Here is a 144,179-nt window from a genome sequence, read left to right on the forward strand (position 1 = left end):
TATAATACTGCTCCTATGTACAAGAATATAACTACTATAATACTACTCCTATGTACAAGAATATAACTACTATAATACTACTCCTATGTACAAGAATATAACTACTATAATACTGCTCCTATGTACAAGAATATAACTACTATAATACTGCTCCTATGTACAAGAATATAACTACTATAATACTGCTCTTATGTACAAGAATATAATATAGATGTATGTGCATGCGGTGCTATATATTGTATATATGATGTGGTGCTGTATATAGTAAATATTATGTATGTAGGTGCCGCACTGTATATTGTGTATATGATGTATGTATGTGGTGCTGTATATCATGTATTGTATATGATGTATGTAGATACAGTACGGTATATTGTGTATATGATGTATATTTATTGTGTCTTCCAGGAAGTGTCATTAGTAGGATGAGCACATTTAATAACAGTCGGCTTCATGTTCATTACATTTTAACTGGAATGTAATTTGCTTGAGCAATTTCACATCAATAACATACACACATCTTATATTAGTTTTCGCTCTTGAAGACGTGGTTCTTATAATTAAGGAAGACACATGATATGTAAATGATAATGCATGAGGGAGATGTGCATGAAGACTGATGACAGACAGAAGACGCAGCGTCTCCTGCTGATACATCCACCAGATATTATGCAGACATCCTTCTTGCAAACCGATTTGCCCAGCCGTTACTTTCCAGCCCGAATCTCAATACAGAGCTGTATCTAAGCTTTTCTTCATCCAGGACAATAATCTGCTGCCAGGACTCTTGTATTTAAATACCATGGCCAGGGCAGGGCGCTTGTTGGCGCCCCACCTGGTGGGTCCAATTATTTGTAGATCTTTGTTTGTCCTCGTTGTACTCCAAGGAGCCAAAAACTTACCCACCTCCACAAAAGCAGAGGTGGAGAAAACCTAAAGGTCACACAACTCCTTCCCATAGACCTTGGGAGGGTCCTAAAAGGGAAACTTCATGCCAGTGGAAGCACAGTGTCTGTTGTAGAGAGTCTGGAGAACCATTGGTTGCTCTCCTGCTATATCTACATCTGTCATCTAGTAAAGAACCCTACAAAGAAGGCCATTGTTGAACTGAGACTCCTTGGACCCACCAGTTAAGATGATTCTGGGGGCCACCTCTAATAACCTTTAGGAAATAGGCCATAATTCCCATTAAACTTGGGATTCTTCTGCTGGACCACTATTGTATTAGAGCATGGTGCCAATGGTGTATCTGCTGGTCCTCTAGTGGGCCAGCCCAGCAATGGCGAAGACCCTAATTTCTCCAGTTTATGACCCTTTCTCCACTAGTGATGGGTTCCAAGAGGCAACCTGAAAGAGGGTCGATGTGGCACGGCCGACTAGACAAATGGCACATTACCAGATGAGAACTATGGCACTGGGAGTAGCCAAGTGAGCACCATAGGTAGGAACGAGGTGTGTGTTGGTAAGGAACTGACAAGTAGGGTTGAGCAATCGCGTTCGGAAAAGATCAGATTCCGATCGGCGATCGAGGAAATTTCACGATCGCGATCGGAATTCCGAACACGATCTTTTTAGGTGGGATCGAGATCGGTGATTATTTCCAACAATGCTTTGCTACTGGCCAAACATTGTGGGAAAAGCTAACAATGTTAGCCTTCACACTGAGTATACGCTCTGCTCATTCTGAGCGGAGCGTATATTCAGTTTGAAGGCTCTGCTGCGGTTCCATAGGAATGAATGGGAGCAGCTGGCACACAGCCTTAACCCCTTGTGTGCCAGCTGCGTCCATTCATCCTAATGGGAGACGAGCTAACATCTCTATTAGCTACTTACCTGCAGAGATGGCTGGTCCGGTGCCCGGTGTTCTCGTTCTTCTTCGCCTCGCTGCCCCCGCCTCCCAGGTTAGTGTTTAAAGAGCTTAGGAAGAAGGCGGGGCTTGTGGCTTAGGAGAGTGTGGGTGGGTACAGGGTGGGGAGATGGGACGTCTCCCCTCCCAGTACCCACCCACACTCTCCTAACCTGGGAGGCAGGGAGCAGCAAGGCGAAGAACGAGAACACCGGGCACCGGAGCAGCCATCTCTACAGGTAAGTGGACACCAGGGGGGACTAAGTAGCCAGAGGATTAAAAAAAAATCCTCTGGCTACTTAGTGATAAAAAAAAATCACTACACAGCGTGGATTCTAACAATTAAAGCGTTCAATTGTTAGATTCCATACTGTATAGTGAATAGGATTGTTTTTAAAATCCGATCTCCGATTAGTAAAAAAAATCCCATTGACTTGCATTGGGATCGGAATTGGGATCGAGATCGGGTTCGAATGAAAAATGATTGGAAATTGGACTTCAAAATCGATCTTGAAAAGTCAAGATCGGCTCAACCCTAGTGACAAGTATTGGTATGGAGGAATACAAAACAAAAAGTTTACACTGAAGTCTCACCTCCGAATGTCCCGTTTTTCAACCAAATGTACTTTTAGTAAAATCTAATTACCACCGCCTATAACCTGGGAGGAGACGATGAAACTTCTTTAAAAACAAAAACATTCTCACGCGATTTTCTCTCTTAGAATGTCCAAATCTGATTTAAGAATTCGTATACAAAGAGATGATTAAAATAACCCAAGGTGATTCTTTTCATTACATGGCGATGTAACCGACACACACAATAACAATAATGACAGTAACGCGGCTAATGATGGTAATTAACCTGTTATGGGATTCCCAGGGGGAGTGAATCTGTGAATAATGTCATTAGTGTTCATGGATTGAGGTTTCGAGAATCGATGAAATCATTTCACAGAGAGACGGAGATGTGACGCTAGATATACAAAAAACAAGAGCGATACATTTTATATAAATTCAAAAAACATCATTATTTTGGGTAACAATCAGTAACGGCCACCATTATCGTTTACACACGGGTGGTCACCAATCACAACATGGCTCTCCAAAGGATTGTTGAACGTCCCGGAGATCCTTGGATGGCGAAACCCAAAACTCTTGGATTTCGATGAACTCAAGATTCTTAAAAAATTCAACAAACCAGTTGGCTTATCCTGTTTTGAGAAATTGAGGATTGATGACGATCTCGTATTTTTCACCAAGTCTTCAGATTTGGCATGTGGTCTTCAAACACGACATAGGTGGTCATCGATGGCGTCCGTACCCAATAATGTCACCAAACCACTCTTAACACTTGTGGGAATACTGGTTGGAAATGGAAGTAATGAAAAAAGCCACCCAAAAAGATGGAAAGCAGAGATTATAGAGGAGTCTTTATAGGCCCATGCCAATGATCATGTCATTCCGAGAAATAGGGTCCTTGTGATGTAAGTATTTCCCGAATCAATTGTGATTCATCTGATCTGGACTCACAATATGATAGCGATTTACGATGCTTTGAGTTTTCCAAATTTCTGCCGGTCAACTGTCCCGTCCTCAAAGATCCACCATAGATTAGGAATATACTGCATTATAAATCACTATAATGCTGCTGGTTCATATCAGATACGCCACGGTTAGTCCAAGACTAGAGGTGTGAACTTAGCCTAAGCTTCAGTGAGATTTTTTTTGGACTAGGCCAGTCCCATTTCGGTGTGGATTAGGGTGTTCCCATTTTGATGTGATGCACCCTTTTTATGTGCAGGTCATGCCCTTTTGTGAATAGCAAGTCAATGTCTCGGCCCAGCCCTTGTGTGGTACACATATAGTTGCGGTTGACTCCATTTCCTGCATAGTGTGCGGGCCCCATTACAGCAGCCCTACTCCCATTGACTTTATTGGTCGCTGAGCTGCAGTAATGGCGGCCGGCCACTATACAAGGACTGGAGCCAACTGTTATCAGCTCTGCGTTTGTATCAGAAGTGGCCCCGAACAGCTCCCACCCTCCACCGATCAGATATTTAGGACCTATCCTAAGCATTGGCCATAGAAAATAATCCTTTAGGTTTTATGCAGACCTAAATGCTTCCTGTTTCCCTCAATGTCGGTCTTTACAGCTGTTCTTGCATTATACTCATGAACCGGGAAGCTCAGGATGAACCTGATACACAATAAGCTGAATACATTTGTAACTATATTTCCAGCTCTTAGGCTTCCAGTATTTCTGTAATTGCCCTTTAAGGAATACTCCATCTAAGCACACGAGGCTGCAATGTCTTTTATAATGATATTAAATCCGGTAACGGACTCCATGGCCGCCATGTGCAGCCGCATCTTCCACGCAGCCCTATGTTCCAGCGCCCCAGGACTTGTACAACCTTTTAACTTGCATCTGGTTTCCTCATGTTGTGAATATGTATTTTATGTCTCATAAAGAATTTTTTCCTTTTTTTTTGGACCATCCAGACGGTGTAAATACAACCCTGGGGATATACGGCAGGCACAAGTGAAGATGAGAGGCGAGGAGATCACAGGTATCTGCTGCTGCTCGGCCTGCATTGATTTAACCCACACAATAAAGTGCTCAGGAGCAACTTTGTATCCATCATTAATGGCGCCCATTGATTAATCTGTCTCCATGGCCGCCGTACGACCAGCCGTAGCTTTCGGGGGTTTTGCAATTAAATCATACTTGGTGGATAAATTTCCCTCTAACAAATGGACAAGCCATTAAAGCGGGAATAAACCAATGTGAATGTGAAATCCCTGACAAAGTCACACATCAAAGAGCTGAAAGGTGATGCAATACTATGAGTCACCACCGGGGGGGACAGCGCCCCTCTGCTGGAGAACCTGCAAGTGTTAATTAGCAAAAACGAGAGAAAAACTGAAATTGTAGAAGAATATTATGTCAGAGAGATCAGAGGCGCCTGCGGCAGCTCCTTATCACCAGGGCAGATATCAGGGCACCCCCCGAGATGACAGCGAGGTTGTATACAGGTTCAGCGCAAGGACGGGAGCGAAGAGAAACAATTGTTTTACCTAATGTGGATGGAATGAAAACGTGATCAATAACAGGGCAGGAATAATGGTGGGGGAGGGGGAGTCTATCGGCCATTAGAGAAAATCAGAAAACTGTGATTTATTTTTTAACGTTCAAAAACATTTATAAATGGGAAAATGGATATACACATGTAGACATTCATACATACATGTACACACGGATACATACACACACATACATATACACACATAGATATACACACAGTTACATATACGTACATACATAATGTACACACACATGCATAATATACATATACATAATATACACACACATAGATAATACACACACATACATATACACATATACACACATACACACATAAATACATATACACTCACGTGTGTCACCTGGCTGGGATGTGTGTGTGTACTGAAGATGCCGGCTACTCGCAGCTATGGAGACTCGCGAACATGCAACTTGGCTGTGCGCGGCACCCAGAATGTATTGGCTGTACCTGGTGTGTGTGAGTAGCCCAGAGGACTGGAGGGTTCGTGGCCAAAGGGGGTCGCGGGAGGAGGGAGGCCACGGGAGAGGGGGGGGCGGGCCCGCGGCAAATTTAGCGCGCCGCAGCAAATTTAGCCCACTTTTGTGTTGACTCATTCTCATTAATTTTTCATGCGCCCGTACACAGTATAATCCTCCTACAGTCACCCATAAATTATATGTCCCCCCTTTATCTCTCCCCCAGTTTCATATACACCCTTCATCTGCCCCCAGTTTCATGTCCCTCCTCCATCTCTGCCCCCAGTTTCATGTCCCCCTTCCATCTCTGCCCCCAGATTCATGTCCCCTACATCTCTGCCCCCAGATTCATGTCCCCCCATCTCTGCCCCCAGATTCATGTCCCCTCCATCTCTGCCCCGAGATTAATGTCCCCTCCATCTCTGCCCCCAGATTCATGTCCCCACATCTCTGCCCCCAGTGTCATGCCGTCCTCTCCATCTCTGCCCCCAGTGTCATGCCGTCCTCTCCTTCATCTACCCCCAGTTTCACGTTCCACCTCAGTGTAAACATTACACTTACCTTCTCCTCGTTCGCCCGCCGCTCTCTCCACGCTTCTCTCACTCGCACACAGTTGTAGACGCGATGTGACGTCATACATCGCGTCTACACAGCCAGTAACCGTCGTGCAGCGGCAAAGCAAGGAGCTGAACTGTGACAGCTCCTTGCTTTAGCCGCGTATGTGTTCAACTCAGATCTGCGTCCTCTGGAGAGGAGCACCAGAGGAGCCAAAACATCACAGTGCAACACAAAATACCTCCCCAGAAGAGACAAACATCACAGTGCAACACAAAATACCTCCCCAGCGGAGCCAAACACCACGGTGCAACACAAAATACCTCCCCAGAGGAGCCAAAACACCACAGTGCAACACAAAATACCTCCCCAGAGGAGCCAAAACACCACAGTGCAGAAAGGAAACAGACATCACAGTGCAGAACAAAATACCAACCTTGCTGTCAGGATTTGAACCTGTGACCTGCAGTCTTGCCCGGTGTCGCCTTGCTTCCTGAGCTATTCAGCCTGCTGAGTGACTGCCTGTTGGACTTCTGTGTGGAGCCTACTCCTGAGGCTCATCAGCTGTTTCTAATGATTGGAGCCCGCCCTGTATTACCCTGATTGGGCTGCATATATATAGGTGACTCTGACGCCTCCTGTTGTGTTGGTATTGTGTTCTGTTTACCTGAATACTGCCTGGACACCTAGGAGATGTCTTTGCTGGAGATCTTCTTTAGTTCCTTGGAACTTCAACTGCTGGCTGCAAGCTCACCGTAGCTTTAATACAGCTCCTGAGCTTCTACCTTGTATTGGCTTATCTGCTCTTGGACTATTATCTCAGCCCCTGGGGGCCACCCATGTGCTGTCTTCAGCCTCCTCTGCATTACCCGACGACTGGCCTCCTGATCCTGTGCCATTAGTACCGTGACACTTGTGCTATATGTCAGGTACAGCGGTTTATGTCCCCTACCTTTTCACAGCCTAGGTTCCAGACCACCTCCGCTATGTAGCAGCAGTGGCCAGGGCTGGTTTATCCACCTCTATTTTCTTCTCTTAATTGTGATTGTCAGATAATGGAGCCTTCTGTCAGCTCTGCAAAGTTCTCTTAGTTACTGATCCCTGATAAGAATTAAGACTGTGCTTGATCAATGTCTCTGTTATCTCTGGATGGAAGTCTAGGTATAGCTAGCCTAACTTCACCTGTATCACCTGTGTCCATATTCTCTGTCCACCCACTTGTATGATACAAAGTTCATCGTTTTGTTCAGATTTCCTCAGAATTTAGTGCAGGAAATCCAAGGACTTGATACAGGAAGGACGGTGGGACAAACCTGCAGCCGAGCCTTCACCTACAGATAGAGATATTGCCTCAACGCCTTGACATTTATCCAGATTGCTGAGTCTTCAATTACAAGGCAGCGCAGATCTGAGACCTCCCCGAGGAGTGATTGCATTGTGTCGCCCAGGGCCAAACCTCATACACATTCTGTCATACAAATACCCATGCCTTACAGTAAAAATACTAGCCTGAGGTGTGACTAAGGATGGCAGTATACGTCACCAACAGTGTATAACCTATATACCATCTAATGGGGAAAAAACTCAGTACAACTGTTACTGCAATTCTAATATACACCAGTAGATGGCAGAATAAACTTATATAAAACAAAGGCGCATCAAACTGGAGGGGAGAAAAGATTAACCCTTTACCTGATATAAGAGCGTCCATTGGTCGGCTAGGATCATAAATGAAGAACAATTCATGACAAATCTATCAGCACTGAATAGAGGCTCTAGAGATGTCCTGAGAAATTGTAAAATTGTTGAATCTGCCTCTAATATAATATAATATATGTCAGTACAATATAGTGACTATTACAACACCTGCAGATATACCATGCAGTACCATCAATGTAATATCCCTGTACTGTGACATCACTGTGTGTATTATCCCTGTACTGTGACATCACTGTGTGTATTATCTCTGTACTGTGACATCACTGTGTGTATTATTCCTGTACTGTGACATCACTGTGTGTATTATCTCTGTACTGTGACATCACTGTGTGTATTATTCCTGTACTGTGACATCACTGTGTGTATTATCCCTGTACTGTGACATCACTGTGTGTATTATCCTGTACTGTGACATCACTGTGTGTATTATCCTGTACTGTGACATCACTGTGTGTATTATCCCTGTACTGTGACATCACTGTGTGTATTATCCTGTACTGTGACATCACTGTGTGTATTATCCCTGTACTGTGACATCACTGTGTGTATTATCCTGTACTGTGACATCACTGTGTGTATTATCCCTGTACTGTGACATCACTGTGTGTATTATCTCTGTACTGTGACATCACTGTGTGTATTATCCCTGTACTGTGACATCACTGTGTGTATTATCTCTGTACTGTGACATCACTGTGTGTATTATCCCTGTACTGTGACATCACTGTGTGTATTATCCTGTACTGTGACATCACTGTGTGTATTATCTCTGTACTGTGACATCACTGTGTGTATTATCCCTGTACTGTGACATCACTGTGTGTATTATCCCTGTACTGTGACATCACTGTGTGTATTATCCTGTACTGTGACATCACTGTGTGTATTATCTCTGTACTGTGACATCACTGTGTGTATTATCTCTGTACTGTGACATCACTGTGTATTATCCTGTACTGTGACATCACTGTGTGTATTATCCTGTACTGTGACATCACTGTGTGTATTATCCCTGTACTGTGACATCACTGTGTGTATTATCCCTGTACTGTGACATCACTGTGTGTATTATCTCTGTACTGTGACATCACTGTGTGTATTATCTCTGTACTGTGACATCACTGTGTGTATTATCTCTGTACTGTGACATCACTGTGTGTATTATCCTGTACTGTGACATCACTGTGTGTATTATCCCTGTACTGTGACATCACTGTGTGTATTATCTCTGTACTGTGACATCACTGTGTGTATTATCTCTGTACTGTGACATCACTGTGTGTATTATCTCTGTACTGTGACATCACTGTGTGTATTATCCTGTACTGTGACATCACTGTGTGTATTATCTCTGTACTGTGACATCACTGTGTGTATTATCCTGTACTGTGACATCACTGTGTGTATTATCCTGTACTGTGACATCACTGTGTGTATTATCCCTGTACTGTGACATCACTGTGTGTATTATCCCTGTACTGTGACATCACTGTGTGTATTATCCTGTACTGTGACATCACTGTGTGTATTATCTCTGTACTGTGACATCACTGTGTATTATCCTGTACTGTGACATCACTGTGTGTATTATCCTGTACTGTGACATCACTGTGTGTATTATCTCTGTACTGTGACATCACTGTGTGTATTATTCCTGTACTGTGACATCACTGTGTGTATTATCTCTGTACTGTGACATCACTGTGTGTATTATTCCTGTACTGTGACATCACTGTGTGTATTATCCCTGTACTGTGACATCACTGTGTGTATTATCCTGTACTGTGACATCACTGTGTGTATTATCCTGTACTGTGACATCACTGTGTGTATTATCCCTGTACTGTGACATCACTGTGTGTATTATCCTGTACTGTGACATCACTGTGTGTATTATCCCTGTACTGTGACATCACTGTGTGTATTATCCTGTACTGTGACATCACTGTGTGTATTATCCCTGTACTGTGACATCACTGTGTGTATTATCTCTGTACTGTGACATCACTGTGTGTATTATCCCTGTACTGTGACATCACTGTGTGTATTATCTCTGTACTGTGACATCACTGTGTGTATTATCCCTGTACTGTGACATCACTGTGTGTATTATCCTGTACTGTGACATCACTGTGTGTATTATCTCTGTACTGTGACATCACTGTGTGTATTATCCCTGTACTGTGACATCACTGTGTGTATTATCCCTGTACTGTGACATCACTGTGTGTATTATCCTGTACTGTGACATCACTGTGTGTATTATCTCTGTACTGTGACATCACTGTGTGTATTATCTCTGTACTGTGACATCACTGTGTATTATCCTGTACTGTGACATCACTGTGTGTATTATCCTGTACTGTGACATCACTGTGTGTATTATCCCTGTACTGTGACATCACTGTGTGTATTATCTCTGTACTGTGACATCACTGTGTGTATTATCCCTGTACTGTGACATCACTGTGTGTATTATCTCTGTACTGTGACATCACTGTGTGTATTATCCCTGTACTGTGACATCACTGTGTGTATTATCCTGTACTGTGACATCACTGTGTGTATTATCTCTGTACTGTGACATCACTGTGTGTATTATCCCTGTACTGTGACATCACTGTGTGTATTATCCCTGTACTGTGACATCACTGTGTGTATTATCCTGTACTGTGACATCACTGTGTGTATTATCTCTGTACTGTGACATCACTGTGTGTATTATCTCTGTACTGTGACATCACTGTGTATTATCCTGTACTGTGACATCACTGTGTGTATTATCCCTGTACTGTGACATCACTGTGTGTATTATCTCTGTACTGTGACATCACTGTGTGTATTATCTCTGTACTGTGACATCACTGTGTGTATTATCTCTGTACTGTGACATCACTGTGTGTATTATCCTGTACTGTGACATCACTGTGTGTATTATCCCTGTACTGTGACATCACTGTGTGTATTATCTCTGTACTGTGACATCACTGTGTGTATTATCTCTGTACTGTGACATCACTGTGTGTATTATCTCTGTACTGTGACATCACTGTGTGTATTATCCTGTACTGTGACATCACTGTGTGTATTATCTCTGTACTGTGACATCACTGTGTGTATTATCCTGTACTGTGACATCACTGTGTGTATTATCCTGTACTGAGACATCACTGTGTGTATTATCCCTGTACTGTGACATCACTGTGTGTATTATCCCTGTACTGTGACATCACTGTGTGTATTATCCTGTACTGTGACATCACTGTGTGTATTATCTCTGTACTGTGACATCACTGTGTATTATCCTGTACTGTGACATCACTGTGTGTATTATCCTGTACTGTGACATCACTGTGTGTATTATCCTGTACTGTGACATCACTGTGTGTATTATCCCTGTACTGTGACATCACTGTGTGTATTATCCCTGTACTGTGACATCACTGTGTGTATTATCCCTGTACTGTGACATCACTGTGTGTATTATCTCTGTACTGTGACATCACTGTGTGTATTATCTCTGTACTGTGACATCACTGTGTGTATTATCTCTGTACTGTGACATCACTGTGTGTATTATCCTGTACTGTGACATCACTGTGTGTATTATCCCTGTACTGTGACATCACTGTGTGTATTATCCCTGTACTGTGACATCACTGTGTGTATTATCTCTGTACTGTGACATCACTGTGTGTATTATCTCTGTACTGTGACATCACTGTGTGTATTATCTCTGTACTGTGACATCACTGTGTGTATTATCTCTGTACTGTGACATCACTGTGTGTATTATCCCTGTACTGTGACATCACTGTGTGTATTATCTCTGTACTGTGACATCACTGTGTGTATTATCCCTGTACTGTGACATCACTGTGTGTATTATCCCTGTACTGTGACATCACTGTGTGTATTATCTCTGTACTGTGACATCACTGTGTGTATTATCCCTGTACTGTGACATCACTGTGTGTATTATCCTGTACTGTGACATCACTGTGTGTATTATCTCTGTACTGTGACATCACTGTGTGTATTATCCTGTACTGTGACATCACTGTGTGTATTATCTCTGTACTGTGACATCACTGTGTGTATTATCCTGTACTGTGACATCACTGTGTGTATTATCCCTGTACTGTGACATCACTGTGTGTATTATCCTGTACTGTGACATCACTGTGTGTATTATCCCTGTACTGTGACATCACTGTGTGTATTATCTCTGTACTGTGACATCACTGTGTGTATTATCTCTGTACTGTGACATCACTGTGTGTATTATCCCTGTACTGTGGCATCACTGTGTATTATCCTGTACTGTGACATCACTGTGTGTATTATCCTGTACTGTGACATCACTGTGTGTATTATCTCTGTACTGTGACATCACTGTGTGTATTATCTCTGTACTGTGACATCACTGTGTGTATTATCCTGTACTGTGACATCACTGTGTGTATTATCCTGTACTGTGACATCACTGTGTGTATTATCCTGTACTGTGACATCACTGTGTGTATTATCTCTGTACTGTGACATCACTGTGTGTATTATCTCTGTACTGTGACATCACTGTGTGTATTATCCCTGTACTGTGACATCACTGTGTATTATCCTGTACTGTGACATCACTGTGTGTATTATCCTGTACTGTGACATCACTGTGTGTATTATCCTGTACTGTGACATCACTGTGTGTATTATCCCTGTACTGTGACATCACTGTGTGTATTATCTCTGTACTGTGACATCACTGTGTGTATTATCTCTGTACTGTGACATCACTGTGTGTATTATCCCTGTACTGTGACATCACTGTGTGTATTATCCCTGTACTGTGACATCACTGTGTGTATTATCCTGTACTGTGACATCACTGTGTGTATTATCTCTGTACTGTGACATCACTGTGTGTATTATCTCTGTACTGTGACATCACTGTGTGTATTATCTCTGTAGTGTGACATCACTGTGTGTATTATCCCTGTACTGTGACATCACTGTGTGTATTATCCCTGTACTGTGACATCACTGTGTGTATTATCTCTGTACTGTGACATCACTGTGTGTATTATCTCTGTACTGTGACATCACTGTGTGTATTATCTCTGTACTGTGACATCACTGTGTGTATTATCTCTGTACTGTGACATCACTGTGTGTATTATCTCTGTACTGTGACATCACTGTGTGTATTATCTCTGTACTGTGACATCACTGTGTGTATTATCTCTGTACTGTGACATCACTGTGTGTATTATCTCTGTACTGTGACATCACTGTGTGTATTATCTCTGTACTGTGACATCACTGTGTGTATTATCCTTGTACTGTGACATCACTGTGTGTATTATCTCTGTACTGTGACATCACTGTGTGTATTATCCCTGTACTGTGACATCACTGTGTGTATTATCCCTGTACTGTGACATCACTGTGTGTATTATCCTGTACTGTGACATCACTGTGTGTATTATCTCTGTACTGTGACATCACTGTGTGTATTATCCTGTACTGTGACATCACTGTGTGTATTATCTCTGTAGTGTGACATCACTGTGTGTATTATCCCTGTACTGTGACATCACTGTGTGTATTATCCCTGTACTGTGACATCACTGTGTGTATTATCTCTGTACTGTGACATCACTGTGTGTATTATCTCTGTACTGTGACATCACTGTGTGTATTATCCTGTACTGTGACATCACTGTGTGTATTATCCATGTACTGTGACATCACTGTGTGTATTATCCTGTACTGTGACATCACTGTGTGTATTATCCTGTACTGTGACATCACTGTGTGTATTATCTCTGTACTGTGACATCACTGTGTGTATTATCTCAGTACTGTGACATCACTGTGTGTATTATCCTGTACTGTGACATCACTGTGTGTATTATCTCTGTACTGTGACATCACTGTGTGTATTATCCCTGTACTGTGACATCACTGTGTGTATTATCCCTGTACTGTGACATCACTGTGTGTATTATCCCTGTACTGTGACATCACTGTGTGTATTATCCTGTACTGTGACATCACTGTGTGTATTATCTCTGTACTGTGACATCCCATTCCCATTCTCCTACTGTCACCTGTAAATTAAATATCCCCCCCCCCCCCCCCATCTCTGCCCCAGTGTCATGCCGTTCTCCCCTCCCCCTTCATCTGCCTCCAGCCCTCCGGACGCAGATGAGTTTAAACCAGGACATGCCTCCCACAGAACGGGACAGGACACCGAATCTGTGAATGTCCCGCGGAATCCGAGACACATGGTAGTTGTGCAATACTGTGCAAAAGGTTTAAGCAGGTGTGTAAAATAGCTAGAACCTAGCTACTCTTTCAGAAATGGAAGGGTTAATAGTTTATTTTTGTACATGAACAAAATGAATTAAATGAAAAAAATAGTAATGTATATGGCATCAATATTCGGTGTGACCTTTGCCCTTTGCCTTCCATCAGTTCTTCTCGGTACTTGCAGACAGTATTTGGCAGAACTGGGCAGGGAGGTTGTTCCCGTTGCCATCTTGGATCACTGAGCCCAGATCTTCTGTGGATGTTTCTCCTTCTGTGTCTTCCCGTCTCCCCTTCTCCTTCCCTTTCTTGATGTATATACTGTAGACTAATCTCTTTATTATTCGCTATCTCTTCTCTTACATTGAATCATTGTCACATATTTGCTTTCTTCCATCCTTATTTGCCCGATACATTTCAGTTCCTTCTAATTCTCACATTCGGGGAGAAATATTTGCAGAATTACTTTTTTTTCTATTTCAAGAACTTCTGGAAACTTCCAGCCTGTTATAAATCAGCGCGATGTGCGAAGGAAGTCGTCGGCGTTACCTGTTAGCAGATCGCTCCTAAATGAAACCTTTCGAAAGAGTCATCATTAATATCGCACGAAATTAATGAGGCCATAGAAATGCAACGTCTACCTCAACCTATTAATAAAGTGTGAATTGTTACATTAATGTAGCAACTAATGGAGCATAAAATTTGTATCCTCTCCGGAGTCAGACAGATCCGATATTAATTGTTATCCTAGACTAAGGTCAGAAATGAATTTTATGATTTCTCCCATCTTAATGTGCGGAGGGGAAAAATAGACCTGAATTTCATCACTTTGATTTAAAGGGGAAGAAAGAGCTTTAACGTTACAACAAACTTGGGTGAAGTCCGGCCCCCGCTTATCCTGCGGACAGACGGACGGATCAGGCAGCAACCACTGAAATCACTAGACCTCCATTCAGTTATATGGACTCTGCCGAGAGCGCTACTTATCTTATAGGGCAGAGGTCGGGAGCCTTCGGCTCTCCAGCTGCTGAGAAACTACAACTCCCAGCATGCTCCATTCACTTCCATGGGAGTTCCAAGAACAGCAGAGCCAGTATGCATGCTGGGAGTTGTAGTTTTGCAACAGCTGGAGAGCCGTACGTTCCCTACCCCTGTTATAGTGGTTTCTTAATATAGGGGACTTGCCCAAATAGGTGGCCCCTTTAAAGGAAAAAAGGATACCTTCCCCATTTCTTTGTTGCAGGTGATATACAAGGTGTTACTCAGCAGGGGGCAGTGATGAGTACATGAACAAACTGCTTCCATGATAGAGAATATATGAAATGTCAGCGCCACCTAGTGGTCAGATAAGAGTGAAATGATTTTTTTTTTTTTTTTTAAGATACTTTAGTTGTCAACTGTATCAACCTGATGGCAGAATAATACATGTTCTCTATATAAAATGTACCATCAAATTGACTTATCCATATGTAGGGGTCCCCTGTACACACCCCTGGAGGAGGCCATTGTATCCAGATGAAGATGGATAAGCTTGGGCGTGGCTTTCGGTGTTTATTGAAACAGCTGAGCATGGCCTCACCCCCATTTTCTACATACAGGAAGTGCAAGTGCCACAGGATGAGGCCCACGTGTATCAAAATATAGAATATAGATATACCATGAATGGCCATGTTGGGAATTTTTATATATTTTTTTTTTTTTATTCTTGCATGCATCCCTCTAGATTTTTTTTGCTAATCTGCTCTGCTGGGGTGGTCCCTGGGATCGATCAGGGATAAGCTGTGACATCATCTATTGTCAGTAGTGATGTCATGATGGCTCAGTGGTGTTATCTATAGAGGGGTTATCTTCTACTACAATACTGTATGTGATGTAAATGAGACTGCTGCAAAGTGTCGGTCTATGATTAGGCTTAGTGGCCAGAGTGAAAATTGTAGGATATAGATTTTTTTTTTTTTTTTTTTTTTTTTTAGTATATAGATAGTGACATGCAAAATTTTAGGAATGTTACATAGTCCGCCAAGTCCTGTATGGAGAACCTTATCCTCCAACGTTTAAGCTTAACCCAATTTTCTTTCTTTTTTTTTTTTCCATTTTTTTTTTTTTTTTATTTAAAAGTTTTCTTAAGTTCTGAAAAGAAGCAGGAACAGGAATGGAAGAGGCTTGTATTGGATACATAGGACATACAAAACACAGCAGTTCAGGCGTCCATGATGATATAACCATAGTCGTGAACGCATGGATATAACTCACTTACAACGTACCGATAGTGCGGCCGCCATGTTGTGGAAATATCAATCCTTATCAATCTATCAATACTTTTTTTCCACCCCCGAAACCCGGATACAAATCTTACCATTACCATAAAAAAACCTTAAAACTGCGGCACAATCTGATTCTCACCACTAGATGGCGATCTTATACCGTACAAGAAATATTCGCCTTCTGCTTATACTTGACGCTTTAGATGACTTTTATACCCCAGATTTATACAACTGCGAGACCTTCATATAAAAGACTTCTGAGTTAATGTTCATGATATGTTTCTTGCCAATAATTCCTGTCTATAAGGCAAATCAGGACATATAAATGTCATCGCGTACTCTTCCCCCGCGTTAATGACCCCTGACTATGAGCAAGAGATAAAGAAATATATATGATTAAAATGGTGGCTACTGGATTAAAGAAGTGGCTACTGCCTTGAAGGACTCATTGTATAAGTTGAATGGATGGGATGTAATACCGCAGTACATATATAAGGCAACTTGCTAGAAAAATCTTTAATAGGCTTCAGTACACATTATAAACACTAGGTGGCTACAGGGAGACCTATATAGAAAAGACATCTTGTGACAGAGTATCGTAAAATCCTGTTGTTTTGAATAGCTGGTCATATTGTGACATCTACACCGAAGAGCAAAAGGGTAACAATGTTCTGCCATCATGTTATAGACAACCATCTTGGCCATCTCATACAGAAATGTAACTATTTGGTATATGATCAGTTCTGCAGATTCTTCTCATTGTTACTGTTTTGCTCCTAAAAATCTAAATTTCAATTTTTATTATTTTGTAAATCTGCCTTTGGCTTTCACCACTGTCTGAATCCTACTTGGATTGATCAGATATCTGATCCCAGGTCTCTTCTACAAATTCCAGATGTTGGTCCATCCTGGTCGACTCACTTGGGTAGGAATTCTGCTCTTTCTTCCACTCTGCCCACAAGGTGTTGGATTGGGTTGACGTCTGGGAACTTTGGGGGGCCAATCCAGCACCTCTGCGACATTGTCATTGACCCATTTCAGCTCATTGTCCTGCAGGACACAATGTCCTCCTTGTCAAGGCAGACTCGATGGGCAGGTTTATCAATACTGTCAAACTTTGCACCTCAATCCTGTTCATAGTTTTAGATACATTTATAAATCTGTCATATGGACCTTCATAATAAGGAGGGGTTCTATAAAATCCAAAATTCTGACTCCAGTTCCATCCAACTAAATGTGTCCGGCTTCACCATGAGACTAATATTTGGCGCAAAATAACTAAACAAAATAAATCACACCCATTATAAACAATAAACCACACCCATTATAAGCCACACCCATGATTATGTTTGCGGGGCCCGCGGTGTCACTTACCGATCCCGGCCCCTGCCAGGATCGGTAAGTAAGTAGGGCCTGTAACTCCAGCCGGTAATGGCCTATTAAAAAAAAAAAAAAAAAAAATGCAGCGGTAGCGGCTGTCGCCGGGCCCCCTAATGTCCTGGTCCCTGTGGCAGCCGCTACCACTGATACCACGGTAGTTACACCACTGCTTTTAAGCTATATGTGAGTATCCTACAGGAGAAGTTACTTTGTACACTCAAGTACTACAGGTATTAGTCTGCCCGATGCTCCACACATCTATTGATGGCTGCACCGAATGTTGTTTCGTGACCAATTTCTACATGTAATGTGGTTTTATTTCCAGCAGGTGGAGCAATATGAACAGAAGAAAAGTGGCCTGAAGAGTCACAAACTTCTGGAACTTTAAGAGTTCTGGTTACTTATTGTCGCTCTGCCGCTTATACTGCCTGCACAGGAGAGGATACAGCCGCCATCTTGGAGAAGATAAACTAATGTGACTTGTATACAGTGATACCCACAGCATCCGGAGTCATTTATCGGCTTCTTATGCCATTTAGCTTAGGTTCACACTTGTCCATTAAAACTGTGGTTACCTGTGGACGCCCTCGGTCCGCTGGGGTTCTGCCATTTTTTCTGATGCCTGTGCCTGTAGCTCTGCCAGTGAGACACCAGCAGAGCCAAGTGCGAATGCCGGCCGGTGGCCATTTTTAGGAGACCGCTCCTGCATTGAACTACAAGAGCAAGAGCGCCCCCCAAAAAATAGCCGCCGGCCGACACGCGCAGTCAGCTCTACTAGTGTCTCACTGGCAGAGCCAACTGCGCAGGCGTCGGAGGTGACGCAGGAGGAAGACGACAGAGAAGGGGAGGATCCAACCAAAGATAGAGGCGTCGCAGTATCGTGTTCTTGAGCTACAGTGCGGACGCCCCCATCGCTGTGAGAGAACTAATTTACATACCGGTAAAAAAACTGTATTTCTAAGGAACGGCGCTGCGGAGATCACATCTAAAGGTAATAGACGAATAGCCTTTCTAGAGGCTATTCCGACGTCTTATCCACAAAAAGAGGTTTTAATGGTAGAATCCCTTTAAACTCTACATGTTTTCATAATGAACGAGCCGACTCCTCCCATCATGATGAGGCCTCACTACACGTGGTCACAAGTTTGTCCACAAGTACAGAATATTTAACAGTACTCCATCCCTCAGCTTGTATCTCTACGCTCCCTGCTCCTCCGCGGTGTCACACACATCCTGATTCCTTGGTCCTGCTCCTTAAGGGTAAATCTTGCCCAGCCCATCTATCAGTCTGCAGGTATATCCGTTTACTTCATCTGCCACACCGTGCCTGAGCCAAGGTTCCTAGTTCCCTAGATGTGTCTGTATGTTACTGATTGATTTTCCTTGTACCTGACCCTGTTTTGTGTTTCTGACTCCACAACTATGGCGCTTTAACACTGCTCTAAGTACCCGCTGCTTCCCTGGTCTGTGTCTGACCCCTGCACCTGTGACCCCCGACCTGTATCTTGGCTCAGCTTCTGTGTTACATACTGTCTGTATACTTCCTGGTCAGCTGTCACCAACATCCGGACTACTCTATGGGCTAGTGCCCTGGTCTCCCTCCAGCAAGGTCCATAGACCCCTACAGAGCTGCAGTCATTGCTGAGCTCACATAGTCCACCATCTCTCCCTGACTCGGTGTCTGCAGGAGTAATGGTGCATGCTGGGAAAGTGGCCGTGTCCAGCCTGAGACACCATGCTATATGTCATGAAGGGAATGTCAATGAATGGATTTACCTATTAACCATTGGGCTCAAAGTGATCAATTCTGTTGTGAAGGGACATTGCTCTCCGCCATCTTCTCTAGGTGACTACCACGGCAAGAACATTGCATGCGGTGCAACAAGAACGAGATCTAGGATGATGTTTTGCAAAGTCTTTACAGCTGAAACCTGAGATATTTCTTGGGTTTGCATAGACCGTAAACCTTGGCAGGTAGGAAGTGACTGTATCCGGATGCAATGAAGCCGGACTTTACCAAGCGTCCTGTAATTCAGTTATGTGCTCCATGATGATGATCAGACTTATTTCCAGATACGTCTTTAATGGTATATCAGTCAGATATCTGCCAGACTTGAGAGTAACAGATCCAATCTGCATCTTCATTGAAATTTTGACTGTGTGAATCCACAACTAGAGGGCGCTCACATCATGGGGATGAATAACCAGGAAATGTGTCTTTAATCCTATAGCCTGGGAGACCATATGGATGGCCCCTTGGGATATCACGTCTGGACTAGAATGAAGACGTTATGACTGCTCTTATATTTCTACATAATTGACTTCTGCTTTTTCTGTGCTGTATCTTTATTGCTCCATCACCTATTAGCTCGCAGGGGGCCCGGGGGTCCGCACAGCTGCTGCAGGGCAGGTAACAAGCCAGCTGAAGCTGCAAAGTCTTACATGCATGTCACAGCAAAGTCCTGAAGAGACCCCCTATCTGCAAGTATGGCGGCTGATTAGTTGCTGGGGGTTGCATGGCTTGTTCATTGCATGAAGTATGGTCAGACTCGCTCATCATGGAGGCCAAGCCTGGGAGATTATGTTGAGTTTTGTAGTGCTCGTATAGCTGAGCCCTAGGAGCTGTATACACATAGTATATAGCTGGTGCCCAAGGTATAAACACTACAAGAGCTGCTCCTTCATACTGTCTTGGAAACCGCTGTTTGCTGCTTGTACATTTGCAAATAAAGTTTTCATCTGCAGCCCTGTGTGTCCTGGGTCATTCCCGACGCTGAAGGCTGAAGACCATAAAGAAGCGCCCTGGAGAACCTACTACCACCCCCATCATGTACCCTGCAGGCCCTGCAGATCTGTAACAGTCCCACCCCCACCTTCTGAAAAAAAAAAGTGATCAAAAACTCTTCTGTACCCCATAATGGTACCAAGATAAAATCTCATCATGCAAAAAACAAAGAGCCCCATCACATGTCATACAGCTCCATAGAGCAAGAGATAAGGTTATGGCTGTCAGAATACCATAATGTAAAGAATTTTATTTTAATTGTTTTATTATTATTTTCTTAATAATAAAGCATAAAATCTATAAATATATATATTGTCCCCAAAGAGTAAAGATAATAAATTATAGTGAATTCTGCAAAAACAAAAGCAGAACAACAATGGGGTAAAGGCAGGTCAAAGCTACCGGGAGGGAAACGCAGCTAAAAAGCTGAAAATGCAATGAAAAAAAAACAACAAAGAAGCCAACCCCAAAAATATGTGTTCTGAAGTCTATGGGGAAAGTGTAGGTGATATTAAAGGGGTTGTCCAAAGCTGTATATGCAAAGGATAGGTCATGAGCATCTGGTTGGGAACCAACAGCCGGACCCTGCGCTGATCAGCCGTCTCAGCCACCAAAGGCCAAACACAAGGTCTACGGCCGCAAGAAGCCCCGCAGTTATAATAAGTATACTGTATCACATACAGGCTTTATACACATCAATCGTATTCCCCAGTTCTCTATAATGTCCTATATAGTGCTGCACACCAAATACAATGTATACATGAACCCAATACAATGTATATATGAACCTAATACAATGTATATACAAACCAATATAATATATACATGAACCCAACACAATGTATAAACCCAACCAATACAATGTATACATGAACCTAATAAAACATACACATGAACTCAATACAATGTATACACGCACCAACACAAGGTATACATGAACCTAATACAATGTATATTCCCAACCAGTACAATGTATACACACACCAACACAAGGTATACATAAACCTAATACAATGTACAGTATATACCCAACCAATACAATGTATACACGCACCAACACAAAGTATACATGACCCTAATACAATGTATATTCCCAACCAGTACAATGTATACACACACCAACACAAGGTATACATAAACCTAATACAATGTACAGTATATACCCAACCAATACAATGTATACACGCACCAACACAAGGTATACATGACCCTAATACAATGTATATTCCCAACCAGTACAATGTATACATTAACCTAAATACAATGTATCTACTCAACCAATACAATGTAAACACAAACCCAATAAAATGTATACGTGAAGCTAAAAAAACATACACATGAACCCAATACAATGTATAAACCCAATACAATGTAAATACGCACCAAGAACAATCTATACATGAATCCAATACAAAGTATACATGAACAAACCCAATACAATGTATATACACACGGAATACAATATGTACATGAGATCAAAATGGGCAGCACAGTGGCTCAGTGGTTAGCACTTGGGTCCTGGGTTCAAATCCTGCCAAGGACAACATCTGCAAGAAATTTTTATGTTCTACCCGTGTTTGTGTGGAGATCCTCCCATACTCCAAATACATAGAGAGAATGTATATGAGGGTAGTCTGAAAAGTTTCCGACCTCCACATGTAGATGGTAACACTAGTCAACCAAACTTAGGGAATGTGTTCGCGCATGCGTTGGAATGTACTCACAAAAATTTCAGTCATTTCAGCGGTTTTTCTTTCACAGTCGTTGCGAGTGATTTTGTGAAAATGGATAAAATCGGATATCGCGCTGTCATTAGATATTTGTTTCTGAAAGGCAATACGCCTTCACAAATTAAAGAGGAGTTGGACGCTGTGTACGAGAACTCTGCACCATCATGGACCTCCATCAAATTTTGGGCAGCTGAATTTAAACATGGCCGTACCAGATTGGTTGACAATGAATGTTCGGGACGGCCAAAAACTGCAACTACCAAAGAGAAAAGTGTCAGATGAAGGACAGAGAGATTGCAGAGGTTCTCTAGCACCATGTGGTGAACTTGAGCAATGATTTTGTTCCTGGTTGCAGTTTTTGTCTGTCTTGCCTTTCAAAAACAAAAACAAATAAGTAGCATAATAAATACAATGTATACACACACCGAGGTTTTGTTTGCTGAGGACGAGGGACAAATGAGAGCGTTCCCCAATATCCTGCAGTAAATCTCCCAATAATATGGCTGCACTTTGCAACTTCTATCCAAGCAGATCAGTCTTATTCTCTGCACATGGTAATGTAGAAAAATCTTTTAAAGGGGTCCTCTGTCTATCAGACATTTATAGCATCTTCTGTAAGGGAGCCAAGGAAAATGCATATGAGAGTGAGGGAGGACACGGGGCAGATGTAGGGGGGCAGTTACACTGAATGCACATGGAGGGGGACATTAAACTGGTGCAGCTGGAGGAGGATTTTAAACCATGGGGGGTAGCTGGAGGGGACATGTCTGCCTTTAGCTGCCCCCAGTTTAATGTCCCCTCTAGTTTCTGCTAGTTTATACTGAGGCACCAGGAGAGGGACTTAATACTGTGGGACATTTGGAGGGAAACGTTATAATGTGGGGACATATAATGTACGGGTGACTTTAGGAGGATTATACTTTGTAGGGCCACATGGAAAGATGATTGAGAATGGGTGGAGTCAGCAGAGAAGTGGGTGGAGCTAAATTTGCCGCAGCGCAGCCCTCTAGAACTGTTACAATTTTTCATGTGGCCCCATGGGAAAATCAATTGCCCACCCCTGCACTAGACGGATAAGGGAATACCATAAGATGTGAGAGGGATTCATAAATAGATGCTAGAAAGCTTGGAGATAGATAGATAGATAGATAGATAGATAGATAGGAGATAGATAGATAGATAGATAGATAGATAGATAGATAGATAGATAGATAGATAGGAGATAGATAGATAGATAGATAGATAGGTGATAGATAGATATGAGATAGATAGATAGATAGATAGATAGATAGATAGATAGATAGATAGATAGATAGATAGGAGATAGATGATAGATAGATAGATGATAGATAGATAGATAGATAGATAGATAGATAGGAGATAGATAGATAGATAGATAGATAGATAGATAGATAGATAGATTAGATAGGAGATAGATAGATAGATAGATAGATAGATAGATAGATAGAATACTATGACAATGTGCAGTGTTATAAGCAAAAGTCAAATTAAAGTTTGCTGTAACAGTGAAAAGCTTACTTTATCTGTTGATAGAACATAAATAATAGAAAGATATATAAAAATAGAGCATACTGATATAGGACTATTGCACATATGAGAGGGATTTGTATCATATATATATATTAAGATATAGAAATAGATAGATATAAAGATAGATAAACAAACATTCGATATTAGATAGATAGGAGATAGATAGATAGATTGATAGATAGATAGATAGATAGATAGGAGATAGATAGATAGATAGATAGATAGATAGATAGGAGATAGATAGATAGATAGATAGATAGATAGGAGATAGATAGACAGATAGGAGATAGATAGATAGATAGATAGATAGATAGATAGATAGATAGATAGGAGATAGATAGATAGATAGATAGATAGATAGATAGATAGATAGAGCACATACTGAATACCCCATTGCTCAATCTGGAAAGGGAAGCATCACCTATCTGCCCGTCTATCAATCTATGTGACATCTATCTATCTATCTATCTATCTATCAAATATCTATCTATCTATCTATCTATCTATCTCCTATCTATCTATCTGACAGGTAGATAGATAGATAGATAGATAGATAATTCATCAATAGATAGATAGATAGATAGGAGATGGATAGATAGATAGGAGATAGATGGATGGATGGATGGATGGATGGATGGATGGATGGATGGATGGATAGATAGGAGATAGATAGATAGATAGATAGATAGATTAGATAGGAGATAGATAGATAGATTAGATAGATAGATTAGATAGGAGATAGATAGATAGATAGATAGATAGATAGATAGATAGATAGATAGATTAGATAGGAGATAGATAGATAGATAGATAGATAGATAGATAGATAGATAGATAGATAGATTAGATAGGAGATAGATAGATAGATAGATAGATAGATAGATAGATAGATAGATAGGAGATAGATAGATAGATAGATAGATAGATAGATAGATAGGAGATAGATAGATAGATAGATAGATAGATAGATAGATAGATAGATAGGAGATAGATAGGAGATAGATGGATAGATAGATAGATAGGAGATAGATGGATAGATAGATAGATAGATAGATAGATAGATAGATAGATAGATAGGAGATAGATAGATAGATAGATAGATAGATAGGAGATAGATAGATAGATAGATAGATAGATAGATAGATAGTAGATTTGCTGTGTTATTATATATGTGTTCTCCGTATTATAGTGCCACATCCCAGCTCCTGATTTCCCAGTTTCTTCCTATTTTCTGCACCAGATACTTCTTATAATGTTCCATTGACTTTTTTTTTCCTTTCTAACAAGCCCCTGAATCTATAAATCAATAGTTGTTCAGTCCCAGCCTCAGCCCCAGCCGACCAATCAGGTGAGTGCCAGCCGGCCGGGGCTCACAGACTATCCAGATAATCAGCAGACTCCACAATGGACTGGGAGATTAATTAAAAGTGAGGAGTGTGATGTGAGCGCGGCAGTGCGGGCTGAGCAGAGCTCTGGTCACATACAACATACTCTGGATCTATTGGAAAAAAGTGCCATTGGCAGGCGCGGAGTGCTGGCGACAGCAGCAGGCTGCCACTGACAGGCTTGGAGGTGTGCCTAGCCACTAATGTAGCTCTGCGAGCCGGATACTCCAGTGCCCTGCTGTCATCCAGCTGCCTACATGGGGATATACTAGCCATGAGATGAGCCGGGCGCACAGCACTACCTGGAATTAGCCTACAGGACCACTCACAATGCAGCAATATACTTAACTCCATCCCCTCTGGGTGCAAGAACAGGCAAACTTGGCAAAACCCACACTACACCTTTCTTTGGGTGCACTGTATATTTTATTACCCGAAGAGTGGAGGACACTATGCCTTTAAGTTCTGCATGGGACCTGGGAAACGCAATGAATTGTCCTGGGGTCATCGCCTGAGACAACGGTAATGACTTCTTCTGACAACACTTCTTATTCCACATGTAGCAGAGCTGAGTTAGTCACTTTAGCCATTGTAACTCAGTGCTGTAAGTTTACCTGATGTCCTATAAGAAACTCATTTCCATGGGATATGCCAAATGACAAACTCATCTCTGCTACATCTACTTGTTGGTTGTTTGTGTAGTTATAAGATATTGTCGCTTTTGTCTTTAGGACACTCGCACTGCATCTCCTGCCTGCTCAATGTGGCTCTGGGTGAAAACTAAAGACACAAGCTCATGAAATAATCTCCTCGATTCCCGAAACACCAAGATGGAAATGCATTTCTTCTCTCTTCTCCTGGCCAAGTGTCTTCTTCATCTGGTAGGTCCAATTCAGTCTTATTACAGACAAGTTTGGGATGGTAAAAACTTAAATGACCGGGGTGAAAAAGGAACAGAGAGATAGATACATAGAAAAATAGATAGATAGGAGATAGACAGATAGATAGATAGATAGATAGATGATAGATAGATAGATAGATAGATAGATAGATAGATAGATAGATAGGAGATAGATAGATAGATAGATAGATAGATAGATAGATAGTTTCATAGAGAGAAAGAAAGAGTTACATATGATATAGATAGATATGAGATGATAGATAGATAGATAGATAGATAGATAGATAGATAGATAGATTAGATAGGAGATGATAGATAGATAGATAGATAGATAGATAGATAGATAGGAGATAGATGGATGGATGGATGGATGGATGGATGGATGGATGGATGGATGGATAGATAGATAGATGATAGATAGATACATAGATAAATAGGTAGATAGATAGTTGCAAAGAAAGAAAGAAAGAAAGAAAGAAAGAAAGAAAGAAAGAGAAAGAAAGAAAGAAAGAAAGAAAGAAAGAAAGAAAGAAAGAAAGAAAGAAAGAGAGTTACATATGAGATAGATATAGACAGATAGATAGATAGATAGATAGATAGATAGATAGATAGATAGAAGAACAGAAATAAAGGTACTGTAGATAATCTACATGTAGCAGGCTCAGTTTTTCCTTTAGAGCTCATTGTGATAGATATAACAAAACTTAACACCTTATCATGTATGTGCTCACAACCATAAAAGAACAAACTCAGCTCTGCTACATGTGTATGTATTCAATAAAATCATGTGTGTAATAACTCATCTGTCTGATAAATATTTCATGTCTGGGTGTTGTCTCTCCTACCTTGTGTTACCTATTGGAGTTCTGTATATAGCATCTTACCTGGTATATAGCATATTACCTTATATACTGCATATTACCCTGCATATAGCATCTTACCTTGTATATATCATCTTACCTGGTATATAGCATATTACCTTATATACTGTATGTTACCTTGTATATATCATATTACCCTGTATATACTGTAGCATCTTACCTTGTATATAGCATATTACCCTGCATATAGCATCTTACTTTATATACTGCATGTTACCATGTATTTAGCATATTACCCTGTATATATCATCTTACCTGGTATATAGCATATTACCCTGCATATAATATATGTATGTAATATCTTACCCTGTATACAGCATCTTACCCTGCATATAGCATATTACTCTGTATATAGCATTCCAACCTGTATATAGCATCCCACCCTGTATATAGCATCCCACCCTGTATATAGCACCTTCTCCTGTGCGCTGCCTCTCTGCATTATGTTACTGTGAGTGCAGTTGTTTTTTTTCTGGCTGTGATTGATGTTCTTGGAACGACGGATATTTCTTTCTGAATTTTTGCAAGTTTTGTTCTCTTGAGTTGAAAAGGAAAGATACAAAGACCAGATCAGAGCCAGTGGCGCGGCGGATACAGTCACAGATACAATGTCACAAATACACAGTCACAGATACAATGTCACAAATACACTCACAAATACACAGTCACAGATACACAGTCACAGATACACAGTCACAGATACAGTCACAAATACACAGTCACAGATACACAGTCACAGATACACAGTCACAGATACAGTCACAAATACACAGTCACAGATACAATGTCACAAATACACAGTCACAGATACAATGTCACAAATACACAGTCACAGATACAATGTCACAAATACACTCACAAATACACAGTCACAGATACACAGTCACAGATACACAGTCACAGATACAGTCACAAATACACAGTCACAGATACACAGTCACAGATACACAGTCACAGATACAGTCACAGATACACAGTCACAGATACAATGTCACACATGACAAAATTTACAACAGAAAATTCAAAATATTTAAGTGTTAGAACTTTTAGGGCACAAACATTGAAAGAGAGATTTATAAATATTTCCATATCAGCAATACCTGACAGATAATCTGTAGAGAAATCATTGGGATTTGCAGATTATTTTCTATTATTTTATTATTTTAATTTCTTTTTTTATTGTAGAGTCATTGTTGTGTTATTTGTAGAAGTTTCAACATAATAATAATAATCTATAGCTACCCCTCCCCTCCTCACCCCACCCCAACTCTCCTAGCTACTACCCCAACCCTCCACCACTACAACTAGCCTTCTTGCCCCTACCTTCACCCTCCTTGCCAATACCCTGTCCCTCCTCACTCCTACCTCAACTCTCCTTGCTGCTACCCCAATCCTCCACTACTACCCCGTCCCTAACCCTCCTCCTTCCTACCCCAACTCTCCTTGCCCCTACCTCAACTCTCCTTGCCCCTACCCTGACCCTCCTCCCCCTACTCTGACCGTCCTCGTTCCTACCCTCATTCCCATTATGGGAAATGACCACGATCAAGCCATAACCATCAGGGGTCGCCATACTCAGGCTTTGCTCTGGCACAATATGGCCGTCCACCTTTTAGCATCCATATTATGGTCCCAATGATGGACCCCTAAAGCTCCTCCTGTGACCCAAACATGGATAACCATAATCTTATACCAGTCTGACAGAATTTCGAGGGGTTATCCTGGGTGTCACCACATTACGGTCATATCACTGCAGTATATAACTGGCCTTAGTCAGCTGTTACGTATGTAGTGCGTCATTGAATATATCGCTATACAATATGCAGCAGAGCTGAGTCTTCATCTATGTTATCCAGGTCTACCACCATTGTAGGCCCAAAGAGTTAAATGACACATTCAGCTCTGCTACATCAGTATACAGCAGTGTTACAATGTCTGGTTGTGCATTAATATTAATAGGACATCCCTATAATATTGATCAGATTTCCTTGGGGCAAAGACTAATCTTCTTGCCCCACTATTGTATCTCAATATACTAAGGGCAGAGTGACTTGTGGGTGCCCAAACTACCCCTCCAAGTGCAGATGCCCCCCCAGGTATATATCTATTTTCCAGTCTTTGAGTTCCTCATTGGCGTCTTCAATGTTCCTGTCTCCGGCCATCTTGCCGCTGTCATCTCGTCTTCTACTCAGTTGGACTCAATGGTATTTTCTAGTGAATTTACGGCTTATTAAGTCATTGTCAGTTATGCTCATAACAATATATATATATATATATATATATATATATATATATATATATATTAGTATATACAGTGAGAGTGCTCGCAGACCACACCACAGGGGCAGTGGACACCAGTATATACCGTATACAGTTGCCACACTAATGGTAGACGGGAACCTGTACAATATATAATCTATCAGTTGTCATTCTGGGGCCGGCACAGGACTGCGAGAGCCATGGCTGACCTGTCCTACATATAGGCTGGACGGAAAGATCCATGAACTAATCCACGGTGTATGTGCTGGATACATATGGCAGTCATATATCATATAGTCCTCTATAGGAGAGGAAGAAGGAAGATATAGAAAAGCTGTATTATATAATAAGGAAAATATCACAAGGATTAATCATTAATAATTCACAATTTATTTCCTTTTATATTTATATAATCTATATCTATTTATCTGCCACTATAATATCTATCTATCTATCTATCTATCTATCTCCTATCTATCTATCTATCTATCTATCTATCTATCTATCTATCTATCATCCATCATCTATCTATCTATCTCCTATGTATCTATCTATCTATCTATCTATCTATCTATCTATCTATCTATCTCCTATCTATCTATCTATCTATCTATCTATCTATCTATCTCCTATCTATCTATCTATCTATCTATCTATCAATCATCCATCATCTATCTATCTATCTATCTATCTCCTATCTATCTATCTATCTATCTATCTATCTATCTATCTATCTAGCTCCTATCTATCTATCTATCTATCTATCTATCTATCTCCTATCTATCTATCTATCTATCTATCTATCTATCTATCTATCTACTCTATCTATCTATCTATCTATCTATCTATCTATCTATCTTTCCATTTCATATCTATCTATCTGTCTATGATCTATCTATCTCCTATCTATCATCTATCTATCTATCTATCTATCTATCTATCTATCTATCTATCAATCTATCTATCTATCTATCTATCTATCTATCTCCTATCTATCTATCTATCTATCTATCTATCTATCTATCTATCTATCTATCTCCTATCTATCTATCTATCTATCTATCTCCTATCTATCTATCTATCTATCTATCTATCTCCTATCTATCTATCTATCTCATATCTATCTATCTATCTATCTATCTATCTATCTATCTATCTACCTATCTTCTATCTATCTATCTACTCTATCTATCTATCTATCTATCTATCTATCTATCTATCTATCTATCTATCTTTCCATTTCATATCCATCTATCTGTCTATGATCTATCTATCTCCTATCTATCATCTATCTATCAATCAATTTATCTATCTATCTATCTCCTATCTATCTATCTATCTATCTATCTCATATCTATCTATCTATCTATCTATCTATCTACCTACCTGTCTATCTATGGTGATAATTCATTGACCTAGTCTAGGAAACATCTCCCATCTGCCCACGTGTGAACACGCGCCATACCCCCAGTAGATTTCGCAGCCTTGGATATTTCTGCCCCCTACTTTTGCACTTTCCTGGGCATTGAGTCTATTAATTGGTTGAGGTGTATAAATCGTCTGATAGTCGGATTCATTTGCATAAAAGCAGCAGAAGTGCAAGGAGAAACTATCTCCAGAAAACACACGCACTGGAAAACTTTCTTCCTCCCGCTCCCCCGCTGTCTTGCATCTTAATGCCGCCGCCGCACTCACCTCACCGATGTGTAAGAAAAAAAAGAAAAAATGTAATAAATAAATGAAGGGAACCTTGAAGAGATTAAACACCCTCTTAAAGAGGCGATTTCTCATACGACTACATGAGTTGATTGATTAGTTTCTGAGAACGCGTGTGTCAAATATTAATCCGCCTCTGGATTGTGCTGGCAGTGTAATGCTGGGGGAGGGGGGAGGGGGGGTCTCGCAGCCACTTTAGCAAAGCAATGAATTAGAGAACTGCAGTCCGGCGATAAGAGGAACCGTTCTTTCAAAACTGCCAGATTGGCGGACAATAGCGTCCTGTTTACCTTCTACACATTTCACTGGAGGGGCTTTTCTTTGCCGCTTGATGAACAGAACACTGATGCACATGTTCTCCGTAGCTTTGGGGGATGGAAAATGGAAAAAAAACGACTTAGTGGCGGTGTCTATGTCACATAGAGCGATTATTCTTCGCAGGATTTCATTTCCACACAGTGGGTAGCAAGACGGAAGAAAGGTATTAAGGCAAAAAAAATCCATATAGACAATGGGATCCCGATAATCCGGCATCGGATAATCCGACACTTGAGCCGCATGATAATATTACATGAGGTTGGCGAACCGGGAATCGCAATCCGTCAGATTTATTGTAATATTGTAATGTAATTCCATAATGTATCGATGATGGATTAAAGGAATAGCCAAAGGATACAAAGTATTGGGATTGTTCATTGGATATTTACTAAAAATGAAGATATTCAGATGAGAAAATCCAATAATATTAATAATAATTCGGTGTCAGGAGATTACAACGCACTTCCGATAATCCAGCACAGAATATAAAAATCATCTGGAATCCAAAATGGAATCTAGAAGAAAGTTACTAAGTGGGAAAAGCCTCTGATTGTAAGGTTAGACCTACATGACGTGTCGCTTGTCACAAAGTCACAACGAAGTTGTACAACAAATATTTCATACATCTCTGTCAGGAGACTGCAACGCAACAGTCACGGGAAAATCAGCAATAACTTGTGATATATCTGTGTATTACAGCCAAGGCACAGACCGGTAACATAGAGCTAGAATAGATGTGTAACTTATATGCAACTTATTGTCACAGGACATTCCATCATGTAGCCCGAGCCCTATATAGTCCAATAATCTCCAAAACGGTGTTTGGTGAAACAGTGATGTCACAGTACAGAGATAATACAGTGATGTCACAGTACAGGGATAATACACACAGTGATGTCACAGTACAGGATAATACACACAGTGATGTCACAGTACAGGGATAATACACACAGTGATGTCACAGTACAGGGATAATACACACAGTGATGTCACAGTACAGGGATAATATACACAGTGATGTCACAGTACAGGGATAATACACACAGTGATGTCACAGTACAGAGATAATACACACAGTGATGTCACAGTACAGAGATAATACACACAGTGATGTCACAGTACAGGGATAATACACACAGTGATGTCACAGTACAGGGATAATATACACAGTGATGTCACAGTACAGAGATAATACACACAGTGATGTCATAGTACAGAGATAATACACACAGTGATGTCACAGTACAGGGATAATACACACAGTGATGTCACAGTACAGAGATAATACACACAGTGATGTCACAGTACAGGATAATACACACAGTGATGTCACAGTACAGGGATAATACACACAGTGATGTCACAGTACAGGGATAATACACACAGTGATGTCACAGTACAGGGATAATACACACAGTGATGTCACAGTACAGAGATAATACACACAGTGATGTCACGGTACAGAGATAATACACACAGTGATGTCACTGTACAGAGATAATACACACAGTGATGTCACAATACAGAGATAATATACACAGTGATGTCACAGTACAGGGATAATACACACAGTGATGTCACAGTACAGGATAATACACACAGTGATGTCACAGTACAGGGATAATACACAGTGATGTCACAGTACAGAGATAATACACACAGTGATGTCACAGTACAGGATAATACACACAGTGATGTCACAGTACAGAGATAATACACACAGTGATGTCACAGTACGGGGATAATACACACAGTGATGTCACAGTACAGGATAATACACACAGTGATGTCACAGTACAGGATAATACACACAGTGATGTCACAGTACAGAGATAATACACACAGTGATGTCACAGTACAGAGATAATAAACACAGTGATGTCACAGTACAGAGATAATACACACAGTGATGTCACAGTACAGGGATAATACACACAGTGATGTCACATAACAGGGATAATACACACAGTGATGTCACAGTACAGAGATAATACACACAGTGATGTCACAGTACAGAGATAATATACACAGTGATGTCACAGTACAGGGATAATACACACAGTGATGTCACAGTACAGGATAATACACACAGTGATGTCACGGTACAGAGATAATACACACAGTGATGTCACGGTACAGGGATAATACACACAGTGATGTCACGGTACAGGGATAATACACACAGTGATGTCACAGTACAGAGATAATACACACAGTGATGTCACAGTACAGAGATAATACACACAGTGATGTCACAGTACAGGAATAATACACACAGTGATGTCACAGTACAGAGATAATAAACACAGTGATGTCACAGTACAGAGATAATACACACAGTGATGTCACAGTACAGAGATAATACACACAGTGATGTCATAGTACAGAGATAATACACACAGTGATGTCACAGTACAGGATAATACACACAGTGATGTCACAGTACAGGGATAATACACACAGTGATGTCACAGTACAGGGATAATACACACAGTGATGTCACAGTACAGGGATAATACACACAGTGATGTCACAGTACAGAGATAATACACACAGTGATGTCACGGTACAGAGATAATACACACAGTGATGTCACTGTACAGAGATAATACACACAGTGATGTCACAATACAGAGATAATATACACAGTGATGTCACAGTACAGGGATAATACACACAGTGATGTCACAGTACAGGATAATACACACAGTGATGTCACAGTACAGGGATAATACACAGTGATGTCACAGTACAGAGATAATACACACAGTGATGTCACAGTACAGGATAATACACACAGTGATGTCACAGTACAGAGATAATACACACAGTGATGTCACAGTACGGGGATAATACACACAGTGATGTCACAGTACAGGATAATACACACAGTGATGTCACAGTACAGGATAATACACACAGTGATGTCACAGTACAGAGATAATACACACAGTGATGTCACAGTACAGAGATAATAAACACAGTGATGTCACAGTACAGAGATAATACACACAGTGATGTCACAGTACAGGGATAATACACACAGTGATGTCACATAACAGGGATAATACACACAGTGATGTCACAGTACAGAGATAATACACACAGTGATGTCACAGTACAGAGATAATATACACAGTGATGTCACAGTACAGGGATAATACACACAGTGATGTCACAGTACAGGATAATACACACAGTGATGTCACGGTACAGAGATAATACACACAGTGATGTCACGGTACAGGGATAATACACACAGTGATGTCACAGTACAGAGATAATACACACAGTGATGTCACAGTACAGAGATAATACACACAGTGATGTCACAGTACAGGAATAATACACACAGTGATGTCACAGTACAGAGATAATAAACACAGTGATGTCACAGTACAGAGATAATACACACAGTGATGTCACAGTACAGAGATAATACACACAGTGATGTCACAGTACAGAGATAATACACACAGTGATGTCACAGTACAGAGATAATACACACAGTGATGTCACAGTACAGGGATAATACACACAGTGATGTCACAGTACAGAGATAATACACACAGTGATGTCACAGTACAGGGATAATACACACAGTGATGTCACAGTACAGGATAATACACACAGTGATGTCACAGTACAGGGATAATACACACAGTGATGTCACAGTACAGAGATAATACACACAGTGATGTCACAGTACAGAGATAATACACACAGTGATGTCACAGTACAGGATAATACACACAGTGATGTCACAGTACAGAGATAATACACACAGTGATGTCACAGTACAGAGATAATAAACACAGTGATGTCACAGTACGGAGATAATACACACAGTGATGTCACAGTACAGAGATAATACACACAGTGATGTCACAGTACAGAGATAATATACACAGTGATGTCACAGTACAGAGATAATATACACAGTGATGTCACAGTACAGAGATAATATACACAGTGATGTCACAGTACTGAGATAATATACACAGTGATGTCACAGTACAGGATAATACACACAGTGATGTCACAGTACAGAGATAATACACACAGTGATGTCACAGTACAGAGATAATACACACAGTGATGTCACAGTACAGAGATAATACACACAGTGATGTCACAGTACAGAGATAATACACACAGTGATGTCACAGTACAGAGATAATACACACAGTAGTGTCACATAACAGGGATAATACACACAGTGATGTCACAGTACAGAGATAATACACACAGTGATGTCACAGTACAGAGATAATATACACAGTGATGTCACAGTACAGGGATAATACACACAGTGATGTCACAGTACAGGATAATACACACAGTGATGTCACAGTACAGGGATAATACACAGTGATGTCACAGTACAGAGATAATACACACAGTGATGTCACAGTACAGGATAATACACACAGTGATGTCACAGTACAGAGATAATACACACAGTGATGTCACAGTACGGGGATAATACACACAGTGATGTCACAGTACAGAGATAATACACACAGTGATGTAACAGTACAGGATAATACACACAGTGATGTCACAGTACAGGGATAATACACACAGTGATGTCACAGTACAGGATAATACACACAGTGATGTCACAGTACAGAGATAATACACACAGTGATGTCACATAACAGGGATAATACACACAGTGATGTCACAGTACAGAGATAATACACACAGTGATGTCACATAACAGGGATAATACACACAGTGATGTCACAGTACAGAGATAATACACACAGTGATGTCACAGTACAGAGATAATATACACAGTGATGTCACAGTACAGGGATAATACACACAGTGATGTCACAGTACAGGATAATACACACAGTGATGTCACAGTACAGGGATAATACACAGTGATGTCACAGTACAGAGATAATACACACAGTGATGTCACAGTACAGGATAATACACACAGTGATGTCACAGTACAGAGATAATACACACAGTGATGTCACAGTACGGGGATAATACACACAGTGATGTCACAGTACAGAGATAATACACACAGTGATGTAACAGTACAGGATAATACACACAGTGATGTCACAGTACAGGGATAATACACACAGTGATGTCACAGTACAGGATAATACACACAGTGATGTCACAGTACAGAGATAATACACACAGTGATGTCACAGTACAGAGATAATACACACAGTGATGTCACATAACAGGGATAATACACACAGTGATGTCACAGTACAGGATAATACACACAGTGATGTCACAGTACAGAGATAATACACACAGTGATGTCACATAACAGGGATAATACACACAGTGATGTCACAGTACAGAGATAATACACACAGTGATGTCACAGTACAGAGATAATATACACAGTGATGTCACAGTACAGGGATAATACACACAGTGATGTCACAGTACAGAGATAATACACACAGTGATGTCACAGTACAGAGATAATACACACAGTGATGTCACAGTACAGGATAATACACACAGTGATGTCACAGTACAGAGATAATACACACAGTGATGTCACAGTACAGGATAATACACACAGTGATGTCACAGTACAGGATAATACACACAGTGATGTCACAGTACAGGGATAATACACACAGTGATGTCACAGTACAGAGATAATACACACAGTGATGTCACAGTACAGAGATAATACACACAGTGATGTCACAGTACAGAGATAATACACACAGTGATGTCACAGTACAGAGATAATACACACAGTGATGTCACAGTACAGGGATAATACACACAGTGATGTCACAGTACAGGATAATACACACAGTGATGTCACAGTACAGGATAATACACACAGTGATGTCACAGTGCAGAGATAAAACACACAGTGATGTCACAGTACAGAGATAATACACACAGTGATGTCACAGTACAGATATAATACACACAGTGATGTCACAGTACAGAGATAATACACACAGTGATGTCACAGTACAGGATAATACACACAGTGATGTCACAGTACAGGATAATACACACAGTGATGTCACAGTACAGAGATAATACACACAGTGATGTCACAGTACAGGATAATACACACAGTGATGTTACAGTACAGGGATAATACACACAGTGATGTCACAGTACAGAGATAATACACACAGTGATGTCACAGTACAGAGATAATACACACAGTGATGTCACAGTACAGGATAATACACACAGTGATGTCACAGTACAGGGATAATACACACAGTGATGTCACAGTACAGAGATAATACACACAGTGATGTCACAGTACAGGGATAATACACACAGTGATGTCACAGTACAGGATAATACACACAGTGATGTCACAGTACAGAGATAATACACACAGTGATGTCACAGTACAGAGATAATACACACAGTGATGTCACAGTACAGATATAATACACACAGTGATGTCACAGTACAGGGATAATACACACAGTGATGTCACAGTACAGGGATAATACACACACAGTGATGTCACAGTACAGGATAATACACACAGTGATGTCACATTACAGGGATAATACACACAGTGATGTCACAGTACAGGGATAATACACACAGTGATGTCACAGTACAGGATAATACACACAGTGATGTCACAGTACAGAGATAATACACACAGTGATGTCACAGTACAGGGATAATACACACAGTGATGTCACAGTACAGAGATAATACACACAGTGATGTCACAGTACAGGGATAATACACACAGTGATGTCACAGTACAGGGATAATACACACAGTGATGTCACAGACACAGTACAGAGATAATACACACAGTGATGTCACAGTACAGGATAATACACACAGTGATGTCACAGTACAGGATAATACACACAGTGATGTCACAGTACAGAGATAATACACACAGTGATGTCACAGTACAGGATAATACACACAGTGATGTCACAGTACAGGGATAATACACACAGTGATGTCACAGACACAGTACAGAGATAATACACACAGTGATGTCACAGTACAGGATAATACACACAGTGATGTCACAGTACAGGATAATACACACAGTGATGTCACAGTACAGAGATAATACACACAGTGATGTCACAGTACAGGATAATACACACAGTGATGTCACAGTACAGGATAATACACACAGTGATGTCACAGTACAGGGATAATACACACAGTGATGTCACAGTACAGGATAATACACACAGTGATGTCACAGTACAGGATAATACACACAGTGATGTCACAGTACAGAGATAATACACACAGTGATGTCACAGTACAGGATAATACACACAGTGATGTCACAGTACAGGATAATACACACAGTGATGTCACAGTACAGAGATAATACACACAGTGATGTCACAGTACAGGATAATACACACAGTGATGTCACAGTACAGGATAATACACACAGTGATGTCACAGTACAAGATAATACACACAGTGATGTCACAGTACTGGATAATACACACAGTGATGTCACAGTACAGAGATAATACACACAGTGATGTCACAGTACAGAGATAATACACACAGTGATGTCACAGTACAGAGATAATACACACAGTGATGTCACAGTACAGGATAATACACACAGTGATGTCACAGTACTGGATAAAACACACAGTGATGTCACAGTACAGGATAATACACACAGTGATGTCACAGTATAGAGATAATACACACAGTGATGTCACAGTACAGAGATAATACACACAGTGATGTCACAGTACAGGGATAATACACACAGTGATGTCACAGTACAGAGATAATACACACAGTGATGTCACAGTACAGAGATAATACACACAGTGATGTCACAGTACAGAGATAATACACACAGTGATGTCACAGTACAGGATAATACACACAGTGATGTCACAGTACTGGATAAAACACACAGTGATGTCACAGTACAGGATAATACACACAGTGATGTCACAGTACAGAGATAATACACACAGTGATGTCACAGTACAGAGATAATACACACAGTGATGTCACAGTACAGAGATAATACACACAGTGATGTCACAGTACAGGATAATACACACAGTGATGTCACAGTACAGGGATAATACACACAGTGATGTCACAGTACAGAGATAATACACACAGTGATGTCACAGTACAGAGATAATACACACAGTGATGTCACAGTACAGAGATAATACACACAGTGATGTCACAGTACAGAGATAATACACACAGTGATGTCACAGTACAGGATAATACACACAGTGATGTCACAGTACAGGGATAATACACACAGTGATGTCACAGTACAGGGATAATACACACAGTGATGTCACAGTACAGGATAATACACACAGTGATGTCACAGTACAGGATAATACACACAGTGATGTCACAGTACAGGATAATACACAGTGATGTCACAGTACAGAGATAATACACACAGTGATGTCACAGTACAGGATAATACACACAGTGATGTCACAGTACAGGATAATACACAGTGATGTCACAGTACAGAGATAATACACACAGTGATGTCACACACCAGTCTCAGGATATATTACCTGACACACATTACACTGCTGCTCTGCACAGGCGTATACTAGTTCACTACATATGACATTCATCGATTCCTTGTAAGTATTGATTGCCATTGCTGTAATGTATAAGCCCCCCCTTTCCCCCACACCAGGTGCCCTGTATAGACGTGCCCAGCCTGCACCATTGACTCTCCCATCACTATGATGGCTGCTCCGTACATTTCCTCCTCTTACCTCTTGCCTTCACCTATTTTTCGTTGCACTTTAATTAAATCTACAAACTGTGAAGCTTTAATTATTACAGAGAAAAACAACAATTCCAACCGTGAAAAAATACAAGTTTAATTGTATGTAAATGAAAGGTTTATGGGAGCGCAACGCAGAAAGACGAGCCGTAGCATTTACTTCAGCTCTTGGAGATGTTCGTCAGTACACGTGTTCTCATTCTGTGTCATAAGAACACTGTATATAACGTAACAGTCATGTGTCATAAGGTGTGCAAGGTATATTATGTAGCAGACATAGGCGGGAGCAATGTCATGAAGTGGGAGAAGATGGAACGTAGCAGCAGATAATGACAACAGCAGGAGAGGAGGAGATTTATCTTGTTGGAGGCAGTGACCGATCTACTTGTAAGATGGTTGGTAAGATCAGGTCTAAGTATGGCAGGAGCAATATCATGAAGGGGTTGGAGTCAATGGTGTCACTAGAACAGAGGTAGCAGTCACAGCAGGACCCAATGGCTAAGAAGTCTAAAACCGACTGTGCCCTACGACATATGAGCGTAACAAGTCACAATGGGGCCGCACTGAAAGGAGCCCACACTCCATAAGTAAGAAAATTAAGAGCATATCTACAGAAAATGAAAGGTTTATCCAGGTTTAGTGATGTCACAAGTTCCTCCAGTGATGTCACACCCCTCCTATAGTATGTGGGAGGTCCAAATTGGCACTGGGGCTCTCTGCACAATGGTTGGGAGTACCACTGTGCTGAGAAAAAGTGAGCACTAATGATAAAGAGGTAGCATACTGGTCATATAAGTCATATAAAGTCATATAAAAAGCCTTTTTCAGTTATGACTTTGCTAAACCCTATCTCTAATATATCATATAAATGAAGACAGCAGAAGATGAAGAGTGTGTTGATCTTGTGGGAGACAGTGACCTCCTTAATGTGATTGTGTTAGCATCACTGAGATATATCTGACTAAGGAAGTGTCATGAAGTGAGTAATGCCTGAAAAATACCTTGAGGACCTCTGGTCATGTCAATGGTTACAGAAGGAGAAGAGTGTGGTGATCTTGTCGGAGGCAGTGACTTTCTTAATGTGATTTTGTTAGCAAGGAATGAGATGTATCTGACTGAAGAAGTGTAATGATATGGGTAGAGCCTGAAAACTGTATCTCAAGGCTCTCTGGTAACGTGAATAGTTACAGAAGAAGAAGAGTGTGCTGATCTTGCAGGAGGCAGTGACCACCTTAAGGTGATTTTATTAGCAAGGAATGAGATGTATTTGTCTGAGGCAGTTTCATGATGTGGGCAGAGTCGGAAAACTGTATCTCAAGGCTGTCTGGTCATGTGAACAGTTACAGAAGGAGAAGAGTGTGGTGATCTTGGGGGAGGCAGTGACCTCTTCATGCCACTCTTTGGATTGGATAGTTTCATGAAATGGGTAGTGTCTGATGATCAACTGGTTATGTAAATGGTCGCAGTATGAGAGGAATAAACTGGTGGAGAGGGACAGAATATCCTGTAAATAATCAGATCATGGGAACGATAATGGCAGCAGGATAGGAGTGTGATGATCTTGTAGGAGGAAGTTACCTATCAACTTGTGAAGGTTTGATGTTCCTTGGACCTACCACATTTTTTCTGAGAGTCCCTTCTCTCATCTGTACAGACTTCTAGTGAATGAACCCAAGTAATGACTCTAAATTTCTTCTGCTGGGTCTTTTGCCCCTGTTAGGGACCCTTAAGAGTCATCTGATAGGTGGGCCAGTCTGACCTTGTGTCCACCCACTTTCCTAGTAAGGACAGAACTGCCTGTAGTTAGTATCATGAACAGCGCATTCGTATTAGTATTCGTATTCCTGAAATTCATGGCAACAGCAGAATAAGAGGGTGTCGATGTTTTTGGAGGAAGTGACCGATCCCATTACAGGATTATTCTGATATTGAAAAAATGTTCCGCGTACTGATAGAAACTGGATAAATGTATCTAAAAGTGAGTCTCCTATATGTCATATAGGAAAACCGTGAGAAAAATCAGTGTCATATGAAAAAATGTCGTACATTTCACCCTCCCCCGTCCAATCCTATGTCAACACTTCAACACCTCCAGGGATGCTGCAAAAGCCTTAAGGATGGAGGAATATACTGAAGATAGAATATTGATCATTTCGGTAGATACCAGGGGTTACACCTGCTGGTTCAGGGGACGCCAGTGTTGTTCATAGAACCAGCTAGTAGTTATTGTACGTTGTACCAAGGCCATTGGCCCTTTATAATGCGAGTACATAGGGATGGTTTTGGCATGGCTCATCTCATGGCTCACCACAAAATCTAAATGCGTAAGGGACGGAGCTGTAAACTGTAGCCCCAGTCAATAATGAACCATTTTACCATAGGGGCTTTTGGAGCCCCCTCATTTCCTAGGGCCAATATATACCTGGTGCCTATACATCCTCTATGGCTTCATCCCTGACAATGGTTTCCAATGTTTTCCAATGTAAATGGGTAGTTTGGGGTAGTTTTTGGTTGCTGGACCACGAGTTCACCTGAGAGTTGCAATGGTACCACCCACGGACATCAGGGGTTGTTTGAGATGCCCATGGTGGGATAGGGCATGGTAAAAGGAGTCTGTCAGCAGAAAAATTGGTATCAGACTAATGACAGCACCTTGTAGAGCGGCTTTTACACTTTTCAAGGATGCCTTTATTATTCTGCATTGCAGCACGAGTGACCATAAAAATCAGTGTTTTATTTATATGCAAATTATCTTTAGGGACGTTTCTTCTCCAGCTCCTCCCCCATTGCTTGGCTATACTTTGCCCACAGTTATGGGCAGTTATCTAAAGCGGAGAGCGATGTCCTGGCAGCCCCTAAAGTCCTTTGTATGTAACTTGCATAAAAATAAAACACAATGTTCATTAAGCTGGAGCTGCAATGCAGAATAAGAAAGGCATCCTTGGAAAGTACTGCCATTAGTCTCATACCAATTTCCCTGGTGACAGACTCCCTTTAAGGGTCTGTTCCCGTGTTGGATAGGGAGGAGCTTGTGAGGAGTCAGGAGAGGAGCGCCCTGATGCTGGTGTGGTTCAGTCAGCGGCATCTTTGCAACCCCAGATCCAGTAGCCAGTTCATGGAACTGGAGCACCAACCAAACCCAGCTAGTGGTGAAACCGGTTTTAGGAGACAGATATTGTACCGCAGGGTGTCCGTCACTGAGGATCAAGCCAACCGCTAGTCATTTTTGCAAACAAGTGTCACTGTATTCACTGCCAGCAAAGAGTAAAGAACTGGGAGAGGTCCCGATGTTTCCAGCGTGTGGCTCTAGTGCTCTGCCATAGGCAACCTGTAACAGAAGGGGACGGTCTAGCTGGGTGCCTGCACCCTGAACGCGGGCCATACGAGTGCTGCATCCGGCCATATTGTGCACTGTACTGCCAACCAGATTGTGGTGTGCACCGGATACAGCAAGGATAAGAAATTTGCTGATCTGGGATGTGTCGCCGGATTCACCCTGCAGAAAACGTGGCGTTTTTATTATTCCCTGTGCAATATCGTTCGCTCCTTTTAGGATCATAAGATAAATCACGTCCTAGTTATGTGCAGTAAAAGCAAAGTAATTGAAAACATAAAATCAATAAATATGACTGGTGAAGTAAAAGGCGGCAGTGAAGTCCTATTACTAGCATGAATCTATTAATACCTTAATGGCCTATCACCGGGGGAAATCTGCAGAATTAGTCCTTGGCGATCTGGATGTGTCCGTGTAAACATTACATTGTTATGGGGGGTTTTACGCTTCTAATGGTGCAACCATAAAGAAATACAATGAGCAATCTAAATGATCGGAACGAATGGAATAGTCTCTGGGGTCGGGTTGTAGGAACGTAAATTCATGTGACGTCCTAGTCAAGGACACAAAAGATTTCTGAGCGTGTAAGTGATTTCTGTAGGACACGAGTATTCACTTACACGACACTCGTTTTAAGCAATTTGCCAATATCAGCCCAAAAAATTCAAGTCCACATCTGGAACGGAGTCCTGCGCGGAGTCTGTCTGAAATTGTGGATGAAAAAGTCGTGCAAGCCTGTAAAGTATAGGAAACAGACCCCATTATAGGTAAGATCCCATCATTAGATGGACCATTGTTCAATCCATTCCATGAGGTCCATGTGAGCGCACCCCAAGGCTCATATATTCAAGCGTCTGCCACAGTTCTGTATTTATATACTCCGGAAATGAGTGGCTTGTTGGTGCCCCCTACTACCAGCACCAAGGGTACATGCCCAATAGACCTTCTCAACTCTTCTCACGATGATGTGACCCCATTATTGTCTGATGTTTCCATGTCTGGCCACTGGAGATCTCTTCTTCCAAGCTACTTCCTATCCTATCTGAGGAATGGAATGGTACTCCATGATACTCAAAGTCTGTAATATGTGAACCTAACCTAACTTACCTCCAAATGGGACTGACCAAGATAAAAGGTCTTAAGGGTACAGGGACAGAAACATGTGCATGTAGAGGTCCATGAGTAAATGGTACAAACCCATAACCCTCTACGGACCCATATGTCTCAATAATGAGCCTGGACCAAAAAACAGGCATAGGTCCCTTTCTTAGCCCCATTCCCCATATACTTGGACCGATGATCATACATTCTATGGGGCATTAGAAAAGAATGGGTCATGGTTAGGGTTGAGCGATCGGGATCGGAAAAGATCAGATTCCGATCGGCGATCGAGTAAATTTCACGATCACGATTGGAATTCCGATCTAGATCTTTTCCAGCAGGATCGAGGTCGGAGGTTATCTCAAGATCGGCTCAACGCTAAAAGTGACTTAGCCCATAGAGAAGCATTGACTAGAGTTGAGCGATCTGGATCAGAAAGGATCAGATTCCGATCAGCGATCGAGCAAATTTCACAAATGATTGGAAATCGGATTTTAAAATCAATCCTGAAATCTCAAGATCGGCTCAACCCTAGTCATGGTGTTATCTGTTCATAACATGGCCAAGAACACGATCATGTACAGGTCACCTAATACTGATCATACATTATAATTTATTTTGGCACAGTAGGAACATCCCTAATTGTCAGTCCATTGTGAAATAGTTAAGTTGCCCCTCACCACTCCGATATGCTGCCAACAACGATCAGTTGCAACGTATGTGCTTAGACTATCGGTGCCGTCAGGGCCGATTATCCTCCCGGATTCAAGAGTCATTACCAAGTCATTACCAAGCATGGCAGAGTATGGAGGAGGCGGAGAGGACCATCAGTGGCCCCTCATGCCTTGGCACGCCGCCATTCTCCAACTCTACTAATAGGTAACTTATAGAGCTGGAACCAACCAGATGCTCGTATAACTAGCCGCGCTCTCAATCCAGTTACTCATGTAAAGCAACGCAAATGAATTCTATCCATTTGGGTTGAAAACGCTAATTCTATACAAAGAGGATGAAAAAACAGAAAATGCAAAAATGTGATTGGTGTCTATTGAATTTCGTTCTCGTGTTGTCTTCTATCGCCCTAGTGGTTGTACACGACAAGGGTCACCATTATCCGACCAGTCAGGGACAGTGACAAATAGATGTCCCCATGTTAGTGCAGTCCCGTGGTCCTGGTGGTGGAGTCCTCTGTCGTTCCCAGACAGTTCCTTCCCTCCATATGTGTCAGTAACTGAAGAGGACGGATGTCTTTGTCCATTAGCCAGACCCATTGCAGGATTGTTATCTCTGATTTTTTGAGGTTTCTGCAATGGAATCGGAGATTCTTTATATTTCAGCTCAAGTTCATCACAAATTGGTGTCAAGTCTGGATACAAAGTATCACAGACCCGGGTGCTATACGTGATCCTTACATACTGGTCGGCCGATCATGTGATAATAACACGGGCTCACCCGGGTCACCCAAGTTCTTGTATAGCCCGTGTGCAAATTGCATCCTTGCCATGTAGCTAATAACAATCTTGGAGACGTCTTACACTCACTATTGCTATTTGCTGACTCATGAATAGGCAGGAAACAAATTTTCTTTGCGGAATATATTTACAGTAATTTGCTCATCAGAATTCAATGTCACTAAAATAATCTACTGGCTTCAACGTTGTCTCAGGTATCGGAATCAACTTGTGGCCAAGTGAGATTTATACCTGGTAATTCATCCATTAAAGGGAACCTGTCAGGTCCTTATGGGCAGGAGATTTATTGCCCCAAATAGTCCATGTCCACATTAAAAAAAAAAAAAAAAAGTTCAGTGAAGCTGAAAAAAAAAAACAATCTAAAACCTACTGAAGATGTGTCCTCCATTGTCTTTCCTCTCGGCGTAACAAATCCCTAGATATGTGTCATGCGATGACCAGCTTTAAAAGAAAATATAATTTCGTGATACTCTGTTGGGAGTTGTTTATACTATAGGAGTCCTTGTGCATCCGCCTAGTGGTTGTGCAGTGAATTGCACGCTCTTTGAGATTCACATAGAAGGATAGAGGATAAATTGCTGATTGTTGGGAGTCTGACTGCTGAGACTAGGGTGGTGGCCCTGGAGTCTGAGGGGCATCAAAGGTCCCTCTTCCATATAAAATATATTACTGTTCATAATGATACAAGGAAGGTAGGCGCCCCGTTACAGATTTTGCATTGGAGCCCAGGTGCTTTGCATTATACCTCTGGATGAAACCCTCACCAGTCCTGAGAGCGTGAGGGGTAAGTGGGGGGTCAACCCTGTTCTGTCAACCACAGCAAAGGTTGCTTAACCCCTGGTGAACACAAGTGTAACCTTGTTCCCATTTGCTTCAATAGGAGCACACCCACTGAAGGGAATGGGAACAGGGGTACATCTGCATCCTCAAAGGGTACAACTGTATCTACCAGGGGAAAGTCTATATCAACCAGGGATACAGCTGAGTCCTCTGGGGTACGTCCATACCCACTGGGGGTTTGTCTGCAACTTCCAGGGGTGTGCCTGTATCTACCAGGGTTACGTCTGCATCCTTAAAGAGTACACTTGTATCTACCAAGGAAAAGTCTGTATCAACCAGGGATACATCTGCGTCCTCTGGGGTACGTCTATACCCACCAGGTGTACGCCTTCATCCTCCAAGGGTACGTCTGCATCCACCAGTTGACTGTTCGTATCAACCAGGGATACATCTGCGTTCTCTGGGGTACGTCCACACCCACCAGGGGTATGTCTGCATCCTCCAAGGGTATGTCTGTATCCACCAGTTGACCGTCTGTATCAACCAGGGATACATCTATACCCACCAGGGATACATCTGCGTCCTCTGGGGTACGTCTATACCCACCAGGTGTACGCCTTCATGCTCTGGGGTACATCCATACCCACCAGGGATACATCTGCATCCTCCAAGGGTATGTCTCTATCCACCAGTTGACTGTCTGTATCAACCAGGGATACATCTGCGTTTTCTAGGGTACGTCCACACCCACCAGGTTTATGTCTGCATCCTCCAAGGGTATGTCTGTATCCACCAGTTGACCATTTGTATCAACCAGGGATACATCAATACCCACCAGGGATATATCTGCATCCTCTGGTCTATATCTATACCCACCAGGGACACAACTGCATCCTCCAGACTTTTCAGGATCTTTAGGGGCTCACAGTGGTCAGACCCCCACCGATCAGCAATTGATCCTCTATCCCAGTGGACACATCTGTATGTACCACGCTCACTACTATATACCCTATAATGCGGTCTTATATACAGACAGCCGCCCATAAGTCTATCACTGTGCAGTATATATGTTCGGCGACTGGAAGTGCGAGCTGTTTATTTGCTATTAAAATCTATTTCTGAGAAGAGCGGATGATGCATCGGCCTTGAGACGCGTGGAGTAGAGCGTGATTATACAGAGGCTAAAGGTCTATGTTTAGAACACACTACAAGCTGTCCAAATGTACAACCTTCTATTAAATTTCACTAATTGCAATTATACGGTGTCAGTCCCCGAACGCCGCATTTAGCGGCCGAGTTTGATGAAAAGGTATCTCTTAAGCGCTCATTGTGAATGATCGGAAGATTATAAATGACAATGACTGGTGGCGTCGCTCGCATGGAATATCAATTGGCTCTCTGGGTTTTTTAACCTGCGCTTGCCTGGTCGGTTCGTCTCCGTCTGCCGCGTCGGACACATCCTTTTGACTAATGGTTTCCATTTACCTGTCTCTGAGCAAAAGGTCATAGGTGTCAATGACAAGTGTGTTATGCTGTGGACATTAGTGCGGCGAGGTGACGGCCCTCATAAACAGAAATGTTTCATTAGGCCGACGTTGCAATCCCGTCTTGAATGCTATGTCTAATTTTCCCCGGTTGCTTCTATTAGAGCTCGCCCCTTACTATCTCTCCGCTCTCTTCCATTTGCTTCTAAACACATCATTAAAACAGTGTGTCATCACCTCGTGTTATGTCTTACGTGACTGAGAATTTCTCATTTCATCTCTTACTGTAAATGGTGATGGCTAAAAGTGTTATTTTAACAATTTCACTATTACTAAACACATTGGAATTTGTAGATTGTCATCCGCCTGTCACATTGCGCACCCGTCATCCGTTGCTGCCATGTCAGTCGCGCGTTCCTACATTTCAGCTCTGTCAACAGCTGAGTATTAAAATAGTCTCCCGGTCCCAGCGCCTTCTCCCATCCATTGGGATAGTCGTGTGCAGGGGTGGGACACAGATTTGTAACCTTGGATAAGGGGGTGTCGGGTGATCGGTGCCCTTTAAGGCAAAGCCACGCCCCCTTCAGGTGACTTAGAGCACAATGTGCCAGTCCCCTACTTACCGTGTCCCCTCCATTAATGTTCCCCTGACCCATTAAAGTGACCTTTCACTAACTCCAACAACCCCAACTCTTTGGATTCTGGCACAGTTGGCAATTATTTCTATGACAATTAACATAATTATGCCCTCCAGTGTCAGGTGGGCGGTACCTGTCCGCCTGTTCCTGTCTGACTCCACCCACCTGACAATAAAGAGGATAATTCAGCTAAAACTAACAGCACTGACGGCTCAGGAATGGAGGGGGAGGTGAAAGGTCCTCTGTAATATCCCCCAATGTCCCCAAATACTCCCCTAATGTCTGTTGGTACCACCTTTATATTAATATTATCCTCCAATGTGTGAGAGAAGAAATATAAAAATTGATATTCACCGACCTCCGATCCTCAGACAAAAATAACCACAGATCCTTCAAGAAAGCAACATTTAGCCTGCAGACTACGAGGAGCAATAACCAATGTCAGGACCGGAATATGTAACAAACCCGACACCTAATAAATATATAATATCAATAATTGTGTAATAGAATTGTAATAGAATTCATCATATTCCTTTAAATCCGGAGTTGGAATTAGTAACTTTTTTCCAACTCTCGTTTCTCCCAAAATTTGCATTAACTCCAATGGCACAATTTTAACGCCACAGCTTCTGACTGTGACATCACTGTGTGTATTATCCTGTACTGTGACATCACTGTGTGTATTATCCTGTACTGTGACATCACTGTGTGTATTATCCTGTACTGTGACATCACTGTGTGTATTATCTCTGTACTGTGACATCACTGTGTGTATTATCCCTGTACTGTGACATCACTGTGTGTATTATCCTGTACTGTGACATCACTGTGTGTATTATCCTGTAGTGTGACATCACTGTGTGTATTATCCCTGTACTGTGACATCACTGTGTGTATTATCCCTGTACTGTGACATCACTGTGTGTATTATCCCTGTACTGTGACATCACTGTGTGTATTATCTCTGTACTGTGACATCACTGTGTGTATTATCCTGTACTGTGACATCACTGTGTGTATTATCCTGTACTGTGACATCACTGTGTGTATTATCTCTGTACTGTGACATCACTGTGTGTATTATCCCTGTACTGTGACATCACTGTGTGTATTATCTCTGTACTGTGACATCACTGTGTGTATTATCCTGTACTGTGACATCACTGTGTGTATTATCCTGTACTGTGACATCACTGTGTGTATTATCCCTGTACTGTGACATCACTGTGTGTATTATCTCTGTACTGTGACATCACTGTGTGTATTATCCCTGTACTGTGACATCACTGTGTGTATTATCTCTGTACTGTGACATCACTGTGTGTATTATCCCTGTACTGTGACATCACTGTGTGTATTATCCCTGTACTGTGACATCACTGTGTGTATTATCTCTGTACTGTGACATCACTGTGTGTATTATCTCTGTACTGTGACATCACTGTGTGTATTATCCCTGTACTGTGACATCACTGTGTGTATTATCCCTGTACTGTGACATCACTGTGTGTATTATCCCTGTACTGTGACATCACTGTGTGTATTATCCTGTACTGTGACATCACTGTGTGTATTATCCCTGTACTGTGACATCACTGTGTGTATTATCCTGTACTGTGACATCACTGTGTGTATTATCTCTGTACTGTGACATCACTGTGTGTATTATCTCTGTACTGTGACATCACTGTGTGTATTATCCTGTACTGTGACATCATAGATATACCAATAGATAGAGAAATAGAATAGAATATATTTTGTTAATTAGCTCTTTAGAAATCCTTTTGCATTGGATGATGAGATTAATAATTCGGAGTCATTTATCCTGTTGGCACGTGAAGCGTTTAACCTACAGGAGAGGACATGTCGTGCATCACCCTGATAGATTATAGACAGGCGCTATCATTTTACAGGCGCTGTCCATACACTAACGGTTACATTAAATTTAAATGACATATTAAATGAAATCCTAATTAATGTATTAGCGCAGCGCTAATGGCCTGTGACGTGGCGGATCGCACAATAGCACCATAATGGGGATTTTAGCTCGACTCGACCTGATAGATTGCGTTTTCTTCATCAACTGTGTCCAAGTTTTAATTGGAGTTAATCAGGCTGCCGTAATATCACATTCCAAGAGGATTTCATAACAGACCCGATAGAGCGTAGAAACCTGGGAACGCCATTCTGAGATCACATCTAGTCACAGTAATATTCCTTGAAGTGGATTTCACATCCAGACGAGTCAATTAACAATGTACTGAGCGGGGACCGTGTTAGTAGCGAGGACCGTCACCCTTCCCACGGTACGTGCTTTTATAGAGAGGTCAATGCTATAGAGATGGGAGAGCCTCTTAAGATATGTTTCATGTTTGAGTGGTTTGGTCCAAAGATTTGTTTCTGGTCGAAGAAATTCATCCCAACGCGAAAATTAAATTAACCGCTGCTTGTTCAGTGTCTGTGTACAGCTAGCCTAGTGGTTTGCTTTCTAGGTAGCCTACACTAACCTGATAGAGTTCAGGGGATATTGTCACTCCTTAGGGAGAGACCACCATATAGGTGTGTGGAGACTTATTAAGCCTTTAGCACTCCACTTTGCAAGGAACTATGGGAAGAATATGCAAATTTGCCTTCCATGATGTAATTAAGAAGTCAGTTGCTGCCTCAGTATTGCAAACCAATAGAGGGCGCTCACTGGAATGTGCAAGCCTGTCTTCCCTGATGTAGTTAAGAAGACCGGATTTCAGTGAACCAACCCATTCAAGGCTGCTCCCTTTTGCATCATGCCCGACCTTCCAAGAGGCCTTTGTTTTGCAATGACGCTGGGATTATTACCAGGTATAGTCTCTCAATCGAGGACGGCCGTTTCGATGTACTTGCTGAACCCTGTCTAAGCCTCTCACCTCTACCAGGTTATAGTCCTCTCTACATCGGGCTGAAGAGATGCAAGTACATCGAAACGGCCATCCACGATTGAGAGACTATACCTGGTAATAATCCCAGCGTCATTGCAAAACAAACGCCTCTTGGAAGGTCGGGCATGATGCAAAAGGGAGCAGCCTTGAATGGGTTGGTTCACTGAAATCCGGTCTTCTTAACTACATCAGGGAAGACAGGCTTGCACATTCCAGTGAGCGCCCTCTATTGGTTTGCAATACTGAGGCAGCAACTGACTTCTTAATTACATCATGGAAGGCAGATTTGCATATTCTTCCCATAGTTCCTTGATAGAAAAATAGTGTCTTGAAGTTCTTCTAAGGGGGTCTTCACGCTTGTGTCCATGTCCACCCACTGGGTCTCCGTCCTATTCCCAGGGGAAACTGAATAAGGGACGGCTTCCTGGCAGAACACCCCCTTAGTCGATCTTTGGAGACGGGTTTCTGTCTATAGGTTTCCTATAATAACCAGCAGAATTGTGAATGCCGCTCTGGGGTATAACACAGAATGCAACTCACAAATAGTCTAATGAGTGGGGGTCTCAACAATAGTATCCCCACCGATCATAAAAACAAGGGTGGAAAAGATGACTTGGTGTTGTGCTTGGCTACCCCATTAATCCCATAGAACAGTGACCTGTTGCTGGATTCAATCCCATTCTCATGATTGGTGGTCCCAATAAGTTGTACTAATGTAACAAACCCTTGAAGTTCATCAGAACATAGCATGTCTCGGGGCACTATGGCTCGCTTTGGCCCTAAGTGGTGGAGGTCCCAGCTCATGGTCCATTACTCATATTATCCCCAGACACAAAAACATGAAGGTACGATGGACGTGCAGTGGGACTGGAGATACTGAATAATTCCGTATAATTACCTTTCCTTTAATTGAAGTAAAAGTCTGAACCTTTTCGCCGGCCACTAATGATTACCCTTCCTGCGAATTGGAGCCGACGAGTGATATAGAGGCTTCTAATGCTCTCACCTCCGTAGATGGGGTCTTCACGAATTAGTAGGTGGTCATAAACACTGGTCATTATTGACTTTATTTCAGCTCGGATGTGTCCGCTCACTGTAAACAATGTTAATCACATTCATTTGTTCATGTGCCGGAGAGAGGAGAAATTTGCTACATTACAAAGTAAAATCAGATCCATCTATTCAATGAGCTGTAGGAATACAAATTGAGCGAAGTGTATCAGATGGGGACGGCTCTTCATTCCAGGGTACAAATATTTCAGAGATGCTATTGGGAATTTGTATCAAATGTGAATATTTTGGGTCATTTTACACCATTGTCTAATGGGGTCGGGTGGCTTCTTCTATCTACTGATGTGTCCTATCGATACATTAGAGACAGACAAAGGTTCTGACGCTCAAGTTTGTAATATTGTAAGTAGTTATTCGTTTATTGAAATCCAATCCCATTGATCCAGACCTTTTTGCAATCCGATTATCTGAAGAAGGTCTGGACTGGACTGAAACGTTCCGATTTGGATATGGATTGGATTTCAGTTTGGGTGCCAGAAACTTTATCTATCTATACTAAGGAGTGAGATCCATTGCGAGCCCAAAATCAACACTAAACAACCGTCGTGGGTGCTAGTCATACAATATTTTGAGGATGACTTTGCTATGAGGTATAAAAAGGGAAACCCATTGATAGAAGAGAATATTCTACTTGGTAAAGGACATAAATCCTGTGGATACGAGCTGGACACCATGTGGTGCATATTCCCAGTCAACTGAATTTAATGACTTCATTGGTAGAGATGAGCGAGTAGTATTCGATTGAGTAAGTATTCGATATAATACGGTATTCGAAATACTTGTACTCGATCGAGTACCACTTGCTGTTCGAATGGAAAAGTTTGATGCAGAACCAGCATTGATTGGCTGAATGCTATACAGTTGGCCAATCAATGCTGGTTCTTCTCCTACCTATAGAAGTCTTCTCCGTGCAGCTTCCCCGCGGCGTCTTCCGGCTCTTCATTCACTCTGCCAGGCATCGGGCCTGGGCAGAGCCGACTGCGCATATCTGCTTGTAGTGTGGGCATGCGCAGTCGGCTCTGCCCAGGCCCGATGCCTGGCAGAGTGAATTCAGAGCTGGAAGATGCCGCGGGGACGCTGCAAGGGGAAGACTTCTCAGAGGATCCAGCCTGACCCTCACTCGTGGACTTGGTAAGTATAATTTGATCGAACGTTGCCTACCCCTGAAACGAGCATTTTCCCCCCACAGAGTATAATAGGATTCAATATTCGATTCAAGTAGTCAAATATTGAGGGGCTACTCGAAACGAATATCGAATCTCGGACATTTTACTGTTCGCTCATCTCTATTCATTGGTATCAATGGAGGACCCAAGAAGTGTCTGAGAAACCAAGTCCTGGGGCTCTCCTAAAGGGATCTGGAGCTTACCCAAGTAAAGTGGTATTGGCACTTGGAAGGTTTCAGTGACATTTTACACAACGCCAAAAAAATGACAAATCACGTCCATATGCCGTCTGTTGATATAACGGCGGTCCCTCAGAGCAGACACAGAGAGGAGATCTGGTTCGGGATGTCTGTGTGTTGCACGGTCACCCATTTATATGGATAGCCAGCTGTATGGCCGGGCACAACTTCACCAAATGGGGCAGCTAAAAAAATAGCTTTAAAAACTTGACTTTGGGCAAATAGCAAATTCACAATGGAATTGAATCAATGAAACTAAATTTTTTTTAAATCCCTTCTTCGTCCATTTGGGGCAATTTTTGAGACATTAGTGCTGGTGTTGTAACTGGAAACCAAACTCCACTCCCATCTCTTCTCTGTAGGCAACCTATTCAAGGAAGGTTGGGTGGGGAAAATATCCCATTTCTCTGGGACATGAAGGATATGACCGAAAAAAAGTTGTTGTTGTTTTTTTTTTTTTTAAACTTTTTTTTGGGAGGGGGATGGACAATCCCTACTTGGAAAAATGGTCCAATATTATGTTAATATAAGTGTTTAGTTACTCTCCAGCGCCACCACAAGGGAAATGAAGTATTGCATTGTGTATATTCAAATCAATGTGTAATGTAGGACAGGATAGGATATAGTGGGAGACACCTTTGTATACTAGGAACCCCTGCGAAAAATCTCTAATAGGGTGAATAAGAATATTTTTATTTCTTTTTATTTGTATTATAATGGACACCCCCTTTAAGAAGGATTACTGCACCAGGATGAGATCACTATGACTTCTATTGCCTTCCATAAATGTGAATTATAAGAATCTATTCACATTGTATCTTAAAAAAGATTTATAGGATTGAAAGGAAAGAGTCTGCCCCCTGAACCTTCCCTGATCCCCATATAATATAACTTGACTATATATCCACCCCGCAGCCCTGATGAAGTGGTATACAGAGGCCGCTCGGCACTATCCCTCCCCCTCTGAGGCCGCATGGTAATGGCGCTCCGTGGCCTGTAATCTGTTTTTCTGCCGCTCTCGCTGCTCACAGATAAAATGTGTTCTGGCAATTTCCACATTTCACTGTCTTACAAGAGTCAAGGATCTTCCTCGGTAACACGCAGGCCTGGAGCGGCAAGATCATTGCATTTGTGTAAACAAGGTCTGCGCAGCTCCTGACCGCCACTTGATCATATAGGAATAAATAAAGCGCGCCTCTCTTAAAGCTCACCAGGACTCCATCACATTGTTAACCCGCCGCAGTTTCTATCACAAAGCCGTGTTGATTTCATTCTTTCCATGAAAACCAGATTAGAGATGTTACAGAGATGAGTTTGTTATTTAGCTTAACTCATTGTGTTATGATACTTTGCAGATGGTTCTTCTACCTTGATTTAAAGGGATATCATCACCTCTACTAACTCTGCATCCTTCAATAGATGTTGTGCCACTGATTCCAGCACAGTTGGAATTTTTCCTCTAGTCCTTACCGTTGCTGAGAAATAGTCATTTCAGGCCTGATGTGCTGAGTAGATCTCTAGTGCTGGGTGGGCGGTCCTTGTCTGTGTGCAGTGGCTAAGGACCGCCTACCAGTAGAGAGTCTAATTAGTTGTTGGGTGCTGAAACTAAATGCACTAATATCTCAGTAATGGTGGGGGCTAGAGAAAAAATTCCAACTGCACCAAAATCAGTGAATGGAAATCTATTGAAGCAGGCAAAGAGGTGGAGGTGGAGAAAGGTCCTATTTAAATAAGTTTTCTGAGAATTAGATTGTATTGCCAGGAGAAAGGTCTGGTGCCCATCTGAAACACATGCACAGGTACAGGAGAAGCTGGAGGAATATTGGAGGTGTATGGTATGGCCTCCTTAAAATGCTGCCAGCCATATACAGCAAAAGAGCAAAGTAAATAGTATTACATGGTGGTCATTGAAAGGGCTGGGCGTCCATGTAGTAAAAGGATAGGTTGGTTCTTCCAAAGGGAATCTGGTGACGGTCATACTCATCTCACCCTGGACTGATCCCATTTTCTAACATGACTAAATGTGTCCAGCAGCTGAACCCCCTCACTTATATATGAGAAATCTATTAGATACAGCAGTGGCCCCTGCAGTAGAAGTGTGGTATTACATGGTGGCCATCCATCAACAAATGGACAGCTGTTTACAAGGACTTGTATAGGGGACCCCGATTCCCCCATACTATGTACATGTACCCTAATATTTTTATACTAAATAGGGGTGTACATAGACAGCTGAAGGCCCCTGCACAAAAATAGTTATGGGCCCCGTTTTTTACAATACATAAGCATAAAGAACCAATGTATGTCTTTGTATCTATGAAGTTCATTAGCTAAGGCTTTGACCTGCAGTCTAATAGAGAGTAGAAAGTTGTTGTTTAGGTATAAGGGCCCCCTGATCTACTGGGCCTTTGTGCACAGGTTGCTCCAATGGTCCATCTACCCCCTATTAAACATTTTAAAGAAGTTGTTTTAAATTTTACACATTAGGTATTAAAAAAATCTGAAATCTTGAAATTTCCTCACCGATCACTAAATCTTACAAGAGACACTTCCTGCTCTGTAGAGATCACATTGCAGCAGTCATTGCATCATCAGCACAGACAGGATTACAATAACAGATAACACTCACCTACATATAACACGGCATCCAGCTCTCCTCCCCTCCTATGCACAGTGACCTCTGCACAGATCCTAGAGCATGCCCACAACACTCTCCTTCTTCAGGCTCATATTGTCCATGTAGCTGCTGTTAAGCAAATCTCCGAACGCTGTTAACAGAGCACAGCATTGGCTCAAGCAAGATGGCCGCCACAGAATAAAAAGTTTAAAGCCAAATAATAAAAAACTGATTAGAAACAAAGAATATGTTTTTAGAATCTGGATTTAGGTAAAAATATAAATGAACTATTCTCTCTAAACATTATCTATGGTACTGTTTGGCAAAGATGAGTCAGTGAACAATAGATTAGGTCTTGTTTGACTAAAGCATGAAAATTCCACCCAGAGAGCAATAACAACAGCGCCACCTGCAGGATGATTATGTAATGGCAATCAAAAGTAAACTGATCCTTAGAATACGAGGAATGTAACATTTACAACTTAGAATACAAAGTGTAAAGACTTGTCTCCTGTAATAAATGATCCGTCCGCGTCCATAAGCTACAATTTTCTTTTAATGCGTACACTAAAATCGTCGGAAGGTCATTCAATGTGACAGAGAAAATAGCTATTCATTTGTTTTCCATAAGCCGTGAATATATTTTCTGCTTTTGATGGTATAAATGATAGGCATAATTTAAGGGTAAGATATATGCTCTTTGTTTTGGGAACATTCGGTGATGGAATAAAGGCGGAAGGGGCGATATCTTGAGAGCTGTCACAATGATGAACAAAGTGTCCACAGCAGAGTGTTTCGCAACACGTAATGAATGTAAGTCGGATTCGGTTCAGTTAGTTCAAGGTACAGTATAGCATAAAAATAATTCTCGCCGCATCTGGACGGGATTCACGGACAGAGCGGCCAAATGGCATCAGATTTATATACGCCGCACCTCAACTTCCCCTCCCCCCCCCCCAATGGCTTAACCAGACAGACAAAAAAGCGAGGTTCAGCAATGTCGTCTATTTTCCTGTGATTAATGCGTTTTCCGTAAAGTGCTAAAACCAATCCCTTTAATTATGTACATAACTGATCTAACAAAAGGACGGTCTGCCATCTCGCTCTTGGATCCGTAGGTGTGAAAACACATTTGCAATGTTAAATACAAGAAGAAAAAAAAGACATTTAATATGTTATAATAAGATGAAAATTTATGTTCAGAGGGAAGAAAAAAAAAAAAAAAAAAACGATTTCACATAATTGACTTTTCTTTCTGAGACAATAAATTAAATTACTGTCCTGCTTAGGAAACATCTGGCACCTTTCATCGGAGTTCACATAGTCAAAATGTTTGTAGGGAACATCAGACGGCGGCACGCTTGGGTTCTTTTTATGTGATCGCCGACTTGAAGGTTTAATTTGCCGCTGTTCTGCGTCAGGGGGAAATTATTTAATCAGATTAGATGTGCTGTAAGTGTACAGGCGCTTACCTTATAATGCTTTGTGATAATTTGATTAAAGACTTGGAAGTAACAAAGGGAAAAATATACACACACATATACATACACACACCCAAACATATATACATACACATACATACACACACGTATACATAGACAGACCCATACATACACATACATACACACATATACACAGACCCATACATACACACACATATACATACACAGACCCATACATATATACATACACATACATACACACACGTATACATAGACAGACCCATACATACACATACATACACACACATACACAGACCCATACATACACATACATACACACACATATACATACACACACCCAAACATATATACATACACATACATAAACACACGTATACATAGACAGACTCATACATACACATACATACACACACATATACATACACAGACCCATACATATATACATACACATACATACACACACGTATACATAGACAGACCCATACATACACATACATACACACATATACACAGACCCATACATACACACACATATACATACACAGACCCATACATATATACATACACATACATTCCCCCTACGCCCAAACAGCAGCACAAGATGGGGTATTCCTGCCCCTGTGTACTGTTAGGACAGGTGGAACTTTTAATAAACTAACTAGTTACCCTCCCATAAAAGGTCCAGGAGACCTCCCCCTCCCAGTGTTTTTTTCTGTCCTGTTACCAGGACAGGTGGAGGGAGAGGTCTCCTCCTCTCCCACATTCCTTCTTTTGGTGGAGGAAATCTCCCTTCTCTCCCCCCCCCCCCCCCATCTTGTGCTGCTGCTGTCAGGGGCTTACCGGGGGTTTGGGGCTTTCTTTGCCTTCCTCACGGCGCCTCCTCCCTTCTCCGGTCTGGCGCGGCCCCATCTCGTGCTACTGCAGGGGGGGGAGATGGTGAGGCAGCGTATCTGTTCTCGGCGCTGCGGCGCCACTCGTCCGGCTGCTGGGGAGGAACTGTAGATGCAGTTCCTTGTTTCGCCGCGGGCACTACTTGCGGTGCTCCGCGGACTTCCTCTCTTCCCGCGCATGCGCGGGAATCCGGTTCGCGCATGCGCGGACCGCCGTCCCCGCTCGGCCGGACTGTGGGAGCGCTTGAGCAGCGCTCCCACCCCGCTTTGAATTAGTTTTAAGGGGATAGTGTCCCCCTCCGCTCCATTCTCCTAGCCAGCTTAGGCTAGGAATAAAATGGTGCCCCCAAGCCTGGCTCTGGCCGAGGCGCTGGAAGGGGGCGGAGCTAAGGTTCGCCCCGCCCCCGTTTCTCCCTATTTCTTCCTGGTCTGCCCAGAGTAGGTTGCCTGTCTGCTTAGCTTGCAGGTTCCTACTCTCCCTGGGCAACCAGAAGGTAGAAGAAATTTCCTGACTCTACAGGTGCTCTGAAATTCCTTTCAAAAGGTGATGTATGCCCCCTGGTGGGCCCTCAGGGTAGAGGCTGCAAAGGTAAGGGAAATAATGAGTAATATGTTTTTCCTTAGATGTCATCCTCCTCTTCAGTGGCGGATAACCCTAAAAGGAAGGCTTCCAGTAAGCGTCGCCACCTTGCCTGCGCCAAATGCGAAGTCCCCTTACCTGATGGCTACGCTTATTAATGTTGTCGCGGGTGTCGGGGTCCCCCCTCAGAAGACACTTCTGTCCGTGACGTGGTCGGTTGGGTAAGGGAATTCGTCGAGGAGTCGATGAAAGAGATGAAACTCTCAATCTCTCAATTGGCCAAGAGACCACGGCTGGATTCGCCTCCTTCTCTCCCACCGATGGAGGGTCTCCAGATCTTGGACGAGGTATCCTCGGGAGAGGACAACCTGGACCCATCTAAACCGGTATTCTCGGTGGATAGGATGCCCAAACTGCTAAGAGTGGTTCGGGCTAAGGAGTTGGAGGAGGCGGCTGAGGAGGCTCCATCTACCTCTCTCAAAGCCTTCAGGGCGGACCCAGACTTGGTAAAAAGGCTGGAGGCTGAATGGCGGTTCCCTGAACGCCCATTCATTGCGTCTAGACGCTTTAGGTCTCTTTTTCCTCTATCCGAGGCACAATCCAGCTCCTGGGGCCCTCCGCCCAAGGTTGACATAGCCGTCTCCAAACTGTCAAAGCGCACGGTAGTACCAGCGGAGGATGGCTCTAACCTCCAAGATGTGATGGATCGCAGGGCGGAGGGGTCCCTGAGGCGTATATACGCCTCTTCCTCGGCACAGGCCTCAGTGGGCATTGCGGCTAGCGAGGTGGTCGCTAAACTGCGGTCAGACATCTCTAAGTTGGAGAGAGATATTGACTCCGGGGTCCATCGGGACGACTTGCTGTCGGCCATGACAAATATTTCCCTCATGTCTGACTATCTCTCGGAAGCGGCCTTCTACCAGGTCAAGCTGGCCGCAAGATCCATGGCATTGTCCACCGCCGCAAGGCGCCCCCTCTGGCTTAAGCCCTGGAGGGCAGATAATGCCTCCAAGTTTAATTTATGCGCCTTGCCATTCGAGCCCGGCAGGCTATTTGGCACCGAACTCGACCGGATAATGGAGGGTCTGGCCGATTCAAAGGGTAAGAACCTGCCCCAGTCCACAGGATCCAGGCAACGATCCTTTCGGGGCTACGCCCCCTCCAGAGGCATGTCTAGAGGCCAGTTCCATAGGCGCCCCTCGGGCCCAAGAGGCGGTCGAGGTTCCTCCCGTGGTGGTGAGAAAAGATCCACCTTCTGACTGTCACGACCCCCTTGCCTGCAGGGCCAAGGTGGGGGGTCGTCTCTCCTTACATTTAACCGCCTGGCACCATCATATCCAGGACCCTTGGGTTCTCCAACTTATACGGGAAGGCTACAAAATAAACTTCCTTTCCCTTCCTCCAGACAGATGCAGGAGGACCCGCCCTCTTCAGGGCACCAAACAACTTCATCTGCAAAGATCTGTGCTGGAGTATATCGACAAGGCTGCATTGGAACCCGTCCCCCTAAACGAACAAGGGCAAGGCGTCTATTCACCCGTGTTTCTAGTGCCAAAATCAACCGGAGGGTGGCGCATGATTATCGACCTAAGGTATGTAAATCAATTTATCCGCAAGGTCCGGTTCCGGATGGAGACCATAAGGTCGGTTCTCCCTTTCCTGCAGCCAGGAGATCTATTCGTCACCTTGGATTTGAGGGACGCATACCTCCATATTCCTATCTATCCTCCACACAGAAAATATTTACGGATTGCCACATATCTAAATGGAAGATTACATCACTTCCAGTTTACAGCTCTCCCGTTCGGTATAACTTCAGCCCCCCACACCTTTACAAAGGTAGTGGCCCCGGTCATAGCCGCCCTGCGCCTCCAGGGGATATTTATTGTCCCATATCTAGACGATTGGCTAATAAAAGCCCAGTCAAGGGAGCTCCTCGCCACGCAGTTGAGCATCACAGTGGCATTTATAAGCGAACTGGGCTGGCTAGTAAACTGGCAAAAGTCAGTAGTGGTTCCATCTACCCGGATTCAATTCCTAGGGTTCAACCTGGATTCTCTCAGTATGACGATCTCCCTGCCCTCTCCTCGAAAGGAGAAGATTGGTCGAGCGGTTCACCACCTATCCCGAACCAGGAAGGTTACAATCAGGACAGCGATGAAGGTCCTAGGTCTCATGTCCGCGACCATCGAGGCAGTTATGTGGGCTCTATGGCATATGCGCCCGTTACAACTCGAGAACCTGAGAGTATGGAACCACAGTCCCATGGGACTTCAGAAGCCTATCCAGCTTTCCATCAGTGCCCGTCGATCACTACAATGGTGGTCCCAACTCAAAGACGGGAGGTCCACGGTCCAGACCTCCTGGACCCTGTTGACCACAGATGCCTCCCTAACAGGCTGGGGAGTGCATCTGGGGGGGACCCTAATACGGGGAACATGGAACCCACAGGAAAGAACTCGCTCCTCCAATTGGCGAGAACTTACGGCAGTTTTTCTGGCACTACGGACTCTGACTCCCCATCTCCAAGGGAAGGCTGTCAGAGTAAAAACAGACAATTCTACAGCCGTCCAATATATCAACAAGCAAGGGGGCACCAGGTCCCCCTCCTTGATGCGGGTGACCGACCTGATATTTTCATGGGCGGAGAAGAATTTGTCCCAGCTGTCAGCGGTACATATCAAAGGCCACCTCAACGTCCTGGCAGATCAACTAAGCAGGGGACTAGTGACAACAGCCGAATGGTCCCTGTCCCCGGAAATTTTCCAACAGCTTACCAGAATATGGGGTCTCCCCGAGGTGGATCTGATGGCCACCCAACACAACGCCAAGGTGGGACGGTTTTGCTCCCTGTACCGGGACGGCAATCCCTTGGCGATCGATGCCCTGTCAATACCCTGGAGCTTCAAACTAGTATACGTTTTTCCTCCCATTCCAATGATTCCCAGGGTGTTGGCAAAACTCAGGCAGGACCAGACTTCGGCCATTGTCATTATGCCGTTCTGGCCGAAAAGGGCATGGTTTACCCACCTCATGGTAATGAGTCGAGGGACCTACTGGAGGCTTCCGTGTGTCCAAAACCTGGTAACTCTAAACAGTCAGCTCTGCCAGGATCTGGACAGGTTCAACCTCACTGCCTGGAGGTTGACCGCACCGTACGTGGAGACAGAGGATTGTCCCAGGCCGTTTTAAGAACACTGGCCCACTCTAGAGCGGACTCAACCAATCGTAGTTACCAGAGGATCGCCCAAGTATTTAACGATTGGGGAGCCAGGAGGCAGTGCGATACAACATCTATCGAATCAGTCCTGGAGTTTTTACAAGAGGGGTTGGACAAGGGATTGTCCCCAGCCACCTTGAGAGTACATGTCTCGGCGTTATCCGCTCTATTGGGGACTAGACTGTCTCAGAATCCTCTTATAAGGCAATTCCAGAAAGGGGCCTCCAGGCTCCGACCCCCGGTTCGGCCCCCGGCTCCCCAATGGGACTTAGCTGCGGTCCTGCAAGGGCTATGTGGCCCTCCATTTGAACCTTTAGCTGAAGTGGACTTCAAGTACCTCTCTTGGAAGGTGACCTTTTTGCTGGCAATCACATCTGCCAAGCGAGTGGGTGAGCTCCAGGCCTTGGCGGCATCAGAGCCATACACAGTCTTTTTTCCAGACAGAGTCCAGCTTAGGTTTGTTCAAGGTTTTCTGCCCAAGGTTCCGTCAGTGGAAAATATAAACCAGACTATAACCTTGCCCACCTTTTTCCCCTCTCCTTCCTCGGAGTGGGAGGAGAAGATGCACAGTCTGGATCTTGTGCGAACATTGCAAATATACCTGGACCGAACAGGCCCATTCCGTAAGTCAGAAAACCTGCTCATCAATTTTTTTGGTCACAACAGAGGGGTTAAGGCGTCCAAACCTACTCTGTCAAAGTGGATCAGAGAAGCCATCTCAGTGGCCTTGCAGACACAAGGGCTGCAGGTTCCGGAATTTTTGCGAGCCCACGCTACCAGGTCGGTGGCTGCATCATGGGCAGAGAGGCAGTCCCTCTCAGTAGACCAAATCTGTGCGGCTGCATCTTGGTCTTCCCACTTGACGTTTGCCAGACACTATAGGTTAGACTGGCAGGTTTCCAAGGCAAAATCTTTTGGTTATTCTATCCTGACCTCTGCTTGTCAGGATCGCCCTCCCTAGAAGGGGTATTACTTGTTAAGTCCCCATCTTGTGCTGCTGTTTGGGCGTAGGGGGAATGGAAGATTATGTAGATAATCTGTTTTCCCTTAGCCCAAACAGCAGCACAAAGCTCCCTCCCTTTCTTGTTAAAGGATAAATTATTATAGTCGGTATGGTACTTGGAGACTAACACAGGGAGGGGGAGGTCTCCTGGACCTTTTATGGGAGGGTAACTAGTTAGTTTATTAAAAGTTCCACCTGTCCTAACAGTACACAGGGGCAGGAATACCCCATCTTGTGCTGCTGTTTGGGCTAAGGGAAAACAGATTATCTACATAATCTTCCATACACACACGTATACATAGACAGACCCATACATACACATACATACACACACATACACAGACCCATACATACACACACATATACATACACACACCCAAACATATATACATACACATACATATACACACACATATACATGCACACACCCATACATATATACATACACACACATATACATACACACACCCATACATACATACATACACATACATACACACACATATACATACACAGACCCATAATATATACATACATGTACATATACACACACATACATACACATATACATACATATACACACATATATACACACACATATACATACACAGACCCATACATATATACACACACATACATACACATACATATACATACACAGACCCATACATATATACATACAAATACATACACACACATATACACACACATACACACACATATACATACATAGACCCATAATATATACATACACGTACATATACATACACATATACATACACATACATATACACACACATACATACACACACATATACATACATACACCCATACATATATACATACACATACATACACACATACATACACACACCCAAACATATATACATACATATACATACATACACACACATATACATACATACACACATACATGCACATACATATACACACACACACATACATACATATATACATGCACACATACACACATAAATAAACACACATATACACACACACACATATATATATTTACATTGCAATAGAACACAAAAAAACAAGGGGGACCGCGCTTCCTTCGAATCTATAGTAGACTAAGTCCAGTTGGTAGTAAATGGCAAAAAAGAGCTTATATATGCTCTAATATGTTTGTGGCGAGTATTCTTGGCAGCGTTAACACTTATATGACTCTAGGTCAGTGAAATATGCTTGGATATTGGATGTACCAATATAGGTAAGTGAACGCGCTCACTCGAGTTATGGTTAAAAAGGTAAGTATTTTATTTTTGGAAGGATGACGCGTTTTGGGGTTTTCAGAGTATCAGAGGACACTCTACCCCTTCTTCAGATCTCGCTTCTTTCGGCTGAACAGCATGCAGTAATCATGCATGCATATATATTTACATACATATAAACATACACACTCAGATACACATATACATACACACATATACACACACACATACACACACATATATATACTAGATGAAAGGATAAGGTTCTGAAAAATAAGTTAAAAGGGTTTAAACATAGAGAAATGTAATAAATGAGCCTAAAGAGATGTCTTTTTAAAGGCACTATTGAAACATTTGTTATTAAGCTGACTGCCCAGGATAGTAAAATCCAGAGAGCTGGTGCAGCACTAGAAAAGTCTTGTACACAGGAGTACAAGATTCAGATAATGAAGGAGTTTAATCTTAGATTTTTGCCAAAACAAAGTAGTCGGCACTTGGATAGGATTGACAGATAGGATTTAGATTAGGGAATGTGATAGGCAAGTCTACAAATTTGACTTTGGGGGAACAATTAAAACAATGGATATTAGAAAGGAAGCTGACGGCTGACTGTCTGGGGTAGTGAAATCCAGAGAACTGGTGCAGCACAAGAAAAGTCTTGTAGACAGAAGTGGAAGGTTCAGATAATGGAGGAGTTTAATCTTAGATTGTTGGCAGTACATAGCACTCACATTAGAGTGACAGAGAGGAATTAGATTAGGGAGCGTGATACGTGAAGATACAAATATGTATTTTACGGCACACTTAATGCTTCGGATATTAAGAATATAGCTGACTGCCAGGGTACTGAAATCTAGAGAGCTGGTGCACCTCAAGTAAAGTTTTGGAGATAGTAGTAGGAGATTGAAGGAGATATAGTGCAACACTGTGGAGAGTTATAGGGGTATAATCTATGGTGGATGACTAGCACAGGGTGGAGACATTGAATAGATCAGGAATGAGAGTGAAGACCAATGAGTATTATAACGGGAACACCGGATAGAACAATAGGTGTATATAAGTGGCTGTATAGGGGGCCATAAGGAGCCCTTAGGGTTATTATGCAAAGGAATATGCCTCTGTTTATAAAAGGGTTAATAAAAACCATAAGCAGTGTTCTCTCTTTGATATGCATCATACAGTTGATACGATATCTTGGATCTCGGCATCGCCAGTCTGCAAAATAATCCAGGGAAGCCGCGCTCACTACATCTGCCTGATAGTCATTAAATGATCCCCATAGTGCAGAAGCAAAAGCCCCCGTGTACCGGCTTGCAAAAGAGCAAGCAGAAGCCTGGAGACAGGTGGCACATGCATCTATCTGAATAACATAGCCTTAATCCCTGCATTTACACCATGCCTAGCACTATCTTGGAATTAAACATCTGGAGCAAGCTGAGAAGTCTCCGAGGCTCGAGGAGAAGAAAGAGGTGGAGCGAACCCCGCGCTGCGTCATCTTATATACAGAACTGTAGTGAGCAGAAACTGCAGCGGACAAGTGATGTATAACCCGTCTGTGTGGTTACCAAGTTAACAAGTATCAGTATTAGAGGGGTATCCATAAATAAGTATGAAAAAATGTGCTGAGTTTTAAAGATTTTTTTTCTATCCATCTTAGTGGTGATACGACCATGAACGCAGGAACTTTGTATCTTGTCAGAAACCAGCCATGATGCCCATATGGTGGACAGGCTATAAGGAGGACACTACATGTATGAGAAGATAACCTGACCACAATAAGGACATCATGGCTGGTTATCAGGAGAACACTACATGTATGAGAAGATAACCTGACCACAATAAGGACATCATGGCTGGTTATCAGGAGGACACTACATGTATGAGAAGATAACCTGACCACAATAAGGACATCATGGCTGGTTATCAGGAGGACACTACATGTATGAGAAGATAACCTGACCATAATAAGGACATCATGGCTGGTTATCAGGAGGACACTACATGTATGAGAAGATAACCCGACCATAATAAGGACATCATGGCTGGTTATCAGGAGGACACTACATGTATGAGAAGATAACCCGACTACAATAAGGACATCATGGCTGGTTATCAGGAGGACACTACATGTATGAGAAGATAACCGGACCACAATAAAGACATCATGGCTGGTTATCAGGAGAACACTACATGTATGAGAAGATAACCTGACCACAATAAGGACATCATGGCTGGTTATCAGGAGGACACTACATGTATGAGAAGATAACCCGACTACAATAAGGACATCATGGCTGGTTATCAGGAGGACACTACATGTATGAGAAGATAACCGGACCACAATAAGGACATCATGGCTGGTTATCAGGAGGACACTACATGTATGAGAAGATAACCTGACCACAATAAGGACATCATGGCTGGTTATCAGGAGGACACTACATGTATGAGAAGATAACCTGACCACAATAGGGACATCATGGCTGGTTATCAGGAGGACACTACATGTATGAGAAGATAACCTGACCACAATAAGGACATCATGGCTGGTTATCAGGAGGGGACACTACATGTATGAGAAGATAACCCGACCACAATAAGGACATCATGGCTGGTTATCAGGAGGACACTACATGTATGAGAAGATAACCTGACCACAATAAGGACATCATGGCTGGTTATCAGGAGGACACTACATGTATGAGAAGATAACCTGACCACAATAAGGACATCATGGCTGGTTATCAGGAGGACACTACATGTATGAGAAGATAACCTGACCACAATAGGGACATCATGGCTGGTTATCAGGAGAACACTACATGTATGAGAAGATAACCTGACCACAATAAGGACATCATGGCTGGTTATCAGGAGGGGACACTACATGTATGAGAAGATAACCCGACCACAATAAGGACATCATGGCTGGTTATCAGGAGGACACTACATGTATGAGAAGATAACCTGACCACAATAAGGACATCATGGCTGGTTATCAGGAGGACACTACATGTATGAGAAGATAACCTGACCACAATAGGGACATCATGGCTGGTTATCAGGAGGACACTACATGTATGAGAAGATAACCAGACCACAATAAGGACATCATGGCTGGTTATCAGGAGGTGACACTACATGTATGAGAAGATAACCCGACCACAATAAGGACATCATGGCTGGTTATCAGGAGGACACTACATGTATGAGAAGATAACCCGACTACAATAAGGACATCATGGCTGGTTATCAGGAGGACACTACATGTATGAGAAGATAACCTGACCACAATAAGGACATCATGGCTGGTTATCAGGAGGACACTACATGTATGAGAAGATAACCCGACCACAATAAGGACATCATGGCTGGTTATCAGGAGGACACTACATGTATGAGAAGATAACCTGACCACAATAAGGACATCATGGCTGGTTATCAGGAGGACACTACATGTATGAGAAGATAACCCGACCACAATAAGGACATCATGGCTATCTTTCAGGATATAGAAAGTTCCTGCGATCATACTCATATCCATTGGAAATCAATCAACACAAAATACTGTCATTACTTTGATGATTAGGCAAAATCTTTAATTACTTATATCCAAAAAAAGTTTAACTTTTAAATATCTACAAATGTAAATCTGATTATGTCTGTGGGAATACTGTTTTGCAACTGAGGCCCCACGTTGCAGAAATGCAGCTTTTTTTTTAACAGATTTTGTTGCATTATTTTGATCAAAGGCAGGAGTGGATTGAGCAAAGGTAGAAGAATAAGTATATCCGATGTATTTCCAGTTCCTTCTGCAGACATTCTTGGCTTTGGCTCAAAAAACAAAACAAAATCTGCAAGAAAAAAAAAAGCTGCGTTTCCACAAAATGAGGCCTAACTCTGAGAGTTGGGTTTACACCTAAGCAGTTAGATGATAAATGTTCATACATGCCACTCAATGACTGGAGCAAAATTATTGTCATCCTATACACACGGGAGACTTGGCCAATGCAAAGCAATATCAGCTTTGTTCTGGATTGTGTATGAGAAGCTTAAGAAATGGATGAACAGAGTTGGAAACAAACTTGACAGTAGAAAATGACTCAAGGATTTATGTTTACTGGGAATGTTTCTCTATTATAAATGAAAATGCTATTCATCTATATAATTCATTCACAAGCAAGACAAAAAGACAAATTCCCAAGTAACAATGTAACAAGTCTGTTGGTAATATACTGTACATATTTCATATTATAGAGCTCGAAAAAAACAATTTAGCGAGGTTCCAAGAAGAGGTGGAGCTGTGACAACCTCTTATTTTAATTTTTATAATACTATCCCTATGCATAAGAATATAACTACTATAATACTGCCCCTATGTACAAGAATATAACTACTATAATACTACCTCCTATGTACAAGAATATAACTACTATAATACTACCTCCTATGTACAAGAATATAACTACTATAATACTACCTCCTATATACAAGAATATAACTACTATAATACTGCTCCTATGTACAAGAATATAACTACTATAATACTACTCCTATGTACAAGAATATAACTACTATAATACTATCCCTATGCATAAGAATATAACTACTATAATACTGCCCCTATGTACAAGAATATAACTACTATAATACTGCTCCTATGTACAAGAATATAACTACTATAATACTACCTCCTATGTACAAGAATATAACTACTGTAATACTACTCCTATGTACAAGAATATAACTACTATAATACTGCTCCTATGTACAAGAATATAACTACTATAATACTACTCCTATGTACAAGAATATAACTACTATAATACTACTCCTATGTACAAGAATATAACTACTATAATACTACTCCTATGTACAAGAATATAACTACTATAATACTGCTTCTATGTACAAGAATATAACTACTATAATACTGCTCCTATGTACAGGAATATAACTACTATAATACTACTCCTATGTACAAGAATATAACTACTATAATACTGCTCCTATGTACAAGAATATAACTACTATAATACTACTCCTATGTACAAGAATATAACTACTATAATACTGCTCCTATGTACAAGAATATAACTACTATAATACTGCTCCTATGTACAAGAATATAACTAATATAATACTGCTCCTATGTACAAGAATATAACTACTATAATACTGCTCCTATGTACAAGAATATAACTACTATAATACTACTCCTATGTACAAGAATATCACTACTATAATACTACTCCTATGTACAAGAATATAACTACTATAATACTGCCACCTATGTACAAGAATATAACTACTATAATACCGCTCCTATGTACAAGAATATAACTACTATAATACTACTCCTATGTACAAGAATATAACTACTATAATACTACTCCTATGTACAAGAATATAACTACTATAATACTACTCCTATGTACAAGAATATAACTACTATAATACTACCTCCTATGTACAAGAATATAACTACTATAATATTACTCCTATGTACAAGAATATAACTACTATAATACTACCTCCTATATACAAGAATATAACTACTATAATACTACTCCTATGTACAAGAATATAACTACTATAATATTACTCCTATGTACAAGAATATAACTACTATAATACTACCCCCTATGTACAAGAATATAACTACTATAATACTACTCCTATGTACAAGAATATAACTACTATAATACTACCTCCTATATACAAGAATATAACTACTATAATACTACTCCTATGTACAAGAATATAACTACTATAATACTACCTCCTATATACAAGAATATAACTACTATAATATTACTCCTATGTACAAGAATATAACTACTATAATACTACCTCCTATGTACAAGAATATAACTACTATAATATTACTCCTATGTACAAGAATATAACTACTATAATACTACCTCCTATGTACAAGAATATAACTACTATAATACTACTCCTATGTACAAGAATATAACTACTATAATACTACTCCTATGTATAAGAATATAACTACTATAATACTACTCCTATGTACAAGAATATAACTACTATAATACTGCCCTATTCAGACAGGATATAGACTTGTATATGTACAGTAGACTATGATCTCTCTGACTTAGTAATATCCTTCTTTCCAGCAGATGCAGCAATATACATCCAACTAATTGTTGCTAGTGATGTCATTACTCACTAATTATACGGTGGGGATGTGGGCGCAGAGAGACACCCAGGGGTGCCCAGTAAATGGACCCAGTCATGCTGTCTAAACCATTCTGTTTATGGGACTTCCCGGGCAGAAGCGATGCAGTGTGTATGGAGTCACAGATAGCAGAAGTGAGCAGCGAACACCTCAGTGATCATGTGTAATAAATGTAATTGTATCAGCCGCCGCTGCGGGGGACAGTAAGCCAGGACAGGGATTAGCGACTCTGCGCTGGTTGAACTGCATCCAAAGCAAGCATTAAAAGTCCTGAATCTTCTGTGACAACGTGTTATGGGGCCAAATCCATCAGATTCGAGCTTGCTCAGAGATAAATGTCAGTTCTCTTAAAAAGCCCCTTAAAGGGAATCTATCCTCAGGGAACGCTCTATTGTTTATATCAAGTTGTTTTTTTTTAAAAACGCTTTTAAAAAAATTTGTGAATTGTTTTCAATTTTCATTATTACAATGAAGATGGCCATATACCTTATACAGGACCTTTCACCACCTTCAGCTCTTCCAGTTACCTGCAGGCTCTAATAGCCTCTCCGCACTTTTCTCTAGCCCTCGCCATTCCTGAGCAATTAGTGTGGCTAGTTTTGGTGGCAGATATGATAATTAGGCTGAGTACTGTCAAGTGGGTGGGAGGAGGACGGAGCAAACAAGGGGGCGTGCGCTCCCTTATACTGTCCAATCAGAGGCATATTCAGAATCATGCCTCCTTGTCTGCTTGCGCCTGACACCACCCACTTGACATTAGGGAGTCTAGTTAGCACCAAAACTAACTGTACTGATTTGTTCAGGAATGGTGGAGGCTGGAAAAAGAATTCAGCTTGGGCCAGAGTCAGTACTGAAATTAGTGGATGTCGTGGAAAGTTCTCGTTTTAATAGCTGTTGGCTAAGTGACCCCTCATTGGACAGATATTTCCCCTAACTGCCCCATACATATGTATGCTTGTCCAAGTGTGCATGTGCCAGATACTGATTTATCTCCCTTCGATACAAAGTATCAGACCTGTTGATATTTAACGTACCCAATCTCTCTTTCCCCCAAGATCATCTGTCGGGGACAAGTCAGGACATACAGAACAGATAGATGTCTTCTGAGTTAAAAACTGGAACTGAAACAGTTGTAATTTTTAACTCAGATGAAAGCTGTGCAGAGAGAGGGAGGAGGGAGGAGGAGCTGCACGGTATACATCACCTATGGCCGGTAGTGGATCCTGTGTTATCTGACTGTAGATTTGCAAGAGGGGGGGGAGGGGGGTAAGACTGCATACACTAGAGCTTCGGGATCCACTATCGACCATAGGTAATGTATACCGTGTAGCTCCTCCTCCCCCTCTGTGCACAGTGACCTCTGTTTACGACATGGAGCATGCTCATTGCACTCTTTCTGTCCTATCTTAGAGCAAAATAGCCGCCCCATAACCCTATAGAATAAACAGAATAAAAAGAGGAAAATTTACTCACCGAAATTTTCATTTCCCGTAGTCCGTAGGTAGCACAATTACACAAGGGATTTCGTCCCCTAGGTACAACCAGAGAGACAGGTTAGTTAGCAATCGTGAACAACCAATTAAACAATTAACAAGGACCTCTCCTATAAAGGTAAGGAAGTCGGCTGGCCCAATTGTGTTTTTTTGAAGCAATAGACATGCAATAGGGAGGGTCGCTTGTGCTGCCTACGGACTACGGGAAATGAAAATTTCGGTGAGTAAATTTTCCTCTTTCCCGTACGTCCTACGGCAGCACAATTACACAAGGGATTTGAGAAGCAATGAGATAATAGGGAGGGATGCCGGCCGCCACTCTTTGCCTAATAAGGATCGCACTACTGCTCGTGAATCGAGTCTGTAGAGTTTGATAAATGTGAATGAAGAGGATCCGGTTCCGTCATGTGCATTTGTTCTAGTGGAATATGTCCCACTTCTTCCCATGATGTGAACATGGGCCGAGTGGCATGAGCTCTGACTTTGCAGATCACTCAGTTGGTAGCACATTTCAGCCGCAGCCCTGAACCATCTTGCCAGTGGGGCTTTTACTTGTCCTTTGCCCCCTTATTTGGGCCATAATGTTGCCAGTAAAATTTTGGCTTTCCTGAAGCTGTTGGATCTCTGCAACCAGACAGGAGTTCTCTGTAACATGTAAAGATGCCACTTTAGTTACTCCTCTCCCTAAGGTTTAGGGAAGACCCTGGCAAGGCAACTTCCGGGCTGATCTGCTTGAAAGAGGGACCTTAGGAAGGAACCCTGGGATGGCTCTCAAGAGAAACACAATTGGGCCAGCCGACTTCCTTGCCTTTATAGGAGAGGTCCTTGTTAATTGTTTAATTGGTTGTTCACGATTGCTAACTAACCTGTCTCTCTGGTTGTACCTAGGGGACGAAATCCCTTGTGTAATTGTGCTGCCGTAGGACGTACGGGAAAGAATATGATCAGAAACTGTAAACAGATTAGACAAAAACTTTGCTGCAGATCGGCTCTTGATTTTTCCAGTCCTACAAACCACATTTCCTCTGCCCGCAGAGATAACAATGGGGGGAAGTATTTTTTTTCCTCTGAAATTTTTTCTTCTGCTCAATATTTTGTAACTCCGGCCGCCCTGACGGGGCCCTGTTTCTTATTGTCTTTTATTGTGTATTTATTGGCGCCCAGGGAACAGAGTAACATCTGAGAGATAGAAATCCACAGGGCATCTTAACGTTCCCTGTCTGAGACATTGATATACAATCATTTTATATTCCCGGAGTAACATCTGCAGCGACCACGGTGTCTTTGTGCTAAAACAAATTCCTGTCTTCCTTCCCGGCTAAACACATTTCATCGGCTTTGAATCTAATTTTGCTTGCATGGCAAAGAGAAGGATCAAATAAAAATATAACCGCGCCGACGCGTTTTGTGCCGTTGCCGGATTAATGCGGCAGTCACCTTGTTCGTAATGTGTTTAGATAAACAATTCACGTCTAATAGAGCTGTTCCTAAGAGAGACTGCGCCATCAGAATAAATCCAAAACCTCTTCGCCATCGGAAGATTGACCTGACCTCATGTCGTAACTTTGTGGCAGGTCAATTATAAAATAAAATATGGCCGCTCAATGCACAAAAAGTTTCGCTCTATGTACAATGTAATTTCATTACCGAAAAGGTTATCCTAGTTCATCTTCTTTGGAGGTTTATTGGAATTATTTGTAATGATTTTTTGTTTAATTATTTTATATTATTATATATCGTTACATCCTGTATTATACTCCAGAGCTGCGTTCACTATTCTGCTGGTGCAGTCACTGTGTACATACATTACATTACTTATCCTGTATTATACTTCACAGCTGCGCTCACTATTCTGCTGGGGCAGTCACTGTGTACATACATTACATTACTTATACTGTATTATACTTCAGAGCTGCGCTCACTATTCTGCTGGTACAGTCACTGTGTACATACATTACATTACTTATCTTGTATTATACTCCAGAGCTGCGCTCACTATTCTGCTGGTACAGTCACTGTGTACATACATTACATTACTTATCCTGTATTATACTCCAGAGCTGCGCTCACTATTCTGCTGGTACAGTCACTGTGTACATACATTACATTACTTATCCTGTATTATACTCCAGAGCTGCGCTCACTATTCTGCTGGTACAGTCACTGTGTACATACATTACATTACTTATCCTGTATTATACTCCAGAGCTGCGCTCACTATTCTGCTGGTGCAGTCACTGTGTACATAAATTACATTACTTATCCTGTATTATACTCCAGAGCTGCGCTCACTATTCTGCTGGTACAGTCACTGTGTACATACATTACATTACTTATCCTGTATTATACTTCAGAGCTGCGCTCACTATTCTGCTGGTACAGTCACTGTGTACATACATTACATTACTTATCTTGTATTATACTCCAGAGCTGCGCTCACTATTCTGCTGGTACAGTCACTGTGTACATACATTACATTACTTATCCTGTATTATACTCCAGAGCTGCGCTCACTATTCTGCTGGTACAGTCACTGTGTACATACATTACATTACTTATCCTGTATTATACTCCAGAGCTGCACTCACTATTCTGCTGGTACAGTCACTGTGTACATACATTACATTACTTATCCTGTATTATACTCCAGAGCTGCGCTCACTATTCTGCTGGTACAGTCACTGTGTACATACATTACATTACTTATCCTGTATTATACTCCAGAGCTGCGCTCACTATTCTGCTGGTGCAGTCACTGTGTACATACATTACATTACTTATCCTGTATTATACTCCAGAGCTGCGCTCGCTATTCTGCTGGTGCAGTCACTGTGTACATACATTACATTACTTATCCTGTATTATACTCCAGAGCTGCGCTCACTATTCTGCTGGTGCAGTCACTGTGTACATACATTACATTACTTATCCTGTATTATACTCCAGAGCTGCGCTCACTATTCTGCTGGTACAGTCACTGTGTACATACATTACATTACTTATCCTGTATTATACTCCAGAGCTGCGCTCACTATTCTGCTGGTACAGTCACTGTGTACATACATTACATTACTTATCCTGTATTATACTCCAGAGCTGCGCTCACTATTCTGCTGGTGCAGTCACTGTGTACATACATTACATTACTTATCCTGTATTATACTCCAGAGCTGCGCTCACTATTCTGCTGGTACAGTCACTGTGTACATACATTACATTACTTATCCTGTATTATACGCCAGAGCTGCACTCACTATTCTGCTGGTGCAGTCACTGTGTACATACATTACATTACTTATCCTGTATTATACTCCAGAGCTGCGCTCACTATTCTGCTGGTACAGTCACTGTGTACATACATTACATTACTTATCCTGTATTATACTCCAGAGCTGCACTCACTATTCTGCTGGTACAGTCACTGTGTACATACATTACTTATCCTGTATTATACTCCAGAGCTGCGCTCACTATTCTACTGGTGCAGTCACTGTGTACATACATTACATTACTTATCCTGTATTATACTCCAGAGCTGCGCTCACTATTCTGCTGGTGCAGTCACTGTGTACATACATTACATTACTTATTCTGTATTATACTCCAGAGCTGCGCTCACTATTCTGCTGGTGCAGTCACTGTGTACATACATTACATTACTTATCCTGTATTATACTCCAGAGCTGCGCTCACTATTCTGCTGGTACAGTCACTGTGTACATATATTACATTACTTATCCTGTATTATACTCCAGAGCTGCGCTCACTATTCTGCTGGTACAGTCACTGTGTACATACATTACATTACTTATCCTGTATTATACTCCAGAGCTGCGCTCACTATTCTGCTGGTACAGTCACTGTGTACATACATTACATTACTTATCCTGTATTATACTCCAGAGCTGCACTCACTATTCTGCTGGTACAGTCACTGTGTACATACATTACTTATCCTGTATTATACTCCAGAGCTGCGCTCACTATTCTACTGGTGCAGTCACTGTGTACATACATTACATTACTTATCCTGTATTATACTCCAGAGCAGCACTCACTATTCTGCTGGTACAGTCACTGTGTACATACATTACGTTTCTATAGTAGAGGACATTTAGGTTATTCTATATCAGATATTATTTAGGGTCTGATGTAAATATTACACTTCTGAAATTGCAGACCAGTCGCTATGGAGTACTGGAAGATTTCAGCTCTGAAACTCACAGAATCGTGAATGCAGCTTTGTAATATACAGCTTATTACCAGGACTAGCAAATATCTTTAGGACCTGATCAAGGTTGAACAATATACAATGTGACTTTTGACCATATCAAGGTAACTGGACATGACCCTCTGCCTATTATAGGGGGCAGCTGACCCCATCTTGGGTTTAAAAATGTCCGATTTATAGGGTCTATTATTTTGACATCAGCTTGAAAAAGGTCTCATGTGGCTGAGATGTTATCTCTTACACTATGCCTGAAAAAAGTTCCCTTTTTTTCATCTTCAGAGGCCTAAACGTCTCCCTCCTTGTAAATGTCTGGCGATAAAGGGAGAAATATTACACTGAGGGAAGCGCGGAAGTATAAAGCAGGAGAGATCAAGTTGAGCCATGCAGAGGAACTCCATTGCTGCAGGAGAAATAAAAAATGCAATAAAATAAAATGATATAAAATATAAAAAACCTCCTCCCCAGGCCAATCAACATTAGTAAAAAAAAAAAAACATAACAAATAAATACAATATATAAAAATAGCAATAAAATGAAATTAAACAAATGATATAAACCCCGGCGCAACTAGTCAAATTAGAAACATGAGTGCAAATCTCTTTTATAGGCCCATTGACTTTTCTAAAAAAAAAAAAAAAAAAAAAAAAATGGAAAAATGTGAACATAAATCACAATTTTGTTTTATGCAAAAATTTTATTTAAAAATATGTCAATTGTGCTTTCAATAAAAATTTTTTTGCTGTTTCGGACAATGTTACACCATAACCGTTACAATGATACCAAGAACTCCATATCGACAATGTGGGCCCTTTTCACATAAACAGCCACAAATATATTCAAAAAACATTAAAAAATTAAAATAAATACAACATATTATATAGTAATGTAATGTATGTACACAGTGACTGTACCAGCAGAATAGTGAGCGCAGCTCTGGAGTATAATACAGGATAAGTAATGTAATGTATGTACACAGTGGCTGTACCAGTAGAATAGTGAGCGCAGCTCTGGAGTATAATACAGGATAAGTAATGTAATGTATGTACACAGTGACTGTACCAGCAGAATAGTGAGCGCAGCTCTGGAGTATAATACAGGATAAGTAATGTAATGTATGTACACAGTGGCTGTACCAGTAGAATAGTGAGCGCAGCTCTGGAGTATAATACAGGATAAGTAATGTAATGTATGTACACAGTGGCTGTACCAGTAGAATAGTGAGCGCAGCTCTGGAGTATAATACAGGATAAGTAATGTAATGTATGTACACAGTGACTGTACGAGCAGAATAGTGAGCACAGCTCTGGAGTATAATACAGGATAAGTAATGTAATGTATGTACACAGTGACTGTACGAGCAGAATAGTGAGCACAGCTCTGGAGTATAATACAGGATAAGTAATGTAATGTATGTACACAGTGACTGTACCAGCAGAATAGTGAGCGCAGCTCTGGAGTATAATACAGGATAAGTAATGTAATGTATGTACACAGTGACTGTACCAGCAGAATAGTGAGCGCAGCACTGGAGTATAATACAGGATAAGTAATGTAATGTATGTACACAGTGACTGCACCAGCAGAATAGTGAGTGCAGCTCTGAGTATAATACAGGATAAGTAATGTAATGTATGTATACAGTGACTGCACCAGCAGAATAGTGAGCGCAGCTCTGGAGTATAATACAGGATAAGTAATGTAATGTATGTACACAGTGACAGTACCAGCAGAATAGTGATCGCAGCTCTGGAGTATAATACAGGATAAGTAATGTAATCTATGTACACAGTGACTGCACCAGCAGAATAGTGAGCGCAGCTCTGGAGTATAATACAGGATAAGTAATGTAATGTAATATAATAATAATACATTTTATTTATATAGCGCCAACATATTCCGCAGCGCTGTACAATTTAATGTATGTACACAGTGACTGCACCAGCAGAATAGTGAGCGCAGCTCTGGAGTATAATACAGGATGTAACTCAAGATCAGTACAGGATAAATAATGTAATTAGAGATGAGCGAACGGCGTTTGATCGAATTTATATTCGATCGAATACGAGGCCGTTCGAGGTATTCAATTACAATCGAATACCATGAGGCAAACGCACTAAAAATTCGTATCCCCTCCCACTTTCCCTGGTGCTTTTTTTTTGCACCAATAACTGTGCAGGGGAGGTGGAACAGGAATAGGAGACGAATAGTCACTCTTAAGGCTATTCCGATGTGTTAGTTAGAAAAAAAAGTGATTGAATGATAAGATCCCTTTAAGAAAAGCCTTCCACTTACCATCTGTTTGATTCTAACTCCTTATTCCCTGAATGACTTTTTTTTTATTAATAAAAATATCTTTTCAATTATTATTAAGACGTCTCGATCTCCAGCACTACCGTTCGAGTGTGGATGAGCTTTTCCAAAATCCAGCCCCCCTTGCACCGCCTATGGCTCTTATAGCAGGAGAGCTCAGGATTTTATGCTCAGTAACATCAGGGACAAATGGTCTTCTCTATGCTGGAGGAGATCAGCCCATTGTACATTTTTTGCATTTAGAATACGGATTTGTTCCAGGCCACAAGTCTTTTATACCTTAAGGCTTCAGTAACCACATTTATATAAAACTCATTTAATTAAAGGCTACTAATCTCTTGGCGATTATTCCCGTATTCATTAGTCCCTGATCTAAAGGTTTACTTAAAAAATATATTTGGAACAATACTCATGGAGGATTAGCGCAGAGACACCCAAATAGTTGCCGCTTTTGTCAATAAGAATGTAGACGCAGCGAATAACGTAACAGTCACCTATGAAATAACAATTATTATTATCTTATTTTAACTTAATATTATTAGCATTATTATGTTTTTTTTATTTTTATGACTTTTATTATTCTTGTATTATATTGTCAAAAAAAGAGGGGTTTGAGACTGTTTCTTACCCCATGAAACCGACCTGGACTGGAGGTGCCAAACTTCATCCCTGGACTTATAGGGAACAAACAGCAATAGAGGCAGATACTTAGAAGAAGATGAAGATTGCAGCACTCCAGGGTCTTCAGTTAATTAAATCCTTTATTCACGCATCATTTTAAAAACAAAAAAAGTACACATACCAAAAGTGCAAAAGTTAGAAAAAACACATGTGAGCTAAAGAACGCGGACGCGTTTCGGGGCGCTATGATTAAGGGGACCCTGAGCCCCGAAACACGTCGGAGTTTTTTTAGCTCACGTGTTTTTTCTAACTTTTGCACTTTTGGTATGTGTACTTTTTTTGTTTTTAAAATGATGCGTGAATAAAGGATTTAATTAACTGAAGACCCTGGAGTGCTGCAATCTTCATCTTCTTCCAAGTATCTACTTGTATTATATTGCCTTGCGGCCGCCACGACCCCGGCCTCCCCTTTCCCTCCACCCGCGACCCCGGCCTCCCCTTTCCCTCCACCCGCGACCCCGGCCTCCCCTTTCCCTCCACCCGCGACCACGGCCTCCCCTTTCCCTCCACCCGCGACCCCAGCCTCCCCTTTCTCTCCACCCGCGACCCCGGCCTCCCCTTTCCCTCCACCCGCGACCCCGGCCTCCCCTTTCCCTCCACCCGCGACCCCGGCCTCCCCTTTCCCTCCACCCGCGACCCCGGCCTCCCCTTTCCCTCCACCCGCGACTCTGGCCTCCCCTTTCCCTCCACCCGCGACCCCGGCCTCCCCTTTCCCTCCACCAGTGACCCCGGCCTCCCCTTTCCTTCCACCCGTGACCCCGGCCTCCCCTTTCCCTCCACCCGCGACTCCGGCCTCCCCTTTCCCTCCACCCGCGACCTCGGCCTCCCCTTTCCCTCCACCCGCGACCCCGGCCTCCCCTTTCCCTCCACCCGCGACCCTGGCTCCCCCACCCCGGACTCCCCTTCCCCCCATATGACCCTGGCCTCACCTCCCCCCCCCCTCCAGGCCTCCCGTGTGCATATTATCCAGTTGTGCATAGGGTCAGCACACATGCACAGCTCTCCAGGGTTAGAAGGCGGTTTGTTGAAGTTTGTCCTAGTTCCCCCTTCCTCTTCCCACCCCCGGGGCCCCGGCGGACTCACCGATCCACGCCGCGCACTGAGCTCCACCGATGGCGACATGTTCGGCACTCCGCATATGCGACGCCATTTTCTTCGTCTCGCTTGGCAGTCGGCTTGAGCCTCTATAGCTCCACCCCCTGTATCGCCCGCTCCAATCAGAGAACAGCGGGAAGCCTCGGCGGCCGGCTGGAGCCTCTACAGCTCCGCCTCCTCCATCCCTTGCTCCAATTGGAGAACAGCGTGAAGGCGCGTCATCTCTGGTCCTTCAACCTCCGGGGATGGTAAGGCGCCTATGTTTCATTCCGGGTGCCATTCTAGGTATCAAATCTGACTGTAATCCGTTCGGCCGTTTCGACCTGATTGAGAACAAACATTCAAACATCCAAACACACAAACTTTCACATTTATAATATTAGTAAGGATGATGATTATTATCATTATTATTCCTTTCCTATCCATAGGCAGGATGTCACAGATATCTGGATCTATCAGACCAGGCCATATCTCTCTACCACTTGCTGATACAATTTTTACTTTTTTGCCCCTTGAATTCTTATCTTTCTAGCCTCCACTCCACCAGGTGGCAGTGTATGAAATCCTGCCACTAACTAGTCTAGCACAAGTCAAAGGCGATCACTCGATTTTCACATCTAATGTGGATCAACCCTGTAGGGGATTGTCAATTTATAGCTTGGACTTGATGGACTGATGTCTTTATCCAACCTCATCTACTATGTAACTATGTAACTGATCCTGGAAATATTTGGATAACCCCTTCAACTCATTGCAGGATATAATTGCAACTACCATAAAAGATATCCAACCCGCATAGGCCACCAGTTAACTCATCACTTACTGGACAGGCCACTGCCTCCACCATAGTCAATGCCCTCCCCTCCCGATTTATCTGCGTTGCAGAATTTCGCCTTGTTTCTATTAAAAAATAGATCATTTTCTGCAACAACGTTGGATCGCAGATTCTTTGCCCTTATAAAGGAAAGTGATTTGCTTTTCTGTGTTCGCCTATGTATCCGCAGTCTTAGGATCATTGTTATATTTGGCAAATTGGAGTGACTCACTCATCGGCGTTCGTCTTATTTTTTGCTCCAATGTAATATTTTCGGCGTATACTTTCCTTCTATATGAAGCCAATTTCACAGCTTACAATTTGCCATGAATAGGGTTTAATTACAGAACAGATATAGATGATATATCTGCGCAGCCGACATTGCCTTCTTGTATCTGATGTCGATGTTCTGCTTTTTCACAAATCTTCTATATTCTAATACTAGAGGCCAATTCCACCTAATAAATAGTTTATGGAGCCTTAGGTGGGTAAAAAGATGGAATTAAAGGGATCATCCCATGAACAAAAGTCCTGAAATTTTCCACGTTTGGCTTAAAAAAATACATTGTTCGATATTTTAGCTTTGTACTGCAGTCTGGATACAATCAGTCTCCTTCCCCCTCTGGCAGCTGACAGTATAGCTCCTTCTTACTTCCCCTGTTGAAGGAGTCTTCTCATCTATGCCGTTGTGCATTGTGATCCTGCACGGTTTCTGCAGGGCAGAAACCTATTTCTATTGGTTGCCCCTTTAGTAAACAGGGGATCACTCGGTAAGGTGGGGGGAGAGTGACTGAGCGAGTGTGTCCACCAGTACTCCGCTCATTAGGCGCACGTGCATTTAGTTATACACTTTGAACAGCAGATGGTGCCATACCTTGTAAGTAAATGTTGCAACTTTCTGGATCTTTTTTTTACATTGATTTGTCTTACTTTTCATTATATTTAATGGTGGACAATCCCTTTAATTTTTTTCGCCTTATTTCTCATCTCTCGGTGTTTGGAATTAGATGCTTGAACAACTCATAAACAGCAACAGGTAAAACTCTGGACAAAGAGATGTGTCATGGTCAGTGATGGCTATAGAAGGGGGCGGGGCTGTGACAACCTTGCAGATTATTTTAGGATATAGAAATTATAATGACTATAATGGGGTGTGTATTATAAAGAATGTACAGATTGAAAGCTAGATTTCACAGGGGCACTATAGTATGTAGGGGTCACTAAGGGGGAGGTATACTGTGTGAGGGGCATTATATTGAGTGTAGAGGAACTAAGGGCACATTATACTGTGTGGGTCATCAAAGGGGCACTATACTATGTAGGAATCACTAAGGGGGCATTATACTATGTAGGAGTCACTAAGGGGGCATTATACTAGGTCGGGGCCACTGTGGGCCATTATATTCTTTGGTGAAGCTAAGGGGGCAATTCACTGTGTGTGGGGACACTAAGGGAGCATTATACTGTGTGTGGTGGCAATAAGGGGGCATTATACGGTACGAGGGCACTAAGGGTAAGTATACTGTGTATGGTGGCATTAATGAGGCTGTATTTTGTGTGTGGTGGCAATAAGGGGGCATTATACAGTACGAGGGCACTAAGGGTCAGTATACTGTGTATGGTGGCATTAATGAGGCATTATTTTGTGTGTGGTGGCAATAAGGGGGCATTATACAATACGAGGGCACTAAGGGTCAATATACTGTATTTGTTGGTATTATAGGGGCAGTATTACAAGGACCCCCAAATATAACATAGCTTGGAACCTCAGAAACCACAAATCCATCCCTGATTCCGTATATTATAAGTAGTACTCCGATGACTTCTATAGATGCCACTGGCGAGCCCTAAAACTCAGCTAAGAGCTGATGAAACATCCCTGCTATGTGTTACACCATTCTGTTACAGCTTTCATAAAGGGGTAACGCTTGGTGGATCGTTGCTACCTGCCGAAATGATGTGTCTGCAAGGTTCAAGACCTGAGAAAAGAGAATTAATTGAAACCATAGTATAGCAAACACGTCTTGTAGTGCAAGAGAGCGGTAAAGGCGGCATTTCTCAGATACTGCCCAGGCAAGATACAACATGTTCTATTGTATTCGCAGAGATTGAACAAAACCAGCCCAGGGTTCGTGTCTCAGGATGAACAATGAATTTGTTATTTTTTTTGGAAAGAACCCAATGTCTTCTTTTTATGCTGTTGTTTTCAAGGATAATTACATTTTTTATGTGTATTGGACCACTCGCAGGAGAAGTTAGCGTCTCCCTGAGGTCAACACTTGAAGATGTTGTCTAGTTTAGAAAAATAATTTTCAGAATAATAATTTTTAGAATCCTCATCTCTTGGTGAGAGTATTAAGTGATTACAAAGAGAGTCTGTCCCTCTGGAGGACCTCACCGGTCCTGCATTACACTGACCACTCATTAAAATAAATGGCCACGGTGTAATGCCTCATTTCACCTGTGGGGGTGCTACAGAGATATTGAACACTTGCTGTGCTTGGTAATACAGTTCAGTCCATTCACTTGAATGGGTGTCCGTTGCGATCAGGCCACTTGATCAATGAACCTGGTGTCCTGAGAAGTAGAAGCAAGGCTAAGGGAGCACCAATGCCACTTCAATGAGCTCCTTGGTATCAGACACCCATGGAACTTCAAATGAGGACCTAGGACAGGTCATCAAATTTCCAAGTTGTGGAAAACTCCTATAATCAAATGAAGCTCTACAAAGATGGTGGGGAGATGTTATCTAACTCTGATTGACTGCCAAAGAGAGTTTAGGGAGGGAGAGAGGAGGAGAATTGACTGGACAACTACCCAATATGGAATTGAGCCCCATGAGAACTAATATGGCTAACCAAGAACCTGCCAGAGAGTTTCTTCCTCTCCCACATACTCAAGGCAGGAGAAGTGTGGAGACCACGCCATTGAGTTCTGCAAAGGCAAATTTTCATTTCGATCTAATAGTCTTCTTCAGTAATTCAACTTTTTAGAACTACTTACTGGTATGGCTTTGGTTATTGGTAGAGAGGATCTTTGCAAGATGGGACAAGCTTCGTATAACTAGGGAAGGTGGTGGAAGGACAGGTAGACATCTCATTGACTCATCAGTAGACCTGTCTGGAGTAGGAAACCAGACAACCCTGGATCACTGGCATGGTGGTCATTGACTGCATATATGTCATAAAAGTTGTAGTGGGGGCAGTGTTCTCCTCTGCGTAACCAGTGACTGGTGGATACCGTCCAATGTAACGTCTGGCTTGTTTTTTTCCATATTTTAACATTTTGTTGAGCAAAGAGAATGAAATCCTGCAATGTCCTTGGTGCCAAAGTCAGCAAATGGACCTGGTACAGGGCATCTGTGTCCTCAGAACGACTGGCCGACCTGAAAATGATCCAGTTGAATGTCTGGTCACATATGGCTTCTGGCTGCGGCCTTTTGTTGACTGAGCTAACATGCCCGTGGGTGATCTGGTCATTCAGCCCAAGTAGAGAGCAATCACATCTGTCCGGTCTGGCCATACCGCTACGTATGCAGATAAATTGGGAACGCAGCCTGTAGCGAATAGAGCGGGATCGATCCATATTTCAGCAATGAAAAACGTTAAAAAAATGAAACAACACAACTTGTAACTGAGGTTGATCATAGACTGTAAATAAGTGCCCCCCCCCCCCCTAAAAACATGCACTCCCGGCTGGGTATACATCTTCTCTCGACAGGGGCAAGGAGAGTAATCTGCTGCCAGATCTTCAAATGGTGGCTTATCTTCTGGTGATGGACAGCGTTGCGATCCGTGAGCGGTTTTAACCCATTAAGTGCACCCCTGATGGGGCCATCTATGGCTACTTTAGGACCCAACTCACATAATAACCGAACTCAAATCTCAATCGACATCTTTGTCACTATCAACAAGCAAAGTTATCAAGGAAGCCTGGGAGATAATGATCCCCACAGACCACCGGGGGCTTATTACCTTAATTCTTGTACATTTTAATTTGTCTGATTTGCTAAATTTCCGCATCTGTCATCGCATGTTGTCTTGAAATTGATAATACAATACTTCCAGCAGATGTTGCAGATTCATTAGTTCAATTCTCGAAGGACACGAGAGATAATAATTCTTTTTGTTAATTACCTGCAAAGCGTTCTTGTTATTCCGAGTGTATGCGTAAATGGAGGCTGGAGCTGGCATTTCACATTAATACTTCGCTATCCTGTCGCTTTTGCGTATTAACATAATTTAACGATATAGTAATAGAAGTGATGGAAGGCGCACATGGCGATGAGGTCACAGGGTAGGACCGGGCTTTGTATGACCAGGTCGAGGATGCGATAGAGATGGATGAAGCCTTATGTGAGGTCGGAGACTGGAGGTCACAATAGGAGGGTGACCTACGGGCATGAGAGGTTGTTATAGGGCTTGGAACCTAAGGGAATGGAGATTGAGATCAAGATAAGGATTCAAGACAGTGGCGTAATGATCGCCCTTTCTGCGCCCAAGGCCAGCTAGAGAAGGGATCATGGAACTTGCACTGCAGTCCCTTCAAACAGCTGATCAGCACAGGTCCCAGTTGTCAGACCCCCTCTGATCCCTCATTGATGATCTACCCTGAGGATAGGTTTTTAATATGAAGGAACTGGAATAACCCTTTACAGGGGTTATCCAACTTTTAAAAATTGGTGGCAAATCATGAAGATCGGTTGTAAGTTTTGGAAGTTCCCAGTGTTGTCTATATGATAGGTGCTGTACCGCTCACTTATCATATTCCCGATAATAGCAGTTGGTATTATTGCTATCCCCCTCTGGGACACCATAGCCCAACGTTGGGATGTGATGGGGACCCCAGTTAAAGTTTGCACCCGGGCCCAACAGACTTCAGTTGCACCATGGTTCATAGACATGGTATCTTTTATGTCTGGATCTCCACTGCTAGTATGATGTAGTGAGAACCCAAGCTGTAGGTCCACATGGTAGGTCTACAGATGAGGGTGTTGACTTTGCCGAAGGCAGTGACCGATCAGACATTGTATTTGACCTCATGGTGTTCTGAGAATAGGAATAGGACTTTTACTAGAAAGGTTTGGGTCATCCAACAACGTAGAGTATTTCAGAAGACATTACATCCATATCTGTTTGGCATTTAGTCTTGGGTTATGGTATCGGGCAGTAGGCAGCACCATTCTTGGCTAAAGACAGAGGAAAAGTTGGCAGAGACTGAAGTTATTATAAATCCATAGAATGTGATGGGCAATGTTCGGATCTCACTTCCACTTGTCTTCTACTGTAATCTACTGGGGATCCACTGGTGCAAATCTGCAGTCCATGTGATATTAAGGTGCATTTGCTGATGGACCTGCTATGGATTTGGACTGTCTGGTTGACATTTTAATAAATCTCATGCACATGTTGGAGAATTTCTCATGGATATTGACCTTTGGTGAGGATATGGCTCACATCTGTTCCCGATTCCGTTCATGGCTTTCAATGTGGAGAGCTTACCTAAACTTTCAAACAACTTTTGCTTTTTTGGCAGCATTTGTGACATTGATAAAAAATTATAATATACTTTGCTTACAGATTTTGGCTTCAATCTGTGAAATCCTGCAATGAAATCTACTCCCTGTCCATCCTTTCTCCTGGTTCTGTATGGCCAGTTGAAATCTGAACAAGGCTTCTTACTAGGAGTATGGGCAGATGGGCTCTTGTGTAATGCAGGGAAGCTGAGGAGGGGGGGGGGTCACTTCAAACCAATATATTTTAGGAATATTAAAACCTAGAATGGTGTTCCTGGTGTCATGTGAAAGTTGGGGTTCACCACCAAGGTTACAATTCTAGCTGTATTATTTCCAGATATATCATATTGGCATTGTATAGAGCTGCTCCCAATTGTGCGTTCAACCAGCGCCGCACCTCTCATGAGGCGACCTGAAGCGACCGCTTCAGGCGGCGCTATGCCAAGGCCCGGGGGGGGGGGGCATTTTTGCTGACCTAAGCCAGTCCAGGATTGGCTTAGCGTCACCATTTTAGCAGCCTGGCATGGGAAGCGAGCGGTGGATTGGGGAGGCCCTGTGGACACAGTACTGTTCCAGCGGCCTCCCCTCATGCTTAGCAGAGAGCAGGTCCTCTCCCAGCCTGCTCTCTGCCTGCTAACAGTCGCCCCCTCCGCTCTGCCCCCTCCTCCCGGGGGGGTGGGGGGGGTGACTTTCTGTCCTCCGCCTCAGGTGGCAAAAAAGCTAGGTTCACCCCTGTGTTCAACTTACAATATCTCTGGACGTAATACAGCTAGAACTAAGAATCTCATCTTTCATATGACACCAGAATCACTGTTCTAAGTTTGGGGGTTTTTTAATAACACAAAGTAATACTTAAATATTTGTTATAAATAATGTTCTCTCTCTATTACAGTTATTTACATGTAGGTGTATACAGCAATCATTCTTGTAGAAATAGACAGCCCCCGCCCAGATGTATATAGTCAACGGACGGTCGTCAACAAGTTAACATTCTCAACACCCCAAATAAAAGGAGGGTACATGTTATACCTCATCTAATACAAAATCTTTATCTGTATGTGCAAATCTTACCCCTCATCTACACAAAAAGTAATGGGTCTCCGACTGATTATATCTGTGGACGTAATATGGCTAGAACAAAGACTCTCATCTTTCATATGACACCAGGATCACACAAATAACACAAAGTTCCCTAATGTTCCCTCTCTATTACAGTTATTTACATGTAGGTGTATACAGCCATTGTCCTTGCCTTCTCTCTGGGTAGTCCGCCAGTCACTGATAGCTCCAAGCACAATCCTGTGCCGCTGCTATCTCTGCAAGGACCTGCACATAGAACTACATCCTTGTAGACATAAACAGCCGCCGCCCAGATACATATAGTCAACCGATGGTCGGCAACAAGTTAACATTCTCAACAACCCAATTTTTTTATCAGTACATGCAAGTCTCCCCCCCCCATCTACATAAAAAGCAATGAGTCCCCATAGCTTGTAAGACAATTACTCAGCCGTATTAAGTAATGGGGATTATGCATGCCCCCAGCACTCCATTATAACAAGAGAAAATGAATCTAACAGCAATAACAGCATTGCAGGTGTCATTTGCCGACAGTGATAATATCCCACTTTTGTGACATGACTCATTAAAAAGTGTTTCACGGTGCGATGCTTCACAGTAAACAATGTCTCATACACCTCCACACCGTACGAGGATCACCTCGCTTGCATGCTGCAGGTTTGTGAGTTTAGCTGAGGACTGGGGAAGGTGTTGGAGATTTTTTTTAGCTATTTTAGGCTGGGTTCACACTATTTTTTTTGTTCAAGTTTTTTTTCCTTGCACTAAACAAGGGTGTGATAGACCCCCAATGGAGCCCAAACTGGAGTCAAGAGGTGCCATCAGGATCAAAGGACAGGGAGAATTGTTTAGAGGATTTTTTTTATTCTTTAAGAGAAACTATGTAACTTTTGGGGTCATATTGAAAAGGAGTCGCTATTGATCATGATGAGCAGCTCTGAGTTGGCCGCTATGTTTCGTCATATTCATGGCGTTGCTAAACTTCTGTAAACTTTTCATTTTCTGGCAACATTTGTGGCATTGATACTTTTTGTAACATACTTTATTGACAAAATTTGGCTCCTTTGTGTGAAATCCTATGTTTCTTTATTGTTTCTCTATTGAAAGCTGAATCTGTACATTTATTAGTGCAAGGAAGCTGAGGCTCGGGGTTCTCTTCAAACGACTATATCTCTGGTGTTACTAATGTAGAACACTACTTCTGGTGTTGTGTAAAAAATGAGATTCTCACCTTTTATATGACACCAAGATCCCAGTTCTATTCGTCTTATTTCCAGAGAAGTCTATAGAGAAAACACAGCTGGGATATTCTTATCTCCTCTGCTAATATCTCTAGAAGTAATAGAGTTAGAACTTTGATCTTGGTGTCCTATGATAGATGACAATCTCCTCTGTAATAGGAGACCAGAAATGCTATTCTATGTTTATATAACTTAAGCAGTTACCCCTTTTTGTATAGTGATCTCTAGGAGTCCAGCTGCCAGGACCTTTGTAGATCAGACCAGCGATTCCAGGACAGTGTGACTCCCAGTAATGTTCACATACCAGTTGTCATTTGCTGTATGAAGTAGAGTGATGGCTTTAGGGACTGCAGAGTTGATGCGTTGAAGTCTATGGAACAGTTTCCATCAATACGGTTATTCTATGTCTCGAATTTGAGATGCCCATAGGAAAACTTTACTTTTATCATCTTGCCTGAAACCATCTTGGGAACATCTGAAAATCTCAATACAAGTCTCTTCTGGTTTAATCCCTCGATTCAGGAACACAACATTTACCGAAACGCTGAAACCTTCATCCCCCTCAAATCCTGGAGAGCTGATATCATAATGATGATGGATTGCATTAATTGGTCTGTCATTGAGTGAGCGGTTCCAGCTGTAAATCATGTCCATGAGCCGCACGGAGACGTCATAGCCGCCATTTTGTACTGGAGTTAACTGGAGTTAATAAATAATAGTATGCTCAGAGATGAGACAGAAATGATCTGAGCCAGTTAAAGGTTTCCATCTAACTTCCTTGGGTTCTTACATATTAAAGGTGTGTACAGAGTGGTCCGAAAGTATGAAGGCACCAGGGTGGTCCAAAGGTATGGAGACATGTGAATACATGGAAAACGGTGGTTGGGAATTGCATCCTGCATGTGGTATGTTATTAAGGGGAAGGGGATTTGCGTTGGGTGGTGGCCATTTTGAAAGCCATCTTTTTTGCAAATGGGAATGGTTGCATGTGACATATGTATCTGATAGACATACGTACACATACATGATCCTAGCAACATTTCACATACATCTTATTCCGGTGTCTCCGTACCTTTGGACCACTCTATAGATTTGTCCTGTATTGTCTATGTAGATAGTGCATCAGGGTGTCATGCATGGTGAATGGATTTGACATGGGGTTACCCCTAAGAGAGTTATGTAAGTGGTCCCCTTGGTATTCACCCTTTACCCACCATTCGGGATTCTGGACTTTGGCACATAAAGACCACCAGGTCACTACCTTTTAGAGTAGCATCCATTAAGTGAGAATTGACCCAGGTAGGTTTAGAGCCAATGTATGATACTAAGGAGATGTGGTTAAGGAATAGGCCAAGGTCAAGACTGGCAGAGTTTGTGCAATACCAAGTTCGGCAAACTTGGTCAGGACAGGTGGTGCAGGTTCAAAGTTGAACTTCGGGCATGGGTAGTCAGAATCAACAGGAACAGGAAACATCTTTGTTCCATTCATTATGATGGGAGTACCAAGAATACCCGAGCGCTCTCCTACATTTGTCTCTGGAGCTGCCATTTGAATAAGTGGAGTGGCAGTGGGCGCAGACACATCCCCACTATATTCAATACAAGAGTTTTACCTTATTCTCAGGATCGCTGGGGGTCTCACCTTATTATCCTTTTTCTTATCTTGCAATACCACACATAAACTGTGCTGAGGGGTGGCGCTGTTTGGAAACAAAGCGGCCACGTTTCTCTAATCCTGATTTCCCTTGTATCCAGTCATCATGCGTTATTTGTCGGTTCGGAGAGAGAGCACCCCGGCGTGGGGCCGGCGGGATTGTTCACATCTCATTTACATTGCAGTCACATTTAACAACATTATTGTTGTTTCCTAATACAATGTAACAAATGCAGATATCACGGTGTAAGCCCCTGAATATCAGGGATGCGGAATCAACGCTGCTTTGCTAATTTGTATTGTATCTGCATGGCTGGATTTGCCAATTTTTGTCAGATTTAATATTTGTGCTAATAGATTCCCCCTCTGCCGGCTTCTCTGCGGAGCTTCTAATGGAAGTCAGCTAAGACACTGCATAAAAGATATCATTATGTCGGCTGGCAGGTAACGGCTCATTATTATGCATTATTTTGAAAGGTTTCCTTATTGCTGACCTTAAAACTTGTACTTTACAAATAATAACCCTCCGCACAAAGAATCGCGCTGATCTCCGGCGCCTGCGGCCGCCATGAACTTTACCGCAATTAGGGGACAAATCCAAAGTCTCTCCAGATAAACAGAGATAGATGATCAGCAGACGAAATTAGTGTCTAAATGAACTGTTCCACTAAATTGTCTCAATTTTATCACAATAGGACCTTGAGGAGTGTTAGAGACGGAGAGACGATCCGAGAAACTCAGATGACTTAATGGGGTATAGAATATTGACAGATATATCATTTAAAGGGGAAGTCCACCTACAATGTATGATATTGCTTGTGGATGCTCGGGATGATGGGGGGGGGGGTCTGAAACCTTTTTTGCAATTGCAAAAAATTTGGGCCTCCAATCCAATGTTTAAATATAAATTATAAAATTCTGTGTATGAGCGGTCGCCACTAGGGGAGCTCAAGAGCTAAATGCATACATTGAACTCAATAGTAATACCAGGGTGATGGAGTTGCTGTCATGGAGTCAGGGCAAGTTTTGGGTGGACCGACTCCAACTCTGGCTCCAAATAAATGATGGATTCTGTTTAATTATGTCAATCAATTATTGATTGGATACATAGTGACTGTCATGGGAATTCAATCACTTACTTTTTAATGAATAGGAGGATTTTACTACTTGTGACTATGGCAGAGTCAGAGTTGGCAGTCTGAGCTACCAAGTTCACAGCTCAATTTTTAGGTCACATGTCTGACAGCAGTGTGGACTGTTGTCTGTTTCGAATAGCAACCAAGGGAATATTTGACATGAAGGGAAAGAGTGATATGAAGTAACTCAAAGCTTTATGAAACTATAAGTTATTAGTATTTAGAGCTCGGCTTTTGTATACAATGTATCAATGTTTTAATCAGTTCTTTTAAGAAATTCTTCATTTATAGCCATAGCTGCATTTATATTACTAATGGTTTCCCAATTTAGCTCTGTTGTCAGACATGTGACCCAACACCTTGGAGCTTTCCTTTGGGGTCCAGGAATGCAACAAACTGCTCAGTTCTATTATTAGTTGTAGATGTGAATGGAATAAAAAATATAATGGCGCTTACAACAAGGACAAATTAAAGAGAAATTCCTATCTTGTATAATTGTGCAGCTGCATCCCCCTCCTCCCCCTCTACTATTTAATCATTACTATACAAGGATTTCTCTGCAGCAGTGAAAGAGACACTACAGAGTTCTTGAAGGTTAGGACAGTGACCTGTTTCCCTAAAACACCTGCAATCTGACTACCATTGTTTCAGTGGAAGTCACCTTGGATTTTTAGTGCTATAAAAACACAGTTATAGCACTTACTAGTATTGATGGCCTATCCTATCAGTGTTAGATCAGCGAGGCTACAATCAGGTACAGCCAGGATCCCCGCAGATCAGCTGTTATTAGGAGGGCCAGCCAGGGGATAATGGCCCAGTAGCAACTGCTACCTTTGCGTTCCCTATGGCTATACCACTACTAGTGGTGATTTTAGGTACTGCAGTTCTGCCCATTGGCTTCAATGAGCCTTAAGCCACCACTACACGTTGTATGGTAAGTGACCGGCATGGCTTACCAGGAACATGAGGATAAACCATCGATATTACAATGTGAATAACCCCTTTGAGGGCAATGCTAATTGTATTCATCTTTACACAGCGCCCCTAGTGGTAGGTGCATGCAATGAGAACTATATTATTTATTATAGAGACGGAATACATTTAGCAGACCTCTCGGTGGAGACCGTGACCAATTCTAAGGTATCCAAGGCCCCCCCCCCTATGATTGCGGTCTACACCCCTGAAAATATTACTCATTTTTAATTGACCCTGGAAGACCAGTATGTGGGGCAGCACTAGAATTTGCCCCCGAACATCAGCTCAGCAGTGAATCTAGATCACCTTTTTTTTTTTTTTTTTTTAATTATGTATGTTTTGTTTTTTTTAAATGTAGATTGTGAGCCCCACATAGAGCTCACAATGCACATTTTTCCCTATCAGTATGTCTTTTTTTAAAAAATATGGGATGGAAATCCATGCAAACACGGGGAGAACATACAAACTCCTTGCAGATGGTTTTTTTTGCCCTTGGTGGGATTTGAACACCAGGACTCCAGCGCTGCAAGGCTGCAGTGCTAACCACTGAGCCACCGTGTGGCCCCTAATTAAGTATGTTAAACGTATTTTGTGAGAATTTTTAGAAATTTAAATTTCCCATGTCATTTATATTATTTATTTATTATTATTATTATTATTATTATTATTATTATTATTATTATTATTATTATTATAAAAATAACTATATCCTGAAATTTTCATGCTGACCACTAAACCTAAAAATTGTCGGACAATTGCCAATTTTTTTTTAATGTAGATTGTGAGCCCCACATAGACCTCACAATGTACATTTTTTTTCCTCTATCAGTATGTCTTTGGAATATGGGATGGAAATCCATGCAAACACGGGGAGAACATACAAACTCCTTGAAGATGGTTGTTTGTCCTTGGTGGGATTTGAACACCAGGACTCCAGTGCTAACCACTGAGCCACCATGTAGCCCCGACTCTTGCCAATTCTGTGGGGATTGGCAGCAGTCACAACAGGCTTACAATAGAAGCTAACACCTCTATTGATAAAACCACTGAGCCATCAATACATCACTACTGACAATAGATTATATAATAGCTTCACCTCCCTCTACATGTCTAGAAATCTTCCCCTTAGACCTCAATAAATCGGCTCCAGACTATTGTTGGCCGCCCACATAATCATGTACAGAAAATAGAATTAAAAAAACTACAATCAGAAAATAAAAAAACAGAAAATTGGTAACACATTCCTTTTAAAGGGATCTTTCTTGTAACAAATGCCCTTTAAATGTCTGGCTGCTGTAACATCCCTCCCCTTGCTGTTCCTCCAGACGGTGGTCCATTCACTCCGGACCCGGAGATCCTGCTGCTTTGAAATCTCGAAATAGCAAATGACAAATATAAATTCTCCTGACATTCGGTTTCCGTTTCTTTTATATCTGAGCGACTCGCGGCTCTGATGCTCCAAAGTTTTATGTATTCCCTGAAGTTTCACAATTTCAGGCTATTTGCTCTTAAGTGCATCAAGCCCAATATGTTCAAAAAGCTCCCAAATCTTCTCCTGCATAAAAATGAGTCTCTACGCAATAACCGTATCTGCAGCGTTAATATAGCCAACAAAATGACCGGTCTTGTGTCTGCTGCTATTGTGTTTCAATGTTGGAGGATTCTGCTACATTGTCATAAGTGCATATGGGCAATTCCAGAGAGAAGTTCATTAATAGCTGACGTGTAATAAGCAGTGAAGATCCAGGGAGCGCAGGCCCAAAGCCAGATTCTGTGTCCTTGAAACCGAGATTTGTCCTTAAAGGGATTTTCCCATGAACAGAATCATACATTTGTACACAATCATTTTTGCAAATATAAAGAATCAAAAATTGTGCACAGATTTATAGATTTCCTCCAACCATCGTAGGGGTGACAACTGTTGTCTTAATGGGTTGTCAATGAATATGACCATGAATGCAGAAACTTTCTATATTCTGATAACCAGCCATGATGTCCTTATTGTGGTCGGGTTATCTTCTCATACATGTAGTGTCCTCCTGATAACCAGCCATGATGTCCTTATTGTGGTCGGGTTATCTTCTCATACATGTAGTGTCCTCCTGATAACCAGCCATGATGTCCTTATTGTGGTCAGGTTATCTTCTCATACATGTAGTGTCCTCCTGATAACCAGCCATGATGTCCTTATTGTGGTCGGGTTATCTTCTCATACATGTAGTGTCCTCCTGATAACCAGCCATGATGTCCTTATTGTGGTCAGGTTATCTTCTCATACATGTAGTGTCCTCCTGATAACCAGCCATGATGTCCTTATTGTGGTCGGGTTATCTTCTCATACATGTAGTGTCCTCCTGATAACCAGCCATGATGTCCCTATTGTGGTCAGGTTATCTTCTCATACATGTAGTGTCCTCCTGATAACCAGCCATGATGTCCTTATTGTGGTCGGGTTATCTTCTCATACATGTAGTGTCCTCCTGATAACCAGCCATGATGTCCTTATTGTGGTCGGGTTATCTTCTCATACATGTAGTGTCCTCCTGATAACCAGCCATGATGTCCTTATTGTGGTCAGGTTATCTTCTCATACATGTAGTGTCCTCCTGATAACCAGCCATGATGTCCTTATTGTGGTCAGGTTATCTTCTCATACATGTAGTGTCCTCCTGATAACCAGCCATGATGTCCTTATTGTGGTTATCTACTGTAGATCCTACGTCGGGAGGGAGGGCTTGTGCATGAACACAGCCGCCAAACTGAATAAGCAGAGCTGCAGCTAAAACAATCATGTATTTAATTAATTATAGATCAGTAATTGTGTAACAGAATTAAATTTAATACATTTTTATATTTTGATTCCTAATCCGATTCCAGCCATAATGGGTCTGACTACTCTGTGCCCAACACCCGCCCTATGACTCGTCACCTGGAATCCATTGCACCCAATTTTTAATAACTTTAGAGTAGAATTGACACGGACCGGGGTCGGCCTTGGGGTTTATAGCCTGGAAATCTTCTTAGTCTCTAGGCTTTGCCGGCCTTAAGCAGACTTTGTAAGACAAAGTTCTTGTAGCAGGAGCTATTCCTCAACGCTAACACAATGATAGATGTTTTGATTCTATCATCTTTCATAGCTTCCATGTCATTGTAAAATTGTATTGATCTGAGTTTCCTTGCAGGGTCAGGAAAGAGATGACTCCTGGGTGGACGGTATCACTAATCATTAGCGGCAATCTATTCTACCGTCAGCAGATACTGTGATTCACTTTTGTCAGCAAGACAAGTAATACTATTAAATAAGTCCAGAGATGGAAGTTTCATTGTAGATTAATTTACAAGCACTAAATGTAACGGCTTGCCGGGCTCCATCACTCTGAGACTTATTTGCTGAAGCAACATGTCATCTGAAATCTATCGACTGCAAATGACAGAATTGGTAAAGTAATGTGATCAGGCGCTCGTAAAGCTGAAGCTAAACGGATTGTTTCCATGTAGGTGCCAATAATGGTAAATCTGAATTAATCTGATTTTACTACAGTCATGTTGGGATATCACAGAGCACTAGGAAGAAGATGGATTTACTTAAAGGGATAGGACTGTGTAGGGGAAACTATGGTAGGTCCTGAGATTTCAGGATCGATTTTAAAATCCGATCATTTTCCAGCCTATCCCGATCGTGAAATTTGCTCGGGATCCGATCTTCCCCGATCCCGATCGCTCAACCCTAATTGTATATTATATATACAGTAAGGTTGGGCCGATCTTGAGATTTCAAAATCCGATTTTTGATCATTTTCCAGCCAATCCCGATCCTGATTGCTCAACCCTAGTCCTGACACCTCTTGGGTCTTGGGATTGGAAATAACCCAGTGGACAGATTCCCATTTCATACGACAGCCAGGACAATGCGTATAAGGGTCAGTTTATGTGACCCCTACTGGAATAATCGATGTATGTGCAGTATGATCATGGACAATTGCTGTTTCTTCTGGTCCTGACCTTAAATATCAGGAACAGAAGCCTGATAGACTGGTTACAAAGGGATTTCCCAAGATACAATCTTTTCTTAAGTCATCAATATCTGATCAGCAAGGGTCCGAAACCCAGAACCCCATCAGATCAGCTGTTTCAGAGACAATCCATCATTATGTATGTCGTAAAGAGTCCTTTAAATGGGTTGCCCGGTGGGAAAAGTTTTAAATGGCTCAGAATGGGTTAAAGAAGCAGTGCTCACCTCCCCGATCCCATCAGTCTCTACTTCCTGTTCCCTCTAGACACTCAGGAAATGATTGGCTGCACAGGAACTTCCTGTGCACCGAAACTGGAGCAGTCAGGGACCAGCAGGCATCAGAAAAGGATTGACAAGGGACTGGCAAAGTGAAGGATTTTTTTGTTTTGTTTTAATACCCTGCTGAACAACCCCTTTAAGGGAATGGTATATAACATTTGGTGGTGGGCTTCTGCCTAAACATAGCAGCCAACCTGAACAAGCCGAGTTTCAGCAAAAAAATAAAATAAGGGAGGCTCAGAGCAACAATCCTACTCAACAGACAATGCTGGGCGGGTGTAACTGGCCTTAGCAAAGACCAAATGAGGCAGGGGCCACACAGTGGCTCAGTGCTTAGGCTTGCAGCGCTGGAGTCCTGGTGTTCAAATCCCTCCAAGGGCAAAAAACCATCTGCAAGGAGTTTGTATGTTCTCCCCGTGTTTGCATGGATTTCCATCCCATATTCCAAAAGACCGAATGAGGCCAAGCTAAAAAATTTTTACAGACGTCCACATGTGGAGACTTTTTGGAGGACCCCTACAAATAGCGATGCAGACCATGCTGGGATGACCGGGTCACCTGATGCCACCTACATTTATCTAGTCGTCCTTCCACCCTTCCCCCTAGCCTTCTATCCTCTTATAATATGTCATGATATTGTGAAGCTTCCAATAATCTAAAATCTAATTGGCTCTGAGTCTGCTGGATTATCGAAATTTTACTGTACACCTTTCAGGACATCTCATCTTAACTGAATCCACGGAGCAGGAAACGACAGGTCCCCCTGGAACGGGCAAATCATTTTTTTAGGAGGCGAAATCCCCTGAAAACCAACTGTTCTCCGTTCATAACGGCGAAACTTGCTGATTGCTTCCATTCCTGGCACCGAAACCGCTCATTAAGAATCACATTTAGAAAATTACGACCACTATGCTTTCCATATCGCTGCAATGTACCGCGGGAAGCCTGCAATCGTTTAACTTTCTGAATATCAAGTATTCCCTAAGCTTCCCACACTCCGCAGCGAGGAAATGAGGCTGATTCCAGAGCGGGCGGCAGGAAACCATTGTTTTATTTAGTTTTTAACCAGTTTGTGCTTTTTATGTAGATCTGCCTTCTTACACAATACTTGTGCCAGCAGATTTACGTAATACTTACAGGACGGCATCATACGCTTCATGCATAAGAATACGGCTCACCATCACTTCTGTCCAACCGGTTCCTCAGGGGAAGATTCTCTGGGAGAAGGTATCAGCACAGGAAGAGGAAGTTACGTATCGCTGGCTGCTGATTGGCTGGCTGTGTGTAACTTTCTATAGTGGAGTAGAGCACGGCACAGGAGTAGAGCACTGCACAGGAGTAGAGCACGGCACAGGAGTAGAGCACGGCACAGGAGTAGAGCAGGCACAGGAGTAGAGCACGGCACAGGAGTAGAGCAGGCACAGGAGTAGAGCACGGCACAGGAGTAGAGCACGGCACAGGAGTAGAGCACTGCACAGGAGTAGAGTACTGCACAGGAGTAGAGCACTGCACAGGAGTAGAGCACGGCACAGGAGTAGAGCAGGCACAGGAGTAGAGCACGGCACAGGAGTAGAGCAGGCACAGGAGTAGAGCACGGCACAGGAGTAGAGCAAGCACAGGAGTAGAGCACGGCACAGGAGTAGAGCACGGCACAGGAGTAGAGCACTGCACAGGAGTAGAGTACTGCACAGGAGTAGAGAACTGCACAGGAGTAGAGCACGGCACAGGAGTAGAGTACTGCACAGGAGTAGAGTACAGGAGTAGAGAGTAGAGTAGAGAGTAGAGAGTAGAGAGTAGAGTAGAGAGTAGAGAGTAGAGTACTGCACAGGAGTAGAGAACTGCAAAGGAGTAGAGTACTGCAAAGGAGTAGAGCATGGCACAGGAGTAGAGCACGGCACAGGAGTAGAGTACAGCACAGGAGTAGAGCACTGCACAGGAGTAGAGCACGGCACAGGAGTAGAGCACGGCACAGGAGTAGAGCACGGCACAGGAGTAGAGCAGGCACAGGAGTAGAGCACGGCACAGGAGTAGAGCAGGCACAGGAGTAGAGCACGGCACAGGAGTAGAGCACGGCACAGGAGTAGAGCACTGCACAGGAGTAGAGTACTGCACAGGAGTAGAGAACTGCACAGGAGTAGAGCACGGCACAGGAGTAGAGTACTGCACAGGAGTAGAGTACAGGAGTAGAGAGTAGAGAGTAGAGTAGAGAGTAGAGAGTAGAGAGTAGAGTACTGCACAGGAGTAGAGAACTGCAAAGGAGTAGAGTACTGCAAAGGAGTAGAGCATGGCACAGGAGTAGAGCACGGCACAGGAGTAGAGTACAGCACAGGAGTAGAGCACTGCACAGGAGTAGAGCACGGCACAGGAGTAGAGAGCACGGCACAGGAGTAGAGCAGGCACAGGAGTAGAGCAGGCACAGGAGTAGAGCACGGCACAGGAGTAGAGCACGGCACAGGAGTAGAACACTGCACAGGAGTAGAGCACTGCACAGGAGTAGAGTACTGCACAGGAGTAGAGAACTGCACAGGGGTAGAGCACGGCACAGGAGTAGAGTACTGCACAGGAGTAGAGTACAGCACAGGAGTAGAGAACTGCAAAGGAGTAGAGTACTGCAAAGGAGTAGAGCATGGCACAGGAGTAGAGCACGGCACAGGAGTAGAGTACAGCACAGGAGTAGAGCACTGCACAGGAGTAGAGCACGGCACAGGAGTAGAGCACGGCACAGGAGTAGAGTACTGCAAAGGAGTAGAGCATGGCACAGGAGTAGAGCACGGCACAGGAGTAGAGTACAGCACAGGAGTAGAGCACTGCACAGGAGTAGAGCACGGCACAGGAGTAGAGCACGGCACAGGAGTAGAGCAGGCACAGGAGTAGAGCAGGCACAGGAGTAGAGCACGGCACAGGAGTAGAGCACGGCACAGGAGTAGAGCACTGCACAGGAGTAGAGTACTGCACAGGAGTAGAGAACTGCACAGGGGTAGAGCACGGCACAGGAGTAGAGTACTGCACAGGAGTAGAGTACAGCACAGGAGTAGAGAACTGCAAAGGAGTAGAGTACTGCAAAGGAGTAGAGCATGGCACAGGAGTAGAGCACGGCACAGGAGTAGAGTACAGCACAGGAGTAGAGCACTGCACAGGAGTAGAGCACGGCACAGGAGTAGAGCACGGCACAGGAGTAGAGCACGGCACAGGAGTAGAGCACGGCACAGGAGTAGAGCACGGCACAGGAGTAGAGCATGGCACAGGAGTAGAGTACTGCACAGGAGTAGAGTACAGCACAGGAGTAGAGAACTGCAAAGGAGTAGAGTACTGCAAAGGAGTAGAGCATGGCACAGGAGTAGAGCACGGCACAGGAGTAGAGTACAGCACAGGAGTAGAGCACTGCACAGGAGTAGAGCACGGCACAGGAGTAGAGCACGGCACAGGAGTAGAGCACGGCACAGGAGTAGAGCACGGCACAGGAGTAGAGCAGGCACAGGAGTAGAGCAGGCACAGGAGTAGAGCATGGCACAGGAGTAGAGCACAGCACAGGAGTAGAGCAGGCACAGGAGTAGTGCACTACACAGGAGTAGAGCACTGCACAGGAGTAGAGTACTGCAAAGGAGTAGAGCACTGCACAGGAGTAGAGCACTGCACAGGAGTAGAGCACTGCACAGGAGTAGAGCAGGCACAGGAGTATAGTACTGCAAAGGAGTAGAGCACTGCACAGGAGTAGAGCACTGCACAGGAGTAGAGCACTGCACAGGAGTAGAGCACTGCACAGGAGTAGAGTACTGCACAGGAGTAGAGCATGGCACAGGAGTAGAGCAGGCACAGGAGTAGTGCACTACACAGGAGTAGAGCACTGCACAGGAGTAGAGTACTGCAAAGGAGTAGAGCACTGCACAGGAGTAGAGCACTGCACAGGAGTAGAGCACTGCACAGGAGTAGAGCAGGCACAGGAGTATAGTACTGCAAAGGAGTAGAGCACTGCACAGGAGTAGAGCACTGCACAGGAGTAGAGCATGGCACAGGAGTAGAGCAGGCACAGGAGTAGAGTACTGCAAAGGAGTAGAGCATGGCACAGGAGTAGAGCACAGCACAGGAGTAGAGCAGGCACAGGAGTAGTGCACTGCACAGGAGTAGAGCACTGCACAGGAGTAGAGTACTGCACAGGAGTAGAGTATAGCACAGGAGTAGAGCACTGCAAAGGAGTAGAGCACTGCAAAGGAGTAGAGTACTGCAAGGGAGTAGAGCACGGCACAGGAGTAGAGCACGGCACAGGAGTAGAGCGAGTAGAGCACGGCACAGGAGTAGAGCACGGCACAGGAGTAGAGCACGGCACAGGAGTAGAGCACTGCACAGGAGTAGAGCATGGCACAGGAGTAGAGCAGGCACAGGAGTAGAGCAGGCACAGGAGTAGAGTACTGCACAGGAGTAGAGTACTGTAAAGGAGTAGAGCACGGCACAGGAGTAGAGCACGGCACAGGAGTAGAGCACGGAACAGAAGTAGAGCACGGCACAGGAGTAGAGTACGGCACAGGAGTAGAGTACGGCACAGGCATACAGTACAGCAGAGGACTAGAGCTCGGTGCAGAATAGTAGTAGAGCACAGCACAGGTGAAGACCAGAGCACAGGAGTACAGCACAGCAGAGGAGTAGAGCATAGGACAGGAGTAGACCAGAGCACAGGAGTACATCACAGTATGGGAGGCAACACAGTGGCTCAGTGGTTAGTACTGTAGCCTTGCAGTGCTGTAGTCCTGGGTTCAAATCCTGCCAAGGACAACATCTACTAGAAGTTTTTATGTTCTCCCCATGTTTACATGGATTTTCTCCCATACTCCAAAGACATACTGATAGAGAAAAATGTAGATTGTGGCACAGGAGCATTAAGTGAACTTTCTGTGGTCAGCTCTATTATAGTAGCTTTGTGTCTAATTCTTTTATATGCACTCTTTGGCTTGCACCATGCTAGGGACATGATAGGTGGTACAATTATTGGGCACCACAGTATAACATTTCAGCAGGTGCTATTATAGGGAATCTGGGCTAGTATTATTACAGGACCACTACAAGTACAATAATGGGGCACATTTACTAATGCTGTCTATTAGACAGTATACTCTTAGTGATAAATTCCCCAAATTTAGTGGTTGATGCTGGATGATAGATCTGGAGCATTTTGACTATCTGGCCTAATTTTATGTCACCCATTTGTTGCCTTAGTTCATTCAAAAAAAAAAAAAACATCAAAATTTTGGCTTCTTTTTTTGCATGTGTTGCATCTTAAACCATCCCCCATTCCCAGTAGGACAGACATACCCTCCCTTTTAGAAGAAGCACCAAAAAAAGTCTATAAGGTAGAAAAGTTTTTTTTGTGGCAGATGTACCTTACATATTGCTAAACGGAGAGAGTGTGAATTTTCCCCATTCCCTTCTATGGGAGTCACGCTGTTTTTGGGACTTCCTTAGAAGTGAGTGGAGAACTATTCATGCTCTGGATGTAGAAGCCAAAGGCCACATTACTAGGTGTGATGGAGCTCAGGGGTTCCTCTGAGTATGGGTCTGACAGATGGAACCATCTATGGCATAGCCACAATGTCTAAGATGGGAATGCTACTCTATGGTATGTTGTATCATTTGCAAATACAGTCATACAGTGCCCAGATAATCCAGGGAGTTTACTATAACGGATCCCGTGCCACAGCCTTTCTATAGGTTTGCGAGCCTTGTGTCGGATTGATGGTGGATCCATTGGTCACCAAGGGAATTGATAGTGGAACCATTGGTCACCAAGGGAATTGATGGTGGAACCATTGGCCACCAAGGGAATTGATGGTGGAACCATTGGGCACCAAGGGAATTGATGGTGGAACCATTGGTCACCTAGGGAATTGATGGTGGAACCATTGGGCACCAAGGGAATTGATGGTGCAACCATTGCTCACCAAGGGAATTGATGATGGAACCATTGGTCACCAAGGGAATTGATGGTGGAACCATTGGTCACCAAGGGAATTGATGGTGGAACAATTGGTCACCAAGAAAATTGATGGTGGAACCATTGGCCACCAAGGGAATTGATGGTGGAACCATTGGTCATCAAGGGAATTGATGGTGGAACCATTGGGCACCAAGGGAATTGATGGTGCAACCATTGCTCACCAAGGGAATTGATGATGGAACCATTGGTCACCAAGGGAATTGATGGTGGAACCATTGGGCACCAAGGGAATTGATGGTGCAACCATTGCTCACCAAGGGAATTGATGATGGAACCATTGGTCACCAAGGGAATTGATGGTGGAACCATTGGTCACCAAGGGAATTGATGATGGAACCATTGGTCACCAAGAAAATTGATGGTGGAACCATTGGCCACCAAGGGAATTGATGGTGCAACCATTGCTCACCAAGGGAATTGATGGTGGAACCATTGCTCACCAAGGGAATTGATGGTGGAACCATTGGTCACCAAGGGAATTGATGGTGCAACCATTGCTCACCAAGGGAATTGATGGTGGAACCATTGGTCACCAAGGGAATTGATGGTGGAACCATTGGTTACCCAAGGAATTTGGGCCAATGGCACCCCATTCAATAGTAAATGGGTATCCTAAGTCCACCCCTGATTTTTAGTTCTATTTTTTTTTTTTTTGTTACATTTTAATTGGAAATAAACCTATTATTTCCAACCCTGCCAAATGCATAAAAGAAAGCGTAGAACTCCTCTGCAATGTGTTTGCCGTCCTACACAATACATCACATAATGATCTTTCTTCCTTCCCCGTCCATCAGTCAGGAAATTAAAAATCGATATAGACACAAGTATAGAAAAAAATAAAGTGAAAAGTTCCATTTTTTTGGCCATCAGCGCCCGGCCGGCCCTGATGGGTATTGTTAAAGCTGTCTGCCTGCTCCAACAAAGGAACGTCAATTCCCTCCTTTAATTGATGTAAAACAAATTCATGTTATTAATCTTGCAGGACTGCACATTGAAGCGACAATAATATCAGTGAATCTAGAGCTACAGATGCTTTTGTGAAATTCATAAGCTGAGCCAAGACACAAATTACTCAACTTTTGATAAATGCTTTTAGATCCGCGTGCTCGGACAGATTAAGTGCGGTGATTTTTCTTTTGAAAGTGCATTTTTTCTTAATTCTCTGTAGTTTGGCATTAAAAATGCCTGAATAACTTATGTGAAGTAGAAGAGGTGGCCGGAGGACTCTGAGATGTGGGGCCCGGAGATACCCCGTAAGGGCCACTAGAATGAGCTGTACATTGGAGAAGTAGCCAATGAAATGTATCGCATTGGAAGGAAGGGATCTCGCAAAGGGGATCATATATAATATATGTATAGTCTTCTTGTATATAGTGATATGGACCATGCCAGTATAACCAGGGTATCTCCTGTATACAGATATATATGTATAGCTGGTATAACCTGGGTATATACTGTATATAATTATATATGTACAGCTGGTATAACCTGGGTATATATTGTATATAATTATATATGTACAGCTGGTATAACCTGGGTATATATTGTATATAATTATATATATACAGCCGGTATAACCTGGGTATATACTGTATATAATTATATATGTACAGCCGGTATAACCTGGGTATATACTGTATATAATTATATATGTACAGTCAGTATAACCTGGGTATATACTGTATATAATTATATATGTACAGCTGGTATAACCTGGGTATATATTGTATATAATTATATATATACAGCCAGTATAACCTGGGTATATACTGTATATAATTATATATGTATAGCTGGTGTAACCTGGGTATCTCCTGTATATAATTACATATGTACAGCTGGTATAACCTGGGTATATACTGTATATAATTCTATATGTACAGCCGGTATAACCTGGGTATATACTGTATATAATTCTATATGTACAGCTGGTATAACCTGGGGAGATACTGTATATAATTCTATATGTACAGCCGGTATAACCTGGGGAGATACTGTATATAATTATATATGTACAGCCGGTATAACCTGGGTATATACTGTATATAATTATATATGTATAGCTGGTGTAACCTGGGTATATACTGTATATAATTCTATATGTACAGCTGGTATAACCTGGGTATATACTGTATATAATTCTATATGTACAGCTGGTATAACCTGGGGAGATACTGTATATAATTCTATATGTACAGCCGGTATAACCTGGGTATCTCCTGTATATAATTATATATGTACAGCCGGTATAACCTGGGTATATACTGTATATAATTATATATGTATAGCTGGTGTAACCTGGGTATCTCCTGTATATAATTATATATGTACAGCTGGTATAACCTGGGTATCTCCTGTATATAATTCTATATGTACAGCCGGTATAACCTGGGGAGATACTGTATATAATTATATATGTACAGATGGTATAACCTGGGGAGATACTGTATATAATTCTATATGTACAGCCGGTATAACCTGGGTATCTCCTGTATATAATTATATATGTACAGCCGGTATAACCTGGGTATATACTGTATATAATTATATATGTATAGCTGGTGTAACCTGGGTATCTCCTGTATATAATTATATATGTACAGCTGGTATAACCTGGGTATATACTGTATATAATTCTATATGTACAGATGGTATAACCTGAGTATCTCCTGTATATAATTCTATATGTACAGCCGGTATAACCTGGGGAGATACTGTATATAATTATATATGTACAGATGGTATAACCTGGGGAGATACTGTATATAATTCTATATGTACAGCTGGTATAACCTGGGTATATACTCTATATAATTCTATATGTACAGCTAATATAAGTTATACATATCTTGTAAATTTCCCGTTAACTAATTTGCCATTTTCCTTTTGTATTGCAACAGATTTTGTGTGATAAAGAAATACCCCGAACCACAAACTCCTTAAAATGGGACGATAAGGACAACTCCGACAACTTGGTGAGCAACGTTGTCCACTCCCGCTTGCACAGCCCTCTCCGGCTCTTCGTCAAACAGTCAGCTCTTCAAAGACAAGCCCAACTCTCTTATTTCGACACCACGGAACACTTCTGGAACTGGCTGTCCAATGTTACCCACACTCAAGAGTCCTTGGTACGAACTAAACGTCGGCCCATAGTAAAAACGGGCAAATTCAAAAAGATGTTTGGCTGGGGGGATTTTCATTCCAATATTAAAACGGTCAAGTTGAACCTCCTCATCACAGGGAAAATCGTGGATCACGGAAACGGGACCTTCAGCGTCTACTTTCGCCATAACTCAACGGGACTTGGGAATGTGTCAGTGAGCCTCGTTCCTCCTTCGAAGGTGGTGGAGTTTGAACCTTCTGCCCAGTCAACTCTGGAGAACAAGGATTCCAAGTCCTTTAACTGTAGGATTGAATACGAGAAAACGGACCGGGCAAAGAAAACTGCTTTGTGCAACTTTGACCCTTCTAAGATCTGTTACCAAGAACAAACCCAGAGCCACGTCTCCTGGTTGTGCTCGAAGCCCTTCAAGGTCATTTGCATATATATCGCTTTTTTCAGCATAGACTATAAACTGGTGCAAAAAGTTTGCCCCGATTACAACTACCACAGTGAGACGCCATATTTGTCCTCTGGATGAGTGCCCCATGAATGGTGGTCAGGCAAGATCTTATCATGGAGACACTTAGGGCAAGGTTTCTTTATCAGGTGGACAAAAAAAAAAAAAATTATTGTAACAGTGTTTAGACTTGCATAATCTATTTCGGTTTAATAATGTCGAATTGTTTCTGTAATTTTTAACATACATAGGGAATAAATCTTGAAACGGGAGCAAATAACTGCATTATCAGTATTGTGAGGATTCTATATGATATACATGTGATCTAGGGATATAGTGTGTCGTGGCACCCTTAAAGGCGCACTCCACTTAAAGTTCATGACCTGCAAAGTTGCAAAAGACGAGTTGCCAGTATGGGTCATGTATAGCACATCTGCATACGGCAAGGGTCTCAGATCTTTCACAACAGTCAACCCATTGAAGGACAGAACACACAAGTCCCAGCAAATGACGGCAACATTGACTTTAAGTTCTGTGTGCCTTTAAGGCAGCAGGTTGACTGTTGATGACCCTTTAATGTCCTGATAAGTTTCCCTATGTGCAATATAAATAACAGCTCATGTTTGAAATGAATTTTTAGGTTTGCTTTTTTTCAGGTCTTTTTTTTGTTTTGTTTTTTATATATACTTTGTGTTTCTGGGGTAGAATTAGAGCGGATTTACCAACAAAGTATCATTATGCATGGATCCATAGCAGCCGATCAATGATTAACTCTGATCAAGTTCAGTATCGAATTCTGCAGCGCACCCCGGGAGTGTCAGACCTACAAACCCTTATATGATTTTATTCATTAAATTTCAGCCTAATACATAACCGTTTACCAAGCCATGGATTTATTTGTGTCTGCGATGTGCGAGGACGGAGTCTATGAATGAGATTTGTGTGAATTCTAGTATGAGTTACAAATGTATTAGGATTTGTATAAATTGTACCTGCAATACCATGTCTAACCACATGGTGCGCTGTTAAAAGGAAATATATATGAACTAGGGTTGAGCCAATCTTGAGATTTCAGGATCGATTTTAAAATCCGATTTCCAATAATTTTACAGCCGATCCCGATCGGAATCCGATCGCACAACCCTAGTAAATGCTTCTCTATGGGAATAGTCACTTTTAGGGTTGAGCCAATCTTGAAATTTCAAAATCCGATTTCTGATCATTTTCCCGCCGATCCCGATCGTGAAATTTGCTCGATCGCTGATCGGAATCCGATCGCTCAACCCTAGTCAATGCTTCTCTATGGGAAAAGTCACTTTTAGGGTTGAGCCAATCTTGAGATTTCAAAATCCGATTTCTGATCATTTTCCCGCCGATCCCGATCGTGAAATTTGCTCGATCGCCGATCGGGATCTGATCTATTCCGATCACGATCGCTCAAACCTAATATGAGCAAAGAACACTAAGTACTCTAGTTTAGGCACTTTAACATAAGTATATGTAGTTGACAAGAGGGCCTACTAAGAGGATAGGTTCTGCAAAAAAATTAAGGGATACCCCAGAGTTCAGCCAGGGATGTCGACTATGCTATGGGGATGTCCAGATCACTGCGCTCAGAGTAGACTCTTTTACCACCCGCTTACAATCCAAACACAGTGAGGCAAACTTGAGGTCAGGGATGGACAGAGTTTGTTCAATGACAAGTGCAGGTGTATGTCTCAAAGGAAGAGTCAGCTGAAAACCAAGGTAGCATACACCATATGCAGTAGGAAACCATCAGGAACCTGTTGCTCAGGCAAAGGAGTGATATGGAAGGATTTCCTAAACAAGTCAGGACAGAAATAACTTGGCTGGGGAATATTTACAGTGTAGCTAACCTTGCTATATACATTGCATAATCCAATAGCACAGTGTATGTAATTTAAGGGATACCCCAAGTGTTCAACTAGGGATCTTAGCTTTGCTATGGCTCAGGCAAAGGAGTGATATGGAAGGGTTCCCTGAAAAAGTCAGGACAGAAAGAGCTTGGCTGGGGAATATTTACAGTGTAGCTAACCTCTCTATATACATTGCCTAATGCAATAGCACAGTGTATGTCGTTTAAGGGGTACCCCACTGTTCAGCCAGAGATCTCAGTTTTGTTATGGCTCAGGCAAAGGAGTGATGTAGAAGGGTTCCCTGAAAAAGTCAGGACAAAAAGAGATTTACATTGAAGCTAACCTTCCTAGATACATTGTCTAATTCAATAATACAGTGTGTGTCCAGGGGAGATAACACTGTTGTTGGGTGTTATAGGACTTGTTATAGGACTCTGCAAGATCCATCTCTAATTCTCAGTTGGACTAGATTGGGGTAAGGCCTTAGCCAGTGGCGTATCTAGGAATGGTGGGACCCCGTGGCAAACTTTTGGAGTTACTCCAGCCGGTAACGGCCTATTAAAAAAAAAACAAAAAAAACGCAGCAGTAGCGGCTGTCGCCGGGCCCCTAATATCCCGGGCCCTGTGGCAGCTGCCTCCGCTGCTTCCCCGGTAGTTACGCCCCTGGGCCTAGCTCTTATGATGTTTCCTATACAGTGCACACAGAAAGTAAAGGAGAATCTGCTCTATAACCATCTCTCAGAAACTGCAGCAGGATCATATAGGACATTGGATCCACTTAAGTCCATAGAGAAATACTGACCTCTATTGATATAGATAAAGCACTTGAGGTGAGAAAGAAACTTCCCATTTAGCTGTGTGCTTCTCCTTTCTTACTCAGCCCCTGCTCTTTCCCCTTTAACAACTCCATAGACTTCTATTGTAAACCACAATCTGATTCCTCTGCGAGATTCAGTCCTGCTTTGCTCTAGCAAGACAAAATTAAGCAGAAACTTTAGAGAGAATATCCACTTAGGAGGGGGCAGGAAACGAGCCTAAGTGAAGAAAGAAGTATTTTTTGTTTTGTTTGAGGGATATAGAAAATGACGGCTAGACAAAAAGTTGGGTTGGGTAATTTTTGTGAGTTTTTGTGTATCAGCTGGTTCCGTAGTCTTCGCCTCATGACTCAGATCTTGGATAGGACTGATCTATTTTAATGATGATATAAAATACAGATCTGCTGGCTCTGCACATAGCAGGAGATGAACGGTGTATAATGCAGAACTCACCACACCGGCGGCGTCACATCCCTCGTACGTGTAACGGCGGGTTTATGTTTTGAATCATTTCAACAAACTTTCTGTCGCTCAGCCAATATGGATCAGAGCAGATCAGGATAATGGGAAAGTATAGGAAGAGGAGACCAGTGTCACAGTGACGGAGGAACACGATGGGGATTGTAGTCCTATCACAGCCATGGCATAAGGGGTTAACTGCCGGGTCACAGAAATAAAATTCTCTTTTTCCTTTAAATAATGAGAGATGAGTTTTAGATATATCAAAAAATATCCCAAAAAATCTACAAAAAGATGCAAATGAGAGAAGAGAGGTATTCCCATACTTCAAGGGGTTGTCCAGGATTTAAAAAAAAATTGTATTAGATCGGTGAAGGTGAATTTTATTTTATTATTTTTTTAAACATACTCACCTGTCCCCAGTGTTCGGGTGTCTCTCAGCACGGTCCGGTCCTGTTGCTCTGCTGTTTTGTTTTCCCAGACGTCCTCGCTGGCTGTGACATCACGTTACACTATCATTGGGCCACTGATTGGCAGAGACTTCCATCAGAAGAAAACATTGGAAGACACCGGAGCAGCAGGGACAGGCGAGGAGGGTTTGCTTTTTTGTTTTGTTTTTTTCACCTTCCCAAACCTAAAATATTAATAAAACAAAAAATATCCTGGACAACCCCTTTATACTGCTACTCCATAAAGTATGGAATTCTACTAGGATAGCGCTGGTGTGGTGAGAGGTGGCTGAGTGTCATCTACCAACTAGACTCCAATAATACAACATGTAAGACCTATCCAGAGAAATGTATAATAACAGTTACAGATGTTTATGTTCATAGTATTATGTATTATAGTAGTTATATTCTTGTACATAGGAGGTAGTATTATAGTAGTTATATTCTTGTACATAGGAGCAGTATTATAGTAGTTATATTCTCGTACATAGGGGGTAGTATTATAGTAGTTATATTCTTGTACATAGGAGTAGTATTATAGTAGTTATATTCTTGTACATAGGAGGTAGTATTATAGTAGTTATATTCTTGTACATAGGAGCAGTATTATAGTAGTTATATTCTTGTACATAGGAGGTAGTATTATAGTAGTTATATTCTTGTACATAGGAGTAGTATTATAGTAGTTATATTCTTGTACATAGGAGCAGTATTATAGTAGTTATATTCTTGTACATAGGAGCAGTATTATAGTAGTTATATTCTTGTACATAGGAGTAGTATTATAGTAGTTATATTCTTGTACATAGGAGCAGTATTATAGTAGTTATATTCTTGTACATAGGAGTAGTATTATAGTAGTTATATTCTTGTACATAGGAGGTAGTATTATAGTAGTTATATTCTTGTACATAGGAGTAGTATTATAGTAGTTATATTCTTGTACATAGGAGTAGTATTATAGTAGTTATATTCTTGTACATAGGAGCAGTATTATAGTAGTTATATTCTTGTACATAGGAGTAGTATTATAGTAGTTATATTCTTGTACATAGGAGGTAGTATTATAGTAGTTATATTCTTGTACATAGGAGTAGTATTATAGTAGTTATATTCTTGTACATAGGAGCAGTATTATAGTAGTTATATTCTTGTACATAGGAGGTAGTATTATAGTAGTTATATTCTTGTACATAGGAGTAGTATTATAGTAGTTATATTCTAGTACATAGGAGCAGTATTATAGTAGTTATATTCTTGTACATAGGAGTAGTATTATAGTAGTTATATTCTTGTACATAGGAGTAGTATTATAGTAGTTATATTCTTGTACATAGGAGTAGTATTATAGTAGTTATATTCTTGTACATAGGAGGTAGTATTATAGTAGTTATATTCTTGTACATAGGAGTAGTATTATAGTAGTTATATTCTTGTACATAGGAGTAGTATTATAGTAGTTATATTCTAGTACATAGGAGCAGTATTATAGTAGTTATATTCTTGTACATAGGAGTAGTATTATAGTAGTTATATTCTTGTACATAGGAGGTAGTATTATAGTAGTTATATTCTTGTACATAGGAGTAGTATTATAGTAGTTATATTCTTGTACATAGGAGTAGTATTATAGTAGTTATATTCTAGTACATAGGAGCAGTATTATAGTAGTTATATTCTTGTACATAGGAGTAGTATTATAGTAGTTATATTCTAGTACATAGGAGGTAGTATTATAGTAGTTATATTCTTGTACATAGGAGTAGTATTATAGTAGTTATATTCTTGTACATAGGAGTAGTATTATAGTAGTTATATTCTTGTACATAGGAGCAGTATTATAGTAGTTATATTCTTGTACATAGGAGTAGTATTATAGTAGTTATATTCTTGTACATAGGAGTAGTATTATAGTAGTTATATTCTAGTACATAGGAGCAGTATTATAGTAGTTATATTCTTGTACATAGGAGTAGTATTATAGTAGTTATATTCTAGTACATAGGAGGTAGTATTATAGTAGTTATAATTTTGTATAGAGCAGCATTACTTGGACTGAAGGAGCTGTACATTAGAAGCACATTCAGAGCCGTTGTCAAGAAAAAGACTTTCCCAGGCTATGATGGATTTCTATCTTGTTCTCCATGCCGGGGAATGACTGTTTGAATGACTTTTGGGAAATTATCAATTAATACGGGATATTTGCTTCATTACTGGTGTAAATATTATGAGGATTTTGCTCTTATAAAACAGCAATAAAAATTCAGCTAAACATTAGACATACAGGAAAAGCTGCCATATTTCTGAGTCGCCAGAAAGCCAATAAAACAAGGCACCGAATTGTATGAAAATTCTGAGACCATTTATGTAGATAATTGAACGTGCGACTCCCATCAATGTTTAATAAGCATTTAATGCTAAGCCATTATTTTGGTACAGTTAATTTGACATCTTGCTTTATGTCCTGCACAGCTTTCAGTCCTGCGGGCTGCTTTATCAGATGGACACGTCTATAATACGACATGTGCACATGCCTGGCAGCCCTGCGCTGCTGAAATATGAATGACTGGGAAGTGTGTAATATCACATAGACTCACTGCTGCAGAATGTGTACGAGAGGCAAAAGAGAGGTCATCGCATGAATGAGACTGATCACGTCCTTGGAACATCTGGGTATTAAATAATTCTGTATATAGTACCCATTGAAAATGTTACTATGTATATGAGGGGATAAATAGTACCATCGGTATAGCTGTATTATTTATTCTCGTCTTTTACTTATGAATAAGGAGTATGGATTTAAGACGAGCGATTAGACAAATCAGGCCCCGCCCCTGATGCACTTGCAACACTGATTTGTATATCCATAGAAAGAAGATTCTCTCTGCATTGCTGTATCGTTTTGTGGCCACAAAGGTAAGTCATTGCTTCTATAAATGGGACCTACATGGCACTAGTATGGGTTCACAAGGTGTTGTGGAATGAGTAGACTCCCTTTAACCCATTAGTGACAGACTAAAAAACTGTGTCGATTTTTTGTCTATTGGCTACCAAAAAAAATTGATCATAAAATGTTAAGTTTCATCAAAGGGTATTGCTTAAAAATAAATATATATATATATATATATATATATATATATATATATATATATATATAAATAAAAAACTAAGCCTCCTCATAATTCCATAATTTTTATTTTTTTTAGGTGGAACTGGGGGATTTATAAAAAAAAAAAAAAAAAAAAAAGCTTTCCCAAAGAGTCCCTCTTTTTTTTTTTTTTTAACACATTTTACCCCTCTTTGCGTTCCTGCTTTCATATATTTTATTTCTGCGTAATTTGATGGTTTTTAAATTTCCCATACCATTATCTTAGTTTAAAAAAAAAAAAAAAAAAAAAAAAAAAAAAAACCTGCAGTTCCAATTCTTGCCACTAGGCCTAAACAGTTACTTCTAGTCTCCTGGAAATGGAACATAGGCCATTGACACCATGTTGTGGAGCAGACCCTAATGGATGGGAGTGTTTTCTAGGCATGCTCTGTGACCTCTACGGGGGTCACTGTGCACAGGGGGAGGAATAGATGAGCCTTGAAACTTATAAATCTATATCTCCATATCTGTGACCATCACTGTGCTGTAAGTGAGATGACTGCTGCAAAGAAATCTACAACAAACAGGAAGTTTGAGCATATGATTTGGCCCGGTGGCCAAAGGCAGAACTGCAGGAGTTCTAGGATTCTTGGAAAATTTAGATAAGATGAAAATTTTCAAAAACCTCAAACAGGTCACATTCTTGAAACACATTTACTTTAAGGAAAACGTCACCATCAATTTTTTTGCTTTTTCTTTGCATCATATACTGCACAAAATGCCTTTGAAAGCTCTAACACCTATGGGATATGGAAAGAGGGGTCCTAGCTTAGCCTGGACCCAAACGTTGGTATGAACCTACACACCTACATAAGGGACTAGCCTAAAGGCACGGTTCAACAGCCCAGGACTGGTGGTAGGAATGTTCTGGTGTCATTCTCATAGTCCAGTTTTGGTGCAATTTTTTATTTTTAATTAAAAAATAAAATAAAATAAAAATGTCCTCTCCTCCTGAATCCCATCCAGCCATCTTTGTGTCTTTCTCGGAGCTCTCCTTACTCTCAGAGATCATCAGTATAAGTTTCAGGCTTCCATCCAAATCCATCCTCGCCGCAGTAACACAACCATTGTTTCCTACCCACAGTGCGGCAAACACACTTACCCAAGTCTTAATCCTATAATTATGTATCCTACCGGGCTGTGCGGAGAACACTTTAGCGAGCGCATCAATATCACAGACAATGTGCAAGTGTCCTATTAATATTCTGATTCGGTTACAGGAGGAAAGGTCTACAAACCCGATGCAGCTCTCCAGCGCGGCCCCGCCACTTCTCCCGGGGTCAGCTCCACTTCAAAAACTTCAATTAAATCTCTCAAATTAACAATTTCAGACACACTTTAGCAAAAGGTTGTTTGGTTTGCAGAAGTCTCATTTCTATGAGGTTAGGTTACTAAGGGGGAGAGCACGACCCTTGGTCTGGAATTTATTATTTCACGCCAATGCTAAAAACTTGGGTCACGAGCGTGGCAAAGGGGAGTGTCTAAGCAATGGGCTAAACCTAAATGAAGACAATGTATAACTATGTGGCAAAATAGGGCATGGACCATGGGCACCAAAATACACCATCACCACCATCCAAGAGATTAATATTAACCACTAATGAACTTTGGCCCCTAGTAGACACCCATCTACCAGGGCTTCATCGACTTCAAGACCATGGATGGGCGGACAAGTTCAATTCTAACATAGCGCTCACTTCTATGCTCCATTATTCCATCATTTCTTGGGTCTCTACTTCCCGGTTGCTCTTGGCACACAAGAATTGACCACTCTTGCAACGTTGATGACACTTCAACCAGTCAATGGCCGACTTACCTATCACATGTATGACTTCGTAGTTAGCAAGTGTTAAAGGGGTTCTACAATGGGGGCAAAAATTTTCTCGACTTGATGTAAGTTGGTACTTCCCGTTTGGTCTCAAAACACAGGAAATGCCCTCTCAGTCAATCACTGGCTGCTGTGGTGACATCTCAAGCAGTGATTGGCTGAATAGCATCAACAGGAAGTAGAAATTGGACAAGAACCTGCACATGGTAGGATCGGGACCAGCAGAGGACTGTTGAGTTTACCTTATTTTTTGAGCGTTGGTTAAATAAAAACCGTTTTTCCAACATGGTAGCCTGGTGTAGCTATGGTCTTCCCAGTCATCCTCAAACCATCAGCCAAGAGTCCTAATAAGTTGAATATTCTTGTCTCACGTAACAACGAACCCTCCCTCGCAAAACGGAGTTGTCACCTCTCGGACGATCCCGGAATCCGGCGTCCACCTCTTTGTACGACGCTGAACCATGGAACAATAGATCATTCAGACCTTGCAAAAATGTGTGACAATGTTAATTAACACTTAGAAGGTTTCAATTATCTGCTGACAGCCTCCTAAAAGCCGCCGCTCCTCATTGCTGGTGGTAAACACGTCCCGTAATATCTCAGGCTAAGGAAATCTCATTTGTTTTTAAATTAAAAAAAGGGAGATAATATGGAAGGGAAAATGAAGAGTCACTGTAGTGCCACAAAGGGTCACCTTTAAGGATGGGAGAAACAATGCTGCTGACCTCCGGGAAGACGTAGGAGACCAGAAAAATATAAAGCGGATTAAAAATAAAAAATTCTAAGAGTGACCAATACTGGAGCGATGCCATCGGCTGTGGGACAGGATACAAATCACTGCAGGAGGTTGCACTAGTCGGATACTCCGTAAATTCAGTTCTTTCCTAATTTCCTTTAATAGCACAGCATGCAGCATTATTCTCAAATGACAATTGCAAAAAAAGACCCCACTAAACTGTAACAGGGTCCACCGCGATAGAAATCATTTATGGATTTCACTCACTTAAGATCGTTATCACGACTTCTTTCTATTTCATCCCCTAGAATAGCACAGCATGCAGCATTATTGGTTATCAAACCTCAAGAGATCTCAATGGGCCTCCAATAAAAGTTAATAGTTCATTTTTGGGTACCCATTACCGAACTGGCCACTCTATAACCTAGCGCCCTATTCTCCCCCAGTGTTTCAAGTAACCAGCCTAAAGTACTTTAGTACAACGTCAGCTAACAGAGTTTTTTTTTTTTTTAGTTGATCTGAGACCCAAAACAGAAGCTAATTCAGTGGATTTTAGGATTTTGAGAAACGTGGCAGATTTCGTCAAAAACATTGTCCATAGGTTGCGACTGGGACTGCAGCTCAGCTCTGTTTAGCCAAGACGGGTGCTGTTTTTGAAAAGATATAGTTTTTGAATCTGGGACAGCACCTTTAACCAGGGCTTTAAAGGCAAGGACAAATAAGTTTTTGAATTAATACATCCTTATGTGCCATAGCATTTCAAGCGGAACTTTCCTTGAAACCTTGTACAGGATGTTGGCACCATCAGACAAAAGTTCTAGCATCCGCTAGACTTTTTGCATGACAATTCACATCTCCCCCACCCCCCAAAATCCCATCCAGTCCCCTTTGACATCCCTGTGGGAACCCTATAGAAGTATGACATCTATATAGAGAAGACAACCAAAACGGACAGAGTCCTGATCAAGGTCTTGAAGACAGCACCTGCTAAGCCATCTTAGGCCGGGGCCCCAAGGGACGAAAACGCCACGATTTTCCCGCAGCAGAAGCGCTGCGGGGAAAAACCACGGCATTTTACAGTGCAAGCAAAGGGGGATGGGATTCATGCAAATCCCATGCCCACTTTGCGGGAGAAATCGCAGCGCAGACATGCTGCGATTTGCAAAACTATTGTGGCTTTGCAAATCGCATCATGTCAATTATATCTCCAGAAACGCTGGCGGCTTTGCAGTCGATATAATGGTAAGAGAAAGTCCGCAGAGGAAAACTCTGAACTCTCTCAAAAGCGCTGCAGAAAGAAGCGCAATGCGATCACGCAGCGGTTCTTTCTGTAGTGCTGCGATTACGACCCATGGAGCCTTAGCAAGTTTTTGGGTTAGAGAAGCCTTAAGACTTCTTTTGACTTCATGAACATTCCATAAAAGAATCTTGACGCCGAAAATAATCTACAAGAAAAGCCATTTCCATCAGCCGCTAAAACTGAGCCCCTTCCATTTTAATTACAGCTTTCCGTCTCGATGGCGAGGAATAAACCGCTGTCGACGCGATAAAAGAAAGAAAAGACAGTCCACACAGGTCAAAGGTCAATAAATGATTTTACTTTTTTTTTTTTTTCCAAACAGCCAACATAAGACGTAAAATGTTAGTCTACAAGTCAATAATACGGTAAGTCACAGGCGTCTGTAACGCAGCCGACCTCTACATGACACATTACATACAGCACAGTGTTTTGGTACAAAATGTGGTTTGTTTTTCTTCTTAAACTTGAAAATAACAGACGATGAAAATAGAATTTACCAGATTTCAAGTATTTCAATCCAACCTGAAATAGAATTGTTTTATTCGATGCGTTTATATCGCGCCAGGCTCGGCGCCATCACCAGACAAGGGAACTTCCAAAGCACCTTTACAACAAGGCATTTACGAATTCAATTTGGTCAGGACCAAATAAAATCCAACCCTCCCCCCCAAAAAATAAAAGTTATAAGTCACAACTTAAAAATATCCCCCCCATAAATAAATCAATGAACAGTTTCCTTCAAATGTAACAAATTTGGTTGAGATCTTTAATTTGGAGCCTTTAATGAGCACGGCAATAAAATCGATAGCTCCAAAATGGCGCAGGTAAAGCAAAAGGAATATTAGACCGAATGGAGGAAGGGTCTCGAAACTTTGGGTTAAAGTGAGATGGCCATTCAGGGGTCCAAAATTCTGGGGTTCTCCAGGTCACCCATTGACCATCAGTGGGTGTGACACCCGTGACCGTCACCGATCAGCTCTTTGAAGAGGCTGCAGTGTTCAGATGAGCAACACATACTCTTCACTACTGCCATGCAGTGTGCAGTGGCCGCGCTTGGTATTGCAGCTTGGCTTCAGTCACTTCTCTCTGCAGAAACCACATGGACCCCATTATAGTTTATGGACTCCACCGGTTTCCTTAGGTAACCGCTTTTTTTTTTTTTTTTTTTTTTATGCATCTAGGTTTCAATTTGGAAGGTCTCCAAGCGGACTCACCAAACGGAAACCAAAATGCAGATGTGAACCAGGCCTTAGATGCAAATAAGAAATGTGCTACCAGATTGCCACCGCCTCTTTGATCAGATCTGTGGGGGTTCCACGTGCTGCCCCCCATGCTGATCTGGGTAATTAATAGGTCCTGGAATCCCCCTTTAATATATCTTCAGAGTAGCCTTTTAGAGTCCCAAATCCTCTGCATGGACATGAAGACAACAACCTGCATTCACCACTAGGGGGAGCCTATACTGTAAGCTCCCTCTAGTGGTGACCGTTATATAACGCAATTCTGTTTACAGTCAGTGCAGGGGATTTGGAGCTCTGTATCATATTAAACACCATAAAGATATTTTATGAAGTCACTTAGCACACGAGTTTTGGATTTTCTTAGAATAAAAGTAAAATGAACATAAAGCTATAAAAGGGTTTTCCACCAATGTCAAGGTCACAGTTCAACCTAGAAGCCCTAAATTGGCGCCAGAGTTTTCTGGAGGGGCAATAGAGAACCCCTTTATGTTTATAGTCAGAGATTGTCCCCTGTGCTTCTCCGCCTTTAGTGAGACTACAATACTCAGCATGCCCTGGTCACCACCGAGGATCCATATCTAGTGTAAGCAGATCTAATGATATATAGCATGAGATACAAGGAGAACAGGCTCATGTACTACAATATAATACGTGTTTCGGCAGCTTGTTACTTACAACGTTTTATAAGGTCAACTGGGAAAACGACGACACGTTGCCTGCAAATGGCAGATCTGTAAAACTCGCAAAACAAGGTGTAAAAGCCGCTATTTCCTTTTATCACTTTAGTACAGTTTGCACCCTGGTATCCCCATAGCGGAAGCTTTAGCAGGTTCCATCCACCGCTTTGTGTATACCTTGCATTATAATGTAACTTATACTCCAGTCACATCCAAAGCTGCATTCACTGGCTTCAGTGCATGGTGGGAAAGCTCACTTTAAAAGACCATAGTGATGTGCAATAGTTTTAGGCAAGTGTGGAAGAAATCTTACAAAGTAAGAAAACATCCAGAAAGAGAAGGGTTAATTTAGTTAATTGACAAAAACTAATAAGTGAATGAAAAGAGAAATCTACAGTTTGGAGGAAGAGTCCTGGAAGGGATGATCCGGCCCCCACAGATAGAGCCCTGAGCTCATCATCAGTCTGTCTTGATATCATGACTAGAGAGACGGATTGGAACAAACCTACAAACCTACCACAGAAAATCCAGGCTTGTTCTCCAAGATGGTGGCAGGAACAACCTCCCTCCCCAGATCTGCCAAAAACTGTCCGCAAGTACCGAGAAGAATTGATGGAGGGCAAACTGAATATCGATGGGATTTACGTTTCGCTTAAATTTGTTAATTGACGAAGAAGCCATTAACCCTTCTATTTCTGGAAGTATTCTTACTATTCTGCCAAAGACTTCTGCACAGTACATTTTAAAACACCAATGTCTAATATGGAGTATTCATCTACCACGTCCCTGCAGAAGTATGAATGCAGCTCTGGATAATGATAGGCCAGGCCAATCTAACAAATACAATGTATTCAAAGTAATTTCCCTCCCCCCAGGTGGATGTGGTCATCAGGGGTCCAAGGAATCCGAATGTCATGGCATACCCTGCTCTAGGTCATAACATTTTAATATGTGAACACCCCTTTAAATAAAGTCCCGGCCTCCAACCAAACAGTTTCAGTCTTTTGATAAGGACTTAGTATGGGTCATCAATAGCAGTTTGGGCAGGATTGACAATTGCCACCCCGACCAGTCTGCTGTAACATTCGCCACACATACACAGAGGCAGAAGCTGATGGATCAACCTATTGCCTAGTGGCCGTGCAGGGTTACTGCAGCTCAGCTCTAATCCATTTGAATGAGATCTAAGGTGCAGTAACCCAGCACAGCCACTATACAATGGACTATCCACTATAATGCAATGCACTATACAATGCCCGTTTCCAGCTCTTGGTGTCAACTGCTGATCGGTGGGGGTGCTGGAACCCAACTCAAATCGATCTCCTATTCAAAAGGATAGATCTTAAATATCGAAAGAGGCTGGAAAACTCCTCTAAGAAGGATTCTCCATACACAACATGTCTACTTACTTTCAGAAACCGCTCCACTTTTGCTTACCAGACACTGATATCACATCTGTGGGTCCCATGGCCACTGAAAAGAATGGGAGCAGCACGGCCATGTGACCAACGAACATGAGGTCACTTCCCGGGAACAGGTACTGAAGCCCTTTTTGAAAGAAAGACGACATGTTTTCTAATCCTTATCACCCACTTTAAGGGCACCTCAAATGTAAAGTGACAGCATGTTATAGAGCAGGACGAGCTGAGCAGATTGATATATAATTTAGTGGGGAAAGATTCAGTATATCCCGTCCTTTAACCATTGAAAGCTGTGCACCTTCTACACTGGCAAGCCTAGGAGGCGGAGCTAGAGATAGTTGTCACTGATAGCTCCGCCTCCTGGAGTTAGCAGCAAAGAAAGGGCAGAGATTTTGATAGGTTTATAGGAGAAGATTCAGTATAACCTATATATCGATCCGCTCAGCTCCTCCCGCTCTATAACATGCCGCCGGCAGATTGAACAGAATTTTCCATGTAACACATCCCCTTTAAAAATCACAAATTGTGGAAAAACCCATAAAAGGGCCATAAATCATCCACAATCGCCATAAAACAATTCAGACAACCAAGTAGTCCTCTTAAAATACCGCCCATGTGTAACTAAAGCCTAGAACGTCCTCTACCGTCCAATAACTAAACCCCCCCAAAAAAGTTCATCACGATATTGCACACAGAAAAGAAAACCAGGAATCTTCTAGACAAACTGATAAAACTTCCGTGAACTTTATTTAAAGTGCATAATTAAAAGTTAACCGGCCCGTAGTCATGGTCACATCTGGGGTATCGAAAAAATGTACAGAAAATAACCCCTGAAATGAAGCTGAGACTGTAAACAAGTAATAAAACTAACAGACTATCCCTCAAAGGCAAGGGAATGGGGGAGGGTAAACGGGCCTGCTTATTGCACTTATGGCAACCCAAAGAAATCGTTGTGTCACATTAACCTATCACAAGCGATTCTGTGCACGTTTGCTCTTCTATGATAAGCGGCATTCTCTCATCTTTTTGGGGTAAATGAATGAAAGCTGAGAGAACATGGCTCGCCGCGGAAATACCAGCGAGCCCTCGAAGCCAGTCGATAACCAGCCACATTTTGGATTTCATGGGACGTAGGACATAGAAAAGTTTTAAAACATTTAAAAAAACAAAACGTTTTTATCACTACAAATACAATTTCATACAATGCATTTTTCTCATAAACAGTGCCACCCCTGTCCACAGGCAGAGTCGGGTATTGCAGGTCATTCCAAATTGATTGAATGCTGCAATAGCAGGCAAGGCCAAAAGGGGCACTGTTGCTGGGGAACACTGAGCCTTTTTTCTAAAGCTGGACAATGTCCCCCCCACCACACTCCCCAATTGGCAAGATGCAACATGTTCTATAAGGTCTGTTTCAGATGACAGAGTTCAGTCTATATTAAGTCTAAGGCCACACGTTGCTGTATTTTTGGTGCAGATTTTCTGCTTTTTTTTCCCCCCTTTTGGCCAAAGCCAGGAGTGAAAAATTTACGAGTATAAGTGCTTCCTTTAAGTCTACCATCCCTTTTGGAAAATAAATTAAGAAAAAAAATTTTAAAAGCAGAAAAAATTTGCAAAAAAGTAAAGTTTCAGCAACGTGTGGTCTAAAATGGACAATACCAACCCCAAGATAAGGAGGCTCCCTGCCTCGTCTCCAACAGGGGGTTTATCTGCAAAAATTACATAGGTCAAAAAAGTGCATGGGGTGATGGTCCTCAACCCCAAGAATGGGGGAGCCCAAAGAACAAGGGGCCAATCCACTTGAGTGAAGCCACCAAGCAAGTCTGACTTTTCCATTGGGATCTCCAATCTGGTCGGGGGGGGGGGGGGGGGGGTCACTATCTGCACTTCACGTTGACAATGTGTCTACACTTTAAAAAATTTTTTAGCTTGGTAATGGATGAAATTTATCAAACAAGATATTTTTGGCTAAAAGGTCCACCATCGATAGCCAGGACACAAAAAAATAAAAATTGGCCAAGGTGGATCCTTCCAACAAGTGCTGCCAATATCCTTATACTCATGTGGCGTTCGTGCAATCCCACACAGCCCGGTCACACGACAAGGCACGGTTTGTTACAGAAAAAAATAAAATAAAATTTAATAATATACAACGGAACAACTGGCAAACATGACAAAGCGGGACCAGATTTGATAATTTAAGGCAATTTAGTGAATACGAGAACGACCTGTTGACTTTAAAGCTGTGGATTCGATGAAGGTCTCCATCTGCAAAGCAAACGTTAGATAGGTCCTCAGTCTTGCGTGTGCACAACCGGAGAAAGGGGGGGGACAATAAAATAAAAAGCTGCGGCTTGTGTGGTAGGTAAAACAGTTCGGAACACTGACTGTAAAGTCCTCGATGGGTGGGGCAGAGCGTCGCCGGTGTCTCTTAAGACAGCTTTAGCCGCTTCCTTGGAAATCCAAAAGGCAGACACTGTGCGCATGCGAGTGCTCGGAAGGCTTCTGCTACTAGGTGCGGATGAGATTGGATCATGGATTTCCAGCCGTCCGTCTCCATTACGTCCACTGCTTGACTGGAAAAACCAAGAACAGATGTAAGGAACGCGAAGAAATACAACTGAGACAAAGTTCTCAAAAATCTACAATGTCACTGGAACCGGGTCATGCGGCAGTGCTGCGCGAGGAAAAAGGATCAAGAGGATCGGGGTCAAACCGGCACTGCAGCCAACGTGGCATTCTTAGGATTAATGGGGGATCTTAGCGATCCAACCCCATCTGGTAAGAGCAAAGATGGGAATATCCAAACTAGAAACAATTTCCTAAATTTGTAGGAAAATTAAAAAGTTTTGCAATCAAGATCATTCTGCTTAAAGGGATCCCATCATTAGAAGTCATTTTTTTTGTCCCTAATGTAGGAATAGCCTTTAAGAAAGGCTATTCTTCTCAAACCCTTCTCCGCGCCACTGTTCGGTATATAATCCAGGTTTTCTTTAGTATGCAAATGAGTTCTCTTGCAGCACTGGGGGCGTCCCCAATGCTGCGAGAGAACTCTCCAGTGCCGCCTCCAGAAAGCTGCATGGGCTTGGAGCGGTCAAAGGTCCTCTTTAAGGCTATTCCTACGTGTTAGGGACCAAAAAAAAAAATAAATTTAAAAAAAATAATGACTTAAATGATAGGATCCCTTTAATGGAGTGAATCTACAATACTAGTCACTACCCATGTCAGCAGTGCTGCTACATTTTGGAGGAATTGGTCAGGTTTTTATAATGCCTTTAAAGTACGTGCTTGTAATATCCATTTTTTTCATTGAAAACCGGCACGAACTTTCACCGGCAAATCAGATCTGCTTGTCGCTGCCACTACCACTGACATTACATATTCATATAGGTTTCTGCCCCTACGATATAATATATGGTTGTCTGAGACCAGCCCTTACCTGCCATTCCAGTTTTTGCCGTCCTTGCAACCCAGTTGCCTGAGAACGCTACATCTGAAAAGGGCACAAAAATATTTGTGAAATCCGAACATCAATGGTCGCACAATGTTGCAACTAAAATTGTGGCTTTTCATTCCAAATTGAGGTTCACTGGCCACTGCAGAGGAGGAAGGCGGACGTGAGCAGGACTGAGCTCTTAGCATCTTACGACTTCAGATTTGTTACATAGCAAAAGGGGGCAAAGCAGGGTAGGAAGAGCGTAAAGCTGGAGGGATTCTATCTAGACAGACACGCACACACACATATGTATCCTGTAAGATTAATACAATGTTTCTATTACGGATACGGCACCTGGACTGGCCGCACAAGTAAACTGACTCAGCCTTTATTATGTGTATCCATCATACACGTAATAAAATGATTTGGGACAGCCCCTGAGGAGTTATCACCAGCCTACATGCCATACATTGCGCCCATGAGTGTCAGACGCAAACAGGCAATTACAGGTGAACAATTTCCAACACCATTTTACTTTTGGCAGACCGGATGAGCGTTCCATAGAGCCGGCCGGTTTATGTACAGGGCTGCCGGCCAAATAGGTGCAAAGCCCGGCCTCACGTAACCGACCAATACAATGCGCTGGCCATCCGTCTGCATGGACTGGAAACTTCCGATATCAGCTGCGTTGCGATTGGCTGCCCTGGACATCCAACAAGACCCATAATCCTTTATGATCAGACCCTGGGACATTTCACTTGCCTGTTAATGAAGTCTATTGCTTGTGCTTTCAGCTGCTCTGCGCTGTGCAAATCTGCGAGGATAAGGACATCGGCGACATTCTCCACGGACAGGCTATTGCATAGGGCCTCTTCACATAAGACCTTTAGCCGTTCCAAAGCATACTGACAGATAACGTATAGGTTAGTTTCCAGACTGTGGCCCCATCCCCGGACATTATAGATTATAATTATATCCCATAAGCAGCCACTACTATTTATTGTATCTCTTATAAATGTCGACACATCCTGGAGGTTCTGGGAATAAATGACTGGGGGGGGAGGGGAGAGAAGGAGGGAGCGGCAGCCCCGGCTGTTGTAGAGGATCCTGCACGAAGATGTTCACAGCCAGTTTAGAGAAGGTGTGAATAACGGCAAACACTTTTAATTGGCAAATGACTTACTTTATCCGCTGCTGCCAACAAGTTATCAGCCATCTTCTGTAAATTGGGAGCCCTTCCTGTGTAGATGTAGCCCATCATTTCCTTAAATACTTCAGGTTCCATGTCGTGAATGTCTACTCTGTTCTGTACCAAGAAATAGGACACAAGGTTATATCGTAACAGATGCCATGTATAGGGGAAAGGGCGCATCTGCCATAGGGCCCTGATAGGAGTTCCAAATTCTATAGAGAAATACAAACTGTACGGTGCACCCTCATCACACCCACTACCATAGGCCCATTCCTGGTGCTCCATTGTCCAGTTGGGGTTTCCTTTCAGAGAGTCTCATACGATTGCAGGCCTCAGTGGTTGATGGAGAGGGAATGGCGACGTCACTGGTTCAGGGACCGCTGAGGGCACAGATTGGTCTTTGCAGTCATGTGAGCGACAAGAGGGCAGGACAACAAGCACTGGGAATATGAGAATTTATATAGAGACACCCACACTGCTGAGCCTGCCCTAAACCCAGGACAACCCCCTTTTAAAGATCGCCAGCTCTCAATGTGCCAACAATGCTAGCAAAAAGCTGGTGCTCCAGAAGACGTGGCCACACCCGGGTGCACCAAAAGTCCATCTGCATACAGAATAGAAGTTTGACACATACAAGTACGATGACTATAAGCATGGCTACAACAGCATATAAAGGGTTTAGAAGAGATTCTGATGGCAGAAAAAAAAAAATAAATAAATAAATTCCCTTTAATTCCACAGCTTGACAGAATAAGGTTACAGCTCCGAGGAGACCGGGAAGACTACTTAGAGGACGTGTCACCAATCCTGATGTGTCTATTTTCGTAAATACCTGTCTTTTCCAACTAAATATTCTTAAAGCTGTGCATGGTTACTTTGATTCCTTCTGGAGATGTAGAAATAGTCAAGTGGGCGTTTTCTTAGTCTGACACCATCCCATAGGGGAGGTTGTAATACTGTAAGGACATGCCAACCGGACAAGGCCCAGTTCATTCATGATTAACAGAGGCATGACATGAAAGACGCATCGGCTAATAGAAATTTAGGGGGCCCTCACTTAATAGGAAACAGATTTTCAAAATTTGCGGGAGGGGGTGGGGAGAAGGGAAGAGGAGAAGGGAGAAGAGGAGAAGGGAGAAGAAGAGATGAAAGTGGAAAGGAGAAGGGGGGGGGGGAGGGGAAGTCACCCCTTGGGTTTAGCAGAACCTGATATTTTTCGGAACATTTGTAATAAACCCATCTGGCTCTGAACGTGTGGCTCATCTCTATTCTACGTTTTATTATGATGTGTAGTACAGGACATCTGCAGAAAACAGCCACCACATAAATATCTCCGCCACAGCCCCATAAATACATCACCGTACTGGAACAATAGATGGACAATCCTAGTACACAAACACCTTGCACTATGTAGAAAGTGCAGTAAAAACAACGGCAGAAGCACAGCAGTAAAAAATGCAAGAGGGGGGGGGGGGGGGAGGTGAGGAAGGGGCAAAAAAATAAAATAAGCAAGTGAATTATTGCAGGAAACCCAAACATTGCACTGCTCGTAGGAGACGGATTCATCTCCCCGTGGACATTGATACCTGCTTGCTCTCCTCCATTTCATGTTCGAACATTGCATTGAATACGGGAGATCGGGCTGCAAGAAAAACGAGACACGTAGTCAGGTGGTCGCTCTTCTTGGGAAGCCAAAAACATAGAAGGGTCCGACAGCTCGAGACGTTACCTGCGAGGATGGATTTGTGAGCTTTGAATTCCTGGCCGCACACGTACAGGCTGCAGTCTGTAAACCTGGTGGACTCCCATAGGTAGCTCATGTCCTCTGCCAGGTGGCACTCCGGCACTTTCAGGTTGTTTGTGCTGGCCTGGCCGGATATGTTCACAGAATCCTGAACGACGCTGACCTGAAGGGAAAGACAAGGGACGTCAGGAAGGGGAAAAAAAAAAATAAAAAAAAATTAAGCCTCGTTTTTAAATTAATTGTTAATTTTCCATGTTTTATAAAATTCTATTTTCTGTGCATAGTAGAGGCGGACATCTTGCCTGAGCTTCTCCTCTGCTCTCTTTAACTGCATTTAGTGATCTGCTTTACAGCAATAGTCTGAAGCAGACCCCACTGACGTCTATGGGAGGAGATAGTACTGTGACATCACCCACTGTCAGTAGTAATGGACAGTGGTGTCATCTATAGAGGTGTTATCTTCCATTGTAATACGGTCTGTTGTAAAGTGAAATGACTGCTGCAAAGAAAACCCCTGGAGAATTGGCATGAGTGTCTATTTCATTCATCATACAGACTGTATATGAATAATTCACCAAGAAAACTAGATTTGGGACATGCACAAATTTTATCAGATGCATTGGGAGAAGGGGTGGGCACACACACATGTGCGTACATGCACATATATGCAGACAATGCAGTTCAAATTGCATCACAAAACTGGTGCCTATTATGTTATGAAACTGCAGTGTGTGTGAATGCACTCCAAACAGGTCAGGCCCGCCAAAACAAGGGATTCTCTTTGCAGAAGTCTGTGCCAAATTGAATACTGTGTCCCTTTGGTAGGGGCCCTTTTGACGTCAGGGTTAATTCCATCATCTAAACTTCAGGCAACAGCATGAAATGTAAACTAGGACATGATAGACTAGGACCACATAGGCAAGCTATAGAGGAAACATGGTAGCTCAGTGGTTAGCACTGCAGCACTGGGTTCGAATCCCGCCAGGAACATCTGCAAGGAGTTTGTATGTTCTTCCCATGTCTGATATATATATATATATATATATATACACACACACACACTATAAAAGCGTTACTGTGCCTTTAAGAGCTGTCGTCCACAGTGCACATTAGGTGCCCAGCGCTCTCCATATGTAACGCCGTTCTCACACAATATAATGCACTCGATAAAACCCCACAAATGCCGTGTATTTTTTTTTTGTCTCTTTCTAATGACATTCAACCGATTACCCGAATTACCAATTGGTTGGGCCATTAAGCGGCAAGCGGCAGCACTCAGTTCAGATTGTGCTCGCTCGGAGACCAGACAGTCGCTGCGTCGTCTTTGTCAGCCTCATAATTGTATTCATAACAAATTCATTGTACAGCTCATTTACCTTGTCGAAATGGAAATGGGATGTGCTATATTTGCACCATGTGGTCTCGGGGGCCGTCTATCAATTATTCCCCCGCACACCATAATATCATATAATTAAGTTGCAATCTTGCCAATTTTACACGTTTCGAGGAGATGTAGATCAAAGGAAGTGTATTAGCGGTTAACACATTCGTAAGCCACGAGATCTGCTAATCGGAGAAAGCGGGTGACCGAGTGACGGCGACCGCTCTCCGGATCTGACCTTCTGCACTTCACTGCTTTACAAAACTCACAAATTGCTTTGCTAACAGGCAGAGCTGCGTCTTCGAAGACCTCTACCGGAAGAACGCAACACGCCACTAAGTAATGACCGGCGGACAATGGCGTTTATAGCCGTGACCAACAGAATCAGCATTAACCCCGACAAGTCTGGAGCTCAAGGACTTCATAGAAACTGGTGTATAATCTAGCATAGTAATGTTATACCGCCATATCAGTCTGGACAGTCACTTCCATCTTTCTCTACGTATCCGAGAACATGCATATTTGGATGGGACATCTACACATACACTTCAATAGGGATAAGGGTCCCGCGCCACTTGTCTCCACCATATACACGCACAGAACTTACATTGTGTTATTCCTCATTCGTAACAACTAGGTAACTAAATTCCCCCCCTCACCTCACAAAACAGCGTGAGTTTATCTTCAGGCAGGAGACCATTGGCTTCGTCGAGTAAGAAGTCTCGTCGGATGAATTTCTTGAAGCCCCAGTCTTTTCCTTGGACAAAGCGATAAGCTCGCTGACTCTCTGTGCAACATAATAGAAGACGTCAGGTAAGAGGTGGAACAATTAAGATGTAAAATAAGACATTCAGTAATAGGATGGACGACAAGGTCTTTCCTAAAGACCGGGGAAGTGTGCGGCCCCCTGTAGTCAGCGGGGGTGGGGAGATTATGTGGGAACAGTCAGGAGGGTGGCTGAAAGACAGGGCTGGTCAGGAGCTGCAGAGTTGATGGGCCCTTACATAAGGGATCCCTATGGTTTATAGTGGGGGGAGATCCCTCTCGTTGACATCCAGATATCCCAAAATGGACAGTAACAACCCTTTTACAGTTCTGCAGGCGCCCTGCACGGGGGACACTGTCAACTTGAACAGCAGTAACCCTGGAGCGGTGGGTACTCAAGCCACCATCTTGGTCAGATTCCTTGCCATTCAACCCATCACTACTGACCACAGCACCCAAGTTTTACCAAAAACAAAAAAAAAACAAAAAAAAAAAAAAAAACACACCACAAACCACACCCCATCAATGCACAATTGCTATCACCCCACAGCTGTAACAACCCCAATATAAGAAGAGTACGTTATCTATTCCACACGATAAAAGTCATAAACCTTAAAATTCAGATGGCAGAGTTGACGTTTTTGGACCACATCTCAAAAAAAAAAAAAAAAAAAGTCTTCTGTACTTAATTTCTCGTAAACTACATTGAAATAAAACGTGATAGGTTGTGAGAGCAGGAACGCAGAGGAGGGTCAGAGGTTACCGGGATAAGGCTACAGGGTTAGACTGCACATAAGGCACCCGAGTTATGCGTCAAATTAAAAAAAGGGAAGATTTGGGAGGGTTTTTACAATTTTAGTGCGACTGTTGGGGTGGGGGAGTAAGGGAGGCACATACAGGGGTAGAGTTCTTCTTTATACAATATACAAAAGAGTCACATCCTCTGCAGGAAAAATCTGCTGGGAACATTCCCAGCACTAGGACAGACACTGACTACAAAATATCCAAACCTTCACCAATTCTGCAGATACAGCCGACATGTAATACCAGTATAAAAAAAAGGACTATATAACACAGTAAGTCCAGCACCGAACTGCCACATACTGTCAGAATACAACCGTACTGGCAGCAAACACCACACAATGACTTAAGAGTGCCGGCATACTGTCACTGCATCATCATTAATACCACCATACAGGGCCCATGTAGTGTTGGGCTGTAGAATGCCCAAGTAGACCTGGTACCCCAGTAAGAGATTACAGTAGGAGCTGATCGGCAGGGTCTTCCTGAGCTGATCGGCAGGGTCTTCCTGAGCCGTCTGTGCTATGACGGTATAAAGCCGGGTTCACACTACTTAATTAAAGAGGACATTTCATGTGGTTTGAGACTAGCGGTATTCTATCCAGCTAGAAACTAGATGGCAATGCGAAAACTAACACCACGGATATCCTTCCATTGTTAGAGGTGCGGACCCTACAAGGCTATAGAAGAGTACCACTGGGGGAGGCGAGGACACTAAGCGGTAAGGCCGCCTTTCTGACACTGGGGAGACATCTGTGCCACTCTTGCTTTTTTGGGTCTCCTGCACTAGGGCGCATATTGGCTTTTTAGCGGTATAAAATGCTGCCGATGTGCGAAGACATGAACGTTCCTCTTATGTCCCTTTCTCTCAATAATCACAGGAGGAGACCAAAGGACATTAAGTTCCAGGTACAGACAAAATCGCCGTTGCTGAGTGTCCGGCTGCATTCACCCCAGTGTAGAACATGAGGGACACTTTCGGCCGATGTGCCGACAGAATTTGTCTGGTTTGGACGGCTCTGAGTGCATGTGGTCTAATGTAATGGGGAAAAAAAATGCAAAAAGTGGAAAAACAATATTCTTGCTCATCTGCCTTATGCTCAAGACCCAAAGCCCCCACCAGTGTGAAACTCCAGGGTGGGGGCTATTCTATCCTGGACAGCTCACACTTTGGGGGTCCAGTTGGTTACAGACAAACCAGTGTTTCTACACGCAGTCAGTGTTTCCAAATGTAACAAAGTCACAACAGCGGCTATCCCAGACACATTGTTACATGTATGCATTAACCCTTTCACAACAGTGTCTCCGCACATTCCCATTTACACCAATTGGCTACTTGATGGAGCAAAAGTGGAAACACAGGAGAGCGCCCTCCATCATAACAGACATCATACAACAGCAATGCACAACCTGAACAGGACTTTAACCCTTCGCATGTCTATCTCTGGCACCATCCCCTTCCCTAGTACTCATTCACACCATCTTACAGAATCAGTGAAGAAATTAGGTGGTGATTTCTGGAGCCTCCCTTATGGCCCCCGTCATATACGTCACTGCCAGTGAAAACTCACCGACTTGGGCAGAAGAATGAACAGATCACTAAACCCATCAGTAGGAGAATGCTCACCCATGGCTTTCGTTTCTTCTCGTCTCACATTCAACAGGGAGAACTTAAATTTTGCTCGTACTTCACTTTTTGGACAGCTGACAAGCAGCAGGTATAGGGATAGGTAATCCTTACTCTCATCATCCAGTCCTTTAGGGTTCACTCGCAAGCACCTGGAGGAGAGACAATGTAGAAGGTCATATCCAGAAGCAATGATCTATAGTATGCAGAGCAATCACATCCATAGCCACCTCCATAGGGGGAAAAACGGTGGCTCAGTGGTTAGCACTGTAGCCTTGCAGCGCTGGGTTCGAATCCCGCCAGGAACAACATCTGCAAGGAGTTTGTATGTTCTCCCCATGTTTGCATGGATTGCCTCCCATTCTACAAAGACATACTGAGATTAAAAATGTATATTATGATCCCTATAGGAGGCGCACAATCTACATTTAAAAAAATAAATAAATACCGCCATATAATATCCAGAAACACCAACATACCATATCTAGGAACGGTCACATGCAGAAGCATTGACATTGCTGTTACATAGGTGCATAGCTGTATGGCAGGTACACCCAGACCCAAGGTTATAAATACCACAGGCCAGTGGGGGCGCTGTTCTATACTCTGCATTGTATCCCAGGGTCTAAGCCTCTGACTATCGTACAGCCACCACACCACTTACCATTTCATTTTATCATTTGGCCCCGATGAAAACGTAGAACTTTTTAAAACTTCGCCCATTTCTTCTCGGCAGAAACTGAAGTTACTTATGGTCCACATGTAGGAAAACTTCACTACTTTGACCTGTGCAGAGAATACAAAGCAATGAAATCTCTCATTATACAGTATATCAGGACAGTAACAAGATATTACACCAGTGACAAGTCCTTAGGATTAGCCATCAAGGAATGACTATAGGAGTCCTAACAATGGGCGCAAAGTGAAGACCCCAGTGATGGCTATAGGAGTGTGGCTGAGCCCGGTATTGCAGCCTAGTCACACTGAGCCCCATTCAATACAAAGGACAAAGCTAGAAAACCAGGCATATGGCGCTCCGGAACATCAATAACGCCATTACTCATTTCTGTTCAGAGCCATAGGAGGGCTTAATGTTTGCAGGACAAATTGTAGTTTATAATGGTATCATTTAATATCCATACAATGTACTGGAGAGGGGAAAAAAAATAAATAAATTCAGAATGGGGCGGAATTGGAGCCAATGGGGCATTCACTGTGCAGCCAAAAGGACAAGCCCTCTGTATTCTATAGGATGGTAAGATTTCAGGGACAGCACATTTATTAATCACCCACCATATGGTGATCAGGGTCAGATATACCATTTTGGGGAATGTGTCGCTTTCATCACTTTTTATTTAAATTATTTTTGGCAATTTTTTTTTTTTTTTTATACTTTGGGGCCCATAGTGAAAGGGTTATTTTCGGGTATTACCAATAGGTCTCTGTGGTATAATGCAGCAGAGACCCAACGCCTATGGCGGCAGCTAGGCTCCTGAGTAGCCGCCAGATTTAAACACTCCTGATTTCTGCTGTAATAGTATGGCAAGTGACAGGAAAGGGTTAAAGTGGTTGACCAAAACGTAAGGCTATTGGAGACTGACGACTTTTCCACAGCTTAGACCCCAAAACGATCGGCTGATTCCAATGCCATATACAAGGTCTACAGATGGAAGTAGCTCTACAGTATACAGAGCCAGAATGTGTATACAGAGCCAAAGCAGTGACAGCAGGACACTGCAGCCCCGCTCCCATGCACTGTATACAATTCCACCTGCCGAACCAGCTACTAGGTGTAGAGTTTAGGTGTCCGACCCCACCAAGGCGATACAGAAGACCTACCCTGTGGTGAAGACATCAGTATTAGAGATGAGCTCGCATAGAAATGAATGGACGTAGCCAGCACGTGGGGGGGTTAAGCGGCCGGCCACCGTCAAAGCGGAAGTACCAGGTGCATCCATTCATTTCTATGGAGCGTGCTGTTCGGATTGGCTGATCCGAACAGTACTCACTCATCTCTAATCAGTATCTATTACCCTTGGGGTCAGACCACTCCTTTAAAGTGGTAATACTAAGAGTAGTAAGCACTGCAAAATGCACAATTATTTCCAATATTAAAGGGGAGGTCTCAGACTCTGCTAAGCAGGACCCCCCACCAATTGTTTCAGTTCCCAGATGTGGATCCTCAGGGCTGTTAGGTCGGAGGGTCAGACAAACAGTAAAGCTCCTTAAAATTGTACAGACATCACTAGTGAAGGAATTGCTACAAGAGTAACTATGCAGGAAACAATGTCATTATAGAATATCAACCATTGTATATCTCCACCCCCTGTAACATGAAGTCAGTACCTCCATAACAACCCCCACCCCACCCCCAATCCATTTGAGTAAATAAGGACCAAGCTGCAATACAAACCCCTATAAAGTGTACGGCGCTGGGCTTGGTATACTGCGCACTCTGGGGGAAGAAAAAACAAAAAAAAAACTTTAAACTACATCAAATGGGAAAACCCCTCATTAAAGAATTCAAGTTACTTCCAGAAAGTTAGTGTTATAAAGCGGAGACTCCGAGGGCGAAAATCCCCTCCTAGCTCAGCACCTGTTCACACCAGCCTTTCTAATGAAACCTGTGCAGAGACTTGTAGAGCAGATGTCAGCAGACGGCCGCCCATGACTGCACACGAGGCAATGAACTTCCATGTCCTAAAACTAGAGGTATCTCATGAGTCACACCAGAAATTTGGGTTATCTAGTATATCAGGTCGGCTGCCGGGTTAGCACATTCCAAAATGGCTACTCACCTATGTAGAACAAGAACCCTAAAGTGGTCAAGACACCGCAGCAGGATCTTAGGTGTCCCAGCCTAAAGCCAGCACAAGAAGCAGACAAATGTGGCCGCATCTTCAGAGACCCCCATTGAGTTTAATGAAGTCCACTGAAGGTTTGTAGTTTTTAACCTGAAATTGGTGGCAAAAGACTCCTGCACTGAGGACTCCCCCCCCCCCCCCCCGCCCCCATTGATTTTCAGTGGAGACTCCAACACAGATGGGAACAGAGCCTAAAAATTAGATAAATGAAGTCACTAGAACAAATTGCATCAACCTTGGTCCTGATGACTTGCATATGTCCTATAATGCAATATGGAAGGGGCCGTCAGCGTTAGAGTCCCCCTTTAAGCCATCTTGCCTTCTAAAATTAAACTAGACGAAACCCAGACTTTTTTTTTTTTTTTTGCATATAATATTCCTGAACTATCCACAGTGATCTGGAAGGGGGGGGGGGCTGACATGCCAACACCTGAACCTGCACTAGCCAACTGCTGCTATGGATAGCATCCCCCAGCCCCCCCCACTATACACCTCACAAGCACAAAGCTGCACCCAGTTGGGTCATCAGTAGAGATTTGCAAGTAATATTCAATTGAGTAGGTATTCGATAGAATACTACGCTATTCGAAATACTATATTATATTTCACTACTCGCTCATCTCTAGTCATCAGTAATTAAAAAAAAAAAAAGTCGGAAAACCCCTCTAAGAAAATTGAAGTCCGTTTTCATCTATTTGTGGAATGGAAACAAGAAGTACCGTACATCTCTACTCTCCATTGACAGGGTTTTCCACCAGTCAATAAGCCGTCCTTCCCTTATTGCACACTGTGAGAACTAAGGCACCAAAGCGCCAGAAGAAATATGAAATCAGTCGAGATGCTGTACCCGGATTCCCAAATACATGGCAAGAGTGAAAGCATCAGATAAGAGGTGCCATGTGTGAACAGACCTCAACTGGAGGACCAATATGCTCAGGGGTTACAAGAATCCCAATAGGTTACCACAGCACTTAAATCCATGGCATGGAGGGAGATAGAGCAGGACAGGTGTCATTACCCTGGCATCGGCAAATCATGGGAGGAGGGGGCGTGGGTCCAGATGATATATTTTAATGCGATTATAAAGGGGTGTTCTGGCAATTTTAAGTGAGGCCCCATTTACTAGACAGAGGATGGCCAACAGCTGGGCTGCCCAAAAATCACTAAAACAAGGGCTCCTTGTAACCCGGTATCAATCACCAGCTGGACATGAATGGGCAAGGTCTATTCCACCCTATTAAATCACGACCAGCGCACTATACAATGTATGGGGCTGTGCTTGGTATTCAGGAAAGAGACTGAACATTGCGGCTCCTACAACCAGCTGACCTGCGGAGATTCCTGGGCCCACCAATCACAAACCAATGGATAGGTCATTGTAAGGATTGATCCGCACAAGGGAAAGCAAGAGATTTTTCACAAGTTCCACCAGGGCAAAAACAGGTTGACTATGTGGCAAAATTAATAGGGTAATGGGTCTGGGTTGGCCACATGTCACTTAGCACTGGGTCAGACTTAGCCTTGTGGCCCGACCACCAATGATTAACAGTAAACCCCAACCCTAAGCGCACCCCAGAGCCCCCACCCCATACACTGTGGACCCTTCAGTTATCAGGAACATATGTTTGACACATTCAGGGCTGTGGAGTCCGAGGCCAAACCACCGACTCCCCATAAAGAGCTGACAACCCTACTCAGAAGCAGAGAAGATCCTACAAGTCATTAAAAGGAAATTAAATATACATTCATTACTGTAAAATACAATTAATCATTTTAGTTGGTAACTTTCCCCTCCCTAACCCAAACCAAACAGAGTGCCGCCGCCACAGCCCAGGACATGTTGGCACTTGTAGTCCCACAACTTCTCACCATGAGTTGTTCGTGCTCCCCACCCTACGCGTCGCCTTCCAATTGAAGTGTGCGACTTTATTAACCCTTTGATACACAACACCAATCAGGGAACGACAGTATACCAGTCAGGGAACACTTTGGGTGAACCTGAATTATTTGTAAAGAGACAGGATAGATTTGGGCTGAACTTTAGGATTAGTGAACCTGCTGCTGCCACTTCCTACGGCTTCCTATGAGGGGCGCCATTCCTTCCAGGATCACATCACAGCTGTGGCATATGCCAATGTTACTTTTCAGGCCACATTACACTTCTCCATCCCCCGGAATGGGTATTAGGGCACAGTTTTGGTACCACAGGGCCTTTATTACCTGCACTCCAGGACCTTAGCTGACAGGCCTGGCTGGGACTTGTAGTCCCCCAGCACCAGGCACAGCCCTCACCTGCCCAGTCTTGTTAGGACATATCCTGTCAGTGACAACATTCCTCAGAGATGATGGCCATGTAACAGATGGAACAATGTAGCAGCCATGGAGGGGACGGGGCTTGTTTACCTGGGTGTAACACCAGCTCTCCGCCACCGGTCCACTTGTCACCTCTGCAGGGGAAGAGGGCGAGGATCCTCCTGACATGTTGTCTCCCAGCCAACAAACAGCCTCAACGGAGCAAGATGTCGCTTTTTTGGCTTTTTGTCACTTTTGCACACATAGAGCAGGGTGGGCTGTCACTGCATAGTCCCATGGACGACAGAACCCGAGCCTCAGCGGCCTCCCGTCAGCTCACATGGCCCCGCCGGCCTCATCCTCAGATACTTTGTATCAATGTAAATATGTTACCAATTCTGCCGGTACTGGCACTTCTCAGGGACTCACCGCCCTCACCGCGCATGCTCAGCCAAATCGCGCACAAGCAGGTCAGAGGTATCGTCGCGATATTTAACTGCGCAGGCGCACGTGGCGTCATGAGAGGCGAAGGCTTCAAAAACAGAAGTGAGCATGCGTCAAAGGGCACCGTGAGGAGAGCAGTGCGCATGCGTACTTAGTAGACTTTGTGAGCAGTGGTAGAAGCAATTAAAACATAGAAATATCTGTCAATATTGTAATATTTAGGCTAAAGGCTCACAATGACTGTAACTGACTCCAAGTGTATGACCAACAATAACCGTATCACGTGCTACCGCTTCAATGGTGAAAGGCCAGGACTACGCGGCGACTTTGGCTATGACTAAATGGCTAAAGATGGCCGACTCCCTCACTCATATTAGCCCAATGGAGTTGCATTGTAACCCCGAGGGTGGTACAGTACGACTCCATTCACCAAGGCCAAGTTCAATCTCCATTGAAGGCTCCGACGCAAAAAACGCCAGAAATTGGTGGGCTAATGGAGAACCCCCAGTGATCCCCATTATAGGGAATGGGACCGCCATTGCTTGTGGGTAGCGCTGTTGTAGCGGTGCGGCTCTCCGTTGTTCTGATTCCTGGCGCAAATATGCACCTAGCCTAATATGAGCGAAAAAGTCGCAGGGCGACACAGCCATCTTTAGTCACGTGATTAGAGTCAAGGTCAAAGTCGCCGTCTAGTCCTAGCCTCAAAATCCCCAAAAAATCAAAGGTCTTAGGGCCTCGCGGTGACTTTAGCCATGACTCCTTACTCATGACCAATGATCACCATGTTGTCAAGTGATATCTTTACTAATTTAAGTGAATAGACGTCTTCTACTCGCAAATAAATCAACTACTGATGACATTTTTTTTTTTTTTTTTTTTTTGTGATTTAAGGTCACAGTCGCAGCACCCTGAGGTCAAAATGCAACTCCATTCATTTACAATGGAGATGGAGTCATAGGGCGGCATAATCTATATGCAAATGATTACAGGTGAGGTCTGATCAGACTTTGGGGCCCGCCACAAGAGGGCGTAAAAGTGCTTCCCCTGCCTCCCTATAAAAAAGAATATGAGAGGCTACTTTTGGGTAGTGTACCTCTTGGCTGTACAAAGGACTCAAAGACATTGTGCTCAGTGGAGAGACTTTGAGAGGGGGCGCATGAGTGGACTGAGAGAAGCAGGATAGTTATTTGATGAATTGCTGTCATCATGGCCAGTCAGAACTCGCCGTAGTTATATGAGAGCACACACATGGTGAACAGCACAGCCCAGGCAGATCACTGGTGGACGATCATTTACTCAACCACAAGCATGAGCAGCTCCCACAGTTTCCGTTTCCACCATCCAGATATAGGTGGCGTCTTTATTACACCCCTAGTCTCTGTACAAGACATCCTGAGGCCGCATGTGTTGTCTCTACTCGTATTTTTCAGCAGGATAATGCTTGCCCTCACACACAAGGAATTCATAGGAATTTCTTCATCAGATTACTACACTTCCTAGTCCTACCCAGCCACCAGTCCACCATTTATGGGACCTGCTGAGACCCAGCTTAAAGGGATCCTATCATTAAAATCACATTTTTTTTTCTCGATCATGCGTAGGAATAGCCTTAAGAAAGGCTATTCTACTCCTACCTTTAGATGTCTTCTCCGTGCTGCTGTTCGGTAGAAATCCCGGTTTTCGTGTGTATGCAACTGAGTTATCTCGGAGCACTGGGGGCGTCCCCAATGCTGCGAGAGAACTCTCCAGCGCCGCCTTCATCTTTTTTTAGGAACGGCCTCTCTGCGTGTCTTCTTTCGGACCTGGGTTTAAACTTCCACACATGTGCAGTCGGCTCTGCCATCGGGACTCGGGAAGAGCCGACTGCGCATGCCCACAGGCCACAAGAAAATGGTTGCTTACACCAGCTTACTGTGTAAGCGTCCACAAGAAAATGGCCGCTTATGCAGCTTACTGTATAAGCGGCCATTTTCTTGCGGCTGCGGGCAGGTGCAGTCTGCTCTGCCCGAGGTCTTGAAGATTGAAACCCAGCTCTGGAAGAAAACGTGCAGAGAGGCCATTCCAGAAGAAGATAGAGGTGGCGCTGGAGATTTCTCTCGCAGCATTGGGGACGCCTCCAGTGCTGCGAGAGAACTCATTTGCATACAGACGAAAGCCGGGATTTCTACCGAACGGCGGCGCGGAGAAGACATCTAAGGGTACGAGAAGAATAGCCTTTCTTAAGGCTATTCTGACGTGTGATCAAGAAAAAATGTGATTTTAATGATAGAATCCCTTTAACCAAACTACAAGTGTGCAGGATCTACAGGTCGAGCTGCAGCATCTGTGGTAAATGTACTGCAGGATACCATACAGATCCTGTATATACCCCCTTGTCCTGCCGTATCTCATCTTGTATCTGTTGTATAATACATTATATCCCTGGCGTTTAGTGGTCAGTATAACTGATTTATGCGGACTAGTGTTACTAACACCTCCTCATAAATGGCGCCCCCTCCGCCGGGCTTTGCAGATTTCTGATGTAAGTGATGATCAATGTGGCCACACACCCTGCATATGTTCACCACACCCCCTTTTTTAGGAAAGGGGCAGCACATAGGTAACAAAAATTTTGCCCAACAATTGCAACTTTTTATATCTTGTAAGCCAGAAAACAAGGTATAATCAATCTGGGCAATATCACTGGTACAAGTTCTTAGATTCCAGTTTCTGTTTGGAGGAAATATTAGTAGACAAGTTTGGATATGAGCGGGGTCTTCTAAGGTTTTTAGAATAGCCTTTGTTATTTCTAGATAAAAGCACAATATGGCCGTTCCTTTTGTGAAGCGGCCGGGGCTGAAATTCATTTTGAAGACAGAAATTTCCGGCACCTTTATAAAAAGCTACAACCTTTCCCGGGAACCTTTTCTCATTTCTCCTTTTGACCACATCAGTTGTGTGGTGCGGTGACCTTGTCAGAAAGCCATTTCTGAGCTCCTCTAAAGCGCTGGCCAGAAACAGAGGTGGAGCGGCCCTTTCAGATGGAATCATTTATCAACTGTCTCTGCTTCGGGATTTTGGTTGCTGAAATGTTAAACTCGGAAGATAAAATGTTACTGGGGTGCAAAAACCTCGGCCGCTTTGTTGGAAAATATAAGGACACGACGAAGAGGAATTTGGAGGATTTTCTAAAAATTTTTAATCACAAGGTGATCGTGACCACAGTGGTCGCAGTATAGTCAATTGTAATGTGACAATACAGGGCGCCTTTGATATCGAGGAGGTTTAAAAGAAACTCTGGAGGATACATTATGTCTTAACCCTTAAATGAGGTGGTGCCGTGACTCTCAAGGGTATTGATATTCATAAGAGGTTTACTCAATTCGAGACAACGAGCATAGTGTTTAGGCAAGGTTCGTATGGTGGAATTTGGAGCTGATTTTGAGGTAGATTCCCCTTGATATCTGCCTCCGATAGGTGTAAGGAAGGCAATGATGGTGTCATGTCTAGGCTACATGTGGCCCCTAACACAGCTAGCCCTATTAAAACAATTACAATGCTCCCATCCAGCCACAGTAGCCCCATAACATAGCCTGCTCCTTTAAAGCCACGACACCCCATAACACATGTAGCCCTATAAAAACAGCCATGGTGACTCCATAATATAGCCGCTATCCTACCACAGTTACGGTACCCCAATGCCTGCCCCATTAACAAAGCCACGACAGCCCATAACACATGTAGCCCCATTGACACAGCCATAGTGCCTCCTTAACATAGCTGTTATCCTACCACAGTCACGGTACCCCAATGCCTGCCCCATTAACAAAGCCACGACACCCCATAACACCGCCTGCCCCATTAGCACAAGCATAGTACCTCCATATCTGAGCCACAATGCCCCTCCATAGCTCACTAAACCTATATGAGTACAAAACTGGGCACTGTTTTCATATAAAGGCCCTTATAGCACAGCTCCCCCATAACCCCACCAACAACAAGGCCACTTCCACTAGATGGAGATCATAGGACACTTCCTCATCTTCACATGACGCTTCCTCTTCCTGTACGGAGCAGGACTGGCAAGGAAACCCAATAGGAGACCTCCACCGCTGGTTGCTGAATCTTAGAATTGTGATTACATTTTGTCGGTCAGAACATTAATATTAATTATCCCGAGCTGGGTCTGGACGTGTCTTACATTAGGATAAATGATAACTCCCATCCTCTGTAAATACAGCAATCAGTTCAGTTACTTGTATTGGAGACACATTCCATTAAGTTATTGACCTTCCCATTATTGATCTTTGGTTAGGAGTAAGGAATCGCTTGTATCCAGCAATTAGGGCTAATGAAATGTGTGATGTAAGCGCCGGGTGATGTATAGTAATGGAGAGCGGCCGACGGCTGATACATAGTGATGGGGACGCAGCAGATCACATTCCATGTGCCATAAATTCTGTCCTCTCATTAACAAATTAATCAGCCTCGTCCTCACTCTCTGGTCATACAGACGACCTAATAATGTCCCCGAGCTTTCCATGATTTCCAGGAAAAAAAAAAAACTAATTTGGTGACAGCAGGAAATAGTGTAAAGTGTTAGGCCCCATGTACATGACTGAATGGGATTCCGAGTTTGCAGCAGAATGCAGTTGGATGATGCTCAGATTGTCAAGCACATTCCATGATGAATCACCTTTCAATCCATTCCGTTCCAATGACAAGGAGCAGGATACGACTTGTTTATAATCATCCATGTTTTTTGAATGCAATGGATCAGAAGCACCATAGAGGTGAATGCATCACGGAATGCATTCTGCTGCAAACTAGGCCCCACTTCGGTCATGCCCATGGAATTTTTTACTTTCTGCCATACTTGCAGCAAGGCTCCACCGCCAGGGCTCTCCACCAGTCTCTGGTACCGAAATTCTGGTATCGAAACTCTTCACATGGCCCCAGATACATCATCACTCCAGGTCTGGAACCAGAGGATGGCAAAGAGACTCGGACACCATGGCTGAAACAGGAGAGGAAAGAAGAATTGCTTATATGCTTTTACACAATTACTTGCAGAATAGGGTCACTAGGTTGTAATCTTCTACCTCCCAGACAGTGGTCCGGAAATGCTGCAAACTTTAACAATACAGACTGTGCGACAATGGTTGTGGGGACCCTTGTTTTGGAGATACGTTCAGGTCCCAAAGGTAAAATCTGCAACTATTACATCCCACATGTACAGTAATATCCCATTACATACTATGGAGACCCATAAAGAAGCAGATACATGGCGGTGTAATATACACTGAAGGTGATATGAGAAGTCAGGGCGCTAGTCCTTCATGTGGCCCCAATGATGATGGGCTGGGGAGGAAAATGGCGGCAGGTGATGATCTGTGATGAAATATGGCTGGGTAAGGTTTGGTATATGTCAAGTCCAGTTGTGAGAACACAGACCAGCAATGGAATCTGCCACAATGGAAATCCACTTATGTAGTGAATGTGTCTGACTGCAGAAAGTCCCGGTGAAGGTCAAATCCGATGGCGAGAACAGTGACTAAGCCCAGTATCTGTCTCTGAAGCGCAGGACATCTGATCCTGACCTGATGTCTACCATGTGTTCGGCTTGTGGTAGAGTTGTGACCACCAGCTACAGTACAGACCAAAAGTTTGGACACACCTTCTCATTCAAAGAGTTTTCTGTATTTATAAGGCAAGAAATCCCACTTATTAAACCTGACAGGGCACACCTGTGAAGTGAAAACCATTTCAGGTGACTACCTCATGGAGCTCATCAAGAGAATGCCAAGAGTGTGCAAAGCAGGAATCAAAGCAAAAGGTGGCTACTGTGAAGAACCGAGAATATAAGACAGATTTTCAGTTGTGTCACACTTTTTGTTACGTATATAATTCCACATGTGATAATTCATAGTTTTGATGCCTTCAGTGTGACTCTACAATTGTCATAGTCATGAAAATACAGAAAACTCTTTGACTGAGAAGGTGTGTCCAAACTTTTGGTGTGTACTGTATATGCTATATTTATTGTAGGGGCACAGCGAGATCCCCGCTCTGGAATAGTGATCTGCAGATACAGAAAATATAACTGGTCAGGACTGAACATGGAGCCGCGGAATATTACATCATATATACACCTGCGACTATTAACTCCCGGTCACTACTGGCCATACGTGATGACGGCTGATATGAAGAGGGGGATGCCCACCTTGGGACCCCTGTCTTGTCTATACATACAGTATGTCCGCTACTAGATATAGGAACATCACCCACACTGGTCACATTATC

General features: G+C 42.6%; 2 protein-coding genes across 2 annotated transcripts; one reads left to right on the top strand and one right to left on the bottom strand.

The window, feature by feature from the left end:
* The first annotated feature begins 25,103 nt into the window (after positions 1-25,103).
* On the top strand, positions 25,104-107,481 carry NXPH2 (neurexophilin 2). The gene is made up of 3 exons (XM_075284556.1): positions 25,104-25,605; positions 25,815-25,964; positions 106,741-107,481. Exons 2-3 carry the CDS (start codon positions 25,914-25,916, stop codon positions 107,479-107,481), a joined length of 792 nt encoding a protein of 263 aa, XP_075140657.1. The 5' UTR covers positions 25,104-25,605; positions 25,815-25,913.
* Positions 107,482-122,079: 14,598 nt separating this feature from the next.
* Positions 122,080-137,899, bottom strand: SPOPL (speckle type BTB/POZ protein like). Its single transcript, XM_075284555.1, has 10 exons — positions 137,565-137,899; positions 132,962-133,083; positions 132,298-132,449; positions 129,764-129,891; positions 127,709-127,886; positions 127,566-127,621; positions 125,971-126,093; positions 125,550-125,692; positions 124,791-124,844; positions 122,080-123,927 (listed from the first exon to the last, which is right to left on the bottom strand). The coding sequence occupies exons 1-10, from the start codon at positions 137,640-137,642 to the stop codon at positions 123,783-123,785; spliced, it is 1,179 nt and encodes a 392-aa protein (XP_075140656.1). The 5' UTR covers positions 137,643-137,899; the 3' UTR covers positions 122,080-123,782.
* Positions 137,900-144,179: the final 6,280 nt, after the last annotated feature.

The sequence above is a fragment of the Leptodactylus fuscus genome, chromosome 8 (genome assembly GCF_031893055.1).
Source record: "Leptodactylus fuscus isolate aLepFus1 chromosome 8, aLepFus1.hap2, whole genome shotgun sequence".
NCBI classification, from domain to species: Eukaryota; Metazoa; Chordata; class Amphibia; order Anura; family Leptodactylidae; genus Leptodactylus; species Leptodactylus fuscus.

Coding starts and splice junctions, on each gene's coding strand:
- NXPH2 (XM_075284556.1), top strand. CDS start 25,914: ATGGAAATGCATTTCTTCTCTCTTCTCCTGGCCAAGTGTCTTCTTCAT. Junction 25,965..106,740: donor CCAAGTGTCTTCTTCATCTG/GTAGGTCCAATT, acceptor GTATTGCAACAG/ATTTTGTGTGATAAAGAAAT.
- SPOPL (XM_075284555.1), bottom strand. CDS start 137,642: ATGTCAGGAGGATCCTCGCCCTCTTCCCCTGCAGAGGTGACAAGTGGA. Junction 126,094..127,565: donor AAATGGAGGAGAGCAAGCAG/GTATCAATGTCC, acceptor TTCTTGGTACAG/AACAGAGTAGACATTCACGA. Junction 124,845..125,549: donor GCAATAGACTTCATTAACAG/GCAAGTGAAATG, acceptor TGCCCTTTTCAG/ATGTAGCGTTCTCAGGCAAC.